Source organism: Aythya fuligula, chromosome 1, assembly GCF_009819795.1.
Source record: "Aythya fuligula isolate bAytFul2 chromosome 1, bAytFul2.pri, whole genome shotgun sequence".
NCBI lineage: Eukaryota > Metazoa > Chordata > Aves > Anseriformes > Anatidae > Aythya > Aythya fuligula.
The window spans coordinates 97,246,791-97,373,131 of NC_045559.1; the positions used below are offsets into that span (position 1 = coordinate 97,246,791).

The 126,341-nt window shown below is 50.5% G+C and overlaps 2 protein-coding genes across 2 annotated transcripts; one reads left to right on the plus strand and one right to left on the minus strand.

Moving 5' to 3' along the window:
- Positions 1-13,827: 13,827 nt before the first annotated feature.
- IGSF3 (immunoglobulin superfamily member 3) lies at positions 13,828-96,397 on the plus strand. Its single transcript, XM_032196011.1, has 10 exons — positions 13,828-13,943; positions 37,819-38,196; positions 65,238-65,648; positions 66,711-67,100; positions 68,780-69,181; positions 73,798-74,202; positions 87,436-87,846; positions 89,411-89,818; positions 92,306-92,731; positions 93,378-96,397. Exons 1-10 carry the CDS (start codon positions 13,889-13,891, stop codon positions 93,626-93,628), a joined length of 3,537 nt encoding a protein of 1,178 aa, XP_032051902.1. The 5' UTR covers positions 13,828-13,888; the 3' UTR covers positions 93,629-96,397.
- Positions 96,398-97,985: 1,588 nt separating this feature from the next.
- Positions 97,986-106,835, minus strand: ADPRH (ADP-ribosylarginine hydrolase). Its single transcript, XM_032207074.1, has 4 exons — positions 106,663-106,835; positions 105,510-105,856; positions 99,166-99,526; positions 97,986-98,450 (listed from the first exon to the last, which is right to left on the minus strand). Exons 1-4 carry the CDS (start codon positions 106,716-106,718, stop codon positions 98,063-98,065), a joined length of 1,152 nt encoding a protein of 383 aa, XP_032062965.1. The 5' UTR covers positions 106,719-106,835; the 3' UTR covers positions 97,986-98,062.
- Positions 106,836-126,341: the final 19,506 nt, after the last annotated feature.

Sequence of the window (126,341 nt, forward strand, 5' to 3'; positions counted from 1 at the left end):
GACGTTGGGAAGTGTGGTGGGGAAAAATGGAGCACCTCCAGAAAGGCCTATGTGATGGAGGACATCTAGTCTACTCTGTGAGGTTTTTTTCTGAGGGTCCTAGATCCCCTAGAGCCAAGAAAGTTCATCTTCTGCACTCCTGGGTTGTGTTTCAGAGGCTGGGTCTTTCATTGCCAAAAGGTTACAAGCTGGCTGGGGTGGTTTTGCTCAGTAACTCAGGTCAATCCAGCTTGAAGATGGCAGTGGAAATCCGGTTTGGTTTTGACCATAGTGATCTGGGGTGCTGGAAACCATGAGAGTGCCAAAAAACTCTTTGGTGTTAGAGACTGCCTCCAGTGACAGGAAACCTCATGCAGGCATTGACTCTGTTTCCATGTGTTTGTCCCTTTTCTTAAGCATCCTGTGTAGTAGCTGTTGCCACTTTCATAAAGGCTGAGGTGTTTCTCTAGTCCCATGCCAGGGAATAAAAGGCTTGGAAGGACAGGAACGGGATGTGGAGCCTTACCATCTTAAATCACAAATTCTAGTCTGGACCCAGGTCATCTGAAAGTTGTCATCACCTAGAATTTCAATCTGCTTATATTTGCCCTGCATGATTAAATATTCATGCCAGGATATTCTGCCATGCATGATGAGAATATGCAATGTAACCTCACTGGAAGGACTATGCTGCAGATGTACCAATATGCTGCAGCTTGCTGAAATGAATTCTGCTTTTGCTAGTTCTCTAGATTCCCCTTGATGGACTTCAGTCTGGTCTTGGATTATCCCATGTGATCATCCCATTCCAGAGACTGATTTTTATTTTTTTTTTACATGTACAAACACAGAAAACCATCCTCATCTTGCACAATGAGGCCAAGGGCAGGACAGACCATGGTAAATGGCCTCCTCGCTCCTAGAGATGTGTGATCTATCTGAGCACCAAGAGACTGCTGGGCAGCAAACCCTTTGCTACAGATCATAGCAGAGCAACAACTAGCTGATGGCTAATTTCCTTGGGGCTAGCAGCCTGGTGCTTTGAACAGCCTGAACTTCACTTAAAAAAAAATTATAGTGATTAAGTAAACACAGCTATAATGGAAATCTTTACTCTGCATATTACAAACCAAAATGGCCATGAAGGGAGCAATTATGAAATCTCAGGACTGTGGTGAGGGGAGGAATCATTTGAGCTGTGCTGTTGTTTGTTTTTGTTCATCATTTATTTCCCCTGGGAAACTTGACTCTGAAGCAGTCTCTGCTGTGTTGGAAGATTCTTTACATTTTTGTTAACCCAGTTTTCCATTCAGTCTTGAGCAAGATGGGAGGAAAGATAAGGGTTTTACACAAAGTCACAAGGCACGATAGACTACCTTGGGGAAGGATTCCTAGATCCTGTTTCCAATTCCCATTACAAGCCCACAACGTGAATTGTGCATTGATCGCGCTCGCTCTCTGTTAGTCTTCAGTGACATGACTGATTTTACAAAGATTTGAGAGAGTGGTGAAGATAACGCAGGAGTGGCAATGTTTAAGCTGCACTAATGGGAACTGTAATGATGGCTCAGAGACAGCGGACTTCTTCCCTTTCTGGAGATATATGATTGTTCTTAGTGGGTCTTTGGGACTTGCTCGATTCAGGAAAATGATAGTGTAAAGCAGCACCAGGCTTTCAGCTTCAGCTGATTTTTGCTGATGTTTGTTCAGGACCAGAGGGAAATTAGCTGGTAGACTGGCTCTTAGCAGAAAATTGACTGAGAAATGGAGAACACAGCAGAGAAACAGTTGGTGAATGATGGGATGAATGGTAATTCCCAGGTAGTCATAGCAAAAAGATTGATGCGGTCCAAAAACCTAATATACTTCCTAAATGTATATAATAATGCAAGTTCAGGAGCTGCTTTGAGGGCAGGAGCCAACTTGGAGGCCTTTTCCTTGATTGAACAGGCTTAACCAAAGAAAGAGGATCTAGCGTTTCCTTGTGAGCCCTGCTAAAGCTACAGAGCTTGGTGCTAGAACCAAGTGGTGTGCAGACATGATAGCAAAGCAAAGCAACAGGCCAATAAATCATGATTGCTCAAGACCTTCAGATGAGGACAAACATTTCTGTTAGAGGCTTAGTGTGTCCCAGGAGTGGAGAGCAACCCAGAGAGACTTGAAAGAAGGGAACAGAAATGTTAGCAGTTCCTATTAGATGGCTATTAATTAGGTAAGGAAGAAAACTGCCCTGTTAACCACCGAAATGTTTCCCCAGCTCCATGGTGGGCTGGTCCCAGAGAGATGCTGTGTGAGAGAGAGGGCAGATTTTCTCCTTCCCAGGTGAAACACAGTCAGTTTGGGTACAAGGTGACAGAACTAAGCTACTGGATGCCAAGGTGGCCTGAAACAGTGTCAGAGCAGGCGGTGTATGGGGAAGAAGGGACCTAATTTGGAGGAAAAGGGAATGAGGGCCGAAGGAAGGGACTGAGTTTGGAGGGATAGGAATAACTTGGCAGGGATTTGACAATGGGCTGTTGCTATTGCTGGGGCAAACCAAACCAATGCAGGGGACCCTCAGCACATCAACACAAAAGGAATTATTATTCCTCCTCTTCCAGGGTGATTATCAAACACATACCCACAGGTTGGTCTGAAACCACCTTCCTTGTTCGTCCTCGCTTCTTCCAGAAGCCAATTAAGTCCTTCCCGAAGAGATACTCCATGAAACAGAGGCTTTTCTGAGACGGGTAATGGTTGTCACCCCAGCACTAATCATAATGAATCACGCTCGGGCTCCTGTTGTGCTCATATTTTCAAAGAGATGTTGGTTCTTGATCCGTTCATTAATATTAATTAGCAAGGAGTCACATTTCATTTCCCACTTATGTGTCCAAGCTGCATCATCCTTGTGTACCCTCTGCTAAAGGACCAGATGCCATTTATGGCTGGCACAAAATAATTAGCTAATAGTTAAAGAATACGTATCTCAAGTTAGTTAAATATTTATGCCAGACTTTTTCCATTTTGGCTTCCAGCCCTCATCTGGGGGTTGCAATGCAATTTAGGGAGGATATGAGAAAGTTTTCACAGTTGTATGCAGCAAGCTTTAATTATACATTCTCCATATGGATGCAAATGTTTGATGTTATACAGATGTTGGCAACGAATTGACCACCAGGTACCAGAGTAGAAATAGCAGACTTCAGCAAGCATATCAAAATCTAATTCCCTTGTTGTCACTGCATGCTGCATAATGCATCAGTCACTCTTTTGCTTCTGATCCAGCCTCTTTTGCTCAGTCAGAGATCTCTGCTGCAATATATTTTTAGGCAAATGAATAAAAAAAGTGGCCAGGGCTGGAGAGCGGGCACGTGTGGCTTGGGTGTAACTGGAAGTCATATTCTGCATCTTCCCTGGAGCTGATTTCTGGCAGTGGGAGAGGTGTCTGCCTTTATGAGTCCTCAGGTTTTGCTTGTAACAGCCACGCAGGGTGCCCTAGATCATTTGCTTCACCTCCTGGGAGCTCTCTCATGCAGCCCTGTGTTGTTCCATGCAGGATGTGGGGCTGTGAGCCTCCAGCACCCGGTACCATGAAATGCTACCAGGAGGAGCAAGGACATCCAGTGCTCTTCTGAGCTGCTCAGGAGCTGGGGCTCCCTGTGCTGTGCCAAGCAGAAGAGAGTATTTTCCTTCCTGATGCTCAGCATCACGTGGAGATGTGCCTGTGTGTGCAGCTCCCAGCGCGCATCCTGCCCAAGGGGCGCAGAAGGAAGCTGGGGGCAAAGGCAGCAGAGGGCTGTCAGCTGGATTTCTGCTCAAGGGTACACACAGAATATCTGCTCTACTTAATACCTTATAGGTGAACGGTAATCCTTTAAGGGGTCCTGCTAAAGGCTGTCTTTTGCTGACCTTCCACTCCTACTTGTGTCGAGAGGGTTTGCTTCTGCCTGCTCAGGAGCTCAGAACACCCAAATTATCTGCAGCATCTTCAGCAGATAATTACACCGAGTCAATCAGTGTGATAACCTGGGCGCTTTCACCTTACTGTGCTCTTTGATAGTCCCTCATCCAGCCTCGATGGGGACACAGTTCTGCTGAGCCTTCATTTTCTGGAGCAGGTTTGGGCAGGGAAATGGTGGTGGTGGTGGAGAGAAGGAATAGTGTTAGCTAATGGCTACATTAGAAATACCAGGTGAAAAAGTGCTTGTGATCAGCTCTCATGGGAGTATCACACCCTCTAAGCAGGTAAGATAGGATGGCTGTCTTGTGAGCTGCATGTGGGGCATGGGAAGAAGCAGCGACCCACACCTTTCCTAGTTAACCTGCAAGCCTCATGCTCCTGCCTTTGAGCTTGCCCGGTTTCACAAGTAAGCAGAAATAGGCTTACTCACTTGGGAGATGAAAAAACTTCTAAGAAATATGTGGGTGCTATAGTAGATAGTGTTATGCTTCACCAAACAGAGCCCTTCCCTTTGAGTCAGCCTGTGCTTTGGCGATCCAGCCTCTACAGGCAGATTTTTTTTCCTTTGGACTAAATTATGAAAACCGTGAAGGATTTCTCAAGGTTCCAGTTAAATTGCAGTTTTTGCCATTCCAATCTGCCGTTCCATCTCTACAGGCAAAAACAACTGCATTTTCCCTGCCACCCCTTCTGTGCTGTGAAATAGCTGTCATGCTCTACCCCAGAGTTAGCTGCATTGTTGCGGGGGAAGAAATGTTTTTTCTGTCCGTGCACGAAAGTGAATAGATAAATCTCTTGAGATGAAGAGGCAGTTATTTTGTCCTGAAGAGTGGGAAGTGGATGGAGGAAACAGAGAGAAGCCTACAGTGAGCTACAGCTCAAGAATCAGTGCAAAATATTTATTCTTTGCAGAGGCAAAGGAGAGCAGTCCCACTGTTTTTCTTCTCCTAGGTTGGGAGCACAGGAGTGACACTGGAGTAACACGGTTCTTCCCTCCTGGGAGATGGCTGTAGCGACAGAGGTTTTAACTTATTGTATTTAATAAGGAAGGGAGAGACAATAAAGCAACAAAACAAAACTTCTGCCCACAACGTAGCAGGAAGGGGAAAGAGGTTAAAGTCCAAGTGGCAAGTCTGAAAAGTGGAAATTGGGAGTGCACTGGTTACAAAGCACTTCTGCACAGAGCTGGCTCTAGAGATGAAGGATGCTCTCTTTCTGTGGTTACCTATACTTACTCCTGTTAAAGGTTTTTAAGAGCTCTGCCCTCCACATAGCAATGCAGAACTGCTGGCACTAGGATGGATGTGTCTATGGTGCAGGGGGCTCGGTTCAAACCTTGCTGGAGGCCTGTACAAGTTCCTGCTTTCTATGATCCATGCTCGAGGGCAGAAGTGTTGGTTTGCATCCCCGGGAGAGTAATGAAAAGTTAGCAGGAGAATTCTTGCTTTCCCTTCTCTTCCAGGGATTGTCTGTTCCTTTCTTTGTTTAGCTGGAAAGAAGAAAGCATGGAGGACCAAAGAAAATGAGGTGATCGAGTGTCTCCGTAGGAAAAGTTCCTCAGTAAAGGAAAAATCCTCTCACAGTCTGGTGAGAATAACACGCGGTGCTCCAGTTACGGGGGGCACGGGTGAAGGGAGCTAGTGAGGATGCCAGAAAAAGAGTGCAGCAGGCGTCATTGCATGGTGGTGATCTACTTTTAAGTGATACCAGAAAAACCTATTAAATATATAACCTCAGCGCCCAGAAAAATGTGTTAAGAGGTTTATTCGTGTAGGAAAAGCTTCATCTTATAAATATAGATAAGGGCTTCTTTTTTTCCTCCTTCTTCTTTTGGATTTCCTATACAGAAAATGCATTTGGACTGTAATTTCCCTTCTGGGAAGCTCTACCTAGTTATGCTGCTTGCTGTCTGGCAGGACTGCTAGGTCTGTGCTGCAAATGGGATAGCTTGGCGTGATGAGTCCTTCATAACGCTGATCCCACTGTGCCCTGCTCCAAGCCTCATCCTACAAAACCTAGTGTTTGTGCTGCCCTGTGAGAAGGCTAGTGGTTTCCCTAAGCAGTTTAGGACCATTGTGTGCTGAAAGTGAGGCGTCGCTGCTGATCCTTTCAGGCCATACCTCCCGTGGGGCTGCTGCTGACCGACCTGTGTGGGGAGGAAGATGCAGAATGTAGAGAGGTTGGTCCTGCTTTTTTTATTTTTCCTTCTCTCTCAGCACAGATGCTTTCTTTTCAGGCCCTGCAGGGCACCTTCGGTGGAAATGCTGCCATGGAGATTAAATAAACCTGTGGTCCTTCAGGTTACCACCTTCCTTGCTCAACAGCTGTCTTGTTCTGAGTGGGTAGAACAGGAGCTGTCTCTGATCCCCATCCTCATCTACCAACAAAAGTCCAGACACTGTCCTTATGCTGATCACAAATCTGACTCTCATCTTTGTGTCCATCCTCTTCAGCCCAAACTAAAACATGATTTTGATTCTTTGTTTTGTTACAGATGGCTGTCAGAAGCTCGCGCTCAGCAGTGCTAACACTAGCCTGTTTTTGCTCCCAGTCCTCCCCACCAGTGCCTCTCATGGTATCTATCCCTGCCCCACATCACTTGGCCTGCACTCAGGGCCTTGCTGTCTTCCCACCCACCCCATCTTGTCTTGTGTCACACTGATGATGTGCAGCCTTGCCTAGCCATCCACACACTCATCCAGACACTAGACCATCTCATAACAGCCGGTACCCTATCCGTGGGCCTCGACAGGGAATTAATGCTCTGAAGACACTCCTCATAACGATGCTGGGCTGGGTTATCCCCCTCTGCTTGGATTTTTGTCTCCTCTTTTGCTTCTCCGTTGTTTGCCTTGGCTTTTCACACCCTCAGAGCTCTTCAGCTGTTCTTGTGCTGCCCTTTCCCAAACAACTTAGAAAGCATGGAGGCCTGTGCTGACCTTCCCTTCCTAGTTCTTCACACAAACATTGCTGGTTTGTACTTGCACAGCCATTCCTGCCAGTGAGGAGGCTTCTGTGGACACCCGCGATACTCCGTTGTCATCCCTTTTCACATTTCTCCGAAGTTCTTATGTGTGGCCACGAGTAAGTAAACAAAATAACTGCAAACGTAGACACTCCAGTGGCTTAATCACAATGACTAACATTGCCTCGTGGCTTCTTTGTGCTCCTCTTTCCACATGTAGCTGCTGCTGCTCTCCTTGCCACTCAGTAACTGTGAATCAGGGCACTTCCTCTTCCCTTCTCCAACCCACCTACGTGGGGGCCCTGCTCCATGCTTGTTGCTCCTAGGGACTATGACAGCTTCCAAAATCACCCCACTGCCACAGGGTGACTCACGTCCTGCTGGTACGGGTAGGCTTCCTACGATGAATGCGAAGGACCATCCCATCTGTGTGAGTTGTGAAATAGCCCGGTGATGGCATGTTTGCGTTATAACACCGTTGTGTTTGACTGCTGAAGTGGAAATGGAGCTATCTTCTGATTGCATTACGAAACTCCTGCCTTGCTCCTTCCCAGGCTCTGTCTCTGGTCTGGGACACACTTGCAAATGTCCCACTGTGGTGTGTTTCTTCCAGAGTGCCTTGAGTATTTTTTCCTGATTGCTTTCTGCCTCAGGAGCATGATGGTACCAGACCTGACCTCCGACGTGAGGTCTGTCTCTGTGCTCGTGCAGCCCGGTCTGAGTGCCAGTGCAGTGACAGGCAGCTCCTCCGCTGTTGGCAGGGGCACTTGCCAAAAAGCTGTGAGATGCTTCAGTGAGCACTACTTTTTCCTGTTGGGGTTGAAACCAAGGCAAAGAGGAGTGCACTAGTTAACTTTTTATCCTAAAACAAGTCTGCAGGAAAGACATTTGCTGTGGACAGTGAATCCACCTGGCAGTAGGCATCCTGTAGATTTGTTGCCACTTCTCCCAGCCTCACCAGGACAGGTGGTGACAGTAAGGAGGAGGGGGAGAGAAGTATTCCTGGCTCTTCAGAAAGGGCTCTTGACTCCATTTGGTTCTGGAGGTGTAGGCTTGCTTTTTTTTCTTACTGACAGGCCTGCCTGCAGTGGGAGAAGGATTGAACCACAAAGCTTTGTGACCCTGAGGTAAGCTGAGACCAAAACCAAAGCAGGGCTCCTCACTACCTGAGTCCAAAACCCATCACTGACCTGTGAGCCTACATACCTCCTGTTTGATCTCCACAGCCACTACACCCAGAACACATTGCTCAGGCCCATGTCCTGGCGGCCTGTGAAAGTCTCCAAGGAGGGAGACCCCACAGCCTCTCTGGGCAGCCTGTGCCAGTGCTCACTTACCTGCATGGTAAGGAGGTGCTGCTGATGGTCAGCTGGCACCTCACGTGTTCCAGTTTGTAACTGGCCCCAGTGCCCCAGGTGTGGCCTCACCAGTGCTGAGCGGAGGGGAAGCTTCACGTTCCTCCACCTGCTGGCAGCACTGCTCCTAATGCAGCTGGGATGCCATCAGAGCCTCCCTTGCAGCAAGGGCACGCTGCTGGCTCGTGTTCACCTTGGTGTGTGCCAGGACACCCAGGGCCTTTTCTTTTTGAAGAGAACAATCTGGTGGAGGGGATGAATGGGGGAGCAAGTCTTGAAATTTAACATTCAGGGTCCAGGCAGAAGGTGAGACTTCTGGGCTTTCATTCCTGCTGTCATGAATATTTTAGGTTTTAGATAGTGATTCTTCTATGTAAAGTGCAAAACAATCCTGTGAGTAAGGGAATGGTGTCCTGGACTTCTCCCTCCTAGATGATTCCCAAATCATTTGGTTATGACATAAAGGTGACCAACACCCACAGCAAAATGCAAACAGAGTCGCTGCTATCTTCCGAAATCTGCTGTCAGGCCAATATTGAGAGAGGTATGCATTATGTATTGGCCTCAATCACAGAAATGAAGGTGTGGACTCTGAAGTCTAATGATTACATACTTCATCCAGAGTAACAATCAAAGTGCTTATCATAGCTAACTGGATGAAAGAAATGTTTCAGGATAAATGACAGTAACAGAGAGACTGCTTTTTTTTTTTTCTGTACAGTTGCCCAGGACCATTTAGAAAGAATTCAGACACACCCAAAGAGTCCCACGGTGTTAGATCCAGCCAGGAAATTGATTTTCTTTCTTCAAAATGATTCTGTGGAAAAACGTGAAGTGCAACCAGGAGTTCAAAGTCTTGTGGGATAAGAGGCTAAAAGTCTGCTTGGCAAAGGTGATTTTTTTTTTCTTGTTACTAATGAAAAATCCATTTTTTTTTCTGGTTGATGCTGGAAATGCCTATTTGCCCACTTCTCTATGTTGCTTTTCTTCCCAGTGAAAACAAGTAAATGAAAAGGAACTGCTGCTCCACCAGTTATCACGAGGCTAGAATCCAACCTTTTACTCACCTATCTCATTGTGGCACATGCAAATCACAGGGAAATCTGAATTAACCAGTAAAACATCACAAACCTGGGACTTGAGCTTGGCTTTAGGAGGTAGGATTAGAAAGCAGTTGGGTGGCCACCTTGCCTGTGGGCTTCTTCATCTTCGGCAAACATCTTTTGCTCTGCACGTGTTCCAAGCCAGTGGTGTCATGTTTTTCCTCGCATACAGATCATAACCTCAGGCAGAGCACAACTTCGTATGTGGGGACATTTAGGAAAAAATTGGCATACTCTTCCGTCAAGCAACAGTTAAAATCTGCAAAGGGATTAGCTGCCATACACTCTGGTGCTTGCTGACAGATGTCCTGAAAATCTGGAAACACGTCGATCTATCTTTGCATAGGGTTTGTTTGGTTTTTTTTTTTTTTTTTTTTTTTTGCTTCCCCCTCTTTCTCTCTCCTCTTCCCTCTGCCCAGGGTACAAATGGGAATTCCTTTCACCAGCAGCAGCCTGGGAACTGCCTCAGTGCCATCCATGGAGCAGCGAGCTGGTCCCAGGGGGCAATCTCAGCTGCACTAGACCCAGATACTCAGCCTGGCTGCTGCTGCCAGCTTTCCTGCGATGGCAGTACCGCTGCTTTGTACCAGGGCAGTTAGGGTTTTATCTCTGTTCCAACTGCAACCTCTCAGATCGTTTTAAAGGAGCTTAAATGTTGGCCATTAAATATAAATATCTTCTTTTTCCTCTGGGTGAAACCATCGTTCAAAACTTTGCAGTGTAAATAAGGGCTGGAGAAAATGTTTTTAGAAGTGTTTCAGCTCAGCTAAATGGCTGTGGCCACTTGTCCCCTCCATGCCCCTGAGCTGTAGGTGTGTCTCCTCTCCCTTTCAGCAATGTGGCAGAGGAGGTTTGACTGGATCATGACATCCCCCGTGCACATCTTCAGGCCAAAGGACCCTGATTTCTGTGGATTTTCTTGCATGGTCTTGGACAAATCACATAGGATGTTGTTAAAAAGTGTGGGGTTTGTTTGTTTTCTGCATGATTTGATTTCTGATTGCTCAGTCTGCAGCTCTAAGGTGGCCTCTAAGAGGAGACAGATGTGTGTGCGGGCACAACCTTCTCTGAGTGATGCTCTTTTAAACCATCCATCTCTGCTCGGAGGCAGTCCCTCACAGCAGGTCAATCTTGCAGCTGTAGTTTAACCTCCCCTTCATCTCTTTCCCCGTATCTGCTTTCCTTCTGTGCAGGCAGGAGATCACTCTTCCTGACTTGAGGAGGAGTGGGGAGCCTCCAGCCTCACCAAAAATAAGTCTGGGGCCTGGCTTGAGCCCAGTCCCCTGGCTGCTGTGCTCTGTTGCCACTACTCTTGCCTCACACTGGGTGAGCAGAGCACCCGGAGTCAGGGTGTGGATGTCCCTTTGCTTCCCCAGGGCAAAAGATACAACTCCCCGTCACAGCTGCTGCATTACGACAGCTCCTGGCAGTTCGGAGGAAATCCACCCTCACTTCCCTGTCCACACAGCAGCCGCCCATCTCGCTAGGGCTGTGGACACCCTGGGGGCTGCTGGTGCTAGAAGAGGCAGGGTGGGTGGGAGCACTGCCCATAGTCACCCTGCCTGGGTGAGCAAAGGGGAAGCAGGCTTGAGCGGCCGGCCAGCAGTGCTGAGTAAGAAGAAAGCTGTCAGTGCGGGTAGTGGCCTAATGCTGTGGCAGCGGCCTAACGCCCGCACCAACAGCAGCACCCGAGTGATGCCTGCCTGCCCGTGGCTATTGCAGTACCCCACTGCCAGCAAGCAAGCACGTGGCGAGGCCTCAACACATGGCCTCTTCAGGGGAAGGTGCTGTTCAATGGCTCGATTGTGCTGGGAGCACGAGGCAGCCCAGGCCTGACTTCCTGAGAGCTTCCTCGTGGCCGCCGCGTGCTTGAAAGGCGTGTCTGTCAGACCACCATCACCTTCCTCCTCCCTTGGGCACGGGAACAAACCCAGGGACAGACGGACGGATGTCCCAGGGAGTATGAGCCCCACCAGCAGTCAGAAATGCCTGGCTGAACCCAAGCACTGACTCGGTTTCCCCACTGATGCAGGCTTGGGGATGATGTTTTCCTCCGAAGTTGGGGAGTGTTTGCAATGTCCTCTGAGGAGGAACGCCCTGGTGAACACTAAGCTATTTTTATTATTGGTGTCAGGTGGGAGAACAAGCGCAAAGGTGATGAGGCTTTTGAAACACAGGTTCCCATTAATAGTCTTTAGCACACGCAGTTCTTGTTATAATCTAATTTGACTGGAATTGGATTAATCTTATAATGCTATAATGTCATTTCCATGGTCTTTTTATATTTTTATTGTTACTGTGCATTAATGCAATACTCTGCAAGAGCTCTTTGAAGAGGATGTGAATGTTTAGTGAATCTCCGATAACATTTTTGCAGGGCATTTCTGTGCTTCTGTTAGGCTCGTACATTGTGCAGTCACACGTACTGTAAAAACTAAGAATGCACCCAAATTCACCTCAAATTGTCTTGCAACAGGCTCTGCTGGTGAAAGCAATGTATTCAGAACAAGGAAAGCAGGGCTCTGCTCCCAGCTTTTCTCTGAACTGCTCTGGGAGCTTACCTGAATCATGCTAGTGTTTCCAGCCTGAAATGGAAATTATTTGTCTAGACAGGAACAGAATGGGTCCCTGGTCTATATCCCTTTCCATCTAGAAAACCCTGCTGGTATCACCAAGCTTTAATATTTCCTTCTCATTCAGCGTATCCTGAGCAAATGTTTTTTCCCCATCCTGTGCCCTGTATTTCTTAGTTCACTTCCTTTTTTTTTTTTTTTTTTTTTTTTTTCCCCCTGTTGCTTTTATTTATTTCTCTAGTTATACATCGTTTGAAGCATTAAAGATCTTTATCCTGCATACATTTAGAAATGCTGAAGGTTTTCTTCAAATTAGCCCCCCAGTGCTTGCTCTAAATACTCGTGGGCTTGTTCATGAGGCCTTATAATAGGAGACTGCACGCCAACAATACTAAGCAAGCTCAGTGATATCACACTGCGTGACGTTTCAGCCCCAAAATCACCTAAGAGAGAAGGCAAATAGACTGGTGTTTTCCATCAACTCTTATCATCACCTCTGTTCTTTTTCCAAGTCTCACTTGAAGGCAGTCTAGATGTAATTAAAGCTTAAGGGCCAAAGCGTGAGCTTCATTTTCAGCGCAAAGACATCACTAACCCTTTCTCTTCCACTCTTCCCCAGTCATTCTGCTCTCCGGCTCCTCTGTTCTCAGAGCATGACAAAGCTGCAAATTAAACCTCCCACTCTGAAAATGTCACAGCTTAACGTTATTAGCCTGCAGAAACAGAATTTGCTAGGTCACTAGGTGCTAGCTACCACTGGATCTGCCACAGCCACCGTGCCAGGAAACGAGTCCATATGGCAGTACAGACAGCTTTGAGTCCTGTGTGCGCAGCTTCTAGGGACTTGGCAGGTCGTACCGGGAGGCTTGGGACTGCCTTGGCGTGGCACGGGCAGGTTGGGCTCCTGCATTTGCAGCACCCAGGCCTGATCTGGGACCCTGTGCACAGGCAGAAGGGTCTCCTGCACAGGGTCCGTGCGGGATCAGAGTGCCAGGAGGGTACCTGCTTTGCAATTGCTGTCACTCCTGATCTCTCTCTTACTTTTATGAGCAGCCGAGCAAACAGGGGCTTCACTCATAAGGACGTTCGAGCATCTGTGCCCTTGAGAAGGGCGTCCTTCATCTCCAGGTCACAAACAAGCCCCCCGGTCCCTCGTGTTGCCCTAGGGAGCATTTCAGCGCTCCCTGGCTGCACTTTCCGTGCTCGCCCGGCGCCGACGCCCGGCGGCAGCATCCCACCGCCGGCGGGGGCAGCCCTCCCGGAGCGTTGGGGACCCTTCCCAGCTCGCAGCCCCCGAGGGCCCCCCTTCCCCTAAAAACAAAGAAACCCGCTTTACCCTTTACAACCTCGGCTTCACATCGGGGTGGGTGAACCCTTCCCGAGCGCCTTCCCCGACCCGGGCGGGCAGCGGGGGGCGCCCCCAGCCCCCTGCCCGCCCCTCGGGGGGCTGCCCCCGGCTCGGGGGGGGACCCGCAGCCCTCGCCCCCGCCGGGGGGAGCGGGGCGGGCCGGGGCGGGCCGGGGGAGGAGTTTGGCGGCGGGGAGGAAGCGCCGGGCACCCCGCGGCGGCGGCAGCGCCGGGCGGGCGGGCAGGTGAGGGCGGCCCCGCTGCTTTAGGGAACTTTGCGGCCGCGGGGCTGGCCTTTCACCCCCCTCCTCTCCCGGTGTTATCGGTATTGTTTTCATAGAGAGATTTTTTTTTTTTTTTTTTTTGAAGTGCTGCGCTGCCGAGGCGCTCTCCCCCCATCCTCCTGCCTCCTTCCCCGGGGAGAGGAGGGGAGAAAAAGGAGGAGGAGGAGGAGGAGGAGAAGAGGGGGAGGCTCGGCGGCCGCCCCGCTGCGGGGGCGATGCCCCCGCCCGCCTTGGCGCCTCCCCGTGCCGGCCCCGCCGCCTTCCCTTTGTGCCGCCGGGCCCGGCCCGACGCCCGCCCCGGCAGCGGCGGGACCTAGAGGCTCCCGGAGCCCCGCAGCCATGCCGACCCCGCCGCCGCACCTGGCCCCGCCGCTGCTGCTGCTCCTCTGCCTCGGTGAGTGTCGGCGGGACCCCCGGGGGTCACCCCCACCCCGCCCCGGGGCTGGGGACGCGGCTCCGGCGAGGCGGAGGGAGGAGGGGAGGAAGATGTCTGCGGGGGGGGGGGAGGGTTTCGCCTCCCCTGGCAGCCCCAGGGGGCGGCCGGAGCCGGGTGCCCCCTTTTGGGGCGAGGGGCAGGGCTGTGGGGAGCAGTATGGGGCGCGGGAGCCGAGCCCTCCTCCCGGCTCTGGCGGGGTAAGGGGGGGACCCTTGCAGAAGGCAGCCCCCGCGGTGTGAAGGGCGGCTGGGCTGCTCCGTGCCGCCTCTCCAAACTCCTCCGGTAGTTCCTCCGTCCCTGCCCGCCCGCATCGGGTGCCCTGTGCCGGGACATCGTGTGCCCCAAGCCCCGAAGCGCCGGGGTTTGCCCCGTCCCGTCCCGGGAGTGCCCGCACGCCGCCCTGCGAAGTGCTTCGGGATCCCGCTGCTGGGGGAGAGCTGCCGTCACGGTGCGAGATCCCCCCCGGCAAATTTGGGAAAGGCAGGAGAGGAGACAATTGCGAGGCTGCTTTCTTTGCGGCAGCCTGCGAGCCTGGCTGAGCCCCGATGAGTCAATAGGAGCGGTTGTAGCAAATACAGCACAGCACCCTCACGCTGCTGTTGCCTGCGTGTATACGGAGCCACCTTGGAGTTGCCGTGGTTTGCCTTTTCGTTGGGGAGATTTTCTGCTCGCACTCATGCTGGGGAAGCAGTGGCGAGGCTGGCGGTCTTCCTGCCTTAGGAATCGTCACGTACCTGCTCTGTGATTTGGAAACTACATCTTAAGTCACAGCCGTGCTCCCGTGTCTCTAATCTGCGTTTTTGCACGCTTGCATGTGGTTTCTCACGCCGCCTGTCCTTCTTTAGGAAAGAGAAAGAGAGGCAACTCTTTGAAATGGTTTTGGAGAGGGTTCAAACTTCCCCTAACCAGTAGCTTTCTCTTTTGGGTTCCCTGACAGTAACCATCTTAAAGCTAAGTTTATCCAGGGTGCCTCTGCCCCGCCGCTATGGGCAGCCTGCCGTAGCCCACAAGATGGGTGTAGATGAGCAGCGTTCGCTTGCTGCCTTGCATTTGCACACCAGATCTCCCTGGATGAGGAGCAATAACACCCTTCTCCTGGGTTAAGTGCTCCTAATATGGAGCGAGCAGCCCGTTGCCCCGAAGCGTGCCTGGCCGATGCGGCCATGTAGCAGCAGAGGGCATTGCCTTGCCGAAGGCTTCCCGAGGAGGTGCACGAGTGGGACCCAGGGGCCTGTGCAAGGCACCCCATGGTGGTGCTGAGCCGCCTCTGGGTGCTTTCCAGTGGTTTTAACAAGGCCAGAGATGCGCGACTCAAAGCCTTGAGTTCTGCTGAAGTGGTTTTAGGTTGCTGTGTGTGAAGCGGAGACATCGTTGACTTACAGGGGGAGAGGCTGGGAGTAAAAAGCCTTGCTTTGTAGCATAAATCTTGGGCTGGGTAGGAAAGCACTAGCTTTCCAAACAAGTACTGTTAATGCTAGAATGTGAGGATAAGATACTGTGGGCTGAGTGTACAGGAGAAGAAATACAACTCAATTTTTTCCTTACCGTTTTGCAAACTCATCAAAATTACCGAAGGAGGAGTCGCGGTTATGCAAAGAGCCGGCAGATGATTTAATGCAACGTATCAAGCATTAACTAGCTAACGGGATCCGAGTAACTGGAAACCCGGGGTTTGAAAACCCACATCTGGCACGTGGGTGTAACATTTGTAGATCTCTGCTGTTTTTTCCCCCTCTCGCTGCAGTGTTTGTTACAGGGTTCTTTAAACAAGTGGCACTTCATCACAGCAAGTACAAAATGGGAAAATAGAGCAAGTGCTGTAAATAATCCTCATGCAGCGAGGAGACCATTAATACTTGTGCCAGCCAGTGCTAATCCTATGTGTAGTTGTAAGATTTACCTTCTTTTTTTTTTCGCGGGGATGCAAAGTCTGATACTACTCATATTTATGGTGTAATATATAGGAAACACAATAGGCTTCTGGGGAATGCTGAATTCATTCACATTGGTGACTGGTTTATGAATAGTTCTGTCTTTGAGTCTCCTGCAGTATCCAGAATGCCACCTGTGAATGCAATTTACAGCTCTTTGTGTTCAAACATTGCATATGTATATATGTACATAGACTCATTACCCTCTTCCTCTCTCTATTCATGCATAGTAATTGGTGATTTATTTGCGATTCCTGGAGGGGAGTACAGCCTGCGGAAGGTCTTGAAACTGCAGATCACTTGTAAATGGCATGTTGGAGTGAAATAATGACGCAGGGGTGACTCCCGGGGAGACGGGGGATGATCTTACAGGCCTGGCTGCTGGCAGAGCTCGCCTGGTGGGGAAGGGGTGCTGGCTGGGGAGCTGCCAAGCGCTGCCGAAGCGCTCTGCTATTGCTCTCTCCTGCTTCGCTGCTGCTGACGGAGAAACGATGGAGTGGGTGTTTGCACACGCGGGCTTTGGGGTTGTTTGTTTACTGAAGCTAGCAGCCCAGGAGCATCGCAGGAGCCTCATCTGCTCCCAGATGCATTGTTAGCATCGATGGCCAAGATCATGCTTGCTCCATCTGCGTCTGCCCGAAGTGCTCCACTGTGAGCTTCCTTTTGCAAGCCCATTGTGCTGCTGTCACCCTGTGTTCACTGCCCCTAGGTCACCCTGGTGCGTGCTGCAGGACCTGGACCGTGTTTCTTTTGGGGTGAACCTCAGGATGTCAGGCAGAGGCTGTGCGGCGGAGGCTGCCTTGCTATGCCCGCCCCAGCTGTCTGTGCTGGGCTGGAAAGCTCCTCTCGTGCACGTCCCCAAGTGTAATTCTTCCCATCCCCAAATGGGATTCCTCGGGGGGAGGCTCCATCCCTTCAGTCTTGGCCAGGCTGCGTGACATCCTGAGGCTCCAGCAAATCCTGTTTATTTACACAGGAGGTTTGGGTTTATGCGAATTGTTGTCTTCTAGTTGACCTTCCGTCAAGTTAGATTACTTTATTAAAGCGGTTTTTATTGTAAATCGAATGTGTACTTGGAACCAGACCCATTATGTAAAGTGAAAGGCGGAATAAACAGACACACAGACTTTGCAGGGGGGGAGGTCACATGGAGTTTGGGAAGGAGAGTGCTTCAGTGTTGGGAGACTTAGCAAACTTTTAGGACCAGGAAAGTGATTTTTCTTTTTTTTTCTTTTTTTTTTCCTTCCCTCCTTCCTTCTGTCTCAGTCTTCTTTTGTACTCCTGCAAAGTCAGTGACACTCCAGCCGTTGTCACAAAGGTTATACAGACTAGTATGAAACCAGAGGTGTTTTATGTGGTGTAACTCAGATGAATCCGAGAGTGCTGTAAGCTGGAAGCATGCTCCTCACTGTGTGACAGATAGCGATCTTCAGACCCTGCCCAGAAACTTACTAGGCTGGGAAAACTGCCTGAAAGAAAGGGGAAAGCTTTTAAAGCACAATTGAGTTTTCTTCTTGTTGCTAGGGTTCTTCTGCTCGTGATGCGACTTGTCTGCTCGTACCAAGGATGTTCAGGCCCTCCAGCCAGTGTCTGGAAAACTGCAGTGTTATGATTTGCCTCTGGCTTTTGAGTTACTAAATACTCCTTAATGATAACCTGCTAAATTTGTCTCAACACCATTTTTGTATTGCCATCTATTTTCTATTCCATGAAATGCTCTTAAGGAATGGTTCTCTGGTTAAATGTCTGGTGACATTCAGCATCTGTTTCCCATCAGCTATGCAGAGGCTCAAGTCAATGCCTCTCCAGACAATGTGGGGTTTGAGTAAATTGCAGGGCAAAGAAGTTGAGTCTGCAGCTGCCTGCTATGGGCCTAGGGCAGCTGCCCTGCATTTATGTCACTACCAGCTCTAACCTGTTGCTCACCCTGTCCCCATTAGTGTATTGAGAGCGTGTTTCCAGTGATGCATGTTAGCAAGCTTTTTGTCATTAGGAGGTTTAAGTAGAAAATGGCAAGGAGACAAGAGGAAATCTTGCCTTTCTAGCTGCTGCTGAAGTCGCATTTCAATAATCTGAGAGTAATTGAACACAAGCACAAAACCAAGCCATCTCCGTGAAAGGATGGGAAGCTTTTCTCGAAAAGGGAGAGGCTTTGCCGCTCAGGACTTCAGTTTCTGCTGCACAGTACTTGCACAAGTGCTTAAAAGAAGCCCTGCTTCTGTGGGTTTCTGTCTGTTGCTGGTGCCTGCTTGGTGTTGGCAGGTCCAGCTCTTGCTGGGTAGCAGGTCTGCAAGGAACGAAGAGGCAGCTCTCAGGTGTGGGAGTGGGGAAAAGATGGGCAGCCGGAAAGCATGGGGATGGGAAGTGAGGTGATGAACCCAGCTGCTTAGGTAGATGAGGGCAGGCTCTGAAGGCAGGATCTTGCCAAGTGCTGGGCCTTTAACCACCACACCCATAGCTTTCAAAGCCTGAAAGACTCCTGAGTGCAAGAGAACTGTGTGTAGATAGCGAGGTCTGTCTTCACCCTCTTGTCCCAGAGCAGTACTTAACTCCACCCTCAACCAGCTTCTCTCCTGCCAAGCTTTTGCTTCCATTTGGGACTTGAAAAACTTCATAGCTCTTCACCTCTCCTGGTCCTGGCAGCAGCAGGGCTTTACTGGTCAGGAAGCACTAAGGCTGCTGCTGAGGAGGTTCCTGTGCAGCTTCTGGCCATGAAGCTGTCCCTGTCAGGATAGCAGAAACCAGCCAGATCTGGAGTGTGTGTTGCAGAGCGCCATGCAGGGCAGCTGTGCAACCATGAGCAACATCAGCGTTACTCTCATGCCACCTGTTTGGTCGGTTTGGCGCGCTGGGTTTTGTTTTTCTGGCCCTTGCAAAACAGCTTGTCAAGGGCTGACATGGTTGGAGGTGATTTTGATGCATGGCTGTGGCAGCGCTGCCAAGTGGTGTATTCTGTGGTTTGTTTGGTTTTTGTTTTTGACTAGTTCAAAAGCGGAGATATGCAGATAGCTTTGCTTCCCAGCAAACTCCTTCCCTTCTGGAGTCTTTGTGATTACAGGGGAGTAGCGAGGAGTGAGTGCCGCATCTGGCCCTTCCGGGGAGTGAGTTTGTTTGTTCCCTTGTTGGTTGGTTCAACCCCACCTGTGTCCCTGATTTCTCCGCCTACGACACACTGTCACTTTTATGGGTTTTGGCCTTTGTATGGAGGCTGATAAGCTCGTTAGAGGCAGCAGGAGCAGAGGTGAGGTAGACGCGTTGTTCTGTGGACTCTGTGGAGCTGAATGTCTGGTGTGTGTGCATGAGGAGCTTGGCATTGAGGAGGGTGCTGAGCGAAATGGGTGGTGGCTGAGGCCTGTAGAGAAATTGAGACTGCAGAGTGTGATGCTGAGACCCCCCAAAAGCAAAATGTTTTCTGTTTGCCTCTCAGGAAAAGAAAGGCTCTGATTTCATGAGAGTGTGGGTATGGAGATTAGGCTGCTTGAGTAAACTGAGGCCTTACTTCTTGGATAAATCCTGTTGCCTCTATTTGGCATCGTCACCAGTGACGTAGGAACCTGCCCAGGCCACTCCAAATTTCTGCGCAGGTGGAGCTGGGCTATGAATAAGGGCGATGGGAGAAGGCAGAAGGCTGTTGCCAGAAGTCATCCAGGAGCTCTTTACTCGAGAAAGCTGTGCTGCTGGAGTCTGGCACTTATTAACTCAAGTTACCCAGTACCTACGATCTTGCCAACGGGCTGTGGCTGGCTGCCAGCCCGAAATTACCAACCCGGGTGTCAGGCCTTGTTGGTTCTTTCTTGTGAGCTTGAAATAGGAGTTCCCAACAAGCCTGTGTGCCAGCCCTTCTCCTAGTCATGTTTCTTCGTACGGCTTTGTAAAGTGTTCGTGGTAATTATAGTACTTACTAATATTTATTCCCTTCTAAGCAATTATCTGAATGCGTTTATCTCCGGTGTGCTTTCAGAGTGCTCTGCCTCCTCTTACCGTATCATTTCATCTCCTCAACTCAGCGCGTGCTGCTCCCTCCCTTCTCCTCCCGTCAGGTCCTCTGCCCCCTCCGCCTCCTGAGCTTTTGCCTCAGCTCCCACCGGCCTCCCTCCTCTGCTGTCTGATCCCGCTGCACAGGAGGAACAGAGATCACTGCTGAGCCACCCGCTCAGATGATAAAGCTCTTTGCGATGAGGGCACGAGCACTGTGAGGCACTGGCCGGCGCCGTGCTGTGCCACCGCCCGGCTTTCTGCTGGCTGCTTGTGGCCTGCAGATGTTGCCTGGAGGGTTTCACCCTTACGGTGCTGGGCTGCTTCTGATCTGTGATGCCTCCAGAGGAAAGGTGCTCTGCCTCTGTGTCTGGATCCTTGAAATAGAGAGGGTGACTGAAAAGGTGTCCTGGGGATTGTGAGGAGAAAGCATGGTGTTAGGGCCAAGGCCTTGCTTGCTGCTGTTAACCAAGCAGGGCACCTTTCCCTTGCACACATTGGGAGCATAGCATGGAAGAGACTGTTATTCCCTGATGGGTTTTGCCTTTGATATTAGGGGCAGGGGAAGATGGATGTTTACCCTGAGCTCTATGCTTGCCTTGCACAGAGGGGGCTGGTGTACCCCAGGTGTACCCTGCATCTGCACCAGCTGTTGCAGCACCGCAGTTGATCTGTGGGTCACCAGCATGTGTAGAGCTGCTATGTCTAATCAGTCCCGTGCCATGTGCTAGTTGGCATTTAAATCTAATCCAGAGTGTGTAGCTGTCAAGTGCTTTAAGTCAACAAGCCCTCGCTCCTCCCTGCTGTGAGGCCATGGGTTTGCTTTGGCTTGGGTGCTCTCAGGGAGCTTGGTAGGGGACCTTGCTGCACCGTACCCACGCAAGAAGGACAGGGCTTCTAGGAGCAATTATTCAGATTTGTGCCTGTCTGAAAGCAGAGGTGTGGTGAGGGAGGCTGCTTTCCTCCTGGGGGAAGTTAATGTGCGGCCGTGCCATCTGAGGCCACGCTGAGCTACGACGGGGCTGGGGGAGCTGTGCCTTGGAGAGGTGTGTGGCCTTTCAGAGGCCTGCCCGTACTGCTCTGCATCTCTTAGCTCTCATCAGGATGGAAAAAAAAAGGGTGGTCCAGGCTGTTCCTGTTCTTCAGATGGGTTGTTTTGAGGGAGGATATAGGGATGATGGGGGTGAGTGTGAGAGAAGAATCATTGTGCCTCAAACACCTAATAGCTGCGCTGGCAGGCCCACTGGGATGTGTCACTAAAAGCATCCTAATGATCTTGATGTAATGGCTTGGAGCCTTGGAAACCCACTTGCTGGGAAAAGCAGCCCAGGGTTTGGTGTGTGGCTGCTGGAGGAGGAGAGCTGGGTTCCCAGCAGGCTCTTCAGAGCACCAGGAGGTACCTGTCCATGAGAAGGGGCTGGAGGAGAGCCCTGTACGGGGCTTTGCCATGATATGGGGTCAACTTGGGAGATGCAACCAAGTAGCAGCTACCCTTATTACCTCAGAGGTGCTGCCTACCAGTGACTGCAGCTGTGTGGGGGCCAGCAAAATCCCTGAAGAGACTTAGTCTGAGGGAAGGGTAATTGTCTTTAGGGAGACATCTGGGTGTTGCTGGAAGAGAGGGGCAGAAGAGCACTGCCTGTGAGCTTGGATGCTGCAGAGCATGTGAAGGGAGAGGTGCTGGGAGCTGCAGCTCTCAACCCAGCAGCAGGAGCTCCACTGCTTGTGGTTCTTCCAACCATGGCTGTTCGTCAGGTGACAAAATCTCATCTTCTGCTCCGGGCAGTGGCCTGGAAAAGAGGTAGACTGTTTCTTGACTGTAAAAATGCTGGAAGTAAGATTTATCTAATGAAAAGAGTCAGTCCTGGAAGCCATCAGCAGAGCCATGAAGGCCCACCGGATCTGCAAGGATGGTAAGGAAGGGATAGAAGTGAAGATGGGAGAAAGCAGGACTCAAGTTTTCTGATGGATGGATGTTATTCTCGTGTAAAATAAACACATGTATGTGACCGTAGAAGTGCTGTGTTAGGTGCTCTATAGTTGCAGGAGTGATGAGCACCAGTTTCTACATTGTTCTCGGTACGTGGATGTGAGTCTTGAGTGTGGGTAGCGTGCAGAAAGGCTTCTGGGGAAAGCACGCTAGCGCGTTAAACAGCTAGAGGCCAAAAATAAATTATCAAAAGAAAGAATTGAGAAATTAACAAACCTAAACGGATGTCTGCAGCTCTAAGAAAAGGGTGTTGTATTTGAAAGTATATTTTTGAAAATCCATTTGCTTAGTCATCTTACAGATAACTTCGCTATTTTTACCTTCTTTGCTTTGATGACACTTCACTGTCTATATAATGTATTTAGCATCTGCATTCTCTTTGCATGTACAGGCAAAATTATTTGCTAATTTTGAGTTGGCTTTGTACAATTGCAGTACCTCTTGGCTGTGAAATAAGTGAAAAAATGTTCTTAAAACTATTTTAAAGGAGCATAGCTGGCATTATTTGTAGAATTATAGCACCATAGAATGATTTGGGTTGGAAGGGACCTTAAAGACCATCTAATTCCATCCCTACTGCCATCGGCAGGGACGCCTCCCACTAGACCAGGTTGCTCAAAACCCCTTCCAACCTGGCCTTAAACATTCCCAGGGTTGGGGCATCCACAACTTCTCCAGGCAAGATTTCCCCTTATTTAGCCCATCTCCTTTGTCTGCAATCAGATTTGAATAGAGTATATATTTCCATGCCATGTTAAGTATAATAAAGACTGTGCACTCAGCTCCCCCAACAGAAAAATAGGGATGTTTGGGTTAAGCACAGTAATCTATCTACTGGGGAATGAATGCAAGATCAAGGGCAATTGCAGATTTTTATTTCTGTCTTTTGCAGGGGCTGTGGCATTGCTAGCAGGTTGCTCACAAATGGTGGCTTAGATTACTGCTTTTGCAGGCAGCAACGTTTGCATCTTGCCATTCCTATTTGATCTGCAAGCAATGATGAGAGCTGTATACTTGAATTCAGATTTTCAGAGTAGCAGTCTGCAGTCATTAGGGCAGTGCTTAGACCCCAGAGGCTTGTTCTGTGTTTTCATCCTGTTTCAGTAACTGTGTCTCTTGTTATCTTGTTCCTGAATATTTTCTCTTGTAAGAGAAGACTGTTTGTTGCAGCTGTTAAACCTCAAATGTCTTGAATTTCCCTTAGGGAAGAGGAGGAAGAGTTCCTGAGGTTTCTGCATGAGAAGACTGCAGAAACACCTACGTGTGTTATCCTAAGTATACAGCCGGGAGGTGTTATTGGTGCTGTCCTAAGCAACGGATGAATTCTGGCTAGTTCAGCCTGTGATTCCTCTCTCGCTGTGTTGAAGAGGTTTAGGGAGGTAGTTGAAGTTTCTTTTTTTCTCTTTGGCATGTAGTAGCACTGGATGCCTCTGGTTGCTGTTGTCAGAGCAGTGCAGCTAGGAGGTGTCAAAGGAAATTATGGATGTTTGTTTGGTCTCCTGGCTGGATATAATAATGAGTGTTTTAGTGAAATGCGCATAGAATAAACATCGGGTAAATCTCCTAGGACAAGCGCTGCTGGTGTCTGGAACTGTACTTGTCTCCTATGGCAGAATTTTAAGAAAAATCATCCGATAAGAGGAGCTTTGTGCCATGCGTTTGGTTTCCAGTGATTCAGTGATTTGTGATGTTCCTTCTTATGCTTCCTCTTAAACCAACCAACTTTAGGAGAGGATTATGTGGGTAAAAATTTTGTATGCCTATATGCTGTCAGTGTTGGTTCTTTCTCCCCCATCCACGGTGTCAGCAGCTGATTTGGGCTCAGGCATGACCCATTGCCGTGCTAATGTGTTCGTGTCATCCTGCTGGCCTGATGAAGCCTGTCAGCCCAGCCTTTTGTGGCTGGAGATGGTTTGGGTCTCGTTTACACCGTTTTCCTGGGCAGAAGCATGGGAGTGGCTCCTTCATCAGCAGAGGGGGGTCAGCAGACCTGGAGCAGGTGGAAATCTCCATTCATGTGATCACTGCTTTATGCAGTCATTGTTAAATATATATTTTTGGAACTTCTTGCAGCCCTTTTTGCCTTTTCAGTGCTTCCCTTCATGCTCGGGTGTGCGCAGTAGCACTGCATAACTGGTGGCATTGTCTTTGCTTCACTGCACAGCTCTTTCCAGCTTCCCTCCTGCCTGCTGCGGTGGCTTCTGATCTTCCTCCAGGTGGGGAGGAAGGAGCATTTTAACAGTATGGTAAAAGTTAGTGTGTTAAAACAAAGAAAAACACCATAAACCAAGCTCCCACCCCCATCTCCATGGTAGTGGAGGTCTCTGTCACCTTCTCCCCACCGTTGTGCTGGTGTCCACCAGGCTCTTCAGTCCCTGACTGGTCTAGTGTGTATGGCATTCTGGTGCAGTCACTGTGTCTCATCAGCTGGTTTCACTGATTCACTGTTAGGGCCCATAATCAGAGTAAAATCTCTGGGGTGTAGCTATTTACAGGAGGGAGAAAAAAAAAAAAAAAAAAACCCTTCCTGACTTGCATCAAACAAGTGTTTTATTCTCATTAATTGAATTCCTCTAGAGTAAGATAACTTGGGCATGTTGAAATCAGATAAATAAAAAGCCTCTTTCCCTAGTAGCTATGTAAGCCTTTCCTTAACTCCCTGATCAGAAGGGACCGGGCTCTGCTAAATACGTTGCTGAAGATCAAAACTTCTGCGTGCATCTGCTCTTCGGGGAGTTCGGGCGGGAGGACGATCAGTGCTGCGTAGCAGCAGAGGGAGGGTTTGCCTCTCCCCTCGCCATCCCTTATCACAGATCATCGGGAAAGATTTTGTGTTTGAAGTGACACACGCTCTTCAGTCACCCTGAGACGTGTGGTCTGTGCCCAGAAAGTGGGGCTGTGCTTCCTTACAGACCTGCAGACGTGGGAAGGGGCAAGCCTGCTCTTGCTGCGTTGGGGTGTGCTGCTTTTGGAGCATCTCTCAGCCACGCTGGCCCCTCTCCTCTCACCACATGGGTGCCGAGAAGCGTTGTGGCAGGAGGACGTCTGGACTTGTGCCCAAGCTGTGGTGTGGCTGAGCTGATGCTGTCACCCTGAAAAAATCCGGCTTGCAGCTTTTTCCAGACTCCATCCATCAAGTCAGGCTGCGGTGCCCGTGGTCACAAGGGCATGCCCCTTTCTTCATTGTGTCTGTGCTGGCTCTTGGCGTGGTGCTGGAGGCTGGGGCCCCTCTCAGCAGCAGGGTCTCTTGCTTGTTCTGGGGACCTTCCTCCCTGCTCCCAGGTCCCACATGCAGCAGCGGGGTACCTGGCTTCTCAGTGCCCCGTTTGCCAGCACAGCTTCTGCTTGTCTTGGTTTTCAGCCAACACCCTTTGGGGTCTTTCTGCTTTCCCTCTCCTGTGCCTGGACTTAGACATTTTCCCCTCCTTTTTTTCATTGGTATTTGTCCCATAGCTGTTCACAGCACCAAGACATGGTGTGTGCCCCCATCCTCAGGACACTTTCCGCCTTCTCTCCTGTGCACGCCATCTGCTGCCTCTGCTGTCGCCCTGCTGGCACGAGCCTCTGAGTGCGCCGACCTCCCCATCACAGCATTCCTCTTAAATGCTTTTACTTCTGCCATGCTGGGTGACACTAGCGGTGCTTCTTCTCAATTGCCCCTTTTTTCCACCTCCGGCTTATTCCCCAAACCTTACCAACCTGTACAAAGATGACTGGCACACACACAAAAATCTGCCTTGTCCTTGGTGATTCTCCCTGTGCTCCTCTTCCCCAGCGCTACCACAAATGTGGATTTTCTAACCTTTTTGGTTTCCTTAAGGGTCCCAGCTTGTTTTCCCTTGTCTTTGCTGTTCACTACTCATAGCTTCTATCTCTCTCTCTCTCTCTTTCTCTGTCTCAATGCAAAGCTGCTTTATCCCCTCCTCCTCCAGCAGCTGTTCTGTCTCTGCAAGCCCCAAGGGGTGCTCTGGCTGGAGCTGTACTTCCCAGCCCAGACCTCTGCCAGTGTGTTCTGTCTCCACAACTTACTTTCCAAGGGTTTTCTTGATGCTAACCACTGCTGTACATCTCAGTGGTGCTCCAGCACTGCCTTCCTTGACTCAGCAGCTGCTCTTGTTCTTTCTGGAGTTTCTTTTTCCATGTCCTGTTGTCTTTGCCTTCCCTTGCCTCTCTTGCAGAGCCTCTTAGGTCCTCATGAGTATCCTCTACCCAGTTTTAGGACTATTTTTTTTTTTTTTAAGACATTAAGGGGCTCCTTCTGTGGCACTTTCCACCTCTTCCTGTAGTCCCTGTCTCAGGGTAATGTTGCCCATTAATAAAATTGGACTGCCTGTCTCTGCTGATGTTACAAGTTCACGCTTCCATTTAAGGCAAAATCTTGGCCTCTGCCTCAAGCACTTAAATGTGTGCACGTGCCCACCCGAGTCTTTCTGCTCAAGCTGCAGCACTTCCTATCTGTCTGCCTCTGAAATTTGTTCAGCTTTTTGTGCTTTCTGCTCATTCCCGTGAACTTAAATTAGCTCCTCCTCCTCTGCCCTGCCAAGTGGGAGATGCTTGTCTTCCCTTTAAGAGCCCTTCCTTGCCTCATTCCACCTTGTCTTTTTCCAGTGCCGAAGCTTTGGCTCTCCCCTCCACGTGGTTTCTGATTCCCAGCCTCTGTCTCTGGTTTGGTTTCCTCAGGCTGGTTTCTCAGAGAAACGTGGCTTATCTGATCATGCTGCCTCCGTCTGCCTCCCCTTCCTGGGTAACCTGGGAGCCCTTTGGCCAATTTCACGCAAATCTGACGGGAGCAGAGAGCTCGCAGATAAGCGAGTTCCTACAAGTTTTGTGAAGAGGAGGTAGCTGAGTGCGAGGGGGTGCCGAGGACTGCAGAGACCCTTTTCTTCAAGGACTCTCGCTGTGTCTCCAAATTACCCTGCCAGCCACAGGAAAAGCTTCAGCTGAAGCTTCCAGTCGAATCATTAGCCTTGGAGACAGCCTCCCTCCTGATGGCAGAGGAAGCTAGGCTTCATTAAGTCCCTCGCTCTCGGGGCTGTTTGCTGGAAGTGGTGGCTTGGAGCCCTTCTGTTTTCTCCCGTGTGCTTGGGAGCAGCCCGCAGCGAGCAGCTGCAGCGCCGCTTCACCTGGTGCTTCGCCACGAGGCCTGCCAGAAACGTGCCGTGGTGGCCTCCACCCTGCACCATCTCCGTGGCCCTGTGACTCGCTCCAGTCCGTCCCTGTCTCTCTTGTACTGGGGGGGGGGGCAGAACTGGACCCAGCATCTCAGGTGTGGCCTCACCAGTGCTGAGGGGAGGGGAGGCTTCACTTCCCTCCACCTGCTGGCAGCGCTGCTCCTAATGCAGCCAGGATGCCATCAGAGCCTCCTTAGCAGCAAGGGCACGCTGCTGGCTCATGTTCACCTCGGTGTCTGCCAGGATCCTCGGGGCCTCTTCTGCAGAGCTGCTTCCAGCTGGGTGGCCCCCAGCATGTGCTGGTGCCCAGGGTGGTTCCTCACAGGGAGGAGAATCCCGTCTGCCTCTCCTCCTTGTTCCTTGCTGATAGCATCATGTTATGAATGGTTGTCGGGGGAAGGAGTGTGCCTTTCTCCCAGACGGGAAACAATAGTAACGTAAATACTTCTACATCTCCTTTTTTTTTCTTTTCCTGATTTCCCAAATACCAGAAAGCACCTGTCCTCCCTTTTGAAATGGGAGCCTCAGTAATTTGGTGACAACTGCTGAAAGTCTCTGTAGCATGTCAAACTAATAAATTACAGTGTAAGGAGCTGAAGAGTTCTGACATCTTAATTAGCAATCAGAGGCAGTAGGTAGCTGAAGAATCTCCCCGGATCTGTATCTGTCTTTCAGGGATGGTCTCTCACCGAATCATGGAGATTTTGAGAGGCAGCATCTTGCCGACAGTGCACCAGGAGGATCTGGGGGAAAATGGGAACTGCTGTTGTGCAGCCACGTTTTGCATTCTTGTGATCCTTTATGGTGGGGTGGGAAAACCGTTTTAAAGAAATGGATGCTTTTAGGCAGTACACTTGACTCCAGGGATAACTTAATTTACTGTTTACCTGAAAGCTGTTTCTGCTGAAGAAGAGGTACACGGTTGCAGCTTTGCCTTGCAAATTGGATGTTCTCTCATGATAATGGCCATGGCTGAGGGGCACAAATGCTTCTTCAGTGTGCCAGGAGGAAGCAGGAGAGATTGCTCTTGGCTGCATTCATTTCTAGTTATTACACTTTATAACTTTTTGCTGTGCTGCTTCTGCAGCAATATGTGCTTCAAAGGAGGTGGAGACCAGGTGCAGAGCCCATGCTGAAGGACACAGCTGAAGTGCAGGAGAAGGAAGTGTGCTTTGCAAGGCTGTGGGAGGGATGGAGGGGTGTGCAGCCGTGCAGCTTGCCATTAGCGCTTCCAGACTTCCTGTATCAAAGGGATTACATCTGTATTCTTAGACAACAAGTGATTTGGGGATGAGCGATTGATTGATGGTTGGTTTAGTATGAAGAGGCTCCAGCCCTAACCCAGAAGAAGCATGCAAGTGAAGGTCCTAGAGAGGCAGAGTGGTAAGGATGACATGGAGGAGGTCAGCAAAGTAAGAGGAACGAAATTCAATGAGTATAGAAAGATGGGTGAGAACCACTGGAGTTTCTCTTGGAAACCTCTTTTACATCTTGGAGGTAAAAGGAGAGCGCTGCACTTGTGTGTGCTCCCTCCTTCCACTTGCTTCATATGAAAAGAGCAAGGAGCTTTATTTTTCTTCAGGAAAAGGAAGTTCAAAGGAAGATAAGGAACCAAGCTCTTCGTGGATCAGAAGTATTTTGGAAGACTTCTTCATGAAAGAGAGGGATTTCTCTTAATGAAAGGCTGGGTAGTACATAGCATTTCCTTTTGGCAAGGATATTGTGAAGGTGAGATTTGGGACTCCACACTTTCTCTCCTGAGAGAGTATTTTAAACATTTGGGATGTTATGAGGTGAACTACAGCAATAATAGGGGCATTCTGTTGTTTAATATTGGGAAGGATTGCAGAGCGTGTAGGAAAATGAAAAAAGAAGTGATACTAAAACATTATTGACTGTGAAACAAAATGAGGTTTCTTATTGTCTGAGAATGAGTGATCACACAGGGAATAGTGTTTGACAATCCCAGGACTGACCCTGGCTGTTGAACATGTAGGACCTGAAGACTAAAGAAGGATAATAAAAAGAAATTCAGAGGCTGCAGGGCATAATGAACGATGTCAGAAATTTCCTGCCTAGCTTTGTCGTTCTAACAATGTCATTTTTCCCTCCCCTCCGGATAGGTTGGCAACGCAGACCATCTAAGAGTTCAGCAGCCTGAGACGTGTGTTGATACTGCATAGCTTTGATACTGGCACGACAATACTGAATCTATTAGAGGTCTGGGACCACTACAAGAGATGCCAGAGTAAATGGTGTGTCCTGATGTGTATTTTAAGAGCTAAAGGAACAGAAGGAAAACCACATGTAACCGTCTTGGGAGATTGCACTTTTTGTGTGGGTCTACACTAAATCTTACAGCGAGTACCTGTGGTTGTGGCTTCAAAGCTTAGGCTGGGAAGGCAGTAATGAAACCATCACTGCTTTTCACTGGAAAATACAAAAGTAGGCAATACCTTGGATGTTGCAGCCAGGCCTCTGTAAATGCTGCTGTGTCAGTATGGTAGTGCTTAACCAGGCCTGGAAGAAGTGGTAGTGATAGAAGTCAGCAGGGTGTGTATTCAGTGTGCTGTTGGAAAGAAGAAGCTCCTAAGGATAAGACACAAGGAGCTGTGCAAGTTTTAAGTAATGCGTGGGCAAATCAACACTTACTGCCTGCATATTCCCAATATAAATATAATCTGCCAGGGAGCTTCTGCTTGCGTATTTTTCCCATCATGATAAGGGTAGTGATGGAATGGTATATGGAGAACATGCTGATCCAAGAGCTGGGAAAGTCCTGTTCTGACCTTGGAGGAAGAGAAATGCTTGATTAAATAGGTTCTGTGCTTAGGGTAGAGCCCATCCTGCAAAACGAGCCTGTAGTGCTGCTTGAGCACTCTGCTGTCCTCTGGGGTTAGTCAAAACTGGAAGGAAACAAAATTCCTTTGGGGAACACGAGGATTTCAGATTACAAGGGAGTCTTCTCAGCAGCTTTGCGGGAAAACAGTCAAACCATAATAAGTAGTGGGTATGTTGCACAAGGATATTTGAGCCCCCAACAGTTGCTTACCATTACAAATTCTAGCCAGCAGGACAAATTGGCTCAGTCTTTCCCTTATACCTCAGCATGTGATGTTATCATCCACCTTTTACATCAGGTACACCTCGATCCACCAACTTCCTCAAAGTCTGCGTGAAGTAAGGAGGCTGAGGACCACAGGCTGTGGGGCTTGGGGACCAATGTGCAGGGTGGATGTCCTGCCATCCTCTGTCCTTTTGTTAAAATGGGGTGTCTCCCTTTTCTCTTTATGCAGGCCTGTTTGGCTGGATTCAGGGACCCAAACATCCAGACTTTTCAAGTTGTAATAGATTAAAGAATAGTTTCAGAATTTAGCACAGCCAAATAGCCAAAAATCTACTTTTTGATGGGATGATTGAGAATGACAGAACTGTAAGAGCAGGAGATCTTGTCTTGTGCATCCCCCAGGACAGGCTCATTTCCACCTGTGGTATTCCTGAAGAAGTTAAATGTCTGTCAGAAGAAGCCCTGTTGTGAGACGCTTCACAGTTTCAGAGGCACTCTCTGGTGCCTCAGTTTCCTTGCTGCTGGGAAGTTAGAAATATGCCTAGCCCCAATGACCAGCTCTGGAGTCTATCCTCTTCAAGTCCAATTTTGATAACTGTCTTTTCCATGTCCGATACTGTGAATTACTCCTCCTTTCTTCCAGCATTTGTGGAAGTTGAGAAGTTGTAGCAATAGAAGTGATCTGTGGTTCAAGAATAAGCCATTCTAAGGCAATGTTTAAAACTAGCGTATTTTAATGTGCCTAATTATAGACATGGAGAAAAAACAGTTAGAGGAATGTGACATTCATATAATATGAGGTTTGCTTTAAAAAAAAAAAATCACAAGGGCAGATCACATTTAACACTGTGCAGCTGTAGAATACCAATGCTGTGCTGTGGAAAGTAAGGAAGTCATCTGTCAATATAAGGACCAGATCTGAGAAGAACCAAAGGATGAAAAATGGCTCTGATCTTGGCAAGGGGGTTGGATGTCTGACTGGCTGCATAATTATACCAGAGGTACAAGACCTCTTTTGCAGTCAGAACTTGGGAAGCTAGTCACAGGCCAGAGCAATCTATGGTGATTAAAAGAAATGTCACCTCTTTCATATTTATTGAAAGCATTTTTCTTAAAAGACAGTAAACATCTGCTGTGGAAGTGAGTGGATGTGAAACAGAGCAGCAAGCGGAGATGAGTGAAAGCAGTTGTGTTGGAAGAACAAAGCTTCGTTGGCTGCTCCTGTCTCGTTTGCCTGTGCTTTGATATTTCCCTGCTGATTGTGATATTTCCATACCAATTATTGTATAAATTGTTCCTGGCTGACCTCTCCACTTAGCCATCCTTAGTTGGCTCAGCAGTGGGAGGAATTTGAATGAGGAATGAATAGCTGCTCGGCTCGGTTCAGGGAGAACAGTCCACGTGGTGGGGTGGTGGCAGGAGTGGAGGAGGAGGATACGGGATCAGGCACCCTTGGTAGCACAATTTAAACATCAAAGCAAGAGGGTGGAGGGTAGGGAAAGGGCTGTTCTGCAGGTGGCTCCAGCCAGCCTTTCAGTACAGTCAACCGTCTTGGCATGACAAGAAATACATCAAGCACAAGACTGAATTTTCCCAGAACGAGGCTTCGCAGTAATAATGGTGTGTTGGGGGGAGGGCAGAGGGGCTTACCACATGTTTTCTTCTGATAGCATTGTTTCTTCCATCTGGCAGCAGGTTGCGGCGCGCAGAGATTGTCCCCGCTGTGACTCATTTATGCAAAAATTAAGCCCGAACCTAATTTTTATTTGTGCACGTTAAGAGGAGACTTCACAGAATAGCAGGTGCACATTGCTAGAAGACTACCTGGTTTTGGCGTCACCTGTAGTAGCGGGGTCTCCTGTAGAGACCACAACAGTCTTCAGCCGATGTGAATTAAGACGGCCGCTGGGGGATGTGTTATCAGTGGCTGGACAACTGTGAGCTTGGAAGAGCCTTCTTGAAACGAAACAGGGTTTTGTGGATTTGGGTTTTGCGGGGTTTGGGTCAGGGCTTGTGAGAACGGCCAACACACAGACCACTGCAGCTTGAGGATGCTCCTGCCCACCCTGCCGTTCCCCACCGTGTCCCGCCCAGGAGATGCTGGCGTGGCCTCACCAGAGGTGCTGCCTGCCTTCTTCGTGGTGCAAGGCAAAATTGTACAGGAGGTGGAGGGGAAGTGATAAATTAAAACTACCATTAATAAATCCATGTTCTTGAACAGTTTGAAAACACGGCTGAGTGTTTCCCTGTCTTTGTCGTGGCATCTCTTCTCCTCTGGCATCAGAGCAGGGTGTGGGTACACCCTCTGTGTCCTGCAGTGCTGGGCCGGGGCTGGTGGTGCTGAGCACAGATGGAGGAGCTGTCTGCTGGCATCATCCTCAAGCTGAGCCCTGTGTCCTGCAGGGAGGGTCAGCTGCTCGCCCCTAAGCAAGCCCCTAACCCGCAGGAGGCAGTGGTGTGCTTGGCGCTCGCACCTGCTCATGGGTGTATGCCCAGAGCCTCTCTCAAGCTAGGAAGGAGACATTTTAGCATAACTGCTCTTTAGCACTTGTGCCTGAATTGTCTTCATCGCTGGGGACTTCCTGCCAGCTCCTGTGGTCTAGTGCAGATGCTCATTTGTCATAGCCAAGCATGGTTTGTGCATGCTCCCCTTCCCTGCCCTCTGCATGGGCAGAGGTTCCTGCTGTGGTTCAGGGGTGTTTGGGGGGAGCCAGTTCAGCTGGCTGTGCTTCTAGAGAAAAAGCTGAAAGAGTGCATTACTTGCTCCTGCTGTCACATAGCCACTGCAGTCTGCAGACCAGGTGTGGCTGTAGTGCTGATGGGTACAGCTTGCGATTACACAGGTTGTGAAGGGGCATGAGAGCAGCTCCGCCAGGTCAGACTAAAGGACCACCTAGCTCAGTATGTCTCAAAAAAATATACGTAGGCTGGTTGCAGCTCATTTTTGGAGCCTCCTGGACCTGATGTGACCTACCTATATAGTAGTCCTTTTCCAAGTACTTGCTCCATCCCTGTTTGGAGCTGTGCAGGCTTTCCACGTGCACAGCAGACCTTCGTGAGGAGTTCCCCAGGTCAGCTGTGAGTTGCAAGGATGGTCTGGAATGAAACTGGATCTGACCAATCTTGGTTGGCAGGCCTTGGTTTTTAAACAGAAGGATCTAGTAAATGTTCCATTCTTGACCACTGTCTCCATGGCATCTGCAACTGTACGGACTTTTACCAGATCCTCTCAAAGGCATCTTTCTTTCCCAGACTAGAGTCCTTTCCTGCCCCATCATTTCTTATGTAGAAACTGCTTCCCACTATTTATCATCCTTGTTGCTCTCTTCTGAAACCCTTCCTGTAAAACCTATAAATTTAACAAATGATAGCAGCGACAAAAGAAACCATAAATGTGCTCCGTGTGTTTGTGCAAGGGACAGTGAGAGGAGAAAGAGGAATCTCTTTTGAAGTGCTTTTTGTCTAGTAACTGTAGTCTGCAGCACAAAGTAGTTCTTAAGGAGAGTTTAAGATTAGCATGCAGTTCAGTTATTGACAAATACTGCCTGAGAGCCTCCGAGCAAAGGAAAACTGCTGTGAAGCTGCAGGAGTAGAAAAAGCCCCTCAAGCTACAGAATCCATTTGGTGTTCAGAGCTGTCAGCCCTCTACTTCTGGAAGATATGGAAAACATAAAGACATCTTTTAATTCCTCTCTAATGATTAGGGACCTAGGATAATACTCCTTCGAGGAGCATGAGTTTCTCTCCTGGATTAAAGGTACGGTGGCAGTGACTATTGCTATCTAAGATAGCTCGATGCAGCGTGGCGTGGTGCAGGCGTGGCCCATGCTTTCAGCAGCAGGGAAAGTGTTTGTGCAAGAGGTTCCTGGTCATGCGGTCCCTAATTTTTATTTATGTTGGTGTGTCCGTGCTGTGGTAGAGTTTCTGTGCACATAGCTGTCTGTTCTCTCATTGTACCCACTAATCCATTGTGGTAACTCCTGGATCCATGTTCCCAGATAGATGCATGCCTGTTCTCTCAAAAGGGACCTGAAAGCCCACCGTCTTCCGAAAGAATAAACATTTGGCACTTCCTGAAATGGGGCATCTTCAGGGTATTTCAGTGTGAGCACCCGACGGGACAAGTTACCTGAAAAACCTGAGCTCTTAGCTCTTCGTGTCTCCACGTGGAGAAGTTAGCTCCTGCTGTAGTCAGTAGGCATTACTAGGAGGGTGTTGGTTTTAAGAAGAGAAAATAAGTGTTGAGTTAGAGCGCTTCTGGGTGAAATGCCTCGCTGACAGGGATGCTGTGCGCGCCTTTCTTTCAGTGCGGGTTGAAGAGAGGCGTTGGAGCCTCGACTGTGAGTCGGCACACGAATGCAGGTGACTCAGGCATTGTGCTTCTCCCCTGCCCTCCTGCTGAAGCTGTCCCTTTCCACCTGCCTTTCCAAAATGCTCAAGGTGAAGCTGTGGCCCCTGGAGCCCTCTGAGCAGGCTGTGCTGGGAGCAGGCATCTTCTGGTGCCTCAGTGCCAGCCGGTCTGCTTGTAGCATCACCTGGTGCCCCACAGCCACATGTTGCTGCCTGCTGCCTCTTCCTCACCCCACATACCTCCCTCTTCCAAATCGGGGCTCAGGAATGCCAGCAGAGCTGTGAAGAGCTGCCCAGCTCTTGTTTCACTTGTGCTTAGCTCAAAAGGCCCACAACAACAGCCCTCATCTGGAGGGGATGAGGATGAGGGAGCGCTTCCTCTGGAGTGTGCAGGATTTGCTGCCTTTTGGAAAAAAAGCAGATGCAAAAACCCATCATTTCTTATTAATTTTAAAGTAGCTCTTGGCTCGCTACCTCCTCCATATCAGCCCTTGCATTGTCAGTAAATTATATTGGATTTGCAATTAAAAGCCAGCTGTGCCAGTGAAGTACCAGCCAAATGCCAAACTTAACCGTCTCCTAGGCTTCCTAGGGGAGGTGTGGAGCATAAAACTCTTCCTTCAGTGAGCTCTTCTCTCGCTTCAAGAGGACAAGATAAGAGTTTAAAATGGGATCTCAGGCATATTATTTTTGCTAATCAAAACGCTTGCGCGCTAAGAAATGCAATTTGATATTGTATGTGCCTGGATAGAGCAATTCCCAGAGCTCGAGAACTGCCAAACGTGCCTTACCATGCAAGAAGTTAACCCTTTGGGGAGAGACCTTCTAGTGCTGCACGTCTGTCTCAGGCTGATTGTTTTGCTCCTTCCCTTTCTCAGCTGCATTATTTATTTACTTGAGAAGTGCTTTTTCTTTCTGTAGTGTGTGCTTTTTCTAAGCGTTGAAAAGCTCTCGTGCCCCTCAGTGCTGGAGCAGGGACTTGCGGCTCAGCCAGGGAAAAGCACCGTAGATGTGCCACATCTTGACCCTCTGGACGTGCACCCAGCTCAACCCAGTGCTGAGCCTCTCAATCTGAGAGGCTGAACAGAAACTTGCAGCAAGTTGTAGCAAAATACCTGGAGCTCTCCTTCCAGGCACGGTTTTTCCCACACCAGCTTCTCCTGTCCTTCAGTTTCGCAGGTTTCTAGAGCCAGGATGGGAAGCAGGATGCTTTACCGCCTCTTACATCTCTCCCTTTCCTCGGATCCACCAAGTAGGGCAGGGAGGTGAGGTATTGTGTGCAGGTGTGAGAGGGGAATGGAAGAGGAGGAATGCAGAAAGCAGGTCTCATAGCAGCATGACGGGTTGTAGGGTGACTGTCAGGTTCCCAAAAGCCACTGGCAAAGGAAGGAGGAGGCCCACCTTTGTGCTGGCTGTGAGGCTGTTGGGATCCTACCTGCATGCATCGGGGTGTGGAGATCCGTGCTGTGGATCCCTGAGGTCGTGATCTTGCTGGTGAGCTTTGGAAGGGCTGGTACATGTTCCTGATAAAGCGCTGTTTTTCAGCGGGATGGAAGCATTTCTACGTAAAAACAACAGTAGTGCATTAAAAGCCCACAATACAAGGTCATGCACTCAGCAGCTAAGATATACCCAAATGAGTGTTGTTTTGGCAACTTTCAGCTCCTGCCGCTGCATGTTTGCATGGTGGTGCAATTTTAATTGTCATTGCAGTGTACAGATACCCTGCTTGCAGCAAGGCTACACGTGCATACAGAAATTGTATTGTGAGCTGTCTTTGTGTGTGCAGTAAAGATCTCGTCCTTCCTGCTTTAAAAACAGTTCTTCACTTCAAAGGCTGTAGTGTTTGCTTTGTCCTTTGGCCTTTATGGGGAGAGAAGAGGCTGTCTGCTCCGTAGATCTTAGTTGTCTCTAGCAGTATCTATCCCCAGGATAAAGAGATTGTATGAAGAGCAAACAGTGTGGGAGCATTTGCCTCTGTTGTTCATCTCCCTGTTTGTTTCAGATGTGCTAGCTTTCCCCGTCCGTCTCTTAAATCACGTTATTTCATGAAGAGTAAAAAGAAACATAATTCGGACCAGCAGCAAGCTGAGCCCGAGTTAATAGTTTGAATTGCACTCCATCTGTTCAGCCGCACGGCCTGATGGACGTGCTGAACCCTTTTTCACCATTTGCTTTAAGCTGGTAAGACCCATCTCTCCTGGCTCCCATCCAAGGTGTCTGTCGAGAAAAACTTTGTCTGGACACCGATGTCCAGAGGGCAGGATGGAGCCAGTAATCCTCCCGATGCCTTTGCTTGCAAGTTGCTGGCTTTTGAAGGATAAAATTCTTCTCTGGACTTGAGCATTGTTGTCGAAAATTAGAGAGGGAAAAAAAAAAAACAAACCCGATGTGTGTGCGCACAAACACACGGAGGATGAAATTTGCAAACGTGATTATGCAGGACCTGCTTTAAATCGGCTTATTGCTGTTTTATGATGGCAAGCAAGCAGTCACAGAAGCCAGGGTGATTGGCCTTGCCATGTGCACATGCTGCTGGTAACTCAATAACCGATGAACACCCACCGTGGTCTCCAGACCTCCAGCCTTTGATGTAGCAACAAACAAGATAGATTGCTGTAATTTATCCTGCCCCTGGAGGGCTGTGCTGGTAATGTGCCATGAGCCCAAGGGCCAGCCATCCATAATCTGTGTAAAAATACAGCAGATTGCAGCCGCCCCGTCTTTGTTCAGAGCTGCAAGAGTTTGCGTGCGCGCAGTGCGCGGTGCTGGGGCTCGATTTCCAGCAGCCAGGGGCGGTGAGCCTGAGAGTGTGATGTGCCCACTCCCTCCATTAGCTTTAATTGTTTTTGTTGTGTACTAAATATACTCCTTTCGAATAGACTTGGAAAGGCAGCGCTGGAAACGCGGTATTCCCCACTACGCCTTCACAAGCGTGACTGAGAAGCTGGGAGAAGGCAGGCACGCTGGGTTTCGGGGGAAAACAATGGGATTTTGTACCAGCTGGAGGTCTTGCCGAGGGAGGAGGGGTGCTTGTGGCCTTGCTTCACGTGGCCTGAAACCCAAGGAGGGTGAGAGCGGGGTAAAACAAATCGGGAGCTGTACGGTGAAGGGGCAGAGTGGCTCATGGGGGTGGCTGCTGGGGTGCATGGCCCTGCTCAGGGCATGGTCCCCCCCGCAAAGCCCTGTCCTGTGGGCCCACCATGCCAATTTGGTGCCTTGCTGGCCAAACTCCGGCACTGTGGAGGCCTTCTGGTGCCTGGCCCTTATGTATTTGGGGGCAGGCGTGTGGGCTGCCTGCTGAGGAGTAACGCTGGTCTCTCTCCTCTTCTCTCCTCTCCTCCTGCAGGCCTGGCCTCGGCCCAGCGGCACGTGGCGGTGCAGGAGGGGCCCCTGTACCGCACGGAGGGGTCCCACGTCACGCTGTGGTGCAAGGTGAGCGGCTACCAGGGCCCGGCCGAGCAGAACTTCCAGTGGTCCATCTACCTGCCCTCGGCCCCCGAGCGTGAGGTGCAGATCGTCAGCACGGCCGACCCCTCCTTCCCCTACGCCATCTACACGCAGCGGGTGCACAGCCGGGAGATCTACGTGGAGCGGGTGCAGGGGGACGCCGTCCTGCTGCACATCAAGGAGCTGCAGGACCGGGACGCCGGCGAGTACGAGTGCCACACGCCCAACACTGACGAGAGGTACTTCGGGAGCTACAGCGCCAAGATGAACCTCGTGGGTAAGCTCTCCTGGTGGCAACGAGGGCAGTGGGGTGTGTTACCCAGCCAGGGTGCAGCAGACCCCGTGGGTGATGTAGACCATGCAAGCTATTGTAAAACACGTCGGTGAGGGAGAATGGGAGCAGAAAGCAGGCAGCACGGTGGTGTAAATTACAGAAAGTCATTGTACAGAGACACGGGAGAATTCAGGACTTCTCTAACAAGGCATCTACAAAGCAGAGAAACCAGGCAGTGAGGAAGGCATAAAGCCATGGCTGGAAGCAGGAGGGGCAAGGGCTGATTGATGCAGAGAGAGAAAGGCTGCTCCAGATGGCACAGCAGAGAGCTTTGTGCCAAAGGTGGCAAAATAGCAGGGCAGGGAAGAGAGGAGCAGGAATGAGCGGTGTGTAAAGGGAGCAGCAGAGACCGTGGTGTTGGAGCTCTTTGATGGGGCGCTGCTGAACGAGTCCTGAAGCCAGCACACCAATCAGATTGAGCTGTCTGTAGATGAATGTGGGGGAGTTGGGTGCCTTTTTTTTTTTTTTTCCTGTGTGTTAGAAAAATCGAAAACAGGTTCTATAAGATTCGAAGTAATTCCATAGCACCTCTCTGACTAGCTTCTTTGACCTTTTCAAGCTGCAGCTTGCTTTTTGTGTCTCAAGATGGAATTGGATTTGAAGTCTCTATTTCAGCTAACAGCGGTCAAATAGCTTCCATCAAACTTCTTGGCTGAAGGACTCCTAGAGGAGTTGCACTGTAGGAGATGATAAATTCAAACACACAGACAGCAGGCTTGCTTTCTTTAGGAGACGTTCACAAGTCTCCAGGTGTCCGCAGGCCTCCCATTTAGAAACCAGGTTGCCATTATCCAGTCTGATCTGGGTGTTGCCGATGAAGACAATAGTGTTGACGCAGGAAAATCCTTGTGAAAGGAGCTGAGGTGTGGGTTCAAATCGCAGTAGCCCTTCTTCGGGTTGTGCCATTGCCTTGGCTGCTTCCTTTCAGAGATGTCAGCAAAATCACTCTCCCACCTGGTGTCCCAAAGTGGAGAAGCCCCAAGGGCTGGGGTTATTTTGGTGCCTGCCTTCCCACTTACTGTCAGCGAGCAGCTTCCTAAGTCAGGAGACCGACGCCTAAATACTCTTACTCTAGTTAGGTGACTTGCTTTGGGTGTCTGCATTTGTGGTTCCCCATTCAAATAACTCTGAGTCAGTGATAGCCCATGAGAGATGGCAGAGTGCTCTGGGAGCAGTTGGTCTGCCCCAAACAGGGCTGTCCCTCAGCCTGCTTGGCTTTTTGGCATCCAGGTGAGCAGGCACCCTGTCTATCCCAGTACCAGATGCCTGCCCACCGGTCAGAGCATCTCTGTGGGGCCAGGCAGCACACGCTCTAGCTGTTTCTGGTGGTTTGGCTGTCAGCTACAGGTTGTGGGTTTTCGGGACAGCTTCACTGCTGCAGACAGTATTCAATAAGAACTACACGAGCGCTAAATGAGAGTTATTGTTCTCATTTTCTCAGAAACAGAACCAAACTTTTTTTTTTTCTTTCATCCAGTTATGAATTTTTAATTGACTCATTAGATTGAGTGTCTCTTTTTTGGCAGCAGAAAAGCCTGGAGGGAGACAGGTTTGTTAGCATCTTTATTCTCTCCGTTTATGTGTGAAATGGATGGCTTTGGAGCAGTGTTGATTTTAGGCTTGCTGCTCTGGGAGCTTTGAGTTGCGGTGCCCCGTGGTTTGAGGGAAGATCTGAAGGAGGAGTTTTCCTCTTTTTCACACAGGCAATACAAGTCTATGGTGGGGGAGGTTTGTGGGGGCTGTATGGGGCACCAGTGCAGATTTACATGCGGGGCTGCTCTCAGCACCAGGACGTCTCGGCTTGCAGCAAGTGGCTGGGATGTATCTCTGCTCTTCCCATCTGAGCAGCATAAAGGGCTCTGCAGTTGCTAAAAAATAGACTTGGTAGGTGGTTGGGTTTGAAAATATATTTCTACCCACCTTAAGAACAGTAAGCATGGCTAGTTGTCCCTCTTCCATTTTTGGTGTGTCCTTACGAGGTTCGTTCTTGTTCAGAATCTGGTGCTGCTCTGAGAGCCTGGTGTCCCTGATGGTCTGGAGTGAGAAATGCTCCCCAGGCACTCTGTGGGACTCTCATCTCCACTGATCTGAATTGAGGCATACAGCACAGGCACTAATCTCAGCTAAGGTAGAAATGAGGACAGTAATGTGGTTCAAGGGCCTTCTGTCATAGGGGAGCATATACCAACGCTTAATGCTTTTTGCCAGTCTTCATTTCCTTGCTTCAAAAACAAGTTTCTGCCTCTGTCTTCCTACCCCCTTTATCATCTCCTCTTGAGTGGAGTCACTGGGAAGGAGGGTTTATGCCCAGGCTGTGAGATGTACTGGAAGGAGGATTTTAAGACATCTCACATGAATTGCAGGTGCTGAGGGAGGCAGCAAAAAAACAGGTGCAGCTCTGCAGGATGTTGTGGAACCAAGGCCTTGTGATTGATTTATGAGAAAGGATTAGCCCACGTACAAAGTCTGCAGCTCCATTGTTTGCCTTGTGAGTAGAGCTGATAGACTTCAGTTCCCTAAGGCTGATAGGAAATTGCTGAAGCTAGTTTGTGCTTTTTGACTTCGGGTGAGGAGAAGAGGTTTTTAGATCAGACGAATGTTGTCCCACTCATCTAACCTAAACACGTTGCCTAAGCAAGATGTTGAGGCAATATCTGCCGACAGAGGACAGAGAGAAAAATCTGGAGAGCAAATCTTTATGTAGGTTAGGAGCATCTTTCTTTGGGTTTACTAAAGAGAGAGCCAGGGTGTTTACCTTGGGGCAGGCAGCTAGTGCTGAGTGAAGTGAATTCTTCTTGTAGTGGCTGAAGAAACTGGCTGCTTGCAGAAAGTTCACCCATGGGGCTCCTACGTAACTGATGGAGATTCTGGCTTTGCAGTTGATTTTGGAAGACACTTTGACATATTGAAGAGAGTTTTTTTCAAAACTGCATCTATTAAATGGAAGAGTGTAAGGACCTGACTGGCAATTACATGCTGGTCCTGACCTGCTGCTTGTGCTAGCTGTGAGGAGTACATGGGCTGCTCCTTCACTGTTTGCAGAAGTTGAGGTTGATGAGGAATTTGCAGGTGAAGGAAAGCAGCATCCCAGTAACAGAGCATCATCACTGGCAGGACAGAAGTATTTTCCAGACTGCCATGACCGTATCCTTGTCTTAATACCTCCTGAAATGTGGGCAGAAGAGGTTTCTGTGCAGTAACTTAGGTGGTGAAGCCGCAGGGGTGCTGTGCAATCTGAGATTTTGGTCCCTGCTTCTCATCTTATGTTGATGGGTAAATAAACTTGCGTTTTGCTGTGGGGTAGAAGTGAGCACATGGCAGTTACTTCAGACTGTGTGAGTCACTGCAAATTTGTACTCCACTCTGTATCTGCAATGAGTTGTTTGTGTGCCTGTATGCTACTTAGATAACAGCACAGAGGCCCAGGTCTAACCTCTTCAGAAGTTTTAGACTTTTATCTCAGTGTTTTTCTTATCTGTGCTCCAAAAAACATTGAGCTCTTTTTCAGAAAGTAAGTGATTTGAGGGAAGAAATCAAGCTTTGAGGTTTTTTCTTAAGCAGGTAGTAGCAGAGTGGGAGAAAAGCTTTCAAAGCACTTGAGGAGGTGGCAGCTCTTGTACTTCTTACTTCTGGGGAAGCAGCTGTGCAGCATCAATCTTAAACAAGGTAAAGTAAAAAAATGAAAGGACTTGGGACAGGGAGAGGCAGAGCAACCTCCAAAGTACTGCAGAGTGAGGAGGAGCAATCTTGGTGCAGACCCGAGAGCCAAGCAGCGCTTGGTCTCAGAGGTGGGCAGGAGCTGCAGTGCAGATGGCTGGTGCCTGCAGGGACAGTCACTGGCATCCCTTTCCTGCCAGGCTTGGGTGAAAGACAGGCAGAGAGGGTTAGCACCAGGTAGGAGCTCTTTGGTGGCTCCCCCATCCACTCTCAGACAGGACACGCTTCTGCTCTAGGACCATGCAGGCTGGTGCACTGCTCTCAGCACTGTTCCTCATGGCCCTGCCTGGCTGTGGCCGCCCTCAGGGGCTGGGTGTGTGTTTTTGGCAGGCAGCCTTGTCAGGTCTCATCTCCAAATGTGAAGCCGCCTGCATTGCTCAAAACTCTCCACAGACCAGAGCTCAGTCTGTGGGGACTCAGTGCCCTTTGGAGTGTGTTGCAGGGTTCTTTCCTGCACTTGAGCTGTGGGCCCAGCCCCAAGTCCATGCCTGCGGTGGGAAGGGTGTCTGAGAGGCTTTCACAGAATCACAGCGTGTTTGGGGGTGGCAGGGACCTCTGGAGCACATCTCGTCCAACCCCCTCCACAAGCAGGGCCACCTGGAGCACGTTGCATGGGCCCATGTTCAGGTGGCTTGTGATGATCTCCAAAGAGGGAGACCCCACAACCTCTCTGGGCAGCCCGTGCCAGTGCTTAGTCACCCACATGGTAAGGAGGTGCTGCTAATGTTCAGCTGGCACCTCCCGTGTTCCAGTTTGTGACAAGTGCCTCTTGCCCTGGCACTGGGCACAACAAGCTTTGATGGAGCTGGAGGTAGAAGAAAGATTTATACGGGCCTGACACTTTGTGTTGGAAGGGAAGGAGATGAGCGTGTTTCGGATCTGCTTTTCTGAGAGAAGAAGGCTGTTCCCTTCTGTTGAACTTGCAACCAAAACCCTCCAGAACTTATCTGTGCAGAGCCAAGGGGGATGTAACAGGCAAGAAGAAAAAAATGAACTTTTATTGCCCGTAACAGCTGCGGCTGCTTGTTGCCAGCAGCTTCCCCCCTTCGATGTGAAGTGCTGCCATACGTGGTGTGTCTGCGCACAGAGCAGAGGGAGGGTGTTATCTCACGGCTTTGCCGCGCTGGGGAGAGCAGCAGCTGCTCCTGGGGACCCGTGGGGCTCACCGTGAGAGCTGTTACTGCCGCTCACGGGGGGCTTGTGGACCTCGCTGGCTGCGAGTTTACTCCACTTGTCAACTTGGCTGAAGGTGGCTTTCCCTGAGGGAAGTATTGAGGAGAAAGAAGGCGATCATGCAGACAAGGATCTACTGGTTTTGGTAGAAGTGTTCACAGCCTCTTCCTTTTTTTTTTTAACCTCTTCTCCTGAGAGACAGGGGAAAGTGTTGTCACACATGCTAGCAGCTTATGCTCAGAGGAGGACAGAGAGCAGGCTCTTTGCAGCAGTGCATAGCAGAAGGACAAGCAACAAGAGACAAAAATTGAAACGAGAGGTTCAGACAGCCCTGAGAAGTTGCGTGGCCTCCACGTCTAGGAGTTTTCAAGCCCTGACAGGATCAGGCCCAGAGCAACCTGGTGTGACCTTATAGCCAACTCTGCCTGATAGATGACCCTGCCAGAGGACGGGGTTTGGACTGCAGACCTCAAAGGTCCCTTCCGCCCTGCACTGTCCCATGGTCTTGTGGAGCTTCATGTGGCTATGGGGTAGTAGAAACCAGTGTTAGGCACCGATTTGGATGGAAAGGTGAAGAGTGGAATATAGTGGTGATGTCAGTGCTAAAAAAAAAATGGCATAATGTGGGCAATCACAGAATAGCAAAGACCTATTGTGTACACACACATTATTTTTACCAGGATATTCTTGTATGTCATGTTTCTTATTTCTTTTGAGAGGTTGCAGGAGTTTATCGCTCCACTTTGGTGTGTAAAGGTAGAATTTGGGGATTCTAAGCTCAGGTTTCCCAGTTTCTCTGAGGCCATCTCGATGGCTCTGCTACCTCCACAATCTATGTGTATGTTTTATTTAGCCAAGCAGTCAGATAAGCAAAGGAAGTTCGAGGATTGGTTATCGCTGAAATTCCTGCTTTGTGAGTTATATTCATCGTTGCCTGTTCGGGCTTTGCTTGTTGCAGTAATTAGTTCCCCAGAGGAGTAAAATGTCCTTTGCTTTCAAATTCCCCTTTAGCTGACATAAAAAAAAAAAATTCAAATACCTTCTCCTAGGTGGTCCTTTGCAGCTAGACACGGCGTATTTTGTTCTTACCATCCTCCTTCACATGACTAAATCTCTCTGTAGTAGTCTTGGAAAAAAAAAATAGACCTATACTGCTCTGCTTTTTTTTTCCTTTTTTTTTTTTTTTTTTCTCTATTCCTGCTATGTATGGAGATAGAGCGTTTGTTAACTGGGGAGGGATGAGGGTGGGTAAACACATTTACCCCTAGCGATTCCTATGGGTACAGCCTGGGCAAAGGCAGCAGCAAACCAGGGCACCCAGTTTCTGATGCTGGGGGGCTGGAGGGCTCCAGGTTTTGGGTCCTGCCCTGCACCATGCTGCCAGCTCGCTGCATCTTCCTGAGTATGGCCCCCCCTTGTCTCTCTCACCGCTTCCCAGCTGGTAAAATTAGGGATAATAGCATACAAGCCTTTCACAAAGTCTAAGCTAAATAATTGTAAAGTGCTTTGAGCTCCTCAGATAACGGGAGTTAGAAACAAAGGCTTATATTCCTGCTCTGCCTGGTAATGATCCTGAACAGGATTCATTTCCAGCCCTGCCTAGTCGTTCCTGATGCCCTGGAAGCAGAGCTGTGCTCCAGCTCACATGGTTTTGCCCCTGGGGATGCTGTGGTGGTAGCAGGAGCTGCCTTGCCAGGGGGCAATGTGCCCCTGCCAGCTGTAAAACTGCTGGTGGGAGGAGGGCACTAAGACCCATTTACATTTCCAGGCAGGCTCTCTCTTTTAATCTTGGCTTTAGCTGTGGACAATCTGGCAATGAATTGCATGGGCTAGTTCTTCCTTGGGCTTTTTAAAACACCTTTTTGTAGATACCTTCCAGGCTCTAACTGAAATCTTATAACAATATCTTTAAGTGTCCTTACATTGCTAGAGAAGGCTCGCTTATTATGATGTGTATCTTTATCTTGTCTCCTATTGTTGTTTTTTCCTGCTAAACACTTCCAATTACTCCTGTTTTGTTGCAGCATGCGGTCTCCTATTCTTTCACATTGGAATTTCTTGCCTGATTTTTACTTCTTTATTATTGTATTACGTGATATTCCTTCTCTACTTCTTTCTCTACTGCTATTTGTGCAGGCAAAATGGAACAAATTTTAGGTGGACCATACCTGAAAAAATGGATAATCCATTGTATCTACTCTCCACTTTCTTTGTGTTTCGTTCCCCCCCTTCCTTATCTTCCTGCCCTGTCCCTCAAAACCACAGGCAACTCAGTGACACGACATGTTGAGCTTTCAGCTGTGGAACTAATTATTTCTTTGTTTTCTCATCCACCTACCCATTTCTGGGAAACCTGGCGTTAGACATTTGGGGCACATCACTGCATTCCATATGTTTCTCCTACACTGTCCCTTTTGAGGTAGGGGCACATCCTAAAATGTAGGTAGGAAAAGGTTTACAGTGCGAACGTGTGTCCTTTTTTATGCCTGTCTGTTCACTTGTACATAGGCATTGTAAGAGAAAATGTATTTTAAAATGCATTTCTAAAAATGGAAATGAACACAGACTCAGGCAATTGCACAGCCCTCTGCTCTCAAATCTAGCCTGGTCTTTAAAATGCGCCCTCTCACTTCGAGACTTATGATGCCTTTTACTTGTCATAAAGGGAAGCGCAGAAGCCCAAATGCTACCGTGCCTTCAGACTGTAAAGAATTGCAGCGTTTTGCTCGGGTAGGTTTCTGTGCGGTACTGAGCCTGAATAGTAAAGTCGAATCAGTCAGTTAAAATGGTGTTTGAAAGCCAAAAGAGCCTGCAGAAGCCTGCTTCCAGGAGGCTCAGGGCTTTCACCTCCAGCCTGGTCTCTCACTGGCTCCAGTTGATCATTGCTTTATGGGACCATGGGTCTCATCCTTCCTCTGAGCGTCCTGGGTGCCAGCTGCCGTGAGATGAGCTGCTGCTAAAGCAACGCGCATTGTTAGCCCGTGTTGCCTGTATCGCTCGTCCTGCCAGCTCTTCTCCCGCGTGCTTTGCCAGTTCCCAGTAAAATGGAGTATTTGGTAGTCCTGAATGGCCTGCTTTATTTATAGGATGCCTCTCAGTCCCTGGTTGTGAGAGGAGCAATGGGTGGTATAGGCTGCTTTTGTAGATTGCCGGTAACATCTAGGTGTTAAGTGCTGACAGGAGGGAAAGAATGGCTTTAAGGTGTGATAGAAGAATCTTTAACCAGGGATCTTGGTGCATTTGAAGGCCAGCTCTAGCACAGCTGGATTACTTGGGATTTTAGGCATCCTTTCCAAGCGGGTGAACTCGGTGTGTGAGGGAGCTCCTTCAGGTCAGCATCTGCTTGCTAATCATGGGAAGCCAAAGACCGTCTGGTGTCAGAAGCAGTCTGATGCCACCTCCCGTCCTGAAATTAGCTTACCTCCTGTGTGCTCTGGGCTGCCCCCAGTCTCCTTTCCCCAAATGAGGGAGGGCAGTGGAGGCTCTCATGCTTCTTCTGGCTGTAATAACAGCCGGGATGGATGGCAGCCAAGGGGCACCATCTCTTCCGCTTGTGCACCCCTGCATGTGACAGGTATGGGGCCATCCTGGCAGCTCTCTGCCCTGGGGACCCTCTCTGTGCCTCGCCAATGGACCCTGCTGGCAGCTCTGCTGGGCTGACGTGTGCAGGATGCTCTGCTCCCGCGCCTCTGGACGGGCTCTGGGCGCTGTGTGGGGAAGGCGGTAGAGGCGAGCGCAGCTGGCAGCATATGGCAGCCGTCCCCGCTCGTAGCAATTGCTCGGTGAACTCTGAAAGTGGAGGACGGAGCCTGCAGCTCCAGCCAGCTGCAGCGCTGAGAAATCCCATAACGGAGCCGGCCGCTCTTCTGTTACCAGCAAAAATATTACATTCCTCTTTGCCCAATTTTTTTTTTTCCTGCGGCTTCCCTGGGGAGGTTTTGCTGTGCTTGCTCCTTCCTCCCACTCCTCCTTTTTCATCCATTTTCCCTCGGGGATTGCTTTGTTTGCTCTATGATGCCAGTCCCCTCGATTGGGTTGCTCTGCGTTCCTGTCGGTCTGCTGCCCGGAGGGGCGAGGGCAGCTGCTCCTGCTGTCAGTCCCAATGGTTTTCTCAGGTGGCATTGAAGGTAGGTCTGGTGGCGAACGGCAAAGCCCCAGGTGCACTTGGGCACTTGCAGGGCTGTGCAGAGGCCTAAATATCCTTTAAAATCTCAGTCCAGTGTGACTGGCAGAAGGTGATGTGTGCTTGTTTGCTTTCAGCCTCCAAGCCTATTTAACCCAACATCTGCCTGCCTCCATGTTTCCAGCTGTGGATGGGAACAGGAGAGCAATGCTCCACGACAGGCTGTGAGTCCTGGGGCTCCCTGCCCTTTCCTCCAGCCCCTCCAAAGCCTGGTGGGACGTGCTGTTCCCCCTCCTCTGCCTCCTGCCATGCGGCATGGGTCCGATGCTCCTGCACAGGAGAAAATTCTTGGGGTGCTGAGAGGGATGCCTGACCTGGATGGGGATGGGACTGCCTCTCAGTATGGAGAAGCTGGGAGGAGACATTTTCCATCTTGACTCTGTGGCTGCCCTGCCAGTTTAGCCCTATAACAGTTTTACAGTCTTTATCTGATATAGGTTTAAGAGGATTTCCCTGGGCGCAGTGGGATTATTATAAGTCAGAGAGCAGTCTCCAGCTGATATTCCTTCAGCAAGTATTTATTTTAAGTGGGTTTAACTGTATTTAATTTTTTTTTGCATGGGTTATAAGTAAATTGTTTACATTATTAGAAAAGTAGAGCCTGGATAAAGCAAAGGAATGTATTATTGCTTTCCAGTCTGGGGGTGGTGGAAGGAAAGCAGCAGCTGGAGGTGGAGAAAGAAAGAAGATAACAGAGTAGTGCTGGGGGAGATGTAACATTATTCCACGCGGCACTGATTAGTAATGCTGCCAAACAGCTGCTTGTAAGTAGGAGATGTAATGGGGAGGAGAGCTGCGGGCTATGCACATCACTTGAGGAGGGGGTGGCATCTCCCCACCTCCGACCCCAGAGCCAGCCATGTGTCTGGGGTTTGGTGCAGCTGGCTGCCTGCCTTGGCCCCACATCATGGTTATGTGGACATGTTGCCCCCACTGTAGGGTTTCCCTGCCACCTTCAGAAGAGAAGAGCAGCGGGGAACCATGGTGTGCAGCATCCCTAGCCCTTGGAGTGCTCCAGAGGATGCTGACGGGAAGGGAGGGATCAGCCGCCCCTTTGCCATCAGCAAGAGATGTTTCTAGAGAGCCCGCAAAGGGAGCAGAGCCCAAGCTAGAGGGCTGAGCCTGAACAAAGGTGCTTTACAGTGCTGAGAGGATGGTGGTTTTGCCTGCCCTTTGCTTTCCTCCCCATCTGAGCGCTGAGCGAGCCTCTGCCACAAGCGATGGGTGTTGGCTGCGCTGGCACTAATGGGACAGATGCCTTTCGGTGTCTGCTCCATCCCGCTCTGGTTCCTTGACTCTCTCAACAGATTGAGCCCTGTAGGGCTTTATTCCTTACTGCTTAAAATGATAACTCAGGGCTCCACAAAGAGATGTTGTAGTAGGGATTGCTGCCTAGGGAAGGTGCAGCACAGTGGGCAGGATTTTCTGGTGAGAGGTGCCTCTGTCCTGGGTATGGTGTGAGAAAAGCACTTGCTTTCTCAGACCTTGTCATTCTCGTTTTTACCTGCCTCTTTGAGAGAGCAAGGCATTTATAAATCCGTTCCTTACCAAACACGTGTCACAATTATAACTTGTAGTGCCAAACGTCTTCTCCCAGAAGGTCAGAAGGTGTGGAGTCTTGGTTGCGTACTGCTTCGTGTGCTGCGTGGAAACCCCATGTGGGTCCCAAAGCAGCAAGCTGATGTGCTTTAGAGGTTTAATTAAGAGGGTTAATATGAGGCTCTCATTAAATTAGAGGGTTAATGTGAGGCGCCTGAGCCTTGTTATCCACTGAAGAATTGCATCAGTGTGCTGCAGATGACCACAGGCCCTCTGGCACCGCGTTGTCACCTTTTGAGCTCCCTCAGGTGTACAAATGCCACCTGTCCTCTGACACAATGCCTTGCAGAATGGCAGGTGACATTTGTGCATTACGGATGGCCCACCTGGCAGCGCCGGGCTTGAATATAAGGAGGAGAAAGCTGGAACAGAGCTCAAACCTGTGCAGAGCTCAGCTATCGAGTAAGCAGTCAGGAGCAATGCCAGCCACCCAAAAAGCCCTGCTTGAGCTGTTTGGCAGCCGAAGCCACTTGAACACTGAGTAGCTGTGGCCCTGGGGGATGAGGGCATGTCCCTGCGCGTGAGGGACTACTGCCTCCAGGCTGGTTCCTGGGGTACAGGATCCAGGACTGCTGGAGACATGGGCACCACTTCCAGCAGGCCTTTTGCTGCAGGGACCATGTGGGGGCTCTTTCCCCACCCTTTTCATGTGTCCTTCAGCAGTGCCCTAGTGGCTGACTCAGGCTCTTGACCCCAGAGCAGGCAAGCAAGGTTTCAGTGCAGTCTTCCATCAGGGCCATCGGGATGCAGTAATTACCTTTGCACTGCCGCCCACCCTTTCTTCCTCTCCCCTTGTGACTGGGAAGTAGGAGGCAGAGCCGGCATGCTTTGAGGAGCTCCTTTTGAAGTGACTTTATGAGTAACGCGGGCTGGCGAGCGGTGGGTAATGAGATGCCGGCACTCTTTGCTCTCAGATCATTTCCACTCCCCTCTATCAGTGGCCAGAGCGGCGTCTGCTGCCCGGTCATCCTCAGAGACATGAGGCTTGTCAGATCTCATCTGCTTCAAGAGGCATCTGACAAGGGCCTGATGTCGACAGAGAGAAGGGGAGAGGAGGAATTGGGAGACTGTAGACATGGTTGGGTGGGTGCCTAGAGTCACATCCGTGGGGTCCCGCTTAGCCCGGGCCTGTTGCTTTAGAGAAGTGCTGTGCTGGCTTGGGGTGCTGAGCTGCCCCGTGCACCCGCAGCAGGGCTGCAGGGAGTTTCTACAGGTTTTGCAGACCGTCCGTGCAGGAAGATGGACTTGTCCCCTCCTGTGGTGTGCTGAGGGGGCTAATAGGGCTGATAGGGCTAAGTCAAGCTGGGTAGTAGCCACCGGTTTGTGCTAACAAGATGTTTTAGATGGCATGTGCCCTAGGCCACACCAGAATCCTCCACTTGTCTTGGTCCCCTCCCTGAGTGTCCAGAAGGCATTTTCCATCTCTGCCCAAGCTCAATGAGTCCGAGCCAGCCGCCACAGGGTCCCTGTGGGCCGCCCAGCCCATCCCTTATTATCTGCTAGTTGAAGTTGTCGGGAGAGAAATGCCGATCCTCTTGGTGATGGCCAGGACACAGCGCTGCTGCTCGGGGTGGCCTCCTGGAGCAGCGGGACAGCCAGCATGCAGGTAGATGCCATCAGGAGCCCGGCATGGTTAAGTTCATGAGAAGTGACAGGATCACAGCCCAGGGTGGCGTTACTGCAGGTCTCTTGACTGGCCACCATGCTGCCGTGACAGGGATGTGTCACTGGAAGCCTGTCATGACACACCTGCCTGTCAAGGAGGCAGCACACAGACATCTCTCATGGTCATTAGTTGGCAGCCTGTGGGGAAAGCCTCTTCCCAACTCTTCCCCAAATGTGGGGTGGCCACATCTGCCTGATAGCAAGGGGCGGCCTCTGGTGCTGCTCAGTCATGTCCTGTTACAGCTTCGGGTGGGCTCACCACCACAACAGCTGTCACAAACATCTTGGTGTTGCTTGCTGTGGATCCACGTAAAATCGGAGGCTTGTATTTATTTGGCAGCAGTCAGCATTTCTCGTGCAGGTGCTACCTTCATCCTGGCTAGAGAGATTTGTGTTCGTCTGGGAGAAGAAGCAGCAGCTTCGTAAGCAGGCCGGCTCCTGTGCCTTTGTTTTCTTTGGTCCGCAGGGTTAATCTCCTCCTTGGCACCCAATTATTTGTCGCTGTGGGGAATGCACATGGGTTTGCCCGATACGTGCTTGAAATTCTCATCTCCCTGCCTTTAATCCCTGTCTGTGAGCAGTGCCCGGGGCCGGGGTAGCTCAGACCAAAGCCCTGTGGGGATCTGCTCCTGTTGACTGCCCAGTCCCAGGCAGGTGGCTCTCAGCTCTCTCAGAAGGAGGTGTTGCACTGAGTAGAGGACATCTAACCCCAGAGTGTTACCAAGTGTTACACGTCCCCATGAGGTAGCTGAGCATCGGCATTGCCAGCTTTGGGGTATCCTTTGTCCTTCAGTGCAATCACAGCTCTGCGGGGCAGGGGACGATGTGCTGGTTTAGGGCGTGCTCCTTGCATCCCATGTGTAACTCCATCTCCTGGCCCTGTGGGAAGCAGGTCTGGGCTCCCCGCTCCCATCTCCAGTCCGTTTTCTGCTCTTTAGGATGCTCGGTTTCCTTTCTTTCTCATTTCCCCCCTCCCGGGTGCTTTTGTCAGTGTGTAATTAGCTGGCGCTGCACCGAAGCGTTGCTCCCAGGAGTGCTCTCTCGCTGACATTAGCTGCAGACAGTGACTAAAACAAAGAGACAGCTCGGTACGCGCGACGTGTTCGCTTTGTGCGTCTCATGCTCCTCACTGCTGTTGGGAGCTCAGAAGGGATCGCAGATGTGGAATAAACGGGAGTGCTTTGAACAAGTGGCACCGTAATCCCTCCCTCCCCCCCTCCGCCCCTCGATCCCCCCCTTTTTGCAGACATTAGTTTGATTAAAATTGCATGAGCCCACACACGGGCGTGTTTTATTTCATTTATTTATTTCCTCCTGGCAAGAGACCGTTCTGAGGTCCCAGCAAACAGCTCCGCCCTCTGGGAGAGCATCTGGGGAGCACTGGGAGGGGGGTGTAGGGGCTTGGGGGCATTTTTTTGCAAAACTTGCTCTCACCAGCGCTCGCAGCCTGCTGCTGTGAGGTTCGTTGCACTGGTGGGACCTGCTTTTCCTGTGGAATGCCAAAAACGAGCATGTGCTCCCTTGTGGAGAAAGGATGGGAGCTGGAGATGGGGCTGGAGGAGCACAGCGGGTATGGGGCTAGCTCTGGAGCAGAACAGCAAGTCTTCACCAAAGGTTTTTCAGGTGACCCATGGCATCTCTGTGGTGGGGGCAGGCGTAAGCAGCTAGCTTAAAGCCCAGGAGGCCATGCAGAAATTCAAGTCAAAACACAGAAAATGAGATAAATATCCTTTTTGAGCCAGGTTTGGTCACCTGGCTGGCAAGGAGTGAAGTTTTTGCTACCATTTATTTGCAGCAGCCTTCCGTCTAGGAATGGGAGACCGTAAGAGAAGACTTCATGCTCCAGTCCTAATCCACCCCTTGCAAACCCAGTGCTTTTGAGGATGCTGTGGCAGTGCTGTGTAAAACCTGCCATGTTCCTTGATGGGCATTCACAGGGCAGCGACTTCACCTGATGTTGGCACTGATGTTGGCATTGCGTGACACCCCCGTACCTACCTGCCCTGAGGAGGGGTGGCAGCAAGCTGCTGGCCATGGCATGGATATGCCCTGTAAGAGGCCGTGCTGGGCTGCATCCAGCAAGCCTGGACTTTGGAAGATGAAGTTCCCCAGGTTTGGTGGCAGCATGGACAGGAACTTTTTGGCCAGCCAGGAGAGGTTAGCATAACAAAGAGGCAGGTGAGAGGAAGGCATTGAATTTCAATCAAGCAGCAGCAGGGGAATGAAATCTCCTTGCTTATAATTCAAGCTCCTGGCTCAGGCATCCCTCTCTTTTACCTTGGAGCAAATCTCCTGTAATGCATAGAAACAGCTCAGCAACTGCAGTCCTGGCTGCCATTGAGGCAGAAGCTGGGGTTTATTAAAGACCTGCACAGCTCTGTAAAAAAATATTTATGATCTTCTTGCACTTAATCATTGTAAGTCAAATATTTGAATAGGTAGGGGCAAGCATTTTGCTAGAATTTGAGGATCCCTTTCATATTTATGCTTGGTTACACTTGCTCCACATGTATTTGGATGCTTGGCTGAGGGCAAGAGGGAGGTGAGGGATGAAAAGGACTTACTTCAGAAGGGGAAGATGGGAGCAAGGAGAGATTAGAGGGGAGAAGAAAGCAAAGGAAGGTTAGAAATGATAACAATTAGGCTAGGGGGGACCAAGAAGAGGCAGAAAAATAAAGCTGGGCCTTTGAAGAGACAGGGGATAGACAGTGAAGCCTCTTATTAAAAATTAAATGGTTGGGTCTGAAGGTAAATGAGGAGCCTGTAAAGAAACAATAAAAAAAAAAAAAAGTGGAAGACAGGAAGGAGAGAAATACTTAAAAGGGAAATAAGAGGTTTTCAAAGGTGTATGCTGTTGAACATGTCAGCAGAGAAGCTCCATAATCACCTCTAATATGTGACGGGTACCGGGGGCTTTGTAAAAACAAAGCAAGCCCAAACCTTGCAATTCTTTGCTCCTGAGGGCTGTTTGCCATGCTGTGGTCTGTTGGGCTCTGTCCCAGCAGGATGGCTGGGGGCACTTCAGGAAGGAGGCAGTGTGCACAGTTTGCTGGGATGTCCTGTCCTAAAATCTATATGAACGGTGTACTAACAAAAGCACAGAGTCAGCAGTTATGAACTGTAGGGTGGAAAGCAGATGCATGACTCCTTTCCTTCAAGGAGTCACGAGGACCTGACTGACCATAGCTTAAAAGAAGGAAGTAGAAGACTGGTGGAGACCAGGCTTCGGTGGTGCATTTTTGTTCATGCTCCGCATGAGGATGTGTCACATCTAACTGCAGGCAGTGCAGGGCCGTGCTCGGTGTGGTGTTGGGCACATCAGCAGCTCTTAGAGGGAAAGGATGAGTATTTGTTGCAACAGGACAAAGGGTGATGGTTTTTAACTAAAAGAAGGTCAGTTTAGATTGTATATAAGGCAGAAATTCTTCACTCAGAGGGTGGTGAGGCCCTGTCCCAGGCTGCCCAGAGAAGCTGTGGGTGCCCCATCCCTGGAGGTGTTTAAGGCCAGGCTGGATGGGGCTTTGGGCAGCCTGGTCTGGCGGGAGGTTCCCCTGCCCACGGCAGGGGGTTGGAACTGGGTGGGCTTTAAGGGCCCTTCCAACCCAAACCATTCTGTGATTGTCAGCCTCCTAGGAATTTTATCTTCAAAATCTTTTTGTGTTGTTTTGGGATGCTCTCAGCAGTTGGATTTACATTGGTGACCTGAAAGGCATTGGCCTTTCTCTTGCACCGTGTGAGGCAGTGAGTTTTGGATCCGTCCTGTGTATCCTTTCCACAGCCTTAATACCCCCTCCCCCATGTGGGCACCTTTAAACTCCTTAAGTTCTCAAAGTAAACTGCATGGATTGAAGTCTGCAGTAAAACTGTTTTAACGTGCAAGTATAAGAGGCTGCATTAGTTTAACTGAAATCACTTTGCATGGATTTTTCTGGCATAAACCAGTCCTTAATAGATCCAGGATGTCTGGGGATGATCGAGTACTCAAATAAACTTGCAATGAATTCTAAGGGGAAATGGCTTTCTGTCTCTTTTATGTTGTGTTTTGTTTTTTTAGTGATGGTTGGAAGAATGAACATTTTTCTTAAACAAGGGTCATTTTTTTGTCTTTTCTGATCATTTCCCAGCTTGTTTATTTTAGGGGAAGTAGGACGCAGTGGTGCTGTGTAATTCATTTTGCTGTAGGATGGTGGCATTTGGAAGCACCAGCCTGGCCAAGCTGTTTGCAACCTCAGGTGTAAGCCCTTTTCCCATATATATATATCCCATATGTCCCATAACTGGCTGCAAATGGAAAGTATTTCGCAAGGAATTTTTCTCCCAGCTGTGTTGTAAGTAGGAAAAAAACAGGATTTGGGAGCTTTGAGAGTCCAATAGAAACTTCTTCCCTCATTGATTTCTCCACTCTTCCTGCTGCGCTGTCGTGGTACCACGAGCTCTTTGGTCACCCTGGAGTCTGCCAGGGCACAGGAGACCTGAATACCTAATGTGCTCAAGCAAGGGTTCTGGAAAAAATACAGAATAATTAAGAAAAAATAAATCTTTCTCATTCTTTTAGTGTAGCAGAAAAAGGAACAGGCAAAAGCTATTTTCTTCTTCCTTTCTGAAGGTCGTGTTTACAGGAATTTAGCCATGATTTGAAATATGATAGCCTTTAAAAATACCCCCACTTTGTAAGTCTGCCTTACAGGGTACAAAACTTCGATAGGCAAGCTGGGAGGACATGTCCTAGCTGTGCCAAAAACAATGCTCTTGGGTCTACCGTTGGTGTAGGGTGTTGTGGTGGTTTTTTTTTATAAGTGGATTAATGCTTTCCCCAGGTTTAGACAGGATAGCGTGCTGAATTTTGGGAAGAGTAAGAGTAGCTGATAGCGGGCTGAGTTTTGGTAAGAGTTATTTCATAAAAGAAAGAAGAAAAATGCAAGTAGAGGGACTAGTGAAGCTTGATTTCCTGTGGTTGGTTTATTTATTTATTTATTTTGCTTCATGGTTGAATTCCTAGGTAGCTGATAAAGTTGCTTTTCCTTGAATGGGATATTCCCGTGCTTGTCTTCCAGGTTACTTCTTTGGTATCTGAGGTTTGAACAAACAGTGCATTCATCTCCTCAGAGAAATAGTTGTATGTGGTGGGTATCTCCTGTGCTTCTCCAGCTATTCCATGAAACCTGTGAGATGTTATTCTGAGACTGCTCTCCATCTCTCAGTGTTCGTTTGAGAGCTTTAGCCACTCTCAAAGTAGTTGCCACTTTCTAAAGTTAGGTGAGAGGCAGGCAGGCATGCTCACGCTGTCATTTCATGCTCTGCTTTTCTTCTACCCGGGGCAGAATGGTGATGCTCCCGCAGAGCATGAACTGCAAACATCAAACCTCACCTCCTGGGTACTAAGCTCTGCTCAGGGACTGCGCTCTAGCTGGCTCCTGTGCCTCCGGGTGGTACTAATTGTGGGATCAGTCAAGCTTCCATTGTGTGGCAGGAGAAAACCTATTAAATGGGTTGTGGGTCCATGCACCTGCCATGAGTTAAATAATTAATCTGCTCTGACCATTTGCCATTGGTGTCCTCTGCTTTCAGCAACGAGATGATCGCTCTCATCGACTAATCAATCATAATTCTCCAGATCGACCTGTGTTGATTTCCAGTTCTACTTGCTTGCAAAAAGGCCACTTGGATCAGGCAGTTGTGAGAAGTTCTTCCCCCCCCAGACAGTACAGAGCAAGGGTGATGCAAGACTGTGTATCTTATCAGGCTCCTAAGATGTTCTTTATTTGCATGCCGTAGCGCATCTGCACAAGAGGTCTTGGGCTTTCAAACTTTACAGGTGCTTGTGAGACAAGCCGTTGTCTCAGAGCTGGAGAGGGTGAACGGGCTCTGAGCAGGCTCAGCTTCAGGCGGAGATCAGGCAGCGTTGGTGGCATTTCTGGATGGAAACATCAGTAGCTGAAGCTTTACAGGAAATCCTTTCCTGTTCCTGTCTCCTTGAAGCTTGCATGTCTGTAGGGAGATGTTAACCTGAGGATATCTACCAGCAGGAGAAAGTTATAAAAGGTAGTGATACAAGAAGACGCTGTCCAAGGGCACTGCTGCGGTGAGAAGTCTGCAGTCTCCTGTCTTTTCCCTGTTCCTGTTCAAGAGTCTCTTTGGGCTGATGTGAGCTGGCGATGTTTCCCTTGCTCTGTTCCTTCCCCAGCCCGCTGAGCAGGCAGCAGCCAGCGGAGCATCTGCTGCTCTTCCTGGGCTGGTGTCTCAGCTGGTGAAGCTCCGCAGCCTGCCTCTGCTGAGGGTACGCACGGAAGCAACCACGCAAGTGAAATGCTCCGTGCTGGTCATTTTGCCATTTACCTACAGGGTAGCAAATAGCAGCTGGGAAGCTGACAGCTTTCAGCGCCTTTTGCACTCTGATGCAGTGGTGAAACAGGCACTGACGGGGAAAAATGGAGCTGTCTGGAGACCTGGGGACAGCAGTGTGTCAGCTGCGTTTGGCTCTCGCTCAGTAGCTTCACCGGCAGAAGGCTGGAAACACTATAAATAAAATCCTGGATTCTGCAGGAGCCAGTGGTATTGATCCTGCTCTGGAGACATCGTGGAAACTTCCTATTTACTAGTTTATTCTTGACTTATTTTCATTGCTGCTTTTTTCATTTGTTTGTTTGCTGCAGTGCATTACTTTGATACAGTCTGTGCCTTGGGTTTAATAATAGGTGCACCAAAAACTTGTTTTCTTTATTTTGATGCACAGTTTATTTCCTGACTGTTTATTTTAAAACGCCTCCTGGCTCTGTACTGCAAAGGACTTGGGATATCCTAGAAAATCTGGGGTACTGACCTCTAGAAGACCTTACATGTATTTTGCGAGACCCAAACTTTTGCCTTCTGTCCGTAACCATCAGTTGTGTGTCTGTGCTGCTGGCTCTGAGCAAGCCATCTTTCTGTGGGGCTCCTCGCCCCGTGGGGACCTCCTGATGAGCAGCAGGGCTCGGTGATTGGCACGGGGCTGAGAAGCGACCAGAGACTGTAAAGCCAGAGGAAGTGTCTAGCTCTTTCTGCAATGGGTGCTGCATCTCAGCATTTAGCATTTGTTGTGGGAGACCACCTGGTGGCTGCTCTGTGGCTAAGTCTGCTGTCAGTGTGAGTTCATTGGGGTTGCACAAAGCTTTTACTCTTCCCTAGCAGTGAGATTTCCCTCAGACAGTCGTCCACATAAGAGCAGCCCAAGAGCCACGGCAGGATGCAGCTGCAAGGAGGGCTTTGCTGCTGGCTTGTGAAGAAGCTCACTAAGGGCAGAACGCAGGACCTTTGATCTTTGTGAAATGAGGCACCAATAAGCCACAAAAATAGTTAGAATATATAATTTGTACAGCAGGAACTGTTAAGTTTCTGCCTGCCTGGTTTAGGAGCTGCTGCTGGAGACGTGGTGAGCAGAAGGATTTCTTTGTGTGCCTTGCCAGGGCGATGCAGGACTTCATGACAGAGCCTTCGTTGTTCCTGTCAACTGATTCTTGCTCGCAGCTTTCCCACCGCCTGTCGTCTTCATCGCCTTCAAGCACAGCACAGGTTGTAGGGAAAAGTGGTGTCCCCTTCTGTAGCTGTGAGGGGCGCTGCTCTAATCTTGTAGTCAGTGCTCTTCTACAGGGCGAGCAGCTTGGTGGTGGCCAGCTGTCTTCGTGGTGATAACCAGAGGGGTCAACAGAAATCTGGGAGGAGGGAAGGGCACTGGGTGCTTTGAAATGCCCAGATCAATGAATATAAAAACAAAAATATTTTTAAAAAATTTCAATATAAAGATGGCAAGCACACTCGTACATAAAGTCAGCTGGCTGTGTGTGCCAGAGTAGCTTTTCCAGAGTAGCTGATTGCTATGCTGGAGCAGGAGAACGCTTTACACAGTCTGAAAATGCACTTCCAAGCACAGCACTTCGGGTCCTGTCTTCCTGTCCTTATCCCCTGTTCCCCAGACCACCGCTGCCTGAACTAGAAGAAGCTGGGAGCATGGAGAGCTTAAAGAGGAGAGCTTGCTATCACCACGTGTGTAAGAGGCAAAATTACAGAAGTACAGTAGAAAGAACATCTTTGGGAAAAGGGATTTGCAGTAGTGGACATTACCTGGATTTATCAGTGCAGCCTTTATCTGGTGGCAGAAGTCTGACGGTGTTTGGCTGAATTTGCACTGCTCGTCTCAGCTCTGTTTCCTGCAGTCTTCAGTGCAGGAAGAGAGCAGGTGCTCCTCGTGGTTGGAGGGCTTGGACTCCATCCTGCAAGAGCCAGACCGTGCCTTTCATTCATCACGGGGGTGCTAGCTTCACAATAACACTTCGGGGCTGCCAAAACCTCGATGGAAGACGGTGGCTTGGAAATATCCAGCAGAAGCAACGTCCTTCATTCCAGCTGCCAGAAATCCCCCAGCTCAGGCTGCCCTGTGGCTCGGTAGATGGCCTGCTGTCTGCTGGAGATGTATGGCTGGGCGAGGCGTTGCAAACAATCCCCGTACTTGGAACAGGACCGTTAGACGAGATTCCTACCGTTAGTTTGTACAGGGGATTTTTTTGTTCTGAGATTTCCAAACTTTCTCTGTTCTATTTATGTGCCACCCTGTGTCTCTCAGCAATCTGCTTGGAGACAGGCATGAAGAGACGAGATTCTCATTTCTCCTTCCCCGTCCGTGCAGCAGAAAGCCAGCGTCTTTACTTTATCTTCCCACGGGAACTTAAGACCCAGACCGGGGCTGAACGGAAATTAGGGCTGTAAAATAGAATAAAACCTAATTCCGTCCTTCCTTCAGTGCTTTGTTTGCGGGGACTGAAATGCTCTGCTTGTGTGCTCAGTAGGAAGGCTGTTTTAGAGGGGATGGGGCAGGAGATCCAGGGCCAGCGTTTTGGAAGCAAGCACTGCTTGCCCACCCGTGTTACTGACTTTTGTGCGTGATGCGAAATGCTCTCCTCCACTGATCAGTGCCTCTCTGATGGTTAATGTGTTGGATTATAGGAGTCATGCTGGTCTGCACTAGATACGAGGCACAGGGATCCATATTCTCAGTTTGGAGCCTCGAGAGTCCTTAATTTAAAAAATGCTCTCAGGATTCCTCTCCCAAGTGCATCTTGGCCTGGGTTATCTTCCACCAAAGATATTTTTCCGTGGGAAATTCTGATCCTGTGCTTTGCGACACGTGGGACAGGCCGGGTCCCAGGAGGCAGGCGGGAGAAAGGAACCTGGTAGGACTCAGACCCTTCGTGATTGCCTAAATGAAGGAACCGCAGCTCTTAACAAGCTCCCCTTGACCTTCGGTGTGATCTCTGCCGGGCTCCTGAAAGGCAGGCGCTAATCTCTGCAAGCAGCTCCGCGCTCTTATCTCCGGTCTGCTCTTTCTCTTCCGCACGCAGTCGGGGGGAGAGAGAGAGAGGAGAATCCTCCTCGAAAATTGATTGTGGGGAGGGATGGCCCACCTGCCTGAAACACCACAAACGTGGTTACAGCCCCCGGGGAATATGGCCTGAGACGGGCCGTGATTGTTCTGAGATGGCACCGCATGGCTCCCTCCCTGCACAGCTGTTTGTGTTGCCTGCCTGCCCACCCCGAGTACGCTGGGCTGAACGAAATAAGGCTTTAAACTAAAATTGCTGAAAAGAGGATTTTCTAAGCTTTCCACTTCTATCATTTCTTACCTGCGGCTTCGGAGGTGTAAAACATTAAGACAGCATTGCCTGCACAGCTCCAGAGGAGCCCAGGCTGTGTCGGCTCCTCGTGCTGGGTATTTTTTTGTTCTCCCCGGCTGTTCTGTGGGTCGAGGAGGCTGGGGCTTAGCAGGTTACCCTGTGCCAGCTGAGCCACAGAAAATTCCCACGTCCCTGCTCTTAGCTCTCAAGTGTTGTTAAGTAAAACACATCAGCTTAACCCAGGGTGAAAGAGGTACGTGCCGATGTGCTCTGCCCTTGTATTTGCGGTGGCTTAGGCTTGCATTAAGCTGCAGGAGCTAACCGGTGGCTCTCGGGCTTGGGATCAGAGGGAGTGCTAAACCCTCAAAAAGGTGAGTTTCTGAAGGAGGGAGGGAGAGAGAGGGATTTGGGAGCTGATTCACCTTGACTCACTGCCGGAGCCAGTTACCTCTGCTGGCTGTCGCCCAGCTGCCTGCAGGGCTGGGTCTCGAAGGGGGACAGGGGGCACAGGCAAAGCCATGGAGCAAGACTGCAAAAATAAATAAATAAATAGAAGTGTGCATGTGTGAGGGATTAGAGGTTTCCCTCACTGCTGTGGCTGGGAGGTGAAGGCAGGCCTTGTGCTCTCTGTACCCCTCGACGTGCCCAGCTCTTGGGATCCTTGGTTGTGTGTATTTTGTGATTATTTTTTTAATTTCTTTTAATGAGGCCACTTGAGCTTCTCCACTTAAATTAGCCGTCCTAATAACCAGATGCTCCTCGGAGTGTTTTGGGACTGGCTGGGTGCAGAGAGGCGAAGGGGCTCCTTGACAGGCGCCTCCCCTGCTCCCCACCTCAGCTGCAGCAGGAGCAGAGGGGCTGCGCAGCGCAGGGGGCACACGGACGGGGTCACTCGGGCATGAAGCATGTCCTGGAGCAGGACCAGGGTGTGCAATGGGACCCTGCTCCCACGGCACAGGAGGAGGGCGAGGGATGGATAGCGTTGACGAGGGCCGCGTGGGGCAGGCGGGTGTGACTAACGGGGCCGGCAGCAACAAAGGAGAAGTTCAGGCCCCGAGAGGGGAAGCTGACCTAATTTCGAGTTTACATGTCCTCTATCTGATTCTCTCTCCCCCGTTTTTCTACTTCTTGTTGTTTCTTTTGTGTTCTTTTTTTTTTTTTTTTCTCTACCCTTTCCCACTGGCTGCCTGAACTCGTCCAGTTGCTTTGAGAGATGCGTTTCTTTCGGGGTAATCACTCCAGCCAGTCATTAATGTACAAACAAGGCTACTATTGTAATCTGAGGATTTATTGCTGCTGCTGTGAAACAACTGCCGTGCCATTTTACTTAACTCTTCGGTTCCCCCGCTGCCTGCTGGCAGCAGCTGGGTCAGTACTTCGCAGCCGCCTTCCCTTTAAAGCCGTCTTTGACAACCCCGTGTCCCAGACAAGACGGTGCAGGTTGGGCTCTACCCAAGGAAAGTAATCCCCTACCCAACCAGATTATTAACGCTTGTCGTGCGTTTTCCCCGTGGTACCAGAAACACGTGGTTACGTGCAGGTCGGTGAGGAAGAGAAATTTGGAGAGCGTTTCCCTCCCTGGGCTGCCGGATCCGGAGCTGTTACTGGGAAGGCTTGCTGCTTTCTCTGAGCTGACCTTTTGGGTGGGCTGTTGTAGGAGCTCAATTCTCCGAATTGTGGGAGAATTCGCTCTCCGGTGTGGTGCAGGAGTTGAGGTACACCCCAGGCCCCTGCTGGTTTCTCTTCGGGATTTAAAGCTAAGGCAGGTCGGGAACATTACCAGCGGCGTGATGTACTCAGTTTCACCCCCTTGTGGAGGTGACATTCCCTTAGTGTTGTTGTTTGGTGCCCGCCAGTGCTCTCCTCCAAAGTGGTGGCGTTGGCACCGCGCTTCGTCTTGAGCAGCTTGCTTCTGTCTTGCGAGCACAACCAGAGGCGTCGGGGAAGGAGGCTGGTGGCACGGAGCTGGGATCCCCGCGGGGCAGCAAGATGTCACGGGGCAGATGGAAACATAACTCTTGCACTAATTCCTTGTAAAATCCAGAGCAGCATTTCTCAGCCAAAAGCAGCTCCCTAGGAGTGGGGAGCGTGCGCATTTTTTCTTCCTAAAGAGTTCACACTTGACACTTGGCAAGCGTAGCTCTGTCCAGACGGTAGGAAGCGGGCAGTTGGGGACACAAGGTAGCACCATGCAGTGCCCCTAAAGCGTGTTGGAGGGTAAAAGCAATAATGAAACCCAAGGGAAGAAGGAACTGGCGGGTTTTTGCCTGGCCCGCGAGACAGCTGTGTGTAGCTGTGCTGCCTACCCCGCGTAAGTTATTTTTCTCCTGAAGAGCCTGCAGGGTAAGGCTGCTGTGGTGGTGATTTTTACGAGCTTGGGCCTCTGGCTTGCAGCCTGTTGCTCCTCGTGCATCACCTAACAAGGAAATGGTATCCCAGGCAGGTCTGCTGCTTGCCTGGGAGTACACAAAACGTTGGTAGCTCTCTGATTTGTGTCCAGCTTGTAACGGCTTTGCAGCCCTGCTCCTTGGGGGTGATTGGTGTTTTGGATACCTAAGAACAAACCAGAGCCAGCCCAGGGAACGAGGACGCCTCGGGTCGTCTATGTCCTTGTGAGGCGGAGTTCATCTGGAAATGGGGCTGGTCCTGGGGGCTTGGAGGAGAGCATGTTGGAGAGCTTGAGTTGTGTACTGAGTCTGGGCCAGGGAGCTCCAGTCCCTGCTCCAGGTGAATGTCAGCCGGTTCCTTATCCTACAGTTGACACCTTGGTTCCCAATCTGTAAATACTTCGGCGTAGCTCACCGGGTGCTCCTCGCTTGCACATTACTGAGGTGTCTGTATCTGAGGTGGGTTTGGCTGGAGCTGTGTGCACTAGGGGAGAGGGGAGCACCTCCTGCTCCTTCCTCCTCCTCCTCCTCCTCGTGGCAGCAGGACACTTGGACTGTCCCTGGCTGGGCCCCTGACACCCTCTAGTGGCAATATCGACGTTTAATGTTTCAGAAGCTCTTAAAACTTGGGGGCTGCGAGCACCCCCTCTGCAGCAGCTGGCGGCTCAGGGGCTAGCAGGAGATGCTGCCTTTCTCTGCCAGCTGGGAGCAAGGGGGATGCCAGGCTGGGTTTGGGAGGAAGCGTGATACAGGCTCCTGGGTGGCATGCTGGAGGGAGGGGAAAGAGGAGCAGGAGCTGGGTGAGACAGAGGGCAAGGGTGGGAGCCGGTCCTCCTGGCTGTGAAGGCAGTCTGCCGAGAGCATCCCCACGCCAGGCTGGTTCAAGCTCACAGCCTCAAGGCAGCGTGAACCCCAAAGGCCATACTGATTCATCTAGTGGGGAGGATATGGTTGGAATTATTTATTTATTTATTTATTTTAAACCAAAAGAGCACAAGGAGTGCAACGCAGTGTGTTGGGCATTATCATAGTCAAATTACAGCCTCCAGCACGCCACCGCCTCCGGATTTTTCTCCAGGAATGCATTTTGCAATAGCTGCAGTGTAGGAGATGCTAACCCTCCCTCCAGGTTATGACCTGGAAACATGAAGTCCAACTGGCAAAGCGGTGCCTGTGTCAGCCTGTAAGCAGCTCGGGGAATGGGGTGGCAAGCGAGACACGGCCGTGGTCCTCCCCTCTTCCCTTCCCACCGTGGGAGCTGCACTTCCCCGGGCAGCCGCTGCCGCAGGCTGTGCATGGGGCCCGTGCTGGGACAGGCTTCCTCTTGCCGTCCCGGGGAGCGGGCGGCTCCGTGCCTTGCAGGGCTCTCAGACTGGCTGCGTGAAGGAGGATGGGCAGGCTTTCTTCCCAGAGCACTGCTTTCACCCTAGATACTGGCACAGGGAGGCTGGTGTGTGTAGCAGGGAGCTCTGCCTTTGAAGCAGCTCAGTGGGAAAGTAGCTCCAGCAAGATGGTGACTGGGTTTAATTTACCTACCCGATGTAAAAATAAAGTTACGAGAGCCCGTGACTGGAGGGCAAAGAGCAAGGAGCTGCACCGCTCTGGAAATCATATGGAACGGTTTGAAATGAGAAATGTAAATCTCCTCGTGCAGGCGTGGTGAGCTGGGGAGTTTGGCCGTGATCACTGCTGTGCTTGGAGTTGGAGGGAAGAGGGGAGAGAAGCAAGGCAGCTCCTGACTGGTGTGGGACGGCGTGGCCAGAGGCTATTGCTGCCCGTGGGCAGGGGATGGGGAGCCTGGGCGAGGAGGATGAGGGGATGGGAGGCAGGAGGAGATGTGGCTGCAGGGATGAGGTCAATTGGCCGTAAATGAGTCTTACCAGGTATTTTCCCTCTTGGGACAGTGAATTCCCTGAGAAACACACGCTTGGTCAAAGCAAATGCTCTGGGCTGAGCTGGACGAGAAAAAATTCCCTTTCATTTACTCCATCCTGTGGCTTTTTTCTTCCTTCTCTCCTGCTTTGAATTTCCTGCCATAAATAATGCCAGCGGTTGTCCTCAGGGCAACTGATTGCTCTCCGTAGCAGCGCCTGAATGAAACAGATGCAGCTTTTGGCAACGTAACCAATTTTGTCAGATCCTCCAGTGTTGTCAATGAAACTGAGCTGAGATGTGTTAATTATATTCCGCTGGTGCATGGTGAAACCGTGGGCATTAACAGGTTCACTGGCGCTGCCTTGTCTGCAGACTTGGGAAGGAGGCTTGCCGTATCCTCTCCATATGATGTTTCTTGAGACAGCAAAATTCATAAATAGCTCTTTTTAAGAAAGCCTGCCTTCTAGTAGCAGGACCTCCTGCTAAAATTAAGCAAATCTGCGGTGCTGCAGGGTTTTTTTTTTCATCCTAATTTTAGTGGCTGTTCGCTGTAAATCCAGCTGTGTGATCTTTTCTGCTGTCGCTCATGGACTGCAGGTATTTGAGGATGGTTGTCTTTTTATTTGGGGCTAGGTGTGAGCTGACAGGCCTTTGCTAGTCCTAGTGATTAATTGCAACCATAACACCCTCTCCTGGGTTCCTAACCCTAACGCTGTGCTTCTCCGTCCCCCTGCGCTGCAGTGATCCCCGACTCGCTGCGAGTGACCGCGGTCCCGCAGACGCTGCACAAGGTGGAGCGCGACTCCCTGGAGCTGAAGTGTGAGGTGGCCAAGAGCACAGCCCAGCACAGCCACGTCTCCATCGCCTGGTACCGGCAGCGAGGCGGCGAGGCGCCCGTGGAGGTCATCTCCCTCAGCCGCGATTTCGTCCTGCGGGCCGGGGGCAGCTACGCCCAGCGGCAGGCCACGGGGGACGTCCGCTTGGACAAGGTGGGCGAGACCACCTCGAAGCTCACCATCTACAACCTCCACCCATCAGATCAAGGCGAGTTCTACTGCGAGGCGGCTGAGTGGATCCAGGACCCGGACAAGTCGTGGTATGCCATGACCCGCAAGCGCTCTCAGGGCACCATTGTCAACGTGCAAGCCACTGGTCAGTGTCTCCTCTCTCTTTCCTTGCTTGTCTGGGTGGTGGGAGGAAGCAGAGGTGGAAAACGGGGCTGTGCGTTGTTAGGTGACTCAGGTGCTGACCCAAGCAGGGAGCAATGCACACCACAGCTTTTACCATCTAAATAAGAGGGTCTGCAAGGCCAGCTGCAGAGCTGCCCCAGGTCCCGTCACACCTAACGCTGGAGCAAGGCCTGCAGAGCCGTGCCTGGTCAGGGACTTGACTGTTTCACACTGTGGTTCTCTCTTGACTCCACAGTGGGGTTTGTGGTCTCCACAGATAAGCCCAGTTGCCTCTTGGGGTGCACCCATGGAAAGCAGCTGTTCCTGGGAGGGTTGCTGAGGTCTCTCGCTGCTGGGTACCCCAGTGAGGTCCCCTTCACGTGGCACTGCTGAGACCCGGAGCAGTGGTATGTTCTATCGCACCCCAGCAAGGGGGCTTGGCAGCAGCCCCTGCTGTCTGACATAGCCAGTGTCTGGGCTGCAGCGGGAGCTAAGGCTTACATACACCTTATGCACTTGGTGCTAGCACAGGCAATGAGGATGTGGGGAAGTGAGGAAATAAGAGTGACACATCAGAAATTTAAACTAAAACTTTGAGCAAACACTTCTGTATTGCCTGAGGCCCATTTGCAAGTCAAAATCCTTCTCGCAGCCAGCAGCACAGGTTCCTGCTAAGGATCTAAAATCCAATAAGAGCTCTTTTGTCCTCTCTGATATCCCTAAAAGCCCTGCCTTTCAGCCCCAGCAATCTGGGGCAAGCAGGACTGGGCTCCAGCTCACATCCCATGGTGCTGCTGGATCCCGGTGTCACAGCAGAGCTGTTCCCAGGAGGAAAGGCTGGGGAAAAGGCAATTTGGGTGGGGAGGTCTTATACCTTTTGCCTCTTACAGCCAAACCAAGCCTCTCACCCCTCCACCTGGAGGTGCACGTGTCCAAGAGGTAGTGACCACATAGGGTCTGGCAGGTTGCAGCCACCTTGCGTGAGGTGTGTTGCTCTCCAGGTGGGCTTTGCCGTGCTGACGTGAGCTGGTCTGTCTGTCCCCAGATAAGGAGTTCAGTGTCCGGCTGGAGACGGAGAAGCGGACGTACATCGTGGGCGAGCCAGTGGAGTTTCGGTGCATCCTGGAGGCCCAGAATGTCCCTGACCGCTACTTCTCCATCTCCTGGGCCTTCAACAGCTCCCTCATCGCCAGCCTGGGGCCCAACGCCGTGCCGGTGCTCAACAACGAGTTCGCCCAGCGCGAGGCCCTGGGCCAGCTCAAGGTAGCCAAAGAGAGCGACAACGTTTTTGTGCTGAAGATCTACCGCCTCCGCCTCGAGGACAGTGGCAAGTACAACTGCCGGGTGACCGAGCGGGAGAAGACTGTGACGGGGGACTTCATTGACAAGGAGAGCAAGCGGCCCAAGAACATCCCCATCACCGTCCTGCCGCTCAGTAAGTAGAGACCTGCCCGCTCCATCCCGGGACGCTGCTCTGCTGGGCAGCTAGCTGGTGAGGCTGTGGTGTGACCAGCCCAAATCAGACTTCGGAAGGGGAATGGGGAGGATAAGGGTTTGTGTGCTGTGGAGGCTTGAAATCCCAACTGCAAGTCTTTTTTAGGGGAGGGGGACAATAGAGCAAGGGGATTGTGCTGCTCAGGTTTGTGAGTGGGGAAATGTGTCCCCACCTTGGTGATCACTCCAACCTGGCAGTTGTGGTCCTGAGGTGAAGGTCCGTGTGACAGCCTCTGGCTTGCTCCTCACACCTCTATGCTCTGCACGAAGCTGGGTGCCCTGAAGTATTCAGCAGGCATAATGGGGAGAGTGGCTTGTCCCTGCTTTATCCTAAGAGCTGCTGGGTTCCTGCAGATTGTGCCTGTTGTTCAGCTGTCATACAAGGCGCTGGGGTTGCGCCTTGCACTAGGAGAAACCAAGGTTCACTTGCTCCTCAAGCCCCAGTTTGCTCTTCAGCATGGAGCCCTGTTGTGGTCACTGTGTGTCTGCCAACCCTGGTGAAAACAGCCCTGCCAGAGGCCCGCCTGAGTGCCTTTTGTGTTTATCAGACAAATGTGATAAAGACGTGAAAGGCAGGGTGAGAGAAGAGGGTCAGCTGATTTATTTCTCCTCCGTTTTGCTCTCTCAAACTCAGGTAGCCGCAGCATGAAGAACCAGGCAAGTGTTGCCCAGGTTACACTAGCTGCAGGGTTTGACCAAGCAGATGGGAAGCTGACAGAGGATTTTGTGCAGCGTTTGTCTCCTGTCTCTTAGGCTTGTAGGGAAATGCAGCCCTTTCCTCAAGCTTTTTTTTTCCTCCTCATTTCTCCAAAAGAAATTCTAATTCTTTTCTCTTCTACCAATATTTGGTCTCATTTGTTTGGCATTGAAAATCAGTTAGAAATCTTGCACTGGACAGTTGTTAAAATGCAATGCTTTTAGGCAAAGCCACCTTTCAGGCAGATTTCATTCCTGAGGTTTCGTAAATCACCAGCTCTAGGAACAAACGTGATTTTTCAAGGGTGCTAAGTGTCCATAACTCCAACGGAAGACAGCAGGAGTAACCAGCACTCAGTATCTCTGAAAAACAAGCCGTAGCATCTCTGGGAAGCTCAGGATAACATTTTTTTTGATGTTGCCAAACACTGATAGCTACCTCTAGTGTTGAGAGTGATGGGAGTTTGCGAAAGCTTCTCCCGAAAGGTGTTGCAGAAATGGACGTGGCAAGATGGTAATCAGATTGACACGAATTGAAAAGCCCAGGGAGCTGGAAGCTTTTTTTTTGGCAGAGCCAGTTGCATGTGGTGCATGTTGTAGCAGCACAAATTCCCTCAAGCTTTGCTGAGACCCCAGCCTGGACCTGCGAACAGAAGACGCGGCAATGCCTCCTGAGCCCTAGGCAGAGATTTTTCCCAGCTTTGGCCGACACCTGCTTTGAGTGTGCAAGGCACCAGGAGCAGCTCGCTGCCCACAGACTGTTTTTGGATGTGGTCACGCATGAACTTAAGACGTGCCTGGACCCAAATGCGTGGGCAGTTTCCTGCACCTGGTAAAACACCTCTCTGGCCAGCAGCGTCCTTGCAGACTGAGAAGTGCCGAGTGTGTATCATCTCCCCTGTGTGTGTGCGTTTCTCTCCTTAGAGACCAGCATCTCCTTGGAGATTATCAACAACGCCAGCAGTGTCTTGGAGGGGGAGAGCCTGCGCTTTGGCTGCAACGTGCGCTCAGGCGTGGGGCCCCAAAGCCGCCTCTCTGTCGCCTGGCAACTGGTGGACAAGCAGAACCGGCGCAGCGAAATCGTGCGTCTGGATCGGGACGGCACCCTGCAGCCCGGCCCATCGTATGCTGAGCGCAGCAGCTACGGGGGCATCCAGATGGAGCAGGTCCGGCCCGGCTCCTTCACCCTGGAGATCTTCAACAGCATCAGGGCGGACGAGGGCCACTACGAGTGCCGGGTGGCCGAGTGGACGCGGACACTGGATGGGGAGTGGCAGATGGTTGGGGAGCGGCACGCTGGTACCCCAGTGTCCATCACTCCTCTGGGTGAGTACTCAAGGTGTGGGGGCTGTGGGGCCATGCGCCCTGCAAGCCTGGCTCAATCCAGGAGGTCACCTGCAAATACCTGGGGCTGCTCTCAGCACTCTGTGCTTGCCAGTGAAACAGAGGCACCAGCAGCCCACCTGCAGCTCCTGTGAAGGTTGGTGCAAAACGTCTGTGTGCCCAGTTGCATTTGAGGGCAAAACCTGAGGGGTGGCTGTGGCAGGAGCAAAGCAGGGGATGGCTGATGGGAGCCGAGGAGAGAGACTGCCAACGCTGAAAGGGGGCACCATGTCCCAACGGCCTGGGCTATGGGAAGTGACATGGTGGTGCTCCATCAATGCCCAGTGGGCGTCAAATCCTCCTTGAATGCTCTGGGCAAACCTTGTCTCAGCTCACCAGACTGGGAGAGCAAAACATAGGGCATCTATTGGCCCAGCCACCAGAAATCATGAGCATCCCCAACAGCATCAGAAGTCCTTGGGAGCTGTGGATCAGGACCGGTCCTCACTGCCTCTGCTGAGAGGCCCTGAGCAGCTGACCCAGGACTGAGCCAAACTAGAGGCTGTGATCGTTGTGGCTGGTACTCTGCTCTGCCAAATAGCTCCTCTGGTTCAAACACAGCAAAATGACATCAATTTAGGAGAGGGCATGTAGGGCATTAGAGATTTTGCATAGATTGTGAATTACTTGGGTCTCACTCAGGCCTTGCTATATTAAGCCCTGGACAGGTTCCCAAAGTTTTCTGCAGGAGACCGAAGAACTGATGAATATCCCTGCAAGGTCCCTGATTTGCAGAATGCTAGAGCTATAAACAATTAGTGCGAGCTATTCAAAAGTCAAGATAGATTTTTTTTTCAATTATCCACAGTATTAATCTTAAGATTTGGCAAGATGTGTGAGACCAGACTTTAAAGTCATATCATATTCTGATTAAAATCTTGCTTTTTTTTTCCCCTTTCCTCCCCTTCACTTTTGACCTTCTTTCAGAGGCTGCTCTGTCTAGAGCTAGAAACCATTGCTCTATCGGTTTCAAGAGCAGGTAGGGACTTTAATTTGTAAAGAACTCAAGGCAGATTCTCAGCTGGTTTCAGCAGCGTCTTTGTCTTGAGGTCAGGGGCATTTGGCCTCTTGTAAGTCCATGTGTTGGCCATTCTCTTTACTTTGCAACTCGTTGAGGTTTGTTGGGATGAAGCAGGGAGTACAGTGGTAGATGAAGTGATGAGATTTTAAAATGCGTCACTTTCACTCTTGCTAAAATTTAAGATACTGGAAATTGATCAGCAGTTCCAGAAGATGGAATTTGAAGGTAGTTGTCCCTCCACCTCTGTCCCTTGTCCCAGAGAAATTTGACTGTCACGTTCTGTCAAGTCATTCCAAAGTCCTCTTTCTATAACTAACAAAGCTGTAGTAGCTCAGTAACATTTAGTGATGAAAATACCTCATATTGTTTTCTTGCTGCTGAATCTGATATTTTTTGTTGAGAGTAATGCTTTTGAAGTGTCTCAAGAAACTATAATGGAAGGTGCTAAGAAAGAGCAAGAGAGGTTTATTGCTACAGAAAGTGCTAGTAAAAAAATGCAGTAAATTTAGTGACACTCACATTTCAAGTTAAGGTCTAATCGTTTGCCAGTCTGGCAGGGTAAAAAACTCTTTAGCTGAACCAGCACAGATAATGTTCAAACCCATAAATCTATCGACACTGTGGTTGTGAAGCAACAGCCACAAGAGAGATGTGCTGTCAGATGAGACCAGATGTCCCTGAACTTCTGAGGATCTCAAGAGCCCAGCAGGGATTTTAGTCCCTGGCAGATGGGAAGGAAAGGGCAGGCACTCTGAAATCTGTGGGTAGAGGAGGGCAGGCTGGGTGAGGAGGTTCTGCTGTATTGTTGGGGGGGGGGAGGGTCTTGCCCAAAATGTGCCTGCTTACATGTGTGGATGCTGTCCTTTTGTATAAATTCCCTGGTAAAATTATGGAGAAGATTATTCTGGGAATTACTGAAAAACACCTGAAAGACAATGCAGTCACTGGTCACAGCCAGCTTGGGTTCATTAAGGGAAAGTCCTGTTTAATGAACTTAATTTCCTTTTATGACAAGATTACCCACCTAGCTGACTGAGGGAAGCCCACTGATGTAATCTTTTTGGATTTCAGCAAAGCTTTCCATGCTGTTTCTCACAGCGTCCTTCTGGACAAAATATCCAGCATACAGCTAGACAAATACATAATGTAGTAAGTGAACAATTGGCTAATGAGTTGGGCTCAAAGGTTTATACTAGATGGGGTTACATCAGGCTGGTGGCCAGTCACTGGTGGGGTTCCCCAGAGCTTCATTTGAGGGCCAGTTCTCTTCAATGTTTTCATAAATGACTTGGATGTAGGACTTGAAGGTGTACTAAATAAGTTTGTGGACAATGCTAAACTGGGAGAAGCTGCTGACTCCCTTGAGGGTAGAGAGGCCTTGCAGAGAGATCTTTACACATTAGAGGGCTGGGCAACCACCAAGTGCATGAAGTTTAACAAGAGCATGTGCCAGAACCTGCACTTGGGTAGGGGCAGCCCTGAATATACATACAGACGTGGGGACAAGAGGCTGGAGAGAAGCCCTGTGGAGAGGGATCTGGTTGTTCTTGTTGAATGCAAATTGAATAGGAGTCAGAAGTGTGCCCCGGTAGCCAGGAGGGTCAACCATACCCTGGGATACATCAGGCACGACATTGCTAGCTGGTTAAGGGGAGGGATTGTCCTGCACTGCTCTGCACTGGTGTGGCCTCACCTTGAGTGCAGCATGCAGTTTTTGGTGCCACGATGTAATAAAGACATAAAACTATCAGACAAGTGTCCAAAGAAGGGCTACAAAGATGGAGAAGGGTCTTGAGAGCAGGACATATGAGGAGCAGCTGAGGTCCCTTGGTTTGTTCAGCCCCGAGCAGAGCAGGCTGAGGGGAGGCCTCATGGCGGCCTGCAGCTCCCTCAGGAGGGGAGCGGAGGGGCAGGCGCTGAGCTCTGCTCTCTGGGGACAGCGACAGGACCCGAGGGAACAGCATGGAGCTGGGACAGGGGAGAGTCAGGCTGGGGGTTAGGGAAAGGGTCTGCACCCAGAGGTGGTTGGGCACTGGGACAGACTCCCCAGGGCAGTGGTCATGACACTGAGCCTACTGGAGTTCAAGAAGGGTTTGGACAACGCTCTCAGACATAGGGTTTGATTTTTGGATGGTCCTGTGTGCAGCCAGGAGTGGGACTCAATGATCCTTGTGGTGCCCTTCCAACTTGGGATAATCAGTGATTCTAAGAGGGGATTTTGTACGTTAACCTTAATGTCATGAGCATGTTTGCTGAGGACCTGAGAAACAGATTTGATTTTTACATGGCAGACAGGAGGAGAGAACTTCATTAAGTTTCCTTGCCTAGCCCAACTGGAGATTAAACTTTACAGAGTCAGCTGATCTTGGTAAAATTTAGGTGGCTTTCTAAGGCCAGAGCTGCTGCAGTGTCTGAAGGTAATGGCTTATGTGGGGATGAGATGTGGCAGTTCTGCCTTTTCAGCCGCTCTCTTCTCTCTGGCGTAATCACTGTGTTGCAAGGGGCTTTAATCCCAAAGATTGGCCTCTCTTCTCAGTAATTACACATCCATGAGCAATGCCATGAGTAACAGGGGCTGCAGAGGTACATACTGGAGGTGTGCAGATACGCTGATATCCACACTGTGGCTGGTCTGGCCCTCAGCAGCAGCTCTGTGGGTTGCAGTGAGCTCTCAGCTCATCCCCCAAACTGTAATTTCAAGCTTGTGGCAGGCTGAAGCTCCATGCTGATCCAGAAGACATTCCTGTTTCTGGCGGGGTCTCTACCCATGGGGCTTCAGCAAAAGCTTTGTTGAAAGCCTGGATCATCGGCATAGCTGTGGGAGGAAGGAGAGCACCAAGTCCACCTGGACGCCCAGCAGAGACCTCCAGAAAGTAAACGCATCTTGGAGATGTTGATGGTGGAAAACAAGGTCCCTGCTATATCTAGGCTTCACTGAAGTAATCATAACAGTAAAAAAATATATATATTTTTATATATTTTTTTAAATATATATATATATATTTTTTTTTCTCTCTACCTCAGAACAAACGAGCAATGGAAATTCCTTGACCCAAAATGTAAGCCAGTCAACTGGGAATACGTTATCATTGTTATCTTTAAATTGTTAATAGATTGCTGGTTTTAAACTCCCCTAAACCTACAAAGTATTGGGGTTAGAAAAGTAAAGATGTGTTGACTAGCTTGTGGAGTCATGCAGATGTGAGGGTAATTGTATATAGCTAGGATCTGTAAGAGAACAAAAGAGATGCTGTGTGAAGAATAGAAGCAACCACCTTCTCTCTGTTATAAATTGCCTCTATTCTTGGATTACATAACTTCTGCCAACTCTCCAAAGCACAGAAGAAAACTTTTTCTTCTCATTTTCCCCATCATTCCCTCACCTGCGGTGACCAGCTACAGACCTGGACGGGGGAACAGGGAGGGAGGATCGCTTGGCCAGGAGGTGGTTGTGAATCATGGAGTCTACGAGTGGTCGTGCTTGTTCCTGCAAAGTCAAGCCATGCTCTTTAAAGCCCTTCTCTCTCTTTTTTTGCAGAGGCTGGTTTTGCTGTCACAGCTATTTCCCGTACCCCTGGGGTGACCTACAATGAGTCCTTCGACCTCCAGTGCATCATCAAGCCACACTACCCATCCTGGGTCCCCGTGTCTGTGACGTGGCGTTTCCAGCCAGCAGGCAGCACTGAGTTTCACGACCTGGTCACCTTCACGCGTGACGGCGGGGTCCAGTGGGGTGACAGGTACATGGGCTTCCGGACCCGCACTGCCATCGAGAAAGCCGAGTCCAGCAACAACGTGCGCCTGAGCATCAGCCGGGCAAGTGACACAGAGGCTGGCAAGTACCAGTGCGTGGCCGAGCTCTGGAGGAAGAACTACAACAGCAGCTGGACACGGCTGGCAGACAGGACGTCCAACCTGCTGGAGATTAGGGTTCTGCGGCCAGGTAAGTTTGGAGAGCACGCAAGAGGGTCTGGGAGGTGTGCCGTGGGGATGGGCTGCATGTCAGTGCTGCAGTAGTCTCTCCAGAGGAAGGACTGCTCTTGTGGCTGCAACTGACATCTCACACTTGTGAAAGTCTTGGGTGGGATTTGAAACTGTTCACAGGGTTTTCTTCTGGGAGGTGAGGTGACTGAGGCTCGGTCCAGTTTCTGGGCTGTTCCTGTGAAATGGAAATGGCTTTCAGGATGCTGCCTCCTCTAAGAGAGGAGAGGGGCCGGATCAAAGGGAAGAGTGGCTCTCCCACCAAAGCCCCTACGTGCACACCCACCACAGGTGTTGTGCTACAGCTCTTATCTAGTGACTGGCTGCATCTCTTGCTCGGTTGGAGACATCTTCAAAAGCAGATAGTGATTAAAGAGCCTGACTTTCATCCCCACTAGAAACCAAGCCCTTTCCAGCTGGAAGTCCCCAAGTCCATGGGTGCCCATTCACAGCGAGCAACATCTAGGCAACAGAGACCTGCTTTGGCAGGGAGAGTCAGAAAACCTACAAAGTGCTTATGCTCCCTGTACAGCCAGTGGAGAGATTTCGGCTCCTTCTGTAGGTTTTGTTGATGAGGACTCTTTGATGGTGTCTCCTATTCCTCATGAAGGCTGCTAAGATGTGTGGTCAGGGCAGCTGTTGGCCACCACTGAGCTGAATGGTTTATTGCTATCTCAGCCTTAGGGCTAGAGTTCGTGTTTGAAGTGGGGCTTTTAGCACCTTCAGGGCTCTTGGCTCAGCTCCTTGCAGCACTGTCAGTCCTGCCCTCATGTTCCTGTGCAGAGGGATGCCTCCCTAGGGCCTGCCTTCTTGCTTAGGGATTGTATTTTTCCCCTCAATGGCCCTTTCCATACTCTCCTCCACCTTTCCCAACCCTCTGGAAAAGTCAGGGGATGCTGTGAGCTCCCTCATGAGCTTTCTGCCCTCTTTCTTCCCTCCCTTCCTCCTTCCTTGCCATCATCTCCATGTTAATCTTCTCCATTTGTCTTGATTACCCTGCCTTGTAATACATGTTTTACTGCTTGCAAGGTCACGTTGGTGATGTTCATCATTTTAGCTTATTTCCCTAGGAAACAGCAGTGACTGGAGATGGTCCCTGGAGTAATATGCTTCTTCATGGCATATTTCTGTGCGTGCATTTGTGTGTGACGCAGAGAGAAAGAGAAATCCTTGGTAATATCTTCCAGAAGAGAGCCTCTGTGCCACAGTTCAGTGTGGCCAGGAGGACGTTTAAGCCATGTTCTGGCAGCCGGTTCTTCTTTACTGGAGCAGTAAGCATCGAGGGATGCCTTAACAGAACAAGTGATCTAGGTCTCCATGGTTTTTACCTCTCCCTATCTCCCTGCTGCTCAGCGAGCTACTGCTACACAAATCTTAGCTGTCAGTCCAATGAGCCTTGCGTAATGTTTGTGGTTTTATGGCCCGCAAGGGGATGGACAAGAAGAGGGGGGCTCCTTTCTGACCCTCCTCCTCAGAGCGTCCCCAGCACTGCTATTGCACTCTGCGTTTCGTTTCCATGCCCCAGGCAGCCTCTAAGAGCCAGTGGTTTGAGTTCTCCATGAATGTGGTGCTGGCAGTCATGCCAGCTTCTGCTGTGGTTCTCGCTGGTTTTGCAAGCTGCAGAGGGTTGTGTCATCACCGGGTCCTTGGCTGGATCATCTCCAAACAGGGCCCAGGATGATGTGGGAAACACCTTCTTCAGTCACCTCCAAATGGATGTCCTAACATCCCCACGGTCAGACCTGTGCTGACGAAGCAGATGCTGGTTTTCAGATTACTACCCAGGGCTTCTTCGAAAGGGGTCGTTTGGGACCTCAGAATAATTGAGCACATGAGAGGGCTGTCACAGTCCAGGTCTGCGGCTCCATAAGTCACCTTAACCTGACATAACTTGAGGCTGCTACTGGATGCCTTAGTCCTAGGGGCTGCTTTCCTTTGTCACTCGCCCCAGCTCCCTGCCTTGCCCCATACACCAGTGGGTTTGGGGTGAGCTGTCTCCCCTACAGATCCACTAAGGGATGTGCAATGAAGAAGGCAAGTCTGAAAGTCTTCTGGCAAACTGAGCTATCTTATGTTCCCAGATTGTAAGCTAATGTTGGGATTCTAGTTTTCCCTGAAGACCCCTGCTCCCTATTTGTCAGAGTGACCTTTCTGTTTGACAGATTCCAGGTGCAGAAGTGGCAATCGATATATGTCAGCCTTTAAAGCCTGTTAAGGTGAGAAAGGTAAAACAGTGGCTGCCTGATTGCTCCATTAATCTCTTCGCTGTGTGAAATCCCACATCCTCGAGGGACTAGGTGCCGGAGCTTCCCGTGGTGTGTCAGTTTGCTGTTTCAACACTTCGGCTGTCTCTTCTTGGCACTCGTGTGGTGGGAAGGGTTTGCAGTTGTCATGCAGGCTGAGTGGTAGCTGAATTGCGTGTGTTAGCATGGCTGCATCATTTCATGTGCTGCTTTTCAGTTGGCCAACAGGTAACGCTGAGGAAGTGCCAGCAGCTTCAAACGCTTCAGCCCTTTCTTATTCCCAGGAAGAAACTAGCAGGGATTGGGAAATGTATCTCAGGAGAAGGAAGTGAACGGGGCAGGTAACTGCAGCACGAACCCAGCTGAGAACTGAAGGTCTGGAGGTGGGATGGCAGGAGTGGCCTGCGTGACATCTGGAGCTAGATCTGACCTTTGAACGTGATGCTCCTAGTCCCTGGGTCGTTACACGGACTGGCAGCATGAGGAAAAGCCCTATAAAGGATGCAGTCTGTACATGCGAGAGCTTGCAGAGAAATGAGGCGTCAGGAGGGCATGGTGTTCATCCCTTGACGGTGCATGACAACCCAGCAGCAGCAGCAGCACTACCTGGCACTCCGGTGTTTGTCCCTTCCACGGCCTGCTCCTGGGTGTCACGCAGCCTGGAGCACACCAGGTTGCAGAGCAGAGGGCTCTGTGCACAGGCACAATGCCCCAGGCAGCTCCTGTGTGCTTCGGAGGGGCAGAGACCTGCACTGCTCGAGGGTGAGTGCTGGGTTTGAGCTTCTTCCCGCTGGAGTAGGCAGCCAGCTCCGGGGATCTGTCGGGCAGCATTAGGGACCGGGCTGGCGACTGGCTAGATTGCCTGTGGCTGTTTCGTGTCCTTCCAAGGCAGCGCTCTCCTTCCAGCTCTCGAGCTGCCTGTTGTTCCTTTCTCGGTGAGCTCATGTTGCAGCAGAGGGGAGGAACAATAAAAGTAGGCTGAATTCGTGCCAGCTGCTTCCCTGAAGCCAAAGCTGGCAGGAGACCACGCACAGGAGCATGGGCCGAGCTTGGAGCGAGCCCCAAGTGCAGGGGTGAAGCCTGCAGCCCACCTGCATCCTTCAGCCCCCAAGGCTGGGGCTTCCCCTGAGGGTTCACCAGCCCTTTCCCCTTGGTGCAGATGGTTTCTTTTGAACCCCAGTGAGCCTGAGGGTGTTTGGATTTGGCCGTGTGCCCTGTGGAGCCCAGGAGAGGCAGGCAGTAGGTGTGCAGAGGACAAGGGGGACCCGAGGGCTGGCGGGCTGGCTTTGTTCGTGGCTTCTCCGTAGATCTTGGTTCTCCCTGCCAAGTTTCCAGGGACGGAGCAGCTGAGACGGGGCAGGCTGTTTGCGAGCAGCGTGCGTCCCCGCGGTCTGCAGGACCCAGACAAGGGCAGCAGACAGTCTCTGGCGGCACAGGACGTGGCGGGGGGGCTGTGCTGCGGTCTGGGCAGGCTGGGACATCGCAATATGTCTCTCTTGGCAAGAAGGCTGGAGCAGATTCGTGCTGCTGCATCGCATTGACATTGTCCTCGTGCGCATTCCTGCACTCGTCTCTCCCCTGCGGGGTGATTTCGGCAGAGCTTCGAGGGGTCCGAGCGCTGCACCTTCGTGGGGAGCTGGCTCTGGGGCAGCATCACATTTGGGATCGCTCACATCCCCCTTCCCCATTAGAGAGCCCGACACGGCCCTTTCCACCCCCCAGCTGCAAGCTGCCCGCAGACCATCAGCCTGTGATAAATGCGCGGCCGCCCCTGTGCCCGCAAGTTGATGTCTTCTTCCCATCTTCTCCCGCCCTCCCTCCTGGCGTCAGCCCTCCGCCGGTCCTGTCGTGACTAATCCTGCAGCGGGCACACGGGGAGAGGCTGCAATCACCTCCATAAATCTGCCCTCCTGCTCCCGGGTTTCTGACAGTAATGAACGTGGGAGGAGGGACGGGGAGGGGCGGAGGGGGATGATAACCAAGCAGACGCCAGGGGTGCCGGGCTCCTCGCTGCTTTTTCACAAGCCGGGCTACAGCAGATTGATTGACCTGGGAACCGTCAAGCAAACAAGACCGTCAGGCTCTTCATTAGAGCATTAATTAGCTTCCAGGGGCTCTCCAGGGGCTGCTCCGTAAAGTTTGGTTTATTAGGAGCTGTCAAGTTGAAACTGTCGTGGAGGGGGAGGGTGCAGGCTCCTCAACTGGCCTCGGAGAAGGGGGATGCTTGTGCCTGAACTTTGTTTGAGATCAGGGTGAACCAGAAAATCCTGTGCTTGGGTGGGTGCAGAGCTCTCTCTCTCCTGGTCTCCACTAGAAATTGCCCTGGCCACTGATAGCAGCCTGGAAAACCGAAGGATGGTAGAGAAGAGGAGGAGGACCCGTACCTCGTGGTCCGAGCTGTCACCAGCAGTTGTAGAGGGACTGCTCAGTGTCCTGTGCCTCCTTCCCTCGGAAGACGTGGTGAGCAGCCAAGGCAGTGGTGGCTGTAACTGGATACTGGGATGCTGGGAAGACGAGGAGAGGAAGAGGCAGGGGAGAATTGGGAACGCAGGCTGCCATATGGCATGCTCGGTGCTGGGAGAGGACTGATTTTCAAACAATTGCCAACACAATTGCTTGTGGAGGAGTTTAAGGGGAGGCATTCCCTAACAAATGAAAATCAGATATTGCTGTTGCTGCCTTTCTCCCTTCTCATTTCTTAATAATGTTGTCTGTGTGTGAGGAATCCTCTTCTGCTTGGATGCTGGAGATGCCCTTCCTACCACTGATGGCCAGTGAGGCCCTGACCTCTCCCAGGCACTTCAGTGGAGGCTCAAATGAGCCTTTGCAAGGGCTGCGAGGTGCATTCTTCAAAACCCAACACTTTTAGCCTCTGGGAGCAACTAACAATACAGTTAAACAAGAAAAGGTAATGAGCTGGAAACTTCCTTACACAAGTGAAGTCTGGAAACTTATCTCAAGTTTGCTGCTTGCGTGATCTCAGGGTGGCTTTGCTCTGCAGAACAGCACTGCTTCCCTGCTTTAAAGCCTTCTGCTCCATCTGGCATATAGCTGCGCTCTTGCTTGAGTGATGAAGGAGTTCAAGAAGCGCTCAGCAGGGACAGGAGGCTGCTCATCAGCAGCCGTGACTGCAACACGGAGCAGTCTCCTCTCCCTGGGTGCTCAGAGCCTCGCTCCTTCCCCTCCACCACCCGCGGGTGAGACCTGCTGTCCTGCCCCAGAGCTGCTGCTCTTCCCTGTCGGCTTCCAGCAGTGCGTGACCCGGCGCTGTGCCTTTGCACAGACTCACATTAGCGACCCATCTGGTCCCCTTTTTCCTTTCCCAGTTGGCACGCGTGGGTTTGCTTCCTCCACCTCTGCCCCTAACCCTGCTGTGTGTGTGCCCACTGGTCTTACTGTGGGGATTCTTGCATCTCCGCTGTATGCAGGGTGTGCTGCTCTGTCCAAATTCATGCTCTTCATTGTTACTTCTTGAGGTGCAAGTTTTTCACTTCCATTTCAAAGCAGTCCCAGTTTCTCTCTTTGATACCTTGAGAGTGGTCTTCTGCTCCCGCTTGCAGGATGCATGCACAGAAGCAGAATGTCAGCCTGTTCGCAGTCTGTGCACACACAGCTTCTTCGATGTTGTTTTGAAGGCCTTCTCCCCACACTCTTTAGCTTCTTCTTGATCCGTATTTTACCTTGTGGAGCTAATGTCGGCAGAACATTTAAGGGCAATTTCTCTATACGAGTGTTTTTCCAGGACTTCCCCTGATGGGAAGATGGGCTCTCCAGTTAGCTTATGGAGGCAGCCGCAGCATGAAGCCGTGAATCATGAGTTTGGGTCTCACGAGGCAGGTGGAGCTGGTCTAGCACTTGTTTGTGCAGGGGGAGGTGATCCTCAGCCCTGGCTGTTACTGCTGGCTGCGTGGCCCTGCCCCGTTCCTTGTGCCAGCATCAGCCTTGCTGTGATCCCCCCACAGAAAATGAACACGGTGAAAAGAAGCTGTTAAAGGTGAGTGAGCTCTTGGATGGATTCAGCTGGGCACTCCCCAGGAGGCTGTATTTTTGCAGAGGGCAGCACTGACAGCTTGGGGCTAGCAGCGCTGGCGCAGGCAGTGTCCAGCAGACCTCACGATCCTACAGCAGGTCTGTCTGGGGAACTTGCTCTCTGCATAGCAAGAAAATATCGTCTCATACCACCCTCAGCACCTCATCTCGCTGTGCATAGCCGCCAGCTTTTCAGCAGTGGCCTCTGAAACTACACAGGTAAATAGAGTGAGCACCAGGAAGACAGACAGTAATCATGGTTATGGGAAGCAGCTCTGCACTAGCATGCACCTCTGCAAACTTCCCAGCCATCTTTCTGACACCCTGTGAGGAAGTTTGGCCTTTAATAGCCAGGCTCCAGAACGACAGGGGAATTTGTGTGTAGTGCTGCCATATGTGTTGTAACTCGCTCTTTGGGTGCATTTAATTACTTTTTTTCCTAATTGACGTAGCACTCTTTTGTTTGAAATCTTTCTGTTGAAGGATTGATTCAATATCTCCATGTGTTATTTTCCTCTTTCCTTATCCTCGGCGGCTGTAGCTTGGTACTGAATTTATCTTCCAGTGATCCTATCTCCATATTTTAATTTACAAGTGATCAGTGAGCCGTATATTGTTCTCTGACAGCAGGCACAACTCGTGCTGGGAGTCTTTTACTCCCTCCCCCTGCCTCTCCTGCAGAACTTTTACATTTATTTCAGGGTTTGACAGGAAGGTTTCTGTTTTTAGGGTTGCAGGGCACTTTCATTTGGGCTGTCTTTGTGTTTGTTTCTGTTTCTTGAAGGTAAGTTGTCCCCGAGTCCACAGCCACCTCCAGATGTGAAGGTAGGTGAGCTCCAGCTGTGGTTCTCCCTCTCTGTTGCAGACACTCACATTGCTGCTTTGCTTTGTCTGTGCAGCCCACCTGAAATGAGAACCTGGGCCACCTGGGGGCTGCGGAAACTTCGGGCATTGCTCTGAAACTAGCGGATCACAAGGGGAAAATGGCAGCGTGGTGTTCGAAGTCCAAGCCTTGGCTTTTTTATCTGCCTGCCTGGGAGGGGGCAGCACCCGAACGTGCCTCCAGAAAGGGTTAACGTTGTCTCTCCTTTCCGTAGAGCTGCTCTCCCAGTAATTCGATCATGTCAGCCTGTTTGCAGGCAATAATTCATTGTTATAGGAACACTACAGTAAAGTGACAAGTTAATAATGGCAGTAATAATGGCAGGCAAAGTCTAATGCTATTTCCCATTCTCCTGCTCCTGTTGCACCAGCAGCGGCCCATGTTGGCTAACACAATTTGCAGCCTCGCTAATCCAGTTTCAGTAGGGATTGTGTTCTATTAAGAGAGAATAACAGGAGTCGGGAGCTGTGCTGCCATGTTCCCGGGCTCCCTGGGGAGGCCGTGCTGGCGCTCCAAGTCTTTTGTCTTTGCTTTGCGGTGATTTCTGCGCGACGCTTAAGCCTGTTGAGCAAGCTCCTCCTCGGAGCCTCTCACCGTCCTCCCTCCTGTGAACGCCTTGCGGAGAAGAGAGGGACCAGAGGGAAGGGTCACTCCTTCCAGTTCCCACATCTCTCCCTTTTGTATGCTCCTTTTCCTAGGAAATTCGAGGCCCCCGTCCCTCATTGCGCTGAGTCAGTAGGCCGGCTTGTGCTTGCTCTGCTCCCATCGCCACAGCGCGTGTCCTTGCAACGCTTGTGGAGGCGGAGGAGGCTCTCGATCCGTGCTTTTATGGAGGAGGCAGCAGAGGTGCCGAGCGTTCGCACATGTCTCAGCCTGCGGCAGAGCGGTGACCTGCATACAGGTCTCTCGGAGCCGAGGCAAACAGGAATTAGGTCACTGGGTGCTTTCGGGGAAATGGCGAGGCGCCTGAGGGTGCGCGGCCGTTGTGACTGCAGGGTTGGGGTGTCAGCTGAGGCTGTGCCAAAAGCCCTTCACAGTGATGTCTGAAGCCAAGGGTGCAGGGCAGAGACGCAGGTCCTGTGCGTAAGCATCGTTTCGGGTCGAGGAAATGGGTCTCTCCCGATGGACCTGCTAGGCACCATCCCTGGTGTCAAACCGTGCGTGGGCTCGCGCTGCGGTGTCCCCGTTTCTCCTGTCCCCACCTCCCTCACCTTGAGACGGCGAGATCCCAGCGGAGGCTTTTACAAGTAGGGCAGTCCCTGGGAAAGCTGTGTAATACTTCACCAGGTCTCTCCAGGAGAGCACGTCTTCTGGAGGAGTGCTCCCCGGGGGGTGACGGTCTCCAAAGTGGGACACAGCAGCCCTCGCCGCCTCCCTGTACTCGTGACGGGGCTCCCCGGGGGCTCTGTGGTCTGCTTCTGGCTGTCTTTGTGCCCACCCCTTCTGCCTCATGGCAGCTTCCCAGGGGCGTGCAGAGCTCGGTCATCCCCTAGCTGGCAGCCCCCTCTCTCTACACAACAGGGGGGCATGGTGGGTTTTGTGTTTTTTTTTTTATTAAGGAGGCTGTCTTCAGCTACAACTGAGTACTGCAGTTCCCATGTGGGAAACGAACCCTTATCAAAGGCCTGCCCTTACATTTTCTCGACACCTACAAGGGAAGATGATGCAAAAAGTCTGCGAGCACCTTTTTTATCGGAGCATCTTAAGTCACAGATTGCGAAGTGCTTTAATAAAGGTGAGTGTTGTAACCCCAGCCTGATGATTAGGAAGCAGAGACAAGGGAGCCAGGCGGCTTTACCGCTGCAGGGAGTCAGCAGGAGAGCTGCGCATCGTGCCGCTGCTTCTGCCCTCCTCTGCTGACTCGTGTCCCTTCCCCCCTAACATTTGTGTATCTGTGCTTATCAAATACCTGGCTTGAGGAGACTGCCTGCCTGCTTCGTGGTGTGTAGAAATCCCCCTCCATACATACCGGCCTGTGGAGTACCTGGCCATATTGTGGCCTGCTGTGGTTCCCAGGTGGCCCAGATCTGGCCCCCAGCCCACAGATGCAAGCTTTCGGGACCAGGTATCCCGAGGCGGTGCCTGTCCCTGCAAATTAATAGGGATGTTTTCCTCAGCCTGGGAGTTAATGCAGGGAGACTGTGATGCTGGAGGATGCTGCATGAAGTGAGCTGTCTAGTGAGCGTACAGACGTGCTGCGGACACCTCGCGCCTTCGCCAGCCACTCCAACCAGGCAGGGAAGTAATGTCCCTGCATCCTGGCCAGGCTCCAGCGTGAGGCATCGCCCATTCAGCCTCACGTTGCTCCTCCAGCAGACACAGTGGGATGCCTGTACTGGTGCAGGAGAGCATTTATGTCTCCGTGCCATCGGAGAGCTGATGTCTTCAGCACCAGCACAGTTGCAGAACTCAATACACCTGTGTTCTTCAGCCAGGTTGCATGGCTGGGCGAGGAGACGGGGCTGGTTTAAGAGAAATACAAGGGTTTTAACCATGACCTGTTGCCAGTGTAAATTGAGAGCCTTAACAGCATATGTAGTGCCAATTACAGCACATCAAGGTGTGATATCCTCTTTACTGGCACCCTCCGGGGAGCCGGCAGACATCGTGGCAAAGGATTATGGCTTGCAGACGATAGGCACGGTAGCTTCACCTCGACACATGCACCTGTTTTCCTCCTCAAGCAGATGTTTGGGAAGCTGTTAAGAGAACATCAGCCTCCTGCCAGCGCAGCAGAAGGTGCCGTGTAACCCTGCCTGCTCCCGTGGCTGCACCCACCGCCCCTGCTGCTCGGCAGCGCTGGAGCAGCCCTGCCCTGGCGCAGCACAGCCCCGGGGCAGGCTGCATCAGCTCCCTGTGGAGGCCCAGACACGTCCCCGAGCCAGGAAAGGGAGTTTCCCTGTGTCAGGAGGGCAAGTTTTGGCTGGCTTGCTGCCTGGGATGTCAGTCTTCTTGCAGTCCCGCTCATGCACCAGCAACTGCGGTAATTTCCATGTCGTGCAGGCGTCTTTAGACATGACCTGGCAAGTCACACGCAGCGTGGCGAGATGTGCTTTACCATGGAGAGGTCTTACCCATCGGGATGAAAGAAAGAGCCGGACTTTGTGGTGGTGTATTGCACCATCGCCCTGGCCCACTCACTTCAGAATTAATTTTTTCTTCCAAATCTCCATTCCCGAGTGCCAGCTGAGCCTTTTGGATCGGTTGCATGCCTGCGAATGGTGGCTGGTGGTCCCACCTCCAACACTCCCGTGGGATGGCAGGGGTGTGAGCAGCCCCACGGAGCTTCCTGCATCCTGACCGCGTTGGCGAGCGTGCCAGCCTGCAGCCCGACGGAGCGGCTGCTCCCAGGCAGCCCCCGTGCCGTGGTGGTTGTGAGCCAGCGGTGTGCAGCCCCTGGTCTGCGAAAGCAGGGAGCTGTTCCTAAAGGATCTGCGGAAGGGAATAGGGAAGAGGCAGGCTGGCATCGTGAGGTGCACGTTCGCTATGTAGGATGTGGCACCTGGGTGGGAAAGCGCTTGGTGTTCGCAGGTAGGAAAAGGCTGGGGAGGGCCTGCAAGCATGGAATTTAGGATCTCGTTGTTGGCAGAGTTGGGAAGAATTCTTCCCCACCGCCCTCACCCCCACGTAAAAGATCCTCGCTTGCCTCTGCTGGTGGTGCTGCGAGGTGGGCAGAGCGCGGTGCCGGCAGCTCCCGCCCGTGCACGCCCCGACAGCGCGCGTGGATGCGGAGCGACCCCGCCGCGTGTGTACAGGCTGCATTTTAATAGATATAGGGCTGCCGACTTAACATACACAGTTGCTATAGGAACAGAGGTTTCCTTAGGAACGGTTGCAGAAAATAATCCAGTACCAATTAAAAATAAACTGTTTGGAAAGGGGGCTGGGGGGAGAAAGGAAACTGCTGAGAAGCACCTTCCCCTTTATTGGCTCATCTCTCGGGGACTCGGAAGATTGATTAATGCTTGAAATAACCTTTCTTAGCCGACAGCGAGCTGGGGAGGTGGGATGAGCGTGCGTGCAGCAGCTGAGGCTGGTGTCCTGGGGTGAAACAAAGGGGCTGGAGTGTGCCTGGGGGGTGGGGGTGCAGCAGAAATACGACAGCGTGATGCTAAATCTCCCCATTGAGTTGAAGTCCCCCAGAGAGGAAGAACAAGGGGCCTTTTCCCTCCTTCCCTCCCTCCGCTGTCTGCATACCCGTAACGCAGCCATCCGGGCTTTATTAGCATACTGAATAAAGCCAGGGGCAACGTGGGCTCCAGGGGAACTTCTAATGCATTGCCAGGACGCCTGTCTCAGATGCTGTGCTGGAGCAGAAAGTGTCACTGTCGGGGGAGTTTCTCCCTTCCATTTGATGTTGCTTGCCCGTACCCATTAGCTCCCTCGCTCATCGCTCGTGCCAGCAGGCATCCGAGACCCTGGCGCCCAAGGGACAGCGGCAGGAAGGCGCGACACAAAGCGAGGAGCCCTTGCCGTGGTGGGGAGAGGAGGCAGCGCCGCTTCCTCGCAGGCGAGCAGAGGATGCGTGGGCCGGACGGCTCCCCTGGCAGGGCTCAGTCTTCCACGCCCGTAGCACCGCGCTGCTGCCGTGCCTCTGGTGCCCAGGGCGCTCGGTAGGCTTCCTTAAGAGATTTGCTAATTGTACGCAGAAGACCTTTGCCAGGCAGCTCCCTTTCAGGGGGAAGCAGCCGTGTGAGGCACCAGGGGAGCTTGGAGAGGTCAGGACAGGAGGGGCTGGAGCAGCACCGGCACACACCTTCTGCCTCTCAACTGTTGAAGACCATCGCAAAGTGTAAGGATGCCCTTTATAAGCTGTGGCTGAGTGTTGGTGCCACGGGGTGCAGCAGGAAAGGGGTAGGAGCAGCGTGCAGGACCCCTCATGCATCACCTCCATTCAGGGAAGCCTGATTTCCTGCCTGTGCCCAGGTGTCCTGGGTAATGCAGCATCCTTCACGCTCACACCTCTGGCTCATCCCTTCCAGGTCTGCACTTCCCCCAGCCTCACGTTCAGCAGGAGCTGCTGGTCGCTGTAGGAGAGGCGAAGGTGGTGGCAGGGCTGCTCAAGGGGAGAGTGTGTGGCCAGAGGCTGCTCCTCTCGTCTGGTCTTCAGCTGCCAGGCTTCCCCCAGTGCAAGTGTCACATGAGGGCGCTTCACATCCTCCTCTGCAAGTGTCAGTGCCGTGGGTCAGGGCTCGCCGCATCAGGCACAGCCTGAACACACAGGGGAAGGCTCTGTCTCCTGCTCCTGCAGGGAGGGGGCAGTTGGAGACCAACATCTCACTCTACAACAGAGCTAATGCCGTCCTCAACACTGCGTGACCGCTCAGCTGCCCATGCGGGAGCTACAGTCACACTTGGGAAGCTGAGAGCGGTGGCGTGGCCGTGACTTCTCCCAGGTGATGCAGTCCTCGGTGGCCCTGGAGCCAGAGCTCCTGGCTGCTGGAGCGCAGCGTGTTCCCTGCTGGTCCTCCCCAGTGGGATGCTTCTCTCCCAGTCGTGCCCGTGGCTGCTCCCCTAATCAGTGCGTGTCTGCAGGTTGCGTGTCACACCGGGGTGTGACAGCAGTAGGGGCTTGTTTAATTCACTCTTTCTGGAAATGGTTTTCTGTGGAACTGGTCAAAAGCCCGTTGGTATATGCTGCAAGCTGTGTGATTTCACTAAGAAAAAAAGCACTTGTGTCTGAAGGATGGTTGCAGCTGAAGAGACGGGGAAACTGAGTTTGGGTGTAGCCTTCACACTAGGTTTGGTGCTCTCAACCACAGCAAAACTAAGAAAGGGAGACTTTTAAAAAAGACTGTGGAAAAGCAGGTGCCTCGCTGAGGGACCTGGTGGGAAAATTCAGGAATAGAGGGGAGGTGAAAAGGAGAGAAGGCTTGGTAGGAGAACAGCTAAATGTTTTTTTCCTGAAGGTTCATTGTAAGGCAAGAGCAGCCGTGTGTGCAGCCGGGGGAGAGCTCTCTGGTCCTCCCCCAAACAGGTGAGTCTCTTTTCCATGTCCATGACCCACCTCTTCTCACCTGTCCCCGTTCCTCCCTGGCAGTGACCAAGCTGCAGGTGAGCAAGTCGAAGCGGAGCATCACCCTGGTGGAGAACCGCCCCATCCCGCTCAACTGCTCTGTCAAATCCCAGACCAGCCCCGACTCGCACTTCGCCGTGCTGTGGTACGTCCACAAGCCCTCCGACGCGGACGGCAAGCTCATCCTGAAGACCACCCACAGCTCGGCCTTCGAGTACGGCACCTACGCGGAGGAGGAGGGCCTGCGGGGCCGGCTGCAGTTCGAGCGCTCGGCGTCGGGCGGGCTCTTCAGCCTGACGGTCCAGCGGGCCGAGGTCCGCGACAGCGGCAGCTACTACTGCCACGTGGAGGAGTGGCTGCTCAGCCCCAACCACGCCTGGTACAAGCTGGCAGAGGAGGTGTCGGGGCGGACCGAGGTCACCGTCAAGCAGCCAGGTAGCGCGCGCCGTGCTGCTGGGGTCCTCTGGGGCCTTTCGGCGCCGGCTGTTGTGCACATCTCCTGCTGAGCTCCGCTGGGGCAGCAGGGAGCTTGTGCTCTTCTTTCTGCTACAGCCTTCTCGCCCCCTCCTTGCATCCTCATGCCCGCACATCCCTTCAGGGAGACATTATTTCCCCTCCTTCAGTGTCACCCGCCTACACCGGGTTGGTGTCCATCTTAGGGTCCCTGCCTGTGCCCCTCCATCTGGAGGGCCGCTGTAATGAGCCAGGTTTCTTTATCCTCAAAGGTGTCACGTAGAAAGTGTGTCAGCTAGCAACCTAATGAGGGAGAACTGGTGTGTGCCTGCCTGGGAGAGCATTTTTATGTTTTGCACATGGTTTAATTTCACTCTGCATCTGTATCCTGGCAGGCGTGGGGAGTCTTGTCTCTTTTCCCTTTGCGCTGTGCACATGAGATGTGAGTAATCAGTTTAATGAGGTGGGGAGCTGGCTGCCAGGAAAGGAGAAATCTGCTCTGCTGGTGCTTTCCGTGGCAGAGGACATCTCTGGCAAAGATGGGCTGAAGGTGGCCACCAGAAGCTGGGGCCACAGCCCTCATTCCAGGCAGAGAGGCAAGGACTGTCCCTGAGAGCAGCCAGCACCCCATGCACGCTGCTGATGCGGAACATCAGTACTCCATAAGGAAGCCCTGGCTTGCTCCCGGTGCCTAATTCTGGAGATTAAATTCACCTGGTTGTGCAGGGAGTGCAGCAGGCCAGAGCATACTGCTCACGGCCAGTCCCAGCTGCTTGTTTCTGCCTGCAGATCCCCGAATTGGCTGTGGGGCAGTCAGGGAGCGGGGAGCTGCGATTTGCCCCCTCCTTCACATCACCCACCTCTCACTGGGAAGTACGGTGCCTGTCGCTTACTCCTGTGGCCGTACCAGGGAAGTCCACACTGTGCCCCCTGAAAGAGGTTGTAAAGGAATTAGGAGTGTACCACACGTCATTTCACTTAAAAGAGCTGATTGCTATCACCCCCCGAGTATCAATGAAATTATTGAGCAAAAACCAGGGGCATTCCCAACGCAGCAAAACACCGTGTGTGCCTCTGCCCTCGTGCCACTTCTCGTTTTGCAGTAGTGGTTCCCTATAACCAGCTGTCCCTTCTCTGCCTTGTTTTTTTTCCCCTTTTCCCACTGCAGCGGAGCTTACTGGCTGCGGTGTGACCAGGCTCGTGCCCTGCCCCAAGGGGAGAATGAGAAGAGCTTCACGTGTGACTTCCCTTCACGAGATGTTTGTGCACTCAGGATCCCCCAGGTCCTATGAGGAGATGTGGGGTTCCCACTTCCCTGTGCCAAATTCAGCCTTGCTGGTTGCTAGCCTGAGATTTTCAGGAGGCCCTCAAAAACATCAGTCCCATTTTCTTTTCCTCGCTTTTTTTTTTCTTTTTTTCCTTCCTCCCCTTCCTCTTCTCTTCCATCACACCCCAGGGCTATATCTATGGAGGGAGGTGCACTTGGGGAGACCCGGCCCCTGGCATCCCTCAGTCACCCTGCGTTTCTTCCGGCCTTCCCCCGCAGATAACCGCCTGCAGGTGAACCAGACCCACAGGAACATCACGGTGCTGGAGAACCAGTGGGTGACCCTGGAGTGCCAGGTGAGCAGCCGGAGCAGCCCCTCGTCGCAGCTCTCGGTGGAGTGGTACGTCTGGCGGCCGGGGCACCCGGAGAAGGAGGCCGTGGCGCGGCTGAGCCGGCAGAGCACGCTGCGCTACGGGGACCTGGCGGCGCTGGGCGACCTGCGGGGCCGCATCCACATGGAGAGCCCGTCCCTGGGCCTCTACCTGCTCTCCATCCAGAACGCCACCGTGCGGGACAGCGGGGTGTACGACTGCCGCGTGGAGGAGTGGCTCCTCGACCCCAGCGACCGCTGGTACAAGCGGGCAGAGGACCTCTCCGGGCTCACCACCCTCACCGTGAAGCAGCCAGGTGAGGAGCACCTTATGCCACCGCCTCGGAGCAGCTCTCTGCCCTCCTGCATCACTGTCCGTCTGTCACCAGTGGAGGGTCTGGGCAGAGGGCATGGCTGCTGCTCTATGGGCCATGCTGATGCCTTCTTGGGTGTCTTCATTGGCCCCTTGCTTTTCTGGAAGGAGTGTTCAGCAAGCTCTGCAAGCACAGCTAGACAGGCTTGGGATTTTGTCACTACTGCATCTGCAAATTTATTTTTTTACAGCAGTTTTGGCAGATTCAGTAGAGCAGGCTTCAGATTTTATTCACATTTGGACTGAGAATGAGATGGCAGAAGCTCTCTGTGCTTTCTAGGCAGGGTCTCTGCATGGGAAGAGGGCAGCAGAGGGGTTGAGACCCTCACTGGTGTCCAGGCAGTTTTACACGATGCTGCTCCCTGCTCCACAGGTAAAGATGTGGGCAATGCCAGCTCCAAGCCTTCGTCTGGATTAGAACCAGGGCTGGGGATTCTCCATGGGGCAGGAGCTGGCTAGGAAGAGCCTGCCTCTGTATGGGCAAGGGGGAGCCTCCCATGCCTTCTGGCTACCTTATTCCCCATGATAGAGGTTCAGGTGGCTCCCACTGTGTAGCACCACTGTTTTGGCTACGCCCAGACACAGGGAGATGGGGATCGGGATGCCTCTCGCTCTTTCCAAGATCTAGGGGGGTGAAAAATTCTCAGGAAGTTCAAAGCTGGGAGGAAACTCCAGTTCAGTGAGTTTTACCAATAGATGACAATCTGCAAGGACAATTTACCTTGGGAAATATGGATTCTCTAGTTTTTGAGCCAAGTGACTCCAGATTAAATGCCTGTCTTAAAGGAAGGCTGTAGGTCAAACGAAAGTTATAGTCTTCACTTGCTGGATACCTTCCAGCTTTAAAAAAAACACACTCTGCAAGTATTTTTTGGTGCTTTATGCCTGCCCACTTCAGCAAGGTGTCAGCCTCGTAACTCTGTGATGGAGCTGGCAAGATTATAAGGTCCTGGGAAGGTTTTATTGGTAATTCCTTGCAGAGAAAAATTTGTGCTGCAAAAAGTGGGAGCTGTCTCAGGGGACAGCCCAGCTCTTGTCCATGAAGTCCTTGCTCAGGAAGCTTCTCTGGCTGAGATGGCTTCAGCAGAGGTCCCCCAGAGCTCCCAGGCAGACCCTGTATGCTGCATCCCTGCACAGCTCTACGTGCAGCTCCTCATTTGGGATGGAAATTGCCAGCCCTGAAGGACAGGGGACTGAACGTGAGGGGAAATCCTCTAGGCTCCACCTGAATTGTGGAAGGATGTGGAGTGGGAAGAAGAGGGGGAGTTGGGAGTGCAACAATTCAATATATATATATATTAATTTTTTTTTGTTACAAGTGCTTTGTTGGTGTTTGGTTTTCTTTCATGACAGGCAGTACTTAACAAAGTGACTGAATTTAAAAATAGCATAGCTTGTGACTCATGTCTCATTAGTGAGGATCTCCATACTCATCTTCCAGTACTATAATCATGAACAAAGAAAAAAAAAAAAACACAACCCTCAGTGTCTTCAGACTTTAGTTCTCTTTCTGTTTAACCTGCTGAGGTGGGGGAGGCTCCGTGTTTATTTTGACAAGCCATTTCCTCCCCTTCCTCCTTTTTACCTCAGAAGTCCCCAAAATCTCAGGGCTTACCTCATTCCTGTAGGAATCCCTGTGGTGAAGATGAGAACTGAAAACACTCGTGTTGCCTCCAGCCCTAACAGCTCTGGCCTTAATGAAGATTTTCCACAGGGGACCGTTTAAGAATTGTAGGACAGGCACTGTAGTGTGAAACCCGGACACCTCCTGTCTGGGGAAGGGCCCCAGGTGAGGTTTGGGGGACAGCAGCACCCTGTGCCCTCTCCTGCAGGGACCCCAGGATCTGCGAGGGTCAGGGCTTGCCCAGCTGGTGCTCTCTTCAAGCTGCCCCTCTCTTCAAGCTGCTGGCTTGCCCTTCATGCTGAACTCCTGCATTAGGAAGGGCTTTTTAATCTTTAAATGAAAGCTTAGATCTGGGCTGATTGTGATCCCCTGAGTATGTGTTCCCTGGCAGGATGACTAAATCAAATGTTAATTGCTCTTGAAGTCAGCCTTTAATCAACTCATCTGAGGTTCTGGCCACTGTATATCAGTTAGCTAAAAACATCTCTGTAGCCTTGCAGCAAGTAATAGGGAAGAAAAGAGAGAGACTTTAGGAAGCTTCCTTGCTGCTTCTGTGCTGCGGTCATCTCTGTGGAGGAGTCTGTTACCTAATTAACTTCCCAAATTGCTGGAAAAAAAATCTGTCCTCCTGTGCCTCAGACATCGCTGATTTTCAAGTCCTTTGAGCACTCTCAGGCAGGTTAGAAAGCCAAGATACACAGGTACCTGTGTGGGGTCAAGCCTTCAGGTTTCACCTGGATCGCACCCAGTGTAGCAGCCGTGGTGGCAATCTGCTCCGCACTCACCTCTCCCATTTTGTCCTCCCAGACCCCACCTTGCAGGTGGACACGGCCACCGCCAACCTCACGGTGCAGGAGAAGGAGTCCTTCCCACTGGACTGCAGCATCCTGTCCCGCTCCAGCCCAGAGTCCCACTTTGCGGTGACGTGGTACAACCTGCGGGCCAAAGAGGCGGGTGGCCGCGTGGAGGAAGAAGAGGAAGAGGAGAGGGAAGCGGTGCTGAGCGTGGGCCCCGACGCCGTCTTCAGCCCCGAGACGGGTCGCTGGGAGGGCCGCCTGCGCTTCCAGCGCCTCTCGGCCGTGCTCTTCCGCCTGACGGTGCTGCAGGCTGGCGGTGCCGACAGCGGCAACTACTCGTGCCGCGTGGAGGAGTGGCTGGCCGACCCCAACGGCGTGTGGTACCGGCTGGCGGAGGAGGAGTCGGGCACGGTCGCCGTTCACGTGCAGGATGCAGGTGAGAAGAGATGAGGACCCCAAGCTGCCCGTGTGTCTTGGTTTGTGTGGGCATGACCGGCCCCCTGCCCTGGGGACCTGGAGCCTGGACCTGGTCTGCAACGGGGCGTATCTGTGGTACTGGTGCTGTTCCAATCGAGCTGCGGGCTTGTAGCCCAGCTCTGCGGGCTGGGTTGACCCCATGCTCACCGTACAGTCACTTGTATGTGGGCCCAGGGCTGTGGCACTAGGGTCTCCTCCCCATAACTCTCAAAGCCATTGGGTGGTTTAGAGGCCTCAGAGATAGCTGAGGTCGTGAGAGTTTTGTGGTCCGTTAATTGAGATACACTAAGATGCTGCCTCTGTACCACCACTGAGGGAAACACTTTGTGATAAGGCTCCCTGCTTTATAAGATATCAGAAAATCTGCACCAGGGAGGAAGATCTTTAGCACTCATGAAACTCTTAGCAGGAGATAAAGCCGAATCATGCCCTGTAATAGCTTTTTTCTGCTGCTCTGTTTTCCAGTATTGGTGGTTTTTGTCAGAGCCCTACCTCCTGTTATGATACAGATTAATGAGCATCTGTTTTTTATGTTTCTGAAGAAGTCTGTAAGCTATGTGCTGCGTAGAAGCTGTAAAACGTGACCATCCTGTGTCTCTTTTCAGGCTCCACCCTGCAGTCTGTCATCTGCTCCAATGACGCCCTCTTCTACTTCGTGTTCTTCTACCCCTTCCCCATCTTCGGCATCTTGATCATCACCATCCTCCTGGTGCGGTTCAAGAGCCGGAACTCCAGCAAGAACTCGGAGGGCAAGAACGGGGTCCCCTTGCTGTGGATCAAAGAGCCGCACCTCAACTACTCGCCCACTTGCCTAGAGCCACCAGTCCTCAGCATCCACCCGGGAACCATAGACTAAAGAGACGAGAGGTGCCCAGGAGGACACGCAGAGAGAGAGAAGCAGAGACACACCAGGAACCCTAAGGAACAGAGTGGTTTTCATTGTTCTTGTTTCATTTGTTTCAGTGTCTGTGCTCCGACGCGGCGGCTGAGCTCTGCGGAGCGCCCAGCCGGTGGGGACGGGAAGGTCCGAGGCTTCTTCCAGCACCTGTGGGAACGCACCCAGCCACCGAGACAGCACCGAGCCTGTGCGTTTGCTGTACATAGCGGATATTCCTCTCATTAATTTTGATCCCATCCGTTGTTGTCCGTTGGGCCGTTACTTTTTCGTCGTCGTTTCTTTTCCGTCTCCCAAAGAACTGTAGGCTTCCCCCTCTCTCCACACAGCGAGGAGTTCCCAGGGGGCTTTTGGTCCTGGGACGATCTCTGGAGGTAAATGTGTACGTGTACCAAAACAGACTTGTTTTTTCCTCCTGAGATTCTGTGCCACGGTGAAGAAGGTCTTTTCCCAAGGTGCACTGAGATAGCTGCTCCCTCTTCCAAAGCAGGCAAAGCCAGGACCACCTCTGAAGGGTTTAGGTGGGGTATTGGGAGGTCCATCTCAAAAACTGGCTGTAGCCTCAGGATCTTCTTGCCTCCGTCTTACTGTTCTCTCAGGAGGAGGCAATACACCTTTTGGGAGCATTCCCCAGTCTTGGGGAATTGAACATTCATTGAACTGAATGTTCAGTGCGCTTGCAATCAGGACAAAAGCAATTTAGCTGGTCTCCAGGAACTGAGCGGGGAAACAGAAGGAAGGTACCTGAAAGCCTTGACTTTGTTTTAATCAAAGAAGGTCCTCATGCGGTCCAGCATGCCAGAGAGATGCTGCCACCACTGATGAGGCAGCTCCTCTCCGTGCCCCACTTGCCTGGGGACGGGTGGCTGGATCCAGTCTCTGAAGGCTTCAACTTGACCAAAGTAATGACTCTACAAATGGGGAAAGAGAAAGCTCCGTGGGTTGGATTCACGGTCCCTGGATGGTTCAGCCAAGGAGCCCAGTCACAGCCACGCAGCAGGGACGTGCACTTAACCACCTCATGTCACCAGGGTTCCCAGCAGCTCGCGCGGCTTCCCAGTACGAGCTTGGACAGGGCAAGGAGCCTGCATCGCACCTGCACCCTGGGGGCTTCCACGTCCCTTTGGGTTGAGAGAAATCTTCCCGTATGTGTGTGTGCGCGTGTGCTGTTTTCCATCTCTGGGGCTTTAGGAGGAGAAACCATTTTGCCGTAAGCCCTCTCTCCTGGCAAAGTCACCTGCTCTTGTTGTACGCAACTGCCGTGACAGGAAATGCTGTTCTTTCTGTGAAAGATATGGCTCTCACGAAGCAAACCAGGGCTCTCTCCATGTGGGGCACCTACGCTCAAGTACCCCGTACTGCCAAGTACCCCTGCTGTGTCCTGTGGAGGAAACCGCCTCCTCCCCAATACACCCTAAGCGTTTTGTCTGGCGGAAGAAAATGTTTGCCAAAAACGGCCTTTTGTTGTCTTCCTTGACGTCTTCCTGGCAAATCTGGCCATTTGTTTTTTGCAGCATGGCTGAAGCCAACGTGGGCGGATGGGTGCAGCCGCAAGACACCCCCCCGCCTCGCGTGAGAGAGGTGCCATACCTGCAGCTGCCGACCTCTTTGGGAGGGTCGGACCCCTCTTTGTGAAGAGAAGGGGACCTCAGCAGATGCTCTGTAGTACTAGTAGGTTAAACCCTGATGCCTTGACATTTCAGAAGTGGTGAAGCCTCAGGTGGGAGATCTGCGTGGCACATCCTCTCTCCTGGCTAGAAGAGGAGCTTGCATCTTATCTGCGGGGATGCAGATGGTCCCACTCCAGTGGCAGGAGAGTCCGCTGCCACCTCTACTCCTCCACCAGAATGTCATTCGTTTCTTCTTCTGCTGAGAAGCCCAAATTGCACTCACCCCTCTGCAAAGTCTCCCTCCTTGAGACGTAATTGCTTACTGGCCCCAGCATACGCATAATATCACACTCCTATATATATACATATATATATATATCTCACACACCCACACTTGTCTTCCCTTTCTGGATAAGGAGTCTGCACAGAGAGGAGTGGGATGAAAAGTGAATGGAACTGAAGAACCAAGACATGAACAACAGCAGCTGCAGCCAGTGGGTATTGTTTCATAAATGTAGTATCTCTTGTACATACTGCTTCAGGGCAGGAACTGCAATTCATTTCAGCTTTAAAGGAAAAAGAGAAAGTCAGCAGGAGCTGTTCTTCCTTGGAGAGCGTGTGCTGCATCTGAACCAGGCTCCTCCTCTCCAGCCTGCCTGCCCCAGCAGCACTGCCCCGGACCAGGGCTCTCGTGGAGGGCTTTTCCACAGCTCCCCTTGGCCCAAACTGGTCCCTGCCCAGCCAACAGTTCTTGCACCGAGCCCAGGCTTTCCCAGGAAGCGGCTCCTGTGATGGTCCCAGAATGTACCTTGCCACTGACATTTCTCCGTTGTTCTGGCAGTCTGTTGCCCAGTCTCTAAGTTATCTTTGTTTTTATAAGGCAGACTCTTCCTGTAATGAGTTTCGACATGAAGCTTTCCAAACCACTCTCTCTGCTGTAACTTTCTGTACTGAACCTGAGATGAAAGAGAGATAGCCTATCCATGCATGATGTGGAAAAATGTTTGGATTTTTTAAAAAACAAAACAAAAACAAAAAAACTTTGTACTATGTTGCACTAAAACATGTTTTATACAACACACCTGAGAGCTGTAGTAAACTGTGTTGAAATTGTGATTCATACTGCTGCTGGTTTTTGTCTGATTTGGGCTTTTGTTGTACCTTTATGCACAGTCCCTACATAAAGGTGTGCTGAACTCCCAAGCCAGTTCCCCCTTTTAGGCAGCCTCTCCTTCCACCCATGCTTCTTGATGCACCAGCTCTCCTCCCTCCCCAGCAGTACATCTCTACTCATCCATGATGAAGCTTGCAGCCACCTTGCACCTTCTGGCTCTTCAGACATACTGTCTCCTCCCATCCTTTCATTCATCCCATCGTAGCATACAGTATTTAACAGAGACATGCCAGGGCTATTTACTGAACACTGGTTTTGAAATTGCTCTTAAAATGGTAATCACTTTTCACTGAAGTAGTCTGGATTTGAAGAAGCATTTTTTAATAGAATAATACATGGTAAATAGTAAGCAAATATTAATATTCTTGATGGAAGCATAAGACTGTAGTTCACTACCTAAGTTGATGAAAAATGCAACATCTTAATTCTCTCTTTACCCACCTTTACCTTCCACAAGGGTTTAGTCAGTAGGATTGAACTCCCTGGTTAAATGAAAGAGGGAATCTTGATATATTCTTACACATACAGCAAAATCACTGTGAAATTGTGCAAAATGCATTTGCAATGCAGAAGCCAGTAGATGCATTTTTTTTTTTCCAGTATTCATAGAATCAGAATATCCCAAGCTGGTAGGGACCCTCAAGGATCGTTGAGTTCAACTCTTCACAGGTCTACCCAAAAATTCAGACCGTATGACTGAGAGCACAGTCCAAATGCTTTTTAAACTCCGACAGGCTTGGTGCTGTGACTGCGTCCCTGGGGAGCCTGTTCCAGTGTGCGACAACCCTCTCAGTGAAGAACCTCTTCCTGGTTGCCAGCCTGAACCTCCCCTGTCACAGCTTGACACCATTCCCTTGGGTCCTATCACTGGTCACTAAAGAGCACAGATCAGTGCCTACCCCTCCACTCCCCCTCGTGAGAAACTTGTAGACCGTGACGAAGTCCCCCCTCAGCCTCCCCTTCTCCAGGCTGAACAGGCCCAGTGCCCTCAGCCACTCCTCATATGTCCTCCCCTCTAGGCCCTTCACCATCTTCGTCGCCCTCCTCTGGACAGTCTCCAAGAGTTTAATGTCCTTCTTGTACTGTGGTGCCCAGAACTGCACACAGCACTCGAGGCGAGGCCGCGCAGAGTAGAGCAGGACAATCACCTCCCTCGACTGACTAGTGATGCTGTGCTTGATGCACCCCAGGATACGGTTGGCCCTCCTGGCTTCCAGGACGCACTGCTGGCTCATATTCAACTTGCTATCGACCAAAACCCACACATCCCTCTCTGGGTATTTATTTAGAATAAAAAATACCATCCACTAAAATAACCACATGAGAAAACTCTCTTGTCCCTGAGGCAGCTAGCTGTTTGCTCCCTCCCTCTCTCCTAGCGGGTTATCTTGGGCTGTATCTGCTACAATCACTGTGCAAAGGAGAGCTTTTAATGCTACAGATGCTCCCCTCTCAACGCTCCCAAACACCACAGTTGCCTCACTGCCACACCAGCACACGCAAGCAGAAAACACGAGCCTCACACAGGTCTACCTACGTTCAAGTACGTTAAGCAAAAGGCAGCAGGTGGCGTAAGCATGCTTCCCAGGGGGGTGGTCCTTCCACCCCTACCTAGGTGAGGTGGTACAAGTCCTTGCCCACCTTCTCCAGGCGTTCCCTGTACTCCAGGGGGGCATAGAGGGAGGCGGTGACCCCCCGAAAGCCGTGCATGGCCCCCCACCAGCAGGCCGCAATGGCGGCGGTGGAGTCGCTGTCTCCCGCGTGGAAGAAGGCCCGGTGGGCCAGCTCTGTCCAGGAGTCCCCCGCACCCAGCAGTGCATCATAGGCGATCATGGGGGCGTCGTGCCCACTGCTGCCTGCCCAGCCATCGTAGCTGAGGGAGGTGTAGAAGGAGTCTCTCTCTTCCACGCCGTACTTGGAGGGGAAGGTGGGCAGCGAGACCCCGTCCAAGATGCCTCTCTTCGCCAGGTATTTTTTCCATTGCTCCTCGAAGTAGTACCTGCAGAAGAGGGCATGGGACAGACGGGGTGTGAGAGAAGTCCTGCTGCAGGAGCACACACCCAGCCGCCAGAAAACGCGGCGCCGAGAGAGACCGGAGCAGCAGCTCAGCAAAATGGTAGGCGTCCCCTGTTTGCCAAACAAGGGACAGGATTTACAGTAAGAGGCACAAGGACACATTTCAGTGAGTTAGATTTCCCCTTCCTCCAGCCACATGGGAGAAGGCAGCCCACCACCTGCCGCTGTTGCGCTGCAAAGGATTCGAAGGCTCAGACCGAGAACTGAGTCATCCTCACAAACTCAGCGTACCTCTGCCCGTGTCTGTGCACAGAGCCACGCTGAATGCGCATCCAGATTTGGTTACGACTTTCAGACTGAGCTCAACCCTAGACCTGGTGCTCTTCCCCAGCCCTGGTTCCCATCTTTCATCAGGTCATGGTTGAGATGGCAAGTTAGCTGCTTCATATTGGATCCAAAAAATGTCAAAGCTACATGACACTAAAACAACCTGCCGATTTTTTGTTATGTTAGGTGTGTTTTTCTCCTGGGGGACATCAGAGACTTTCTGAACCGACTGGATCCCGTGGTAGGCATGCGCTGCTCTCCGAGTGAACCATAATGTGATTACTCAGACTTAGGTATAAACAGCACTCACCCTCCTGTACATGAGGTTTATTTTAATTTTAACAAAGCCTGGCGGCAGCAGTGCAGCTCACCATTGCCCCATGTTCTCCTCCACGAAGAAGCCAGTGTCCCGCACGTAGGCCTTGGCACGCGGCAGCACCTCCAGCAGCTTCTTCCCCCAGGCCGGTGGGGGCACGTTGTTCACCGCAAAAGCCGTGAAGAGGGCCGAGGCCAGGGACCCCAGGTAGCCGGTGGGATGGTGGTGGGTCATCCGGCCGCTCTCAATGCTGACTTGCACCAGCGTGTCCAGCTCGTCAGGGTGGCGGAAGCGCAGGCCGATGCACATGGAGCGCATGGCAGCCCCGCAGCCTCCACCTTTGGGGCTGAAGGGGATCCTCCAGCCATCCGGCTTATCCGGTTTCAGATTCAGAGCGTTTTTCTGACACGTGGCACCTGAGCAGGGAGGAAGAACCACACGTCATGCAGAGATAGTGTTCTGTAGCATGGAAACCAGGGGAAGACAGGCAGGGCAGGAGGGCATTGCCCTGTGGAAGGGATTCAGGCTTCCCTATAAACGCAGAAATTGTCTGCTCGCGTCTGGCTCTTGCCTTAAATTGCCACTACACCCTGCGTTTTCTCAAGCAGACACGATAATTCCAGTTTGTGAAAATAATTATAAAACCCAGGGTGGTAAAAACCACCCCACTGCTGATTTTTTATTTATGCAATTTATATTGTCACTATTTACATTTGATGTTGCTTGCTTAATAGCATCTATAAAACATTTATACTATCTAAACAAGGTATATTATGCACAATAGATATCTAGATATCCATAAACAGAAGGAAGATTTGGAAATCCATCAGATCACGTTGATCCAGACCCAAAGCAAGACTAAGTGCCTCTGCTGTTTTCCTGGCAGGTGCTTAACTTCTCTGCCTCACTGCTAGGAAATATTCCCTGCAATAAACCCAGATCTCCCTTGCTGCAGTTTAAGTTTGTCAGAAAGTGAGGAACACTGTACTTTCCTCACTGCAACAGGGTTTTGCATGAGTAGCTTTGCTGTATTTCTCCTAAATAAGCTGAAGAGTAACTGTATTATGTCAATTGAAAGGTTTGCCCAGCCCAGCTGCTCTCTGAACATAGCCACCAGCAGATATCTATGGAAAAACTACAAAAAATGTGGCAGCTGCAATGTTTTCCTGAGAACACCCATATGGCTTTCAGCAGACAGAGGAGTCGTCCTGAGTCTCAAGTTGGGTCCAAAGGATGACGTTCAGTAACACCCAGTGGACCTAGCAGCCCTGAGCTGCCCTTGTTTTCTGGAACCCGCGCATGCTTTCAGCCTCCTCTAACATCCTATGGTAATCTGAGCCACGATTTGGTTATGCAAAGTGTTTCCTTTTATTTTAAACTGCCATTTGACAATTTCCTTAAATTCCCCTCTGATTTTTTTTTAATTGCAAGAAATAACAACTACCGATTCACCATGTTATTCCAGGCTGTATATACTTCGGCTCTTCTCTTCAGTCTTCTGCTCTAAGTGGACACCCCAGTCCAACTTCGCCCTTCTTCAGGTGGGAAGCCACACATTAACTCCTCGCTGCGCACCTCCATCCCTTTCTTAGTTCTGCTATTTATTGTTTGAAGTGACTCTGCTTCTTCCAGTGCTGCTGCTTTGATAATGCTCATGTTAGTATAGCCCCTTCATAGGTTAAAGCCACCTGCACAATTACATTTCAGAGCCCAGCAACCTTCCCTGGCAAAGACCAAGAAAAAATTTTAAGTGCGAAGCCTGAATGCTTGTGTGCAAGGAAGAGGAAATAGGTTTCAAATACTACATTATCTCTGATCCTCTTCTACCTTGCTTGGCAGTAGGATTTGGTGTACGTCAGTCTGTTTTACCAGCACATGGCATTTACAGCACCCTTGTAACAAAAATACCTCCAAATCCAAGTACAGTTTTAAGATTGGCTCCTGGCCACATACCAGCAGTGCTAGCATTGGTTGTCCACTGTCAGTAATAGTGTCACATGGATCCTTTCACAGTTCTGGTCTACGTTTCTGTAGCATCCTTCTCTTCTGACAGTGTTGGTGCATTACATGCATATTAAATCAGCACAGGGTACAGCCCACTGTGCTCTGGTGGACCAGCTCAGTGCGTCTCAAACTGAAAAAGTAGCTCTGTCCTGTTGCTCTCACACTATTTCTGCAACCAGACTGTCATCGGAAATAAATTTTGAGAATGGGAACAGCATATGCAAGGCTTCCCCACCGGAAAAAAAAAAGGGTTGTCGACCAGTGCAGCCCACACTGTCAGGCTACTTTCATTCTCATGAATTCCCCGCAGTGTGACACTGGCACAAAGCAGAGCTGCCATCTCACCAGCCTCAGCCCTGCCTGGTGTGCCTGCACACCGGCCTCTGCTGTGATGCTGGCGTCACACTGGTAGACAAGGCCTGCTGGTTTTGCTGTCCCACACAGCCAGCCAGCCCCTGGATCAGTCCAGATGTTCTTTATGCAGCCTTCCTCCGGGTGACTTAGAGTGAAAACTGCAGGGCTGTGTCTTTCTGCTGGAAGCAGCAGCAAGCACAGCATTTGATAGGGGTGGCACTGGGCTCCACCAGCACTGATGGTCACCAACCTTTTACTGAACTGCCAAGCAGGTTATTTCTGTGGTGTCTCAAAGTGGGCATGCACTCAAGCCTCTAAATATGCTTTCTGTGTAGTTTATTAATTCAGTGCTGGCTGCTATTTATTAAAATCATTAAGAGTGCTATCAGTATAATTTCTAACTGTGTTATGATTAACACAAAATTGAAGCACTTTACAAATCTAAATATACTAAGCATTGCACTTAGACCTACATGGGACCTAAAAAGATCCAGTCAAACAAAACTAAGCTTTAAAAAAGCTGTGCTAATTATCATATTTGTATGTACTTGGTAAAACAGACTTTCTGGCAGAAAGACAAGAGGAAAGGGAAAGAGCAAAGGGATTAGGATAACTCAAAATCAAAATATGCACCAAAAAAATGAACTCTGTAATCTTCTTGGAACTGCAAGAAGGGCATTTCATCAGGACATGTTTAGACACGTTGGGACCAGGCAACTCAGTGCTTGATAAGCAGAGAGATCGTTCATTAGCTATTACCAAAGAAAAATGAGGAAGATGACAAAGCTTAAACTGTAAAGAAAGACTTGTTATTTTGCAATAGCAAGCAGACATTTGATTGCAGCTTTAAGCCTGTACATATTACTCTAGGAAATTACTTCTCATAACATGCAAATGAAAAAAAAATTGTAAATCATACCAGCATACAACAGGTAGGACTCTGGTGATTTAAGAAGTGATGTATTGCAAGTATTATCCTCATGCTTTTAAACAATTAAGATATTAAAGCATTCGAAATCTGATTAAGGAAGACTAAGTTGAAAACATGCTGTTAGGCCTTTTTTTAAACTGGATTAAAAACAAACAAACAAACAAACAAACAAAAAACACTCTTGTGGGAGTTTCTGAATCCAGAAATTCTATCTTGGACACTTACCAAATCCTGGTTAGGAAATCCATGCAAACTAAACTAAATGTAATACTGTTTTAAGGAAAAAAGAAATGCAAGCAAAAAGCACTGTGAAAAAAAAAAGCCAATCTGGAAAAGTTTCATGTACAGCTGGATGCTATTTCTGGAATAGGCTTTTAGGCTTCTGTGCCATTTATTTTGACTTTTCATGAGCACAGGCATGTGCTGGGAGCAGTAACAGCACAGTACCAGCTGGTTAGGGTCTGTCAGTAAACATAAGAAAGGTGAGTTCAAACAATGACATAGTCACAAAAAATTCTATAGGTAGAGGACTTAGACCAAAAGGAACAGAGCAACAGGCAACAGCTTTGAAGCAGAAGGTTTCCTGGAGATCTTTGCAGGCAAGTGTAACATTATGGAAAAAGAAATATGGCCATTCTTGTGTCACTTAATTCATTGGCTTTGCTATCTGCAAAGAACAATGAATTTGGGCCTGTGGCACATCACAAAGAGCAATAATGGATGTAGGGATTAATTTGCCATTAAGACAGTGAGATAGACTGCTCTTCTCTCTTGGGGCTGCTTATTTGAGGGACCCCACTGTGGCCTTCTGGTGACTAATAAAGATGTGGGAATCCCTTTGTTACTGTGGGTTTTGATTTTCAGGTCTGGCTTTCCTTGTGTGGGTGAACAATGTGACTTTCCCCCACTATTCTAGGGGAATCTCCTCTCTATTGGGTGAAAGTTGCAGCGGCAACTTTCCATTCTCAGCCTTAAAAGCTGCAATTCCCCAGTGAGTATTTAATCTGTTCAGAAGAGCATCATCTCAGGTTCTGTTTTCAGTTATCATCTATTTACTCTGAAATGCCTTAAGAAGTTACTGACATGCAACGTCTATCATTATTATTTACAAATACAACATGGAGACCCTGGAATGCAGACAGCTTCTGAGGATATGGATTAGGTGTTCCCTTTTGTAGTAAGGCAGTGAACATTAGGTAGCTAAGTGTCAGATTTAAGCTCTCAGAGGCTAAGACCTGTTCAACTCCTTTCCTGTGGCTGCAGCAGGAGAACTCCTGAATGCTGTTGCAAGAGCATTTTCAGCAGATTTCCATTTTTTTCCATGCTACTTTCTCTCCATAGCAGAATTTTATGAGGCAAGCATCTGTGGAACCAGTGCTCACAGAAGAATTTGCATCTCTTTGTTCAGCCAAATAACCTGACCTTTTGTCACTCCAATTAGTCACCATAGCAAATTTACTTTGAGATCCCTTACTTCCAAATGGGAGCTGCTTGTGGGCATGCTGCAGCCTGGTTACTCACATATGGACTGCAGCAGGTGTGCTATTATACTTAGCTATTAATTACTAACATTCCAATTTTAGGCTCTTCTCCTTTTCGTCTCAGATTGTAGTCACCAAGCTTAGGTATCAGAGACAAAAATAACTTCCAGGTGCTGTCTCTCTGACAGCTGTGGTTGGTCCACCTTGGCAGACCCCATCAGCTAGGGGACTTACAAGTTGCTCCTTTGCCAAAACAGCAATAATTCTGTCAAAATTTTAACCTGCTGGCTGCTGCTATCCTGGCAAGCATCATTACCTCTTCTTAAATATTTTATTAATTAATCTACACTGACAACTGAAATTATCTGTCTTACTGAATGCTGATATTTCAGTCCTGGCGATGAGGATAAGCAGTGGCTGCGGAAAGGTACGCAGAACACTTTCCTGCTCAAGTTTCTTATCTGGCTTACCAATGAGAACAATGCAGGATTTGGTCTTTCCCAGGAAAATGTCTTTTAATGTCAAGACAGAACATTCGTGCTATATTTTGGCCAATCCAGATAGGCATGAGTCCAGCCGAACATTTTTCATTTTTAAAACTTTGTATAGCATTGCAGCATTTGAGTGTTTCCTGACACTTATCCTGCATGCACTAGCCAAAGTAGAGGCCCAGCCTCTGAAGATCCTATTTAAGTTTATTTCAAGCATCTGCAGGAGGCTGGGCCATCTGCAGAGAGAGATGGGGACCTCAGGGAGATGCTGGGTAAGCAGGCCTGGGTGAACCAGGATCTGCAGAAATACATGGCATGCAGCTTGGATATTGCAGCCTGTCAACGTATCCTTCCCAAACGCTGCTATGCATTGCCAGTCCTTGCAACTCGTGCCCCAAACTTGGCAGCACTGTGGTCGTGCCAAGAAATGAGAGAGGCTGGACCTACAAGGTTCAGAGATCTTAAATGTGGCCTGACTGTCCAGTTGCAGAAAGTAGCCATTCAGAGCTAGCCAAAGGTAGACATTGGGTTTAATGAACTTAATTATTCCAAGCAGGGATTTCCCTGTCTTTAAATATTTTTTATGTGTAATTTATTGCATTTGTTAAAATAAGTTCTCTATTAATGCTCTGTTTAGAGGTGTTAACACAGCATTTCAAGATGCACATTATACATGACTGAATTTGTGTTTTTCCTCCAAGGGTGTAGGAAAAGACAGTAAAAAATAATAATAATAATAAATAATAATAATAAAAACAGCATTCACCAGTGGAAAACCCTCTCATTCCTCTCATGAGTTCAAGGCCAGGCCTCAAACACACCTGTAAGAATGTCTTATAAATGTGGGCAAAACAGTATCTTTTCTCATCTAGTTCTGAGATGGCCCAAACACTTCAGCCTGCCTTTTTCTATTCTCAATTCATCCTGAAAGAGTTACTGAGTGTAGAAAACTTTTGGCTGTACAAAAAATACAATTAATGCTACATCTATAAACAGCCAAAAGCAGAGCCTTAAGGTGAGAAGCTGGGCAGAAGCAGGGCCAGCCTTGGCTCCAAGCAGCATGAACGCGAGAGTCAGTAGCCACAAGGAGAGAGGGCCAGAGGACAGCTCTGCCAAGGTGACATAGCGGAGAGGTTACCTGGAGCTCTGCCTTCCATGTCATTCATGCACTCCTTGTAGTTATTTGCAATCAGGGAATAGAGATGCTCTAAACGTGGATTTTTCCCAGCAGCTACCAGCGCTTCGGCTGTGGCCAGGTGCATCACTGTGTCATCGCTGACTTTCCAGCCTTTGATGCTGATGTTGCTGAGCCCGCCCATCTCCGCCAGCTCCTTGTGGATGGTTGGGCCGTGCTGCAGGAACTCCCATTTCCCATTGTAGTAGCCCAGCGTGTCTCCAAGTGCACTCAGCACCATAGATGCCACGTAGTTTTCCATCTCCTTAGGACAAAATTTTTGCCCCAGGACTGCTTCAATGCAGAAAGTACTATGAAGAAAAAAAAAAAAAAAGAGAGAGAGGAGGATAGTAAAGAAAAATTTTCTCAGTTCAGTACAAGCCTCTACTACTAACCTCCAGTAGCCTGGATTTGTGGCCTAGCACTTGCATCTCCCTCAGAGATGATGTTCCTTCAAAGCACACGCATCCCCCTGGCCCTGAGGCAGGGAGAGCAGGGCATGTCCTGCCGGGGCAGCAGCCGGCCATGATGATACTGTGTGTTCAGGGACCAAAATGCAATGGCAGTACTGCAGAAATGCGTAGGGAAGTAAGGGAAACCCACATTTTCTCCAGATATAACCCACAGGAGTAAGGAGATAGGATCAGGCTTCCTGTGATTTTCGTACCATGAGAATAACTTGAGAGTGAAGCCCGCTTTTACCCACCAGTCCATTCACCCTTAGCAGCATAAGGCAGAGCCTGGTACAAGTGGCAGAGAGGGGCTCTGACCAACAGCTGGCCCATCTCCGGAGGCTGGCTACAGAAACGTGTGCTCTTACAGGCAAAACCAGGCACTCCAGTGGATATTTTAAGCAACACTTCCCCCCCCCCCCCCCCCAGCCAAAACACTTCTGGGTCTGCTGCTTTTTGCTTCTATGCCTCGATATGCGCTAAGGATCCTGTAAGTCTCCCTTTGTCACATGACCCAGGAAAAATGCAGAAAGAAAACCAGAGGCACAGCGAAGAAATTAAGCTACTAAAAAACCGCTCTGAAGTTAAGCACGTAATTCGCCTGGCCGGGGGGAGAGGAGGCTGCTTCCCGCTGCACAGCGCTGTTGCAGCCTGTCGGGACTTACACGGCCAGGATGCCGAAGGCAGGGTGCTGGCTCGTCACACCCCCTCGCCCAACCATTGGCAGGACACGGTGCCGAGCCAAGGATACCGGGCCCTGCCACCAGCACCTCTCCCAAGGCTACCCGGCTGAGGCCTCCAGGATGGCGGCAGCGGTGATGGCGCAGTACGTCCTCTTTCCTGCGTCACCACCGCCGCGACAGGCCCGGCCCGGGAAGAGGGGGAGGAAGGCGGAAGGCTTGCTCTGCCAGCACAGCCCTGAGATCCCTCTCCAGACACAGAGCAGCTGCAGCAGGGCCACCGAGCAAGCCCCGCAGCCACCCTCTGGCACAAGCCACCACAGCGGCCATGTCCCCGGTCACTGCTTGGGGTGGGGGGAAGACCGAGGCCAGCAGGGTGGCGGCGGAGGGAAGCACCAGCCTTCACCGACCCCACTGCCGCCACACTGCCGGGCTTCGCTCCCGGGGTGTCCCCTGCCTTGTGGTTTTGCTGCTCAGCCCCCTGGTGTGCTCCTGGCCAGCCCCCGCTTTCCCTCCCACACCTCCCCCCTTTCATTTTTGGGGTTCTAGTCTGTCTTTGTGCCCTTAGGAGCCATACAGTCAATTTGGAAATGAAGTCACCACGTGGAGATGATTATTTTCTTAAAATAAAATAAAATAAAATAAAATAAAATGAATATAAAATAGTAAAAATGACAGATTTTTGGCATCCCCTCCTTTGCTTCTCTGTTGAAGCTATGCACTATTTTCCTGAGCACACACATACCCCTTTTAGCCAGACCACCAGTCTCCTCCTGGGTGGCAGCGCAAGTTATCCCCTGGGCCCTGCAAGTCTCCAGCATTTACCTGGAGCTCTGTATGGGGCAGCACAAACCCCTCACAGACCCAGGCCTCCTCTGGACAGATACCTGCTTTGTCTTGTGTTGGTGGTCCTGCTTCTTTGCATCTCAAAGTGCTTGATGACACCATTGCCTCCTACAAGTTTTACACTTCTTTTTTTTTATGCTGGTGGTGGCTGTGTAGCTGAGGGTGTCTACTGAATGGGCAAAGAAGGAAAAGGAAAAAGGAAGTAGGAGCAAGAAATAAGAATAAGCATGGCTTGGACCACCATTTGCAGAGGCTGAACCTTCTCATCAAATCATGGTCCCTTGACAGGCGCATGCCGCATCTCTGGAGCCCTGATTCATGTAAGAAGGTACCAACAGCTCTTACATATGAAAAAAAAAATCAAAATAAAAAATTCCCCCATGGCTATGAGAGAAAGCAGTGGTAGTTTTAGAGCTGCAGCCCTGGGGGATTTCAGGGCAATCAAGACTGCAGTGCCGGGCCAGAGCAGAGTCCCTGGGGAATTTGGGGGCAAGTAAGAGAGCCAGCTGGAGCTGGGCCCTGGGGGATTTCAGGTAGCTGAGAACGCTGAGCTGTGCTGGAGCGTCCACCCCGGTGGCCTCGGCTGTTTGGTATTCAGTGTCCATTCAGATATTTACTGCTTCTCTGCCACCCTGCTGTAGACGTGGAGTTTGAGAAGTATCTGGTACAGAAAATAGTAACAGAAAAGAAAGTGGGAAAAGAAGTTTCTGGTGTATCAGCAGAGCCAGTGGTGCCTGCTGACCTTTTCTGCTTGGGTCTGTTTTATACAGAGCAGCTCAGAATTTACTCAGGCTGTTCCTATGCTTAAAAGCAAAACAGGGCTTTTGTCTCCTAAGGTTTGGGCTTGCGAGAGGGAAAACCCCTCCTGCTTTTTGCTGGTTCTCTGTGAGGAAGGGCTTCTGCTGCAGCAGTAAGGGCAGAAGAAAAGAATGTTGCAGGGTTCCCCAAATGGCCAGGAAAATGAGAGCACTCCTCTGCGTTAGCACAAAATACCTGTGGCACTGAAATCTTCAGATCATGCCACTGTTTTCTGGTTCCTGATCTCTTTCAGATTCCTAAAAAATGAAACCAAAACATGCTTTGGAGCTAAGCAACATCTCACATGTGTCACCAAAAAACGAGACGTACTCACTGACAGGCAGCAGCAGAGCAACTACCAGCTGGAGCCATCATCAGGAGCCTGCAAGCATGGGGTAAGGAGAGGGGCAATTTTCAGGCTTGAATGAATGTGTTAATCCCAAAGGGACCCTGTGGGATGCATGAAGAGAGCGCTGTCCATCAGGCACACCACCAGCCTGGGGTTGGTGCAGGGCAGCATTGCCCTGACTCATCCAACAGCACGGGAAGGTGGGGACCCATTTGGCAAGGGTGACCTTCTGTTTATAAGCCATGCAAAAAGTTAAAGACTCATGATATTGCACCTTTCTGTTTTTTTTTTTTTTTTTTTTTTTTTTTTTTTTTTTTTTTAATGAAAATTTAGGTTGTGGTGGACCTACGGCCAGGATATGCCTTCTGGAAAGTACCACCTTGGAGAAGCTCACTGACATGTCCCTGCCATGTGTTGGACACTGTGGTTAGTACTTGCTTAGACTCAGAATTTTCCTTCATGTTCATCTGGAAAAAAAGGGTAATTCTCTCTGACTAAAAAAAAAATGTGCCTTTTCTAGATGAGCCTGACTCTGGGGGGCTGTGAAGGGCAGACTGCAGTGTTGGGACCATGTGCAGGTTTAGACCCTGTGGGACATTTCCACAGAACTACTTGAGGCCTTCAGGCCAAGATCTAGAATAATGTGCAAATTAAAAACACATGATGGCAGCTCAAACTTGTGCTCTCTTGAACCTGGCAGTGCCTCTGTTCTAAACCCTACGGCTGTCCCTGAAATGGGGCTGCAAGGGGCCATCTGGGATTTCCATTCTTCACCTCTAGTGTGAACCTTTCCCTTGCCCCTTATATTAAAAGGTGGCTTTCCAAAGAGTCTTTTGGGCCCTCACACATGTTCATTTTGGACCAGGGCCAATCTCTAGCAGTCTTTCCTTCTTTTAATAGCACTTTTTTTTTTTTTTCTCTGTAATGACAGCTGGCATTTTTTTTCTGAGTGGGGAAATACTTCTGGGCTTACCCTAGCTCTCAGTCCCCAGGTGTGCGTCTTTCTTTGTCACTGGCCAGTAAATAACAACACACTGCAACACGCGGTGACTGACATTCAAAGCAGGAGCCTCCAGGGCCACGTGAGGGCTGCTGGGGACCTGGAGAGTTCGCTGCAGCCCTCCATGGGCTGAGTGGAGGTGAGGTGGTGGTGCGTGACCCTGCGCATGATGCTCGCCGTCATGGGGCAGCTGGGGCTGCTGCACTCAGTCTGGCTTGGTGGCTGCAGCCAGCATCAGCAGGTGCTTCTGGCCCTGCCCTTCCTTCACCTGAGGAGCTTTCTGCCTCAGCTTCTCCATCTGGTGGGGCAAAGACTCTTCTTGCTGCCTGCCTTCCCGTGGTCATGACAGCGGGGGGCTCCCACCTCGCTTGGTGCTGTCCAGGGAAGCACGACTGAGTAAGCAGGCAAGTGCCTCGACTCCAAACACAGCCTGTGTCTGAGGGAAAGCCAGTACAGAGGTGTTTTTGCCTGGAAATGGGATCCTGTGTGGGTGTTTTGGGGGATTGACAAGAGAAGTTTTGAAGGACTTGGCTGAAGCAGCTTTTAGAGAGCACAGCAGAGGAAGTCCCTCCGTGTGACCAACTTGGCTTCAGGGAATACTGCTCTTCAGCCTCTCATTCAGGAAACAAAATTGCATTGTAGAAGTATCTGCCTCTTTCTTTCCAAGCTCCTTCTACAAACCGTCTGAGGGAGCTTCTGGCCGGGGCAAAGAGGAAACTGAAAAATTAGTGTGATCTGTGCGTTGTGTTACCTGCACCTCTCTACAGAGTGCTTCCAAAAGCCATTTTAACATGCATTTAAAAAAATAGGGGGAAAAAAAAACTGTTTCAAGTAACCGCGGTTCTTCAGGGTAGAAGATAAATGGGAAAAAAAAATCAATTTCTTCACCACAGAGAGAGAGGCGTTGAGATGGCCACCAGGGATATCCAGGAATGTCAATCCCAGGGTTGTCAGCTCCTGGATGAGCTGAGGGCTGCAATCACCTCTCCCTCATCCAAATCTGGTAAAAAGAACTGCAAATTCATCTTTACCACCTCTCCGCTGGGTTTATAGCTGTCTTTTTGGCAAATTGGAATGTATGGGGACAGGAACCACCCTGGCAGGCTGCAGGTCCTGCTTATGAGCCCGGGGAAGTCAGTGAAGCAATCCTGGTCAGCTGCTGCGGATGTGGGATTTGGCTCAAGCGGCAGATATGAGGCTCTGGGGCTGGCGGGCTAGTTGCTCCTTGATGTAAATAAAGTGACATATTCATTTTCAGTCGTGTGCCAGTGCTGGCACTGTGCTCCCCACCTGCAGTAGGAAGGCGTTTGTGGGCTGCTTTCTTTCCATGAACTGCTGGCAGTTGCACCTGTGTCCTTTCAGAGTATGTAGGGGCTGGGGAACACACTGGAGGGGTGTCGTGCCTGCGAGCAGAGGGGCCCACCAAGCCTGCCTTATGGCCAGCTCAATCCACAACCACCAGCAGGATAATTTGAAGGCTCTTGGTGAGGGTCATCCGCCTGCAGCGTAAAGCCCACTTGGGTCTCCATCCTACCAGAGTCAGCTAACTTGAGTGGGGTAGAGATGGGGGCACTGGATGAGGCCTGGGGGAGCAGACGTGTGGGAATGGTGTTGAGAAATTCCCGTTAGCTTATCAGGGAGCACTTACAGCACCAGGACCTGCCGGGCTGAAGGATGACTTTCCTTAACTTGAATGACTTAAACTGAAAGTAGGCAAAATCCTAGATATGATAGGTTAGGAAAAGCCCTGTGGTGTCTTTGAGTTACTTGATTGGGTGGTTGTTTTCCACCAGTGGGATTTCTCTTATGCTGGGTTGTGACCTGAGCCTCTTCTCTTGTCTTTCTCTTCGGGCTGTTTCTTCACCAGCTCCCCCTAAAACTCTGCCATTCCTTGGAAAGACTCCCATTTGTAGCCGTATACCAAATAACAAAGGGTCATAGAATTAGTGGGAAAATGCTTAGCAGAAAGGATGGCAAGGCACGACATTTTAAAGTTTACTTCTGCATTTGATTCTTCATGAATTGGATTTCAGAGAATTGGGAAGTGCTGGTGTGTGACAGAAGAGGAACACATGAACAAGCTCACTGAACGCTGTTGTATCCATTGGTCTGATGAGGCTTAAAAATATCTGCCTGCTTCCTTTCTCTACTTACGCACTTTCTGTGATGCAATTCAATGGTGGCACTGCCCTGATGCGTGGAGAAGTCCTGCTGGAACGAGGGGCGGGGAGGTGGTGTAAGTTGCCCTCCCCACTTCCGAACTCACACGCACCCCATGCACGTACCCACGCTCGCAGAGGAGCAACGCCTTTGGAGGAGGCCACAAAAGGCACCTCTGTGCTGCCCCCAGGAAGGCCCTGGTCTGGCAGGAAGGATGGGTGAACCCTTGACGGCAATCACTAGGCAGAGGCTGTTGCTAACTATGAAACCTCTTGCTTTTAAAACAGATAGCATGTGAGATCTGGGAGGAGATGACCTGTCACTGATCTGCCAAGTAGATGGCTGCACAGACCTGCAAGATAGCGAAAAGAGGATCTGGCTTGGGAAGAAAAACAAACATATTTGACTGGTGATGCCTGTTAGACCACACGTTGTCAAAAGTCATTTGAAAGTTAAGGAAATCACAGCCCCAGCAGGCACAGGGAGGTGTGGAAACCAAGATGCTGCTCCTTTTGTATTCCCTGGTTTCACATGAACCCAGTTTCATGAACCCAGTATTCCCTGGGTTCATACAACACAAGGACAGTGGCTCTGCACCACCTCTTCCTCACAGGAACATGTTGCCCAGAGCAGCTGTGGCTGCCCCATCCCTGGAGGTGCTCAAGGCCAGGCTGGATGGGGCTTCGGGCAGCCTGGGCTGGTGGGAGGTGTCCCTACCCATGGCAGGGGATTAGAGCTGGATGATCCCTAAGGTTCCTTCCAACCCAGTTTATGGCTGTATGATTCTACGAATCCCTCAATGTGGATCAGACGGGAGGAAACACTCTTTATAGAAGACCCCTCCCTTGTGCTTCCGCCCAAGCCCTCAGGAGCAAGAACGCCAAACAGCTTCTTGTTTGACACGGATGTGACAAGAGCATGAGCTCAGGGACCAGGCTTTGTGTCAGGACAGGTGTGTGCTGGATGTGGGAAATGCATTGGTTTCTGCTCTGTCAAAGCAGCTACTGCCGGAGAGCTGGTGGGTGTAAGAGGCAGCGCAGGGTGAGATCTTTTCCATGCTGTTCAGTCATCTGCATGTGCTGGAAATGAAACGTTGCTTATCCTACCCCAGCCTCCACAGCCTTTTCCATTTTTCCACGGAATATCCCTGGCATGGCAGCCGCTTTGATGTAACCCAGCCATGCATGGCTTGTTTTGGCTGCGATAGCAAAACCTGGGAGGCCGTGCTTGGCCTGACACAAATGTGTCTAGCCATAACTGAGTCAGGATGAGGAACCCGTAGTGCCTCATGCCTCGGGCAGGAGGCAGCCAGCCAGAAGAACTGATTGCACACCAGCTGGAAAGCAGGCGGTTGTACGCGTGGGTGGTGGGAGGGGGAAGCGAGGGGCTACATTGCCCCCAAGTTCATGAGATAGCATGTGGAAACACAGCCCAGTGGTAAGGATTTCTGCCACTGAGAGGAGCATAGCAAAGGTCGTTCCTATCATTACACAGCCAAGGCTGGAGAGGTACATGAGCCAGGGCCTCCAAACAGCCCACTAGCCTGGCCTCAGTACATGGAAAAAGAGTTACAGTGCAAAACAAGTTTACCAAGGCTATCTATCTCATGCCAGGCTATCCTGGTAGGTTGGTGGGGTTGTTTGTTGTTGTTTTTTTTGATAAGATAATTGATTACATAGACAGAGGACTTTGGAAAGACAGCTCTTACAGACAAAACCACTAAGCTGGAGAAACAGGATTAATGTGAGTATCGTAAGTATTTACCTAAAGAAAGGATGTCAGGAGGCTCTGTCTTAAGGGAAAGAAGCAGGGTGGAAAGAGGTTATTAACTGGGCTCCTCAAAGGGCTGATCTTGTTTACCCAGAAAGAAAACAGGCATCAATCAGATTTGGTCAGATCTGAAGGGCTGGTCCCTACAGAGATCACTCAGCCTGCAGCAAGGAAAGCTGACGGCACCGAGGACTGGAATAAGGGCAGCAGGATGAAAGTCAGCAGCAAAAAGTCACAGCTTGTGTGTGCAGAGCCTGGCTGTAGGACATCGTGCTCCCAGCTTGTCCCTGCCATCTGGAAAGTAAAGGGGAAGGGCAGTTCTGGTTGATCATAAATGATGATGAATCCTCACCATTGTGCAGCTGAGGAGAAAACTGAGCAGAGATAAGGTCTCCTCAGGTTGAAGACACTTTAGGGTGTTTATGAAGGTTCTTCTTATTTCCAAAGGTGATCCCACGGTTGCCAGTGATACCTGCTCATACTTCAGTAAACAAGAGCTCAGCTCTGCAATGCCAGAGAGGGAATCTGTGTGTATACATGTATATGTGCCTTAGCATGCCTGCTGAACGGGCCAAGCACGGCACCTGTGCCATGAAATTGCCTTGTCTCCTCTCACGGAATTTCATGAGTATGGTGAGGTCTCGGGCCTCACCTCAGCCTGTGCCCTCTCCCAGTGGCATAAGCAGAAGACAACATTTTGGTGGAGGAGCTGAATTCAACAGGCAGGCACACCTGAACCTCACGGCAAGTGGATGGTGTCCCTGAAGTCACCAGGAAGGCACAAACAAGTACCCATGCCCCAGAGGTCTGAGGGTTTCGTCCAAAAAAGTGTGATACCCATGTAAAGGGGGAAGTCCCATGGCATGCACTTACAGAAAATCACTCTTTTTTAGGTTCAAAGGGAAAAGAAACAAACCAACACTGGACACCACATTTAGGCTTGAGGTTCAAATGTTTTCAGGTTTGGTTCTTGTTTTAGGTTGTGGGGGCTTTTGCTTTTGTTTGTTGTCTCCTGAACTCCCCCTCCCACCTTCAAATGTCAACCTGGCAGGTTTCTGGAATTGAGTCCTTTTGAGCTTTGCTTCCTGAAAACCTTGAGTCTGCACTTCCCAAGTTGGTGCCTGATTTGTGTGCCCATTAGCACGATCTGTGTTTGCAGACACATCGGCAAGGACAGATACATAGCTATCTCTAAATAAGTAAATCTGCCAAAAAATGTTGTGTTTGGCAAGAAAACAACTCTAACATGAGGAGTAGCCATCCCACAGGGTGTCAGCGTGACTTTACTGCAGAGAGAGGTTTTGGAGGCTCTTTGTAAAAACCCCTCTACCGAGCACATACAGTTCTGCTCTTGGGGTCTGACTCCCATTGAAATCAGTGTTTCTGACACAGATCTATGTCAGAGCAGTATTCACACTGTTGTATAGGACAGTTGGTGCTGATTTCATGCCCTCTGTTTGCAATCAGTAGCCGTCCCTTCTCTCTAACCTCAACTCACCAGGTTCTGCTGCTGATGCTGGTTCTAGGGCTCGTCTGATACGCCAGGAAATTGATGCATCTCACCAAGATGGCACAGAAAAGGAAGTCTATTTTAGTGAGTTAGTTTTTCACTGGGTTAGCATGTTGAACCAGATGCCACGGGATCACTGAGGGGCGAATGTGCCAGGGTGAGGTTTGTCCCTCTCTCTGACTGATCATACTGAAATAATTCTCAGGATTCTTGCAAGTGTGCAGCATAGAAACCACGTACAATATGAATTAACTGGGGGGTACTAAAATCAAAACAAGATTTTGACAAGCAAAACTCAAGCAAAACAGGGAGTCAGCCCTTAGTCATACTTACCAATTCCCCAAGCTGGCAGGACAAACACCCAGCAGACCTCATGTAGAAGGCAGACTCTTTTTCAAATGCTATGTTATACCTCAGCTCATTCATTTTTACACGTGCATTTTCATATCTGTGCATTGTTGTGTTGACACGTGCTTAAAGGCTTACATGCTTACTTTGCAGTGTTTTAGTTTCTCGTCGTCACTGTGGTTTTATGATTAGGACAGCTTGAACTTTGGTGGACCTCTCCAAAATATCTAGGAACAAAGCCCTCAGACACAGCAGAATCAGAGCCTTACTCTTTCTTTTTTGCCTACTGAGCACACGGGCTGTCTCAGTTCCCCACGTAGCACAGAGCAGTCATGTCCTGTCGGGATATGAACCAGGTTGAAAATCACTTTCCCCATGACCCAGTCACTCGTGCCAAGTAGTACAATGCCTGATTAGGCAGGCTTTCCAGGGAGCCGGCTGTCCTCAGCTGCTCTCTGGCACTGCTCACACCCACGGCAGAGAGGGCAGGGCTCCAGCAGCCCCCTGAGGTCAGGCAGGTCCTTTCTTCATGCCTGAGCACTTCTGCATTCAAATCTCAGCTGTGTAATAACGCAAAAATGGAAAATACAGCCCAGCGTGCACCCCCAGGTGCTGCATTTCAGCAGCATCTCCCTGATCACTCGGCCAGTGCTGCTGCACGCAGTGCTGCCTTGTGCCTGCTCTCTGTGCCTAGGCCAGCATGAGTGCCATTGGGAGGAGGCCACCTCAGCCACAGCTGTGCTTTCCACCCCAAAACTCCTGTGTCCTGGGAGCCTGAGCTGCTTGTGGAAATGGGGCTGAGGCTCCCAGACATTTATGAGGCAGCAGAAGCCCGGGAAGCAACCAGCAAAAAGCATAACTTGCCGCACGGTACAGCCAGCCACCAAGCTTAAGCCACCTCTCTGCTGAAATAGGTATTAAAAACTTTAAACCAAATATCAGCCCATGTCTTCCTTACAGCCTGCTGCTGCTGAGGGCTGTGGCTGCCTGGCATAGCTGTTGCAGTCAGTGCAGCCTGCTTTATGAAGGAGAAACAGGGTGTTTGCTGCTGTCTCTTCACACACTGGGATGGAAAACACAGGAGATTGGGTTCTCCATTACAAGCCAGTGAACCACTCCTGCTGCAAAGGAAGAGCCTGCAGGAACTACATAGAGGGGGCAGTGAGGGCGGCTGTGGATGTTAGCTTGCTTGCATGCTGCAGGGCAGAAACCCGCTCTCTCTTTTCTACGCGAGCCACATGAGCGTGCTGGGCTCTTCTGCATGGTGGTTACACACAGTGATGTCTCATAACAGCAGAGCACAGTGACAGAGCCCACAGTTTGCTGTGCGGGTGACTGAAGAAGGTTAATCCCAGATTATTAAGACAATTTTGTTTTTGGCAAGAAGCCCTGGTGCTTTCTGAGCAGCAAGCATTTGATATCCATACAGCATCAGGACTCAAGTTATATGTTCACTGAATCACCAAACGGTTGAGGTTGGAAGGGACTACTGGAGACCATGGTCACTGATGAGCAAGTTGAACAGGACTGGACCCAGTACTGATCCCCGGGAATATCGCTAGCTACAGGCCTCCAACTAGACCCTATGCCACTGACCACAACTCTAAACCAAATTACATTGTGCCAAATAGGGTGGGTGCATTTTGCATTTGCCTAACTTTAATTATTTTCCCTGCTTCTGAGTCATAAGATTTTGTTTAAAATTTATTCACCACTTCTGACTTAATATAGCCCAGCTGACATACTACCCATGCTTTCTGGTGCATGTCACCAAAGCATGCCACCCGTCTGTGCATGGCCAAGCTGGTGCCAAGCACTACTGCATGCCCTGGGCATTTCCACAGCTGGTTATTGCATATGCTGGACTCTGGTGAGGGTCAGGCGCTGTACTTCTGGTAATTCCCCTGTTCCCAGCACACTCTGATAGCCGCAACTCTCTGTCTTGGTCTTACTAGGGCACAGTTGGGACCTTCAAATTACTGTGCTAAGCAATCTGTTTTTTCAGCCCAGGTCCCTTGAGAACTTGGTTCCAGGGCAGTGGAGAAGCACAGTATCTAAGGGGTGATGTTAGGGAAGGGATCCCCAGTAAATGTGTGCAACCTTTGCTAAGCAATTTTAATTTATTAATACAATTTTTCCTCCTTCAGTTGGCCTGAGGGCCAGTGCACATCAAATGCCAACCCCCTTGAAGTGGGCCATAGCCCAGGGGCATCTTTGGATGAGATGAGTTTGGAGATCTCTCAGCAAAGGGTCTAGGGCACGAGAGGTGTGGTTCCTTCCCATGTTCTGAGGAGACAGGGCCATCTGTCCTGCCTTGAAGAAAGTGGGTTGTGTAAGTGAAGCCTGCCATTGTTTCCTGAGAGTTCTATTTTTTTCTGTAAACAAGATCATACTTACGCTCTAATCTGTGCTGGGTTGAAGCATTTAACTTCTTCCAATCTTGGCATCTTTATGGTCTGAAGGCTGGGGATGGCTAGGGGGAGAAATGAGAGCAAGAAATCTCTTGAGCTGTGGGGTTTTTGTTATTGTTATTTTCCTTTGTAAGACGAAAGTGATTAAGTGATTTTCTGTAACCCGAAACTGCTGGATTTTCCTCTTTCCCCACAAAGTGTTTCCCTTTGTTATTGCCACTGCGTAGGAGACAGCCTACCTTTGTCTGAACAGCTTAATTTCTCAAGACATTAGGACTTGTTTAGTAAGGCTGCCTTCTGTCTTTCTCTTACAGGAAAAACCTATAAAGTCATTTACTTCCACTAATGAACAGATGAGTGTTACCAGCAGAATTCAGTTCATTACTCTGTGTACCTTTTATTTCACATGAAAATATTGGAGCTATCGAATGCTGAGAAAAAATACTTCCTAGAAATGTTAATCTGCTTTGAAATGGGGGTCATTTCTCAGACAAAAATGTTTTTAGGGCACTTGCACAATGATTTTTTGGTGACGTACATCTCTGTAAACACATCTTGGATACTTTCCATTCAGCCTGGACGTCCTTGTACTAACAGCATGCAGGCATGCTTTGAATTCAGATTAACAATGGTGGGAATGTCCGTTCTTCATGTTAACACCAACCAAAGGGATCCCAGTGCTGTAGCAGGGCATGTGGTTATGAATCCTCATTGGAGAGCATGTGCTGTGTGTTGTTTTTCACTATTTACCCACTTCTGCTCTTTCTGATATATTTCTGCTGTGAGATGTTGACTGAGAAATAGGAGGAGGTGGTGGTTTGATTGTTTTCAGTAATCAGAAAGTGATGAAAATAGCAAAAGTCTGATTGTGCTGTTTCTGCAGTGGAGGCCCTGCCATTCGGAAAAATCCTCAGTGGGTCAACATGAGAAATCTAGTAGTGATGTAACTGAACAGTCTTTCCCTCCAGTGTCAATGATTGCTACCACAAGTGCTGATTAGTGAAGTTAATTTCTTCCACACAGCACATACGCTGCAAAATTTCACTTGTCTTTTCTGCTTTTTTTCCTCAACGTTTTGTGTGAAAGCAAAGGAAAAATGTGGTATGTATGATGTTCTCACATCTTCCTCTTTTCCACAGCAATTGTTTTTAGCAGAATTTAAAGTCCGTTTTCTTATTAAATACAAGCTTCCCTTTTCAAGTTGCCATGCTTCTTACACATGTTTAAACTTGACCCTGGAGCACACATAGTTAAAATGCTGAAGGCTTATTAAAGTGCATGAGAAAGCTTATTCCAATGGGACTTTCCCTGTAAATTACTGGGCTTATAGTACCTGTTATCATGCTCACATAAAGCAGCCTCTTTTGAACTGGGACTTCAATACGAGTCCTTCAACTTTGTTAGCACTCCTGACTAAGACTGCCTAACACCCCTTGCTTGAAGGGCTGGCTTCTGAGAATCAAGGACATGTGCTTAGGGAAGCTTTAAGTGATCGACGCATTATGACTTCTGCCTCTGATCAGAGCAGAACAAAGCACTTGACTGCTGTGCTGTTTCTGTTGTTGCAATCACCTCGCAATCAGGGAGCTGTCTATACGACAGGATACCAACAGCCATGATACTTCGAAAAGGAGAAGCAGCCCTGGCCAAGAATAACATCCTTGAGTTCGGGTTTCTGTATCCAATCCAGACAGCCTTAATGGGGCACTGAGATACTCTGGATTGCTCGGTGGGTAAGAAGGGACACGAGGCTTTCTTGCTACAGGCTGGCAGTCAACGAGGGGGACCCAGCAGAAAAGGCAGGGTGGCCAGGAGCAAGGATTTCAGGGGCTGGGAAGCTCAGATACTTTCCCTGGGACTGCTCATCTAAGAGCAAGGTTAAACCCCAAGGAAGAAATGCAGATGTGGATGTAACAGGCTGGGGTTTCTTTTTAGTTGTGATATGCTAATGGCAAAAAAGAAAAAAAAAATTTTTGAAAGCTTGAATTTAAAATGAAAGTGAGATGGTAAACTGCGCAGCTAGAGCAGGGCTGCCAGTAACTGTATAATGATGCAGGATACGTGATTAGACCAGGAGCAGAAAGTTGTGGGGGCCCATCTGACTTGCAGAGAAGCTCAGTCCTTATTTGCCTAAAATGCTGCACTGCTGTATGGGAGTGGTGGGGAGGGGAGGTGGATTGGTGAAGGGAGAGCTGTGACTGTGACTGAGGAAAACAGCCTATGTACAGCTGAGTTCATGGTATGTATTTCCTTCTCTGCCTACAAAGAAAACACTTGTCTGTAAGCATTTGTACAGTCCTAATGTCATCTGTATTTTCAAACTGTGTTGGTGCCCCCATTAGAATATGCTTGGTAGAGTGCAAATGTACAGAATTGAATTCAGAGCCCAAATCACGAAACACGTGTACAAGAAACCCCACAGTGGACAGGCACAGTCCTACTCTGACTCACCATTGTGCTCCTCTGTGCTGTTTCATATAGAATATATTTTTCCCTATGAAAAAGGTGTAACCTGTTCTTGGTCTGGTATTTGGTCTCTCTGTAGAAATACCACCTGTTTAGTTATGTCAAAATAAAACTGATTTGTATTATGGCGCAACAGCCCTGATTCACTTCTACATCAGTCCCTCTAACCTACCTAATTCAAGGCAGCTATACTGAAGAAAAACTGGAGCAATGCAGCGGCAAATCATTTCTGATAAAAAAGATGCATTTCCTTTAAATCAAAGTAATCTGAATCAGCAAGCCAGAAATCTTCATTTAAATAATTGCTTTTAATAGTTTTGTGTATGCACATTATTTTTTTTTCCCTGAAGAAAAGCAGGTTTCCATCAGTGTGTAAACCTTTCACTGTGATTATTACCATTAAATATAACCTCTGATGCTATATCTGGGTTCATTTTATTTTCCCATAGGCAGGTGCACTATATTTGTACAAATCTATTTCACTCAGCACACATTTACTCATTTGGGCTCTTACTTACTATTACTAAGCTATCTCTTTTTATACTCAGGATTTGCTTCCGAGTGCTTGGAAATCGGAGTTGAGCTAAGATGTACATCAGAGACATCTTTAGTGAAACAACGCCTCTCGTGCCTGCAGAGAGTTTGGGCACAAGGAGGGGACATTTATCGAAAACGTGCTTCGCATTTGAGAGTGATAGAAGCAGTGTGAGGAAAGAGCTAGCTGACCCTGACTCAGGACGACCCTACAGCCCTTGCCTCCCTCACCCTCCCCTGGGGCAGGAGGGGGAGCCCAGCGTCGCCCCATGCCCCATTTTGGGGCCCTTTCCTTCCTTCCCGAGTCCTAACACCTCCCGGCCCTTTGTTTTTGGGGGTGTCCCGGGGCGGCGGGGCCGTGGCGGTGAGCGCTTGGCCTCACACACGCCCTGTGAGGAAGCCGTGGGCGGGCGTGAGGCAGCTTATCAGGCCCAGCGCCTGCGCGCCGCCCGGCCTTCCCCCAGCACCCCGGCGGGGAGACAAAGTCCCCGGGCGAGGCCAACGGCCACCGGGTGCCCATGGCCTGGTGCTGAGCCCCTGCCTCCTCCCTGCAGCACCGGGAGGCCTCGCTCGCCTGGTGAAGCCCCACAGTGACGGGGACAGAGTGGGAAGCTGACTTGAGTCGGGTTTTTGGGGAGGCAGCAGGTGTCGGGAGCTCACGGGTGCTGTGGCTGCCAGCCCAGCACGGCACGCAGATGGGGTGCCTGGCGGCGATGGCCGGATGGCCACTGAAGAGGTGGCTCGGACTCGTGCTCGTCATGCTTCACCTTGTTACTTTGGGTAAGTAAAATCAACCAGCACCGAGGGAGATGCTTGCAGGTGCCAGGCTGGAGGTGCCGGGCGGTCTCCCCATCTGGGTGGGAGGACGTTGGGTGTTGGCGGGGTGGCTGATGCCCACAGGGGCACATGGTGGGACCCCCCGGCCTCCCCGGCGGGGAGGAAGCAGCATGTTGGCCCCGAGGGGATGAGCAAGCTGCCGGCTCCTGCAGTGCGGTGGTTTCTGCAGTTTTTTGGCTGAAACTGAGTTTGTGGAGGGGAGACGGGGCAGGGTGGTGGGCTGCGCTGCTGCATGCCAGGGCTCCCTCCGGCAGCACGGCTCCGTGTTGGAGGACAGCGAGGGCTGTCCCCATGAACCAGCCACAACGCTCGCCAAAGACCACAGATAGCCCTGACCTCAGGAGGCTTGGGGTTGAGTCCTCTATGCTGTATGAAATGTTAACCCTGAAACCACAAAAAGCACACTCCTGAGCTGGGATTTGTTACGGGTGTGAAACAGGCTGTGCTTACCGGCGGTCCTGGTATTTCACGGCAGCTAACGATACCTGGGGGCCAACCTGGGCTGAAGCGGGGCTCCCATTAAAAGTAATGCAGAATTAGGAGGTTTTCATGGTGCTGTTGTGAAACTGTGAGATATCTGATGCTCTCCGCTGGGTTTCGTTTTGACTTTCAGTCTCAGAATCTTAAAACAAAACTCGGAGAATTGAGCAGGGATGCAATCACGGGGCTCGCTTGGGAAGAAGGCAGCCTTGGGCCCCCCTCGTGAGATCTGTGCTCGACGCTTTCCCCCGCACTCCTTCGCTGCCCTCTGCGCTTGTGAAGCACATGTCAGCCATGGGCATGTTGTGCCCGCATTTCAGTTGGCAAATAACCTGCCACGTGCAGAACTGCCTCTCCCTCTGTAATTTAAGACATGGTGTTTTAATGTAGTAATGAGCAGGTGATAATTTGGCAGCCCTGCAGTTTTTCTAGAAGGGGTGCTGATTCCAAGACCAAAGACGAGCAGCAGCCAGATATATCACTTGATGCTAATAAGCAGTACTGGAAATAGGGGGTTGATAATATTAGCAAACTAGGAGTCCCTGCAGTTACTGTACTTTTTTTGGCATGGTTTACTAAGGGAACACTAGTTCATCCCGCTGGCTGTCTCCCCACCTGTTTCTCAGGCCCTTGCTTATAACTTTGGAACACTCTGCCCCGTTTCGACCAAATCCTACAAGAAGGCAGAGCTGCGGTGTTCTTGCCTGCTGCGTGGAAGCTGCAGGCCCCACATTGTGCCCAGCCAACAGAAAGGGGGAGCGGGCTGTGAGGTGGCTCAAAGCAGGCAGCACAACAGCCCCGAGGGCCTGGGAATCAGCTGGGAGCAGTGGGGAGACACCGCTGGTGCCTGGGCCGGGAGACACCAGACATAGGCTTTGGTCAGCCTGCGGCTGAGCTGAGTTACTTCTCTAAATCTGATTGATTTCAAAATTCCAGGGTTTAACTTGGCAAGACGCAGAGCAGGCAAAAAGCTATTTTGGAAGTGTTGCATCAGCTTTTGGGGTGTAATTGTTAGATGCTTCCCACGCGGTGAGGCGGCGGGGAGCCTGGTGCCTCAGGAGCGGGTCGCTTGGCAGACTGATGAGGGCAGCACAGCCGATGCACTTTCTTTCTCCCTCCCTATGCACACATACATACCCTGCCACCTTTCTCTCCCAAAGAGGTATTCCTGCATTAGTGATGCTTAAAAATCCATGGTACAGTATCCACATATGAGCAGTTCTAAACGCCTCACCAGGATTTTTAGGTGATGCCTTCCTGATGGCACCCATAGGGACCGCAAGGACTGGCCTCAGATCTTCTCATGGCAAAACTGTGAAGCCTTGGGAGTCGTGGCCCTGCCAGTGAGTTCCCCTGCCCTGTTGAGCAGGTCACCAGGGCCAGCATCTTCAGAACCGACCCTGTCTGGAGCTGCTGATCACCACAGCATGGCATGGCATGGGCACCCACAGCCTGGGGCTCCATTGTGCATCCTCGGGCTTGGCCCGTGTGTCCTGGTGCTTGCACACCTTCCTGCTGCAGTGCTCTGAAAGGCCAAAGAGCACGCTGGGGTGAAAGCAGGTGCTCTCCCTATGCTGTATGTCCATAAAATGGTAATATTGGGAATGTCAGGCTGAATTTTTACATGGTGGCAGTAGAGGGTATTGAGGTGGGGATTAATTAAAAAGGATGATTCGAAGATTGTACTGTATAGGAAATGATGCATGCCCAAGCTGCCTTGATGTATTTGTTTCCCCCTACATTTAATTTTGCTACTCTGGCGTTCACCTGAGGTGACCCCCTGAAATAACACTGTAATTTAGAGCTGCTCCCAAGATGTTGTCTGCTGCTGGAGACACTGATGAGCACGAACGCCCTGCCGTCTCAGCACGGTGGAAAAGGGGCAGAACAGCCTTGATTACATCCTTGATTACAGCACAAACTTACTTATTTATGGTCTGAATGCAATGATGGTATCCTCATGGGCTTGCTTTTCTCCTGCCATTCCACCTTCACACCCACCTACTAATCGCAAGATGGCCATGTTCTCCAGCCCTGTTTGAGGTTGTTATAATGGGAAAATATCGCTTGAAGTCACCCACAATGACCTTTCCCTGCCCCAGGCATGAAGCTGGCATAGGCACTGGTAGCTGGGACCCAGCCGCCCCTGGCCTGTGTCCGTGGAGCATTCCTTTTTGGCTTCCCTGGAGTCTTTTCATCTGACCGGAGGCAGTCCCGTTCTCGGTTTCTTCACAGCCGTGAAATTTTTGGGAAGTTCTGAGGAAAATCCCTACGGCTTTTCTGAGTTATTGGAGAGTTGGGGAGGGGAGGGGGGAATATTCACTTCCCTCGGCATCGCAAACGAATGTTTGCCCACAAGTAACTCACTCTGGGAATCCCCTCTCGCGTGTTAATACCGATAAAGTGCTCAGAGTGGAGCTAGGTTTTGGAAGGGGGTAAAGAGCCTTGAGGTGAAGAAAGGTTACCTGTTTCACAGCCTCTCCCAAATATTAAAGCAGCAAGTAGTGAGCTCCAGGTGCTTCGCAGCTGATTTCCGTGCCAGCTCTGGTACAGGTTGTGCTGAGGGCAGATTGCGTGGTGGAGGTGGCAGAAATTTTTCTTTATGTACAAGCTTTACCCACTTTGACACTGGATGCAAATTGAGTTTCTATCTTATCACTCTTGCTGTCTTCAGCTTTTTTTTTTCTTTCTTTTTTCGGACGAGTTTCTGTCTCCTCCCCCCATTCCAGATACGCAGAAAATAAATGTCTTTGGTTAAATAGCAATGGCAGCGGAACTGAGGAACTCCTTTCTCTCTGTCTGTCTGTCTATCCAGAATGAAACCTGCTCTAACAGCCTGTCTGGAGAAACAGAAACCCATCTACAGGCTTTTGCTTATAGACTGCTTTACTATTTCTGGCTTTTTTTTTTAATGAGAGCGCTCTTTGGGGGAGAAAAAATAAATTGAACAGACAAGCGAAATTCCTACACAGTCAAATTATAGTTATATGCACGTATATAGAGTTTGTAAAGTTAGCTGTGCAACATTTCTTTCACCCACATTGTTTCCTTTTTCCAGTTAGAGCAGAATGAACACAAATACCTCCGGTGAGCTCATTATTCTGAGGCCAAAACCTTTTTTGTATTTCTTGGATTGCCAAGGCCTTTGCAGCCCTTTTACGATGTGAATGTCAGACATTCCTGCATTTAAACATGCAAAGTTTGGGGCCGAAATTTGTGCACACTGAGGGCGATTACCAGCAGAAGTGGCTGCCCTACACGTCCTCACACCTTTCCCACTTGGTGCTGCCTCAAGCCCCAGATACAGGTGTGGTTGGTGGCGTAAGTAATAGGGCATACACCTTGCTGCTCTCCCCGCTGCGCCTGGCAGAGTTTCCTTTTACCTCTTTTTTTCCCCTTTTTTACTTTTTTTTTTTTTTTAAATTTTCGTTTTCCACTTTTTATCCTTCTTGCTTCCTTTTTTCCCTTTCATCCAGCTGCACCCCAAAGTTGTGCCAGGCTGGAGGAGAATTTCCACCTTCACAGAAATGCTCCATCCTTTCTAACATGTTTCCTCCCATAAGCACTGCGTGTCTTCAACATGATATTCTTCATGATGTGGCAAGACAGATGCATTAGACACACTTAAATCTGTTTGTTGACGAAAGGAAGTTGGTTTTGCTTTTAAGGATATGAACTTTATGTTGAATTGTAGCCATTCTGTCCCCTTGGAGGGGCATCAATATCAGGAGTCTCAGGAGGTCATTTGAGAATATGTAAATCTTTCCCAACGCGGAAATGCCACGGGCTCTGCTTCTGCTTTTTCACTGTTATGCTTTTAAAATATCATTCGTCCCAGGGGACTCCCTGGCTGAAAATAAAATTGCTGACTGCTGGGTGGCACCTCTAGCTACACGGTGCTCAAAAGCTGTCCGTGCCCCAAATGCCCCTGTGTCATATAAAAAGCTAGAAAAGACCATCGAGGCCGGTCCCTCTGCACACTGCTGAGCTCTCTCCGTAGCAGGTACCCTCTGGTGTAATTTTATGTGCCTGACAGACTGAGACTTCATCCCTGTTCCTGGCACGCTGCTCCCCGAGCAGACCGTGCTGTCAGCCGCTGCTTGCCACCGGCAGGGAGCCCTGAGCTGTGATGCTGCCGGCTGTTACCTGCAGCGC

What these genes read in the sequence shown, in the direction of transcription:
- IGSF3 (XM_032196011.1), top strand. Translation starts at nt 13,889, where the DNA reads ATGCCGACCCCGCCGCCGCACCTGGCCCCGCCGCTGCTGCTGCTCCTC. An exon ending in CATCACCGTCCTGCCGCTCA is followed by an intron (nt 67,101 to 68,779) that starts GTAAGTAGAGAC and finishes TTCTCTCCTTAG; the next exon opens with AGACCAGCATCTCCTTGGAG. An exon ending in GGTCACCGTCAAGCAGCCAG is followed by an intron (nt 87,847 to 89,410) that starts GTAGCGCGCGCC and finishes CTTCCCCCGCAG; the next exon opens with ATAACCGCCTGCAGGTGAAC.
- ADPRH (XM_032207074.1), bottom strand. Translation starts at nt 106,718, where the DNA reads ATGGTTGGGCGAGGGGGTGTGACGAGCCAGCACCCTGCCTTCGGCATC. An exon ending in GCCTTCGGCATCCTGGCCGT is followed by an intron (nt 105,857 to 106,662) that starts GTAAGTCCCGAC and finishes TTTTCTTCATAG; the next exon opens with TACTTTCTGCATTGAAGCAG. An exon ending in GAGGAGAACATGGGGCAATG is followed by an intron (nt 98,451 to 99,165) that starts GTGAGCTGCACT and finishes CCTCTTCTGCAG; the next exon opens with GTACTACTTCGAGGAGCAAT.